The sequence below is a fragment of the Stylophora pistillata genome, chromosome 4, assembly GCF_964205215.1.
Source record: "Stylophora pistillata chromosome 4, jaStyPist1.2, whole genome shotgun sequence".
Taxonomy (NCBI): Eukaryota; Metazoa; Cnidaria; class Anthozoa; order Scleractinia; family Pocilloporidae; genus Stylophora; species Stylophora pistillata.
Window position 1 is genome coordinate 27,327,768 of NC_142522.1, and position 142,983 is coordinate 27,470,750.

Here is a 142,983-nt window from a genome sequence, read left to right on the forward strand (position 1 = left end):
ACTCGTCTAGGTGATTCTGGGGCAGTGATTTTTGAAAAATGTGACGGAGAGGATTCCATGTTAGCGATTGGCATTGTTACTGGTGTACAAATTATGAACAACAAGTTTTCTGCCACTTTTGTGTCACCGTTGGATGCTGCTCTTGATAAAATGTCAAGGAAACTGAGTAAAAATCTTCAAATAGTCTCAAACTATGAATAGAAAACATCCTTGAAAAAGAATACGGGGTTTTAATTTTTTTTTTTTCCTGCTTGGAGGTCTCCTTCTGGATTTATTTAGAACCAGCGGACATTAAGACACAATTTGAATATGAATTGCTCCGACAACATTATAAGGTCTAATTTACCTTCAGTCTGAAATGAAGGAAAGTTACAAGGTTTATTTGCGAGAAAGTATTGTTGTCTTCCCCAAAGCACAGGAAGTGAGCTTATATTACAGCCATTTTGTTAATGAGTTTATTCATTAGTTAAAGAATTTCATTTTGTTCTACGATTGTTCCACGTAAAACTGTGCGCTGACTCGAGACCACAGGAAAAGTATAATCGCTATATATTGGTTGCTATTCGATCTGAAAATCTGGGTTAGCAATTTAAATACGTACATTTTTCGTTCAACGCACTGAACGAAAAAAACACCTAAATGCTTGAAATCAGAGTGGAAACGAGTGTTATTAACCGTCGATCAATGTTATTAATCCTTAAACATATTTAATAAAGGGATTATTAATCATTAATTAGGGACCTTAAGCTGTTAAGACGGCAACGCCGTAAAAGAAGTTCATTAAAAATGAATTTATGTTTTAAATTGGAAGTTAGCAAAAGGCCAGGTGTTTTTACCACCTTTTACAGCGCCAGACCTTATCTTTAGGGTATAGTCACTGAGAGCATCGTTCCGAGTTTGAAATGAAACTTTGCCGTCACGGTTTCTGTTCTCAGGCAACGAAGAAATATACAAAGTCGGAAACTGCACGTGCTGAGCTATCGTTCTGCTCATTAGATCTTTTGTTTTCCCACATCATTGTTGCCGTCGCCGTCGTGGTTTGCGTAAGATTCCTATTATCTCACTTTTCCCTTATCAACTATTAGACCAGTCATCGATTATCTTCTGGAGTGGGAGGAGAGTTGGGGGATTTTGTCGATCACATGGTTTTTAGGGGGAACAGGGCATAAAAGGGGGGGACTATAGGGGAATCATAGGAATACTACACCTTACAGGGGATCAGGTAGATTTCACAATGACTCAACCAAAATCCGTCGAGTTTGTTAAAGTAATAAAGCCATGGGGTTTTTCACAATGTAATTACAATTTAGAGGAATTCACTAAACGTTATCTGGAACTGGAAACAACCGGGAGACTGTTAAAATAAAAAAATTGGTATTAAGCAATGATTTTCTATATATGTAATTCTAGCTTATCTAGGTGTTGAAATTGTTACCTTCTGTCATTGTGACAAATAAGTCTTCTTAATTTGGCCAAATGCTGTAATACCAGGTGTTCGATTTTCACGGTAAATAGTTTTTTTGGTAAGTTACATTCGTATTGGACTTTAGTTTTCAAATAAGTGAATCAGCCTAATGGTGGAATAGTAGAGGAAGAAGCAGTTTCTCTGGTCAAAGTTGATTCTTATACAGATTTTTACTGGAAAGTATTTAAAATCTTCTTAAATCTTTTTTATTGCTGAAACAGGTGGACTGCTTTTCCGGAGACGTACGTAACAGTCGTTGTGCAAGGCAAGGGTGATCGATTTTGGTCACGTGACTAAAAAGATGTTTAGCACAAAAAATAAACGCACGTAAGAACATTCCTTCGCATCTCTTTTCCCGCGCTTTTGCTGTCTGTCGTTGTTTATCCGCTTTCGTTTAGTAATACAACATGATCCAGCTACGAGTGTTCTATAATATTTCTTTTCAGCTAAAATCGAAGCGATTATCAGACATCTTAGGCTATCGTCTACACTTTTACCACGGATACAGGACCTTTATTGTTTGTGTATGGAAGAGCCCGTGCGATTACGAGTGTTTGCGTTTGAGGCGTAAGGGATAGATCACGTGCGCATAATTCAAATACGCTTCTCTCCAGCGGCAACTGTTTCACACGTCTTCGAAGAAACAGTCTACCTGTTTCGGTAGTATCCTCTCTGGTTCTCATTTAAGGTCAATCCTTTGTCTAACTTACGATCAGGAAAGTCCTCTAATATTTAGTATTTTATTCTTATCACGTTTATATCAGTTTACCGAACAGACGCACGGCAACATGGAATCAGTTTTTTTGTATGATAAAAAAGCAAAATGTTGTTAATGGTGACGTCTATTATGCGCTGTCCTCAAAGAGCTCAACCAATCAAAATGCGCGAATAATTCAGCTTATCATAAAATTTTTTTAGATCTTAACTAGTCTTCCCTGCTGTAAGTTTATATAAAAGGGTACTAAGGAATAAAGAAGTTGAACTAAGCAGAACGTAGAGTGTCAGAGAAATTATTTTCCAAAAACTTATCATGTGTCGATAGTGCTATGTTTTCTATCACGGTTTATCCCTTCTCTGATTCCTTGGTTCTCCTTACACTTTTCGAAAATTATTGAAAGAGGCCTGCTAGTGAATCATATGATATTTCTTTTCAAAATAAGGGGATCGATACTGCGATGTCCAGCTCTAGAAAAAATACAAAGGAAGTTAAGAAATTTCCCTGTGCAACGAATTCATCGAATCATGGAATCGTCTGAATATTTGTCTTGCCATCGCACCCACTTCTGCTGATTTACCAAAGTCTGGCCTCCGTGCAGTTAAGAATGTTTTCTCTTTTGACTGCAAACATGCTTCAATCCCAAACAGATTTTTCCCGATTCCTGTTGGACGGGAAATGAGAGTTTTCACAGCCTCTGTATTTATATATATATATACAGATATACAGGACTTTTAGTTTTTAGTTTTTATGTAAATACGTTTCATCTGAAGAAGGCCGAAGGACGAAACGTCGCCACATTAAAGCTGGAACGGTTAGAAGTTTGCTTCATGTTTCATCGTTTTACACTTTCTATATATATATATAGAACAAAAATTTCAAATTTTATCAGGTGATATACTTTTGTAGCATACAAGTTATTTCGGTATCTGATACAAAGTGAAGTCATTTTCATCCACTCAAGATATCTCTCTAATAAGCATTTCTCCTTTGAAAGATGACGACTTGTATATCGCCTGTTATATCAAAATAGAAGGTTCAAAAACCGAAAAGTGACACAAGTGGTGTATCCAGATCAGGCCATCTCCTAATATTCAACACAGCTAAGGTGCAAGAAAGAGCAAATATAGGAAACAAAGCCAATATGGAATTAGAGAGCTAAAAAGTGAACGTGTCAGGGTGTAGAAAACGGATCAACAGAATCAGAGGCAAATGCAAGGGAACAATGACGAAGTGTAACAATGATGTATCGAATCCTTTTTGTCCGAAGATATGAGACATTTGCCCCATTTATTCTTTGCATACCATAATGGATTTTCGACCCTTTAAAAACGAAAATTAGGAATAAAATGAAAAAAAGATTTTGCCTGACATCTGGTGCCATGTACTGCCTGTAAAGGAAACATTTTTCAGTACTTAGTCAGCAATTCTTTCAGGGCATAACAACTAATCGCTGTGTGCCTGCGTGGTTTTTGTTTTGGCGTGAAGCCTGGTATATGGCGGCTTGGCCTTCTACTAACGTGGAATTTTAATGTTGACGGCAAACTTCACCAAGAATGGCTCAATTAGAACTATTTAGTTTCAGAAAAGATAATATCTCGCTCCCCTTTTGAAGAATTTGCATAGAAAAAAGTATCTCGCGAGACCGCAAAGATCAGAAATGGAGACCTTGTTTATGGTCGTTTATGGTGCTGCGCAAATTTTTAACGCCCGGATGAAAAGAGCAGCGCGTCGAAGGTAAGAAAAACTTTCAAACTGTTTGTTTGGAATTTGACAGTGTAGTCTGATCGTCCAGGTGGGTGAAGTCTTGAGAAGGACTGTTGTCGGTTGCGATGACTAACATTTCCAAAACTGAGCAGAAGTCATCATCAGAGTCTAGTGAAAAGTTGTTGTCAGTCGAATGTTCTAAGTCCAGTGCGTGTTAAATGACAGGTCAGGTTTGCCGTGATGTTATTGGCTGTAACACCCAGATGGCGTAAGTCGGTCGGGATTGGTCTGTTTCGTTCCGTCAGTAAAATTAGGTCGTTTTGTTCAGTTCCTCTGTAATGTTATTTATGTCGTGAATGAGACGTTTGTATGGCGCTGGCGGTGGTCAGTTGACACCTGTTGAGGAGAGTCTGTTCTAAGTTAGTAAACCAGCTTTCCAGAGTCAGTTGTTGAAAGTAGTTAGCGCTGTAGGTTAGGCAATTTGCGCAGAGTCCCAGTCCATAGTGTGGTTCGTAGGGCGACTTACAACCACGACTGACAACAATCCTTCTCAGGACTACACCCACCTGAACGATCAGACTACACTATCACATGTGATAGTGTAGTCGGGTTCAAACCAAGAATGGCTCATTTAGAATTATTTGAACTATCACATGTGAACTATCACATGTGAACTATCACATGTGAACATATAACTATCACATCTGATAGTGTAGCCGGGTTCAAACTATTAACTGTTTGGAACTCGTGATGGTGTTTTTAGATTATTTTGACTTTCATATTCTTTCATTCCTACATGTTTGTAAAGAAGTTGGATCATGTATCTTTTAGGATACCTCAATTGATATATCAGTTGACATTTTGACCGACTGTCGGCTGATATATTGATCAACACTCAGTTGACAATTGACCAACACTCAGTGAGACTTGGTCGATATATCTGTCGAGATGTATGTCAGCCGATACAGCTTTTAGTTCACAGATAGTTCTCTGATAGTTCACCAATACCTCCCCAATACCTCGCCGATACCTCACCAATACCTTGCCGACAATCCACTGGGCATCTTTAGGGTACAACGATGTATATATCGGTGGATGCATTGATGGATATATCAATCGAGGTACCCCCCCCCCCCCCCACACACAAAAAAAGACATGATCTATCAGGCACAACAGCAAAGTGTAACACCACTGGGCTTTTATTTTTCACTTCATTCTTAAACATATGATTTGAAATTCACATGATTTGAAGTACAGTAAACACCCGCATATAAGAACACATGGTGCGTTTAATATAAGTCGCATATTGAAACAACAAAAGGTCAAAGTAGCCTACAAACCACAACAAACAATCAACAGCCTTTTTCCACACCCCAAGGAGCTAGACGAACCTGACCGCCAGAAGTCAGGCATGGTGTACAAAATCAGTTGTACACAGTGTAATTTTAAGTACTATGGCCAATCAGAAAGATCATTAAAGACCAGAATTGCGGAGCACAAAAAGGCAGTTGCAGGTTTTGACTTAAACTCCAAAGTCGCAAGCCATGTCCACTTTTTCGACCATAACATGGATTTCACAAACGTCAGGGTCGTTGGTTTCGAAACTAATTACCACGAGAGACTTTTCCTTGAAGCCTGGCCCTCTACTTTGGATCCGAATGCGGGGAACTATCACATCCCACTTCCAGAAGCCTATAAAGACCTCGCGCGAGCATAAAATACATAGTCACGCGCGCAAGCTTCGCGTCACGTTTTCAACTTTAAATAATAATAATAACGGTTTATTCACAGTATATCCTCATAAAAGGTGTGGCTCTTCATCTGTGAAGGCCTACGATACCAAAATTTAATAATAAAACTAATTTATAATGACTAACTAAATTGTAATAAAAACTATACATGAAAGTAAATATGCAGAATATACTGGTTGGTGGTGGTGGTTGTTTCTATATCTTTACAAGGAAGACAAAGCGCTCGCCTTCAAGAATGCCTTGCAGAGCCTGCAGTATTCTTTAAAACCTGTGCACTTCCTTATATTTGTTGGAAAATCGTTAAAAATCATGGCTGCCGAATGCTGAAAGGTGCCTTGTACCAATGGAACATAAAGCCTTGGAGCAACACTGGAACGAAGATGCCTGACGGGTTTAACGACTTGCAAATTTCAATGGGAGGGCCAGTTAACAGAATACAGTGCTTTAAAAATAGTCTTTAGTAGCGAGTAGTCCCTTAGCTCCAGGATAGGTAGCCAGCCAAGATCCAAAATGGTAGATATACGGTTTACATATTTACAAGTGATGAGACTAGCCATAGCGAACTGGAGCCTTTGTAGTCTAGTTGAGAGGAACTTTGGTAGTGGATAAAAAACAATGTCACAGTAGCTTATTTTAGACAGAATTGTTTCTACCAAATGTTTCCGTAGTTTAAAATTAGTAAAGTTCCTTACTTTTCTTAAGGTTCTCAGAGTCGCATAACAAGATTTAAGAATAAAATTGATATGAAATTCCCATCTAAGATTTGAGTCAATGTGTACTCCCAGGAGTTTTGTCACATTTATACGTTCCAGTGGTTTAACGGAGATATCTTATCCCAACTCCAGATTCCGAGAGAATGAACATGAGCCATCTGTGGAGTTGAGATAAGAATGGCCTCGGTTTTCTTAGAATTTAGGGCCAGGTTTGAATCATTTGAACAGGCGCTGAGGCCTGCCAGGGTCGCATTCATGCTTTCCGCTAGAGATGGGATCTGCGGTGTAGTACAGCTAGTGTATAATGTTGTATCGTCCGCATATTGGAAACTTTTGACTGTTGGTGGAAGAATATCTTGAAGATCCGCGACGTAGAGATTGAACAACATCGGTCCAAGGATTGAGCCTTGGGGGATTCCAAATTCGGAGAGCACGGGTGAGGATTTGCGATCATCAATTTGAACGTAATGTCTCCTGCCGCATAGTTAATTTGCAAGCCATTCGAGGACATACTTTGAAAAACCGAGGTGATGCAACTTGGTTATCGCCGTTTTAAAACAAACGGTATCAAATGCTTTCGAAAAGTCTGCTAGTACCATAAGAGTTACCTCTTTCCTTTTCATGGCACTCAATAGGTCGTCCCTTATACCTAAGAGTACCGTAGAGGTCGAATGCCCCTTACGAAAGCTCGAGATGGTGTCTCTAAGGAGAGATTCTCTAGTGCAGAAATCAGTCATTTGGGAAGCAACTAACTTCTCAAATACCTTAGAAAGTATGGGAAGAATCGACACTGGACGCAAGTGATCATCCGAGACCGGTGTGTCAACTTTTGGAATGGGGCTGACACGCGCGATTTTCCAGACATGCGGGAAGTACAACTTTGAAATACAGTTATTGATGATAGTTGTGAGTGGGTCGGCCATGCATCCAGCAGCTAGCTTTACAAACCGGGCTGGCAATTGGTCGGGTCCATTTGAGCAATCACTGCGCAGTTGTTTAAGGGTTCGCAGGACTTCTCTTTGTGTAACACTTTCCAGGTGGAAGGCGCTCTCTTTATCCGTAAGACCGCGGATGAACTGGAAGAGTTCATCTTCGTTTGTCCATTCAACATCAAGCGTTCTCCTTGCGGTCGTAGCAAAATGAAGATTAAGCTTGTCTGGGTCGAACCTTAAAGGCTGTCGACAGGGGTGGAGTACGCGATGAACCATGCGCCAGACTTGCTTAGACTTGTTGGACAGCAAAGCCTTTTCCATGAAAGCTTTACGAGCTTTGCGTATAGCGTTCTTTATTTTATTTCGCACTTCCCGGAAAGCAGACCGAGAAGATTCTGAATTTGACTGATGCGCTTCGCGCCTCAGTTTGTCTCTTTGTGACTAGAGGTTAAGTATTGTTTCGTTATCCATCCACGGGGCGGGAGGACGTGTCACACGGCACCTTCTGAGGGGTGCGCGCCTTTCAAGGCAGTCGTTAAACAAGGTGTTGAGAGTCTCTAATTGATCGTCAGGGTCATCAGTTGATGTTATTACCGAAAATGGTAGTGCAGAGAAGTCCTCTAAAAAAGCTGTCTCATTTAAGTTCCTCAGGTTTCTGATGTACTTATATCTTGGCTGATAACGAGCTACGCGGATGTTTACACACGCGAAGGGGCCATCGTGGTCACTCACAATACTGCACGGTATCACACCATGAGATGTTATTTTGGATGGATCATTGATAATAATGTGACCCAGTAAGGTTCGTGATGTTCTTGTTGTTCTTGTAGGTTTGTCAATGATTTGCTTGACATGAAGGTAGTCAAGTAGGGAAATATATCGCCGCGTTGGGGCGTCCCACTGCGCAGTAATGCAACCGATGAGATCTTCGAACTTGTCCAGCCATGCCGAAGGTCTGTGCATAGCTTTTGACCGGTAAAAACTCCCCAGCATGTCTTTGTATATGTCTTTGTATGTGTATCATGTCTTTGTAAATGGCGTATGATAACGATCTTCGTTTTTCATATCACTGATGAAGGCTTAAGCATTTGCCGAAACGTCTGTTTCAAAAATAACAACAGTCAGAGGCAACCAATTTCTATAAAACTCATGACATCTCCTGACTAAACTTTTTCCATTTTTAAACAAGTATGGACTTTCCTTAGAACTTTTTAATATCAGTTCATATTTAATACAAAAAAAAAACACAAACACGACAAACAATACTTTTGCCTCTTGAACTCAAAAACTATCCCTCAAGTGCAATTCTGAGGCTAATATATTGTGTGATGGGCTTTATAGTAACGATGATAGAAACAATCATATGCGCTCAATTTGTTCTTCTGCATAGGTGATAAAGGCTTTCTTTTTGTGTCAGTTGGTACCTAACACAAAACATATCAATCATGTTTTTCATGTTTTGCTTCCAGGACTCAAAACCTATCATCTTTGTACAAATTCGAGGCTTACATATCTTGCAATAGGCTTTATATATACACTACATACATATACTTTATCACTCGAGTGTTCTTTGACGATTACTGTTGGCAATTTCCGCCACATTTGCAGAGGCCGGTGCGCACCAGATTAGCCTTCATACACTTACATCTCTCCCTGCATGCAGTTTTACATCCACAGTGGATAAATTCATAGCAGGTGTCTTTTGCTTGTTTAAAAGTCGTCCAATACGGTGACCAGTCACTTGCTAGATGCTACCATCCCCAGTCTGCAGGGCTAGGAAGTGCGGGCTGGCACAAGGGGGTTTGGCCCAAAGTATGAACTCCCTGAAGTACTGCTCGTCTATATAACGTAGACAGGTGGACTCTAAATGTAACACTAGTCCCCAGAACAGAAAATGTGATGACTTCTTTTCCATTGTGTTTTCCCAGTCTTCAAATATTAGGCTCTGCTCAGTCTCCTCAAGTTTATCCTTGTATGCACTGTACGCTTTCTTCTTCAGAATATGAAGACTTGCCGCTGTCACTTAGTGTGCACGTCGTGTGCGTGTCACATGACTTGCAGTTAGAAACGATTCTGCGACCCCTTGAGTTGCAACCCCGCGCTATACATGATCTTTGACCATCCTCAACCAGTAAGCCACTTTCCTAGCATTTTTGATAAAGCCATCTCGATATGGAGTCCTTCATGGAGTCCTTCGATATGGAGTCCATCATGGCGAAGAGCTTGTCTTCATTAAATTCAAGAAGCGTCCACTGGATATGCTTTGCCAGGGCATATAAAGGTTGGTAAAGGGCGATAACTGGCGTTTGCAAGGGGTTAAGGTGCTGCACAGCCGCTTTGGTGACTTTCATGCTATGTGCTACCATGGCCAGTGAATATGCATTCTCAGTAAACACAGGAAGCAGCGTAGCTATCGCAGGCTTATAGATGGAGAGTGGAGTTTTGGAGGCTCCGTAAGCCGCCCACGAAACAAAATCCTTCGGGTCAAGTTCTTCCTTGTTGTATAACTCTTGTGCACGTGATAGCCAGTCCTTTATGCAATGGCAAAAAGAAAAGAATTCGAAATCCGTTTAGTTGTCCTCATGTAGTATTAATTTATTATTCTAAAGTATAAACGAAACAAATAAAATAACAAAGTGAATCGTAAAGAAAAAAGATGAATAGCAAGAAAATATACTTTTTAAGTGGCCACATTAAAAAGAAATAAAAATAATTTTCGCTTTTTCGGTATATCTGCGGGCTAATGATAAAAAAAGCTAATAAAAAAAAAAACCTTATAACTGGTCACGTGACCGCCTCAAAAGCTTGAAGTGTATCAAAATGTACAACAAATTATCAGTTTTGTTATAACTGACGGTTATTTTCCTTAAACTCTTTCCTTTAAGGCGTTTTTTATTTTAAGCCTCGCTTCCATGCTAGCAAATTCGGGGCATGCGCAGATCTGGACTCTAGAGCTTAATTTGGCTTGGCCCTACATCCGAAAATATTTCCCTTAGAGCCCTTAACAATCTGTGAAAGTTTCATGCTTGTATCACCAATTTGAACAAATCGAGCTTTTTGTGGTCGATAACAGCTGGACTAATTGAATTTAGTGGTAATAAAAAATCCTTTTGCCTTCTAGTTTTTTGGGAAGTAATGCCCTTTGCTTAAAGATTCTCGTCAAAATTCCACTGCTCTTGTTCGATCGCCTTATAGACCAAAACTTAGTCCTCAGCTCTATTCCTACCACTTTAAATAGTTTATTTGCTGATTGTACCGGGATCTTCGTTCTATACAAGGGTTCCTTATCAGGGTTTCTACCTTTTTTCCCAGATGTTTTAGCAGTTGCTTTCCTTCTTTTGCTTTTGTCTTTTTTTTTTTTTGTAATATAACTTTTTTGTGTGACAGATACATGGATATTGAGGGCAAAGCAATCCAAAAATATGGATTGTAATTTTGATGTTTTAAATGAATATCAATTATTTCTCAGACAACTTCTGGAGGAAAAATCATCGCTAAACCGTCAATTTTACTTCGCGAGATGGAAGAACTACAATAAGAGTCCGGACTTGCGTGTTGTATTTGCCGTGAGGGATACAAATATCATCCATAAAAGGTCTGTTGTACCCTTTGGACGTGTCTTACCCAGCAGAGCGGACGTAATTCCGGCGAGCGAGTGCTCAGTATTTTCTCAGCGAAAAATAGGGCCGTCTTCTTTGATCTTATTGAAAGCGGGAGGCTGGGGAGGGAAAGAAATTTGTACCGAGGGGGCGAGTGACAGTTAAAGAACAGGGAGGGGTGAGGGTGGGGGAGTAAATATTTCGTCCCTTCCCACCCCCTCCTACCGTCGACTCTAACTCCAAATTCTGACCGATTAAATAAATGATCGCGCGCTTCTTAATGTTAACTCACCCTAATAAGACACCTGCACTGCAGACTAAATGTGTTCTTGAAACATGGAAGTTTAGGAAGCTCAGCTATTGTAACATTTCACAGTGTAAAACAATTGTCCCTGCTTAACTTCGGAGTTTTTTTTTTTTCGTTACAGGTTCTCGGTATCTACTCATTCACTAAAAGATGTATACTAGAGGAATTCGAAAAAAAAAACAACGAAAAACACACATCAGAAAACTCTGCGGATTTGTTTACAAGGTTATTGTTCTTGTCAGAGTTTAAATTTGTCTTGCTGTTAGCTATACTCAAAGTTATTTGCCAAAAGTGATAGAGCAGTCAACAAGGAAAGAAGTGATAATGGGAAAGTCAAATATCTGTGGGGAATGAAAGAGCTGTTTCACAATACTTTGTATTATCTGGATGAAGTAAAAAACTGTGCCGTAATAGAAAATGCCTCAATGCAATAGTTTTCTAGAATTAGGTAATTTACAAGTTTGCGAGTTGACAAGTACTAGGAAAAGAGCAAAAATGAATGCAGACTGGCAAAGATGGAGAAGATTGCGGATAACTGCTCTCTAAGGTTTTGGCAACCGCTGCTTCATCAGCCACAATGAACATGACTTCAGCGCGAAGCAGATGGATCATCGTCATCATCACAAGTCATAATTATTATGTACCCCACCAGCAGTTTCATTTTAGACGATGTTATGAACCACCGTATGGTATTATTTTACATGGAAAGTTATTCAAGTTGCGAGCATGACTTTACCAAATTTAGTGACATCTTTGGTATGTTTACTTTCTGTTGTTGTATCCGCAGGGGGGTATATATTTTACTGTAAGTCACCTCAGTATCGTACACTATGATTGTCACATGGCCGCTGTGAGGTGAGTAAAATGTTAAATTCATTTGTCTAAAAGGAATAAAATTTTCTTTTCTCTCTCGCATTCTGCCTGTCTGTCTGTCTGGTTCTCGTTCATTCTTTATCACGTTCTTTCTGTCATTCGTTTTATTGTTGTTTTGACGTCATAAAAATATTTTAAGTGTTGTAACAACCTTGTCTCCTAAATTGCCGTTTAGTTAATGTGGAACCTCGATTTAACGAACCTCTATTTAACGAAGTCCTCGATATAACGAACGATTCTTCAGTTTCAGCCCGGCTAAAGTTACAGTAAAGTGAATGCCCCAGAATCTCGATTTATAACATAACCAAAGTAAAGCGCGCGCTCTGATTGGTCAATTTAGCGTCTCCCATTTGCCCATGGGTGTACGCTGCTGACGTGAGCAAGTGCAAAGACTATTTTTCCGCGCGCGCTTGTTTTTTCTGGTCACGTAAGATTTGTTAAATAAAAGGGAACTCTTTAGCTACAATGTATCAATGTTATGTTATAAAACAAATGGTAAACACCACAGAGTACACTATTGATTTATGGATGCACTTGGGAGGTTTGCTAAGCACTCGAGAAGCTAGAGTCGCTCTCGGCTATCGCCTCGAGCGACTGTTTCGCTTCTTTCGTGCTTAGCAACCTCCCGCGTGCATCCATAACTCAATAGTGTACGCTGTGGTGCTTACCATTTGTTAAATAACGAACCCTCGATAGAACGAATCAATTTCCCCAGTCCCTTGGCACTTCACTAAATCGAGGTTCCACTGTAACTGCCTCGTTGTACTGTTTGTTTGTCTGTTTTAGTTCTCTATTTTTGTGATAAAGTGAATTTGTGATGTTTGTATTTACTAACATACTTGCTCGTGGTCGTGACGAGTGGGAAAGCGCCGCCCCTCAGAATGCGAACACTAAGTGCAATGGTCTTTTACCAATCTGGCGTCCTCAGGTAATGAATCCAGCAGAATCTTAAAAATAGCAGAATGCTATATCACTAACTTTCGTAGGAGTTCAACATGCTTTAGCTTTTCAAAGCGTCTAGTAATTTGTCGAACTTATTTGAGTTTATGAGGCTTATATCATGGAATAGTGTCGTGACTTTGAATTAACTCATGGCGGAGTCGTCCATAACTCCCTCGTGATACGAGGCCTGCATTAGTAGTTGTACAATTTAACGTTTGTGTTCCTTACCAGGTCTCTGAATCAGCGTTTGCGAGTTACTTGGCAAGGTGGGTGTACCTTTTGCGCTTTGTAGTGATCATAGAAAGGCGCATGTTCTGACATGACGAACAGTAAGTCACGGGCAAACGATAAATGACCTTAGTGAAAGTTTTCGCACAAATTGCAGTTTTGGTTTAAATCAGCCTTAAGGTTTCTCCAAGCGCAACAATTAATTAGACTGACCTGATAGACTTTCATGATATCAGAAATATTGCCATTTTCGTGGTGTTCAGATCTCAAGGTAGAATCGAAAACAAAATTACTTGTCACAAACTGTATTTACACTTCACGCATAAATTCTATTTTTCAACTAAAAATGTAAATTCTTTGAACCCACCTGACAATTTTCATGTGTGATTTTAGAGCATGAAGATCTCTTAATTGGCGATAACTTTCTTTAGATCCACACAGGAACAGCAACAGCTGTAAGAAAAACAACAATTTTGCTATTAAATAACGAATATTTGGAGGAAGAGAGCGAGGCACAAGTGAAGATTTAGTTTATGTAATCACAGTTCAACACATCGTGATACCAAATGACTGAAACTGAGGCAAACCTGCTTTTGAGATTCTTACTAGTTGTTTTCCTCGCATCAATTTAGGAAGCTCTGGCAATAATTTTTAGATGCACCCCTTCAGAGGGGGAAGGCTATGCTTACAATAATTTATATTTGAACGAAAATGACCAAAAAAGGTCAGATCTTCTTTCTCATTTAATATAGCCTAAGGTGAATGGTAGCTGTTAAGGTTTTTATTGGGTGTATCCTCCTAGAATTGAATTTAACAAGATTCTAAGACTCTAGCTCGTCAAAACAACTATCCGAACTCGTGAACAACAACTTCTCTCCAAGACTTCAACTCAATTTCTGGTATAGGAAAGCTATGCATGTGTCAATAAACACGCCACTTCATAAGATAAACAGTATTCGGCTTCATGCTACGTTCTAATTAAGTATGAAACAAACGTTCGCAGTATTGAGTTCTTAAGGCTCGCAAGGTTCAATTCCTAGATTCATTAAGGTTTGGTTCTTAAGGTTCGTGTTACGTTTCTTAGCAGTAGCCTTTTCAGTGGTTATTTACCTTTCGGACTTGTCTTCTCACGAATGGAGTCTGCTGAATCAAAAGGTACTAAAATAAAAGAAAAGGATATTTTAACGTTACCAGTGAAAACTGCATGTATGTGAAAACTGCATGTATGATATAGATTGTGTTGCATACAATGCAAGTTCTGCATAGTTTAGATTAAACCAAACGAAATCAATCTTTCCGTACATTCTGCCTCACTAACCTCGCACAAGATTTGATACCATTCCTCGCCAAACTGTGGGGAATTGTCAAGATGAAGAGAATCTGCAACCTTCTTCACCTAAAGTGAAACAAAGTTTTTAAGCATAATCTAGACTTACGCTTTACCCAATTTGTCTCCGAGCAAAAGGACTAGCACAGCCACATTACTCACACTAATAGGTGTCATTACATTCGTTTACAATAAAATAACTCTTGAGATTATGCACAGTGTAATACAACAATCAACCTAGACGCACAATTGGTTGCCTGTTTTTTAAAAAGTTGATTTTTATCACATTTACTTGGTATGGAAGTCTCAGAGCCATTTCAGTCAGCAGTTGTGGATAAGCTTCAAACACATCTCCGGCGTGTCCCTAAATGACGAATGAACATTAAAAAAAAAAAATTATAAAAATCACAAATATTTGCAATCAAGTCCGGTCGCTGAATAACATTCTTCATGTTGAGTGAACACAAGCGAACTTTCAACAATATTGGAACGTTTACATTTCACAAGTGATTTAGCACAACGTGCAATCAGTATGAAAGACAGATAAAGTGCATTTCGAAAGGGTGTCTCAAAACCAAAGCCAAATTTGCAACAAAGGCCGATAAGAACAAACGAGGCTATCAAAAGATGTCATTGAGAAGTCAGTTAAATCAAGAAAACTGTCAGAAGAGCAGGAAATACCCTGTACCGGGTCGCGACAAGCGCTTTGCATCCGATTGGCTGAGAAGCTGACGTAAGTTTTCTTCACCAATAAAACAGCGCAGTAGATTTTAACCAATGTCGTGGCGTATTACTTGAGATCTTCGATTGAAAATTTCTTCTCATCATTGCTCACCACACAGTGGGTATCTTTCATTGGACTACACAAAATAAAGCATACGAAGTCTCCGTCGTTAAACAAAGTGATCTTCCAATGAACAGAACGCACCTTGACATACTGTCTTAGGAAGAATGGTGACATGTCCGGTGGTGGGCTTGTGGGATGAGGCTTCAATAATGCTCCACCGATACCAGACGGCTCCTCCTGGATAAACAAAAATAATTTTATCCCTGAGATTAGGTAGTTGATAGTGTTAAAAGCCGAAAGCATGAAGTTACGTCAACAGCATGTAGGAAGGGAAGTCTCTTAAATAAAGTACGACATTTGAAGACTCGAACACAGAAAAAATTGATAACAGAGTTAATATTACTCGGGCAAAATTGAATATTTTTGTTCCTTTCATAAAAGTACCATGTACAATTCAAATTAAAATCAGAGTACTATTTTGTCATGTTTTTCAATAACCAGGGCTCGACACTAACGGTAGCCAACTAGCCACGGACAAGTAGAAATTCAGTTTTTTGGCTGGTGGTTTTCGATTTCCACTGGCCAACTTGGCTAGTAAACAAACTGAAATTGTCGTAACATCTACGTTGTCACTAGCCACTTGGATAGTAAGTTGAAGAGTTAGTGTCGAGCCCTGAATAATGTAAGATTCTTGTTGATACTTTCGTTATTTCAGTTTGACATCCACCTAAACTGTTAAGCTGTTCATGTAACAATGAAAAGATCTTGGTGTTTATAGAATTTCAAATGGAGGCCTACTTCTTCGTGGCTGGCCACCTCTTTCCAGTGCTCCAAAAGAGTCTTTAGAATTTCCAGACAGTTACTTGTAATTCCCAACTCACACAGAGTGGCTGACGTTTGTCTACACACCAAAGAGGAAGCCTTGAGGGAAAAATATCCATCATGAGTTACTAGGTCTTCACGGTTACACCTGGTTTCAAAATAAATTTGCACTAATTCTAATAAACTTTTTTACTGCTGACAAGTCTTGCAGTTCAATCCACTCTCGTTCTCAAATATTTACAAGTTTGAAAATGTTGCACTTTTTCGCGTAGCTGTTAAATAAGCACTGTACTCAACAACTACACACAGATGTAACATGGATCTCTTGGCTGTAAATAAAGATCTTCTCATTTCGGTAATATAATTCTCATAAATCAAAAAAATTAGAAAGAAAAAGGTGTACATGGCTCCTTCTCATTTTACCTCAACAGAAAACGCGAGTAACCGAGACGACATATGTTTTTACCGGGCCAATCACTGTTCAAAGTAAAGCAGACCAGTGCAATCCCTTATGACTTCCACATTTGATAAGGAAATTGCGCTTACAAGCACTTATCTTTAAGCAAAGATGATAAATTTTCGTTACCCCAGAACCACTTTTTGAACTGGACTTTGTTCTTGACATCAGCACACTCAACAGCCTCATGATGATCAGCCAGACCTCGTGTTGTTTGGATCGAGATGAAATGTGTTTCACATCCTGCTAAAATAATAAAAGAATGATATTTTCAGTGTAAGTTTCATATCGATAGCAACTGAAACCATTCTCGGCAGTACCAAAGAAAAAGCGCAACGAACAAACTTTTATTTCTCTATAGTTCAGCTATGAGGCTTGCTAATGTACATCACAAGCTAGCTTCAGTCGCTTTGTTAGAACCCAAGCATAGCATACTGTAAGAAATAATCAATACACAGGCACTCTTTTGAAACGCATTTCCATTGAAGACTGTAAACCAAAGCAAATTAATAAAAACAGACAAACAAAGGAAGGAAAATATCGCATGGAGGCGATGAAAACGTTAAATCTACCAAGGAAAAGCGCGGGAAAAAGGCGCGGGAAAAACGCGAGCGGTCAAGTCGCGATTAGTTTAGTTTTGAGTCTGACTGGTTGAAAGGATAGTAACAAAACAGGGAAGGCATGAGTAGTTACAATCTGATCCAGCTTCAGCTCTTCTAAGCACGTCGACAACACTTTACTCAATGCTGCCCTGTCTCTTTCACTGTCTTCCAAATCAGAACTCAGCATCAGCAAGACCTATAAAATAAGAAATTGGATGAGATTTCCAACCTGTAGCGTACTGTTGACTAATTTTTACTCCATGTGGCGACGAAATCTACGAGTTCCAGCGTAATTGTTTTTTTTTCCTACTTGAAGTGCACAAATTACAGAGTCCCGCCTAAAATACGACCATGCCAATTTTTCATCTCGGCGCTCAAAATGCTTAAAGGGGAACAGGGTGGGGGGCCATAGTCTTCAAACCTTGTAATCATGTTAATGCCTTAGTAATTTTCGAAATCATATGCTTTTTTTTGTGCACCTACATATAGTAAAGGTTCTAGAGGCATTCTGTTATCACAAAACACTTGTTTATTTTTCTCTACATTATTCAAACCCGTTGTGCGTAGCTCGTAGACGTGACACAACAGTTAACGCCCTTACTACCGTAATTTCTACACAAGTAGTTTTGTGAAATTTCTTCTTTGACCCATCTTTTTCCAAAATGAAGAAAAAAGAGCTCGTTTAAATAATGCCCGGCCATCAAACCTGCATGAAGGGTATGGCCTGGACACCACCAACATCTTTCAACTTAGGAAGATGAAGCAACAGTTCATCCAAGAGTAGAAGCTTCAGCGAGTGTAGCTTCTCTTGATCCATCTGCGATTCTTTGTCTCCTGAAGTATGAGCCCGACCCTGCTCCTCATCTTCATTATTCCTACTGCCAGGTTGGCTGTCCACAGCAGCTGAAAAGAAGAGCCACAGAATTCATCAAGGAATTTTATTCTTTAATAGGTCTAAAATGATAGTTTCCACAGTCTTAGTTGTTCCCGTTCCTGTTCGAATGACTACGTTTTGCACATCTGATAAATAATCACTGCCCAAGGCGTTTCCTGCCTACGTTGCAAGAAACCACCATTCTTCCTTGAGGAAATAACAGTCAAGCAAGTGAACACCCTCTCTACTCATCACCCACCTCCTAACCTCCCCCCCCCCCCCACCCCTATTCCATAGCCGTTCTCTTGATCAAGTCACGGAGTTGTCGACGCAAAACCTGCCTGGGAATCCCTTTTACTTCAAGGCCAGTCAAAGTCCTAATTAGCCCTCTTTTTCCGGTAAACCAGGGTGAAGTAAAAATTATCACCATCAAAACAGAACATAAGGAAATAAGTCACCATCTGGAGCTGAAGGATGATAAACCAACCTGCTTGCTCACTTCCCATGACGATAGTTTCTATGCTGGTCCCAGTCTCTGCAGCAACTGAATCTAAACTGCTTCCACTTTCAAATTCAGCCCCACTATGTCCCGTGTCAGGAGGCAAAGGAGACCTGGGAGCGCTATGCCCTGCTGAGGAGCCCTGGGCACTACAGGGTGGAACTTCATACTCATCTTCGCTTCCTTGACCTAACGACAAGTGGCATATGGATACTCGTAAATAATAACGACCCAGAAGTTGAAAAAGGCAGATAAACTATCAGTTTAATTATCAGTTGAATACTTCCTTCGTCAGCTGATGCAGCGCAATAAATTAATTTCCTCACAAACTAAGTAGATGGAAGTAACTTTGCATGTCTTAACGAAAATATAACCACTCCATTTGCACAATGCCCCAATCTGACAATTTCTCTGTTGTGGTACGTTTACCTGAAGCTGTATCAGACGACATGGCAGCTTCAACAGGTATTCCGATGGCTTGAACAGCAGGAAGTGGCAAACCAGGAAGACTTAGACCTTGTCCACCCGCTTGGTCCTGAAGGCTAAGAGCAATGGCAAGCTCCACCATGGCTTCATCATCTGCATCTGGAGGCAGATCCAACATGCCTGGCAGGCCGCCAGCACCAAGCAGTAAGGCCTCCAGATGACTGGCGGCACTTGCTATGGAAGGCCCTGCTGCTGATGGCTGGCTTTGTTCTTGAGCAGGCTCTTCTGGTGCCGCCTTCAATGCGAGAGAGAAAAATATTTTCATAGAATTAAATTGAGTTAATGACCTGTTCGCTATCAGCAGTGCTCGTAGCAAAATGGCTAGTGGGCCAAAGCATTACGTCAAAAAAGAAATATTCAACGTGCAGGGGGGCATGTTGGCAAGCTGGCTGTTTACAATCACGGCTTAAGAAACTACCTGGAGACCTCCCAGTCGTGCGTCCAGTCTTATCACATTGCAAAGTAAAGTATGTATGTGTGGTGTTAAGAATTACGAAGCAAAACTTCTGAATCACCACTTCCATACAACAGAAATAAAGCAACACCAATAAAAACCACCGTATAATACTTAAAAAGAGCGCCATACCTCATGGGCCTCCGCAGCTTCCTGCCCCCTTGCCTCAGTTTCATCTGCTCCAGTTGCACTTGACCTGTCTGGAGGGGTTTCACCAGCTCTATCCTGGTCTGCCTCATCATCTTCCCCATCAAAGTCATCTCCTCCAGCTCCTTCCCCAATGGGAGTGTTGCACTGAGGAGGGGAATTACCCATCCCATGCCAGTGTTTGTGTATGAGTCGCATCAACGCATGTTTGCAGGCAAAGCTGACAGATTGGTCCTAGGGATACAACAAATCAGAAATTTTTGCTCTGGTGATTAAAGGAGCTTTAGCACCGCCAGGGCGGTTGATAACGAGAAGACTAACTCTAACTGCTAATGTCGAACATGAAAATTTGGGCTAAATTTTTTAGATGCATTTTTTCGTTCTTGCTTTGTCATCCCCTCTTCTGTCTTTTTGTGATAGTACCAAACAAATACTTTTTCGTCTCTTTTCGGTTGAAGGTACTCTTGCATGGTAAATACGATAACATGATAAAATAGACTAAAAATTTATCGACAAATTCGTTTCTAGCATCTGCGTCCCCAATACCATTGACAGAAAAACAAAATGTGTCCACAAATAATGAAACAATGCAATAATAAGAACCATGTGAAGGGACACCAAAGTAAATAAAGAAATGGTTTCTATGGTTGCAAATCAAGAGAGAAATAAGTAATTGACTTACAAGATGTGATATCCATGCAATTTGAAAAAAAGCATAAGAATTACAAAAACCCAAAATATTAAGCTAATGATCACAGTAAACTAGGAACCAAACTATCCAAGGAAAAAAAAAACGGAAAAAATCAAGTAGTAAAGAGAAGATGAAATGTAAAAGTACTTCAAACCAGAATTTCAAACTCTGTGCACATTGTCACCCTTGCTTCCAAAATGTACATACCTTGCACAGCAGCATTTTCACGTACTGTTTGACTGCAAGTCCAACTTTAGAGGGATCTGCTATGGCAAATGCATGGACGATGTCAACGAGAGCTGTCACCGTAGACTCCACATGTTGGAATCCTGAAATTAAAACAGCGTTTTATCACTCTTTAGAAAAAAAATATTTCAAAAAGCTTTAAAAAAGAGTAACGTGATTTTTCCAAGCTTGTGAAGACAGTACCTGTGCATCTACAATGTACGTGATTTAAAGTTTTACCTTCAGTTTTTGAACCTTACCAATTGAAGACAATGGCGAAAGAACAGGATTTACAGGTTGACAGCCGTGCAGCTTCCAAAAGGCATTCATTAGACTTACAGCGAAATGGTGTTTCTCGTCACCCTCTGGAGAGAGAAAACAATAAATTTTAAATGGCGGTGCTATTATCGCATGCAATTTTATATCAGTGAAGGATTATGTTATTCAGCGAATGACACTGGCATACTCGGAAAAAGGAACTCCGAGTGCTCCCAACAGGAGTCGAGCCTATGGCCATGTGATTACTGGTTGGAATGCCCCACCACTGAGTTGTGGGGGACTGGTAGCAGGCTGGGCCGTTTAACAAGGTCCATATTGACAAAATTTCTACAAACTGCTTTGAGGCGTTCTACACCGATTAATCTTCCCGTTCAGAAATAAGACTTGTTAAACTTTTTGTGTACATTAGTAAAAAAGTAAAGGGCAGGAAAGTGTCGGGGTGCAATGTGCACCCTTTCAAACCCTTCCATTAGGAAAATCGTCTTGCGTGCCATCCGCGAAGAAAAAACAATGAATTGTGTTGAGTTCGTTAAACTGGTAAGAGGCGAACACGGTGTAAGCAAAAGACAAGTTTCAGACAAAGCATGCATCATAATAATAAAGAAGGGTAGCATTTTATAGTAAAAATAATCACAAAAATAGCTGTAAAAGAATGGAGCCAACACTGTCGTTACCAATCTGTTCCTTAACTTACCATCTGTTGTCTTTTGTTCAGGTAGGATGGTGTACTTTGCCAGATTACTGGGTCTTGTAATGGCTACAGATCTAGCACTCACCACCAGATGCTGGAAACTTTCTACATCAAGTTCACTGACATTTACCAAAACCTCTTCGATTTCTTCTTCCTTTTCTGTCTGTGGTGTCTCTTCAACTTCTGTATCTTTGTTTTCTTCCTTTGTTTCCTCTCCATCACAAGGACTTTCAAGCTTACAGAGGAAGTTTACTACTTGTGAAAGCTGTGCCTGATCCTGGAGCAAAAAAAAACATATTTATGTTAACAATCACATGAAACAATCTAGATAAAAAAGAGAAAGAAGTTTTTCGTCTTGTCGCGAGCGTGGGACAAAGAAAAAATTCGAGTTCCGATGAGGAATCGAACCTCAGATTCCGCGCTCCGATGCTCTACCTTTGAGTCACAAAGACTCTGTGGTGAGCAAGGCCCATTACGAAGTTCATATATACGACACGCGTCTGCATACTGTTAGGATCGACAATGTCGACAGTGTCATGTGTTGTAAATAGAATAAGAAAGATGGTAAGTTTTGAGTTCGGTAAAGAAATAGAGAAAGGTGTTTTTTGTCTTGTCACGAGCGTGGGGGAAGAACAAATTCTGAGTCCGCATGAGGAATCTGGATATATGTTCAAAATGTTCACCTCTGACCATTACAAATAAAAGAAAACGTGGTAAGCCTTAAATGCCTTTGATTGACTGCCGCATGAACGACCTAACTTTCCATTCATTCCCTTTAAAACGAGATTTTTTAAAATTTCTTTTGTGCAACACAAAGAATTTAATTTTACATGAAAAAGTAATTTGGGGATTTTTTTCGGACACCCCTCAAATGCTATCTACAGTCATCTTTTTCATTCTTATCAGCTCTACAAAATGAAGCCACAAAGCTAGACCTACACGTTTAATCCAAGTACACTGACACTGTTACTTTTTAGACCAGTTATCCATATTACATAGTTACGTATGTGCTTGGAATTGCTCCCAGGCAAACAGATGAGAAAAATGTTTGAAAAGAATGAACTCGGCGATATTTAGAAATTTACAAGACTATCTGTCTAAGAGATATGTTGTTAACCGTAGAGGGGATCACTTTTACTGTAATGGGTGTTCATCCACATGTAGTTAATGGAGATAAACACTCTTCCTTGAATTGGAAAGCAACTAGATCTAATCTAAACTGTACCTTGTGGCTGTGGTAGGACACTTTTGATGGATGTAAAGTGGCAAGCAGAGTCTGGGCTTGATGTTGAACACGTGATGGCATAGCACTGGTCATCAGTGAGGTAGCAGCATCTAGAGCGGACTGCCTTGAGGACCCATCCTGCGACACAAAGCTGGAAAAGCAGCCATCGACTACCTCCAGGAGGTGCACCACAAGTCTGAAAGAAACAAGTTGTCAAGTCAGTGTCTGGTAACCATGTGCCTGCAGTTACATTCACATTTACAAATACATGCCACAATTCATCGAATCGAAATATGGCGTCCACTTTGAATTACCATTGTTTTGGACTTAATAGCCTCGTCTTGAAGTGGAAACACAAAACGATTATCACATGTGTGAGAGGCTAGTCAGTCCAGAACAATGGCAATTCAAATTGGACGCCATATTTTGATTCGGTTGATGGTGACCTTCATTTTTGTTAAAAAAAAAATCCAAGACAACAGCGTTCTGTTTGAGGTACAATGTCAAGTGCATAATTCAGACGAACCCACTTAGCAATAAGTCCTACCTGTGTCTGAAACATATCCAAGATTGCAAGCAATGACAGAATTCACTATAACAATCAAAACTGCAAAGTAGTCAGATTGGTAGGCTGCCTAAAATGGTACTTATAACAGTAGTTTCCTTACTTGTCAGCAGGTGTCAGTGGTGGAACTGAGTTAACAATTTCCGCCTCATTGTCCACACTAGCTGCACTTCCCATACCAGGAGTGGAAGGAATCTCTTCCTGAGGATCATCAGGCCAACCAAATGCCTCTTTTGTTTTTGTGTACACCTTCACTGAGTCCAACATGGTCACTCCTGATGGGTCTAGAGACTGGCCAACTGAAAAGGCAAATGTAAGATGATAAGTATGAACCTCTCCTATATTGTTCCAAGCATTCAGTTAGTATACTCTAAACTGGTATTCACTATTAACCTAGCTTATAATTATATGTATGTGATCAGGTTTTTGTACATCTATCTGTGCGTAAACTCCTGTTCATGGAAACAAATCTGTACCTGCATACTTGTGCAAGCTGATGCTGTAGGTGTCTTCAAAGACTAGTGCAAATTTAAGGTCCTAAAAAGGCTATTTCGGAGTGAATGACAGAGGACTAACGCTTAAAACGTTAGGTTTAGAGACTCTTCACGGTGGTCAATTAACAAATGGTAAACACCACAGCGTACACTATTGAGTTATGGATGCACTTGGGAAGTTGCTAAGCACGAAAGAAGCTAGAGTCGCTCGAGGCGATAGCACGAAAGAAGCTAGAGTCGCTCGAGGCGATAGCCTCGAGCGACTCTTACGCTTCTTTCGTGCTTAGCAACCTCCCAAGTGCATTCATAACTCAATAGTTTCGCCTCGAGCGACTCTTACGCTTCTTTCGTGCCTAGCAACCTCCCAAGTGCATCCATAACTCAATAGTGTACGCTGTGGTGTCTACCATTGATACATTGTAGCTCAAGAGTTCCCTTTTATGTAACAAATCTTACGTGACCAGAAAAAACAATCGCGCGCGGAAAAATAGTCTTTGCATTTGCTCACGTCAGCAGCGTACACCTATGGGCAAATGGGGGACGCCAAATTGACCAATCAGAGCGCGCGCTTTACTCTGGTTATGTTATAATTTACATTATTAATTCAGTTGATAAAACAACATAATCTTGACTCACATATATTTTCAATAGAATCCCCGGAAAGCAAGAGAAACATCAAGTGCACGACAATTTCGCAGAAAACATGATGGTAGTAGGAACAAATAAAAATCAATGTTTACTTACTGAACAAAGAAAACTTTTTGTCAGCAGTCAGTGATTCCTCTCTTGTAAATGGGAGATCAAACCATCTATTTCTCGTTAATGTTAACTGTATAACTCTGCCAAAGATTTCCACGAAGGATGGCGCCTTCTCCACTGACTGACAGCCAATTTGAATTCTCACACCAACCATAATAACACGAGGGTTTGTGTTGGTAATCTCAATATTGAAACCATTTGGCTGCAAGTGAAAAAAACAAAACATAACAAAAAAAAAAAAACAAATTCAGTTAGACCATTTCCATATGGTGAGAACACACACATTTAAAGCATTAATAAAACTAGTATTAACACTTCCCATATCAGACTTTAGATCATTCAAGACGATAGAAATACGAGTGAAAAATAGCACGTGTGTAAACTATTGCTATCAGACAACTCCCAGTCTTGGTCCAAGCACTTCTCTACTCACCTCCACTCCCCAAGAGCCTAAAATAGATCTATCATTAGACGTTTTGTTGTATAGTATCGCTTAGTATTTTTACGAGTTGTGTCGTACTTTGACGAGCCCATAAAGCGAGTCAAAATACAAATAACGAGTAAAAATACTCAGCGATACTACACAACAAAACGCCTAATAAGAGATTTATTATCCAACACGCCAAATTGTTATTTCAGTGCGGGCGAATTTCGCGGATATTTCTGGAGTACAAATATCGCGTGATATTTGTACTCGTCTCGCGCATTATTTGTACTCTGCGAAGCACAGTTGGATAATAAACTCCCTTATTTCTATTTTAACAAAGGAATAATCACATAACATGTGTTTCTGAGGAACAACGAAGAATGGCTAGCATCTAACTTCTCCCTGAATCAACCATAAAGGTCACGAGAATAAAGGATGAAGGATGAAATGATCTTTATTACTATTGTTAAACAAATTCTCCTGGTCAGCACCTTAGATAATGTATGGAGAACAGTACAGAGAATATGCATACTGATGTTAGAGTGTAAGGGGTTAAAGGTCCTTTTCATAATCTTTCCCAACTTTCACCTTGTTTCCAGTGTTTACCAAAACAACTCTATCAGTGCACCAAGGTATGGTAACCTATCGCTAATATTTCCTATTCTAACAGGTAAAGTAACAACTCTATCAGTGCACCAAGGTATGGTAACCTATCGCCAATATTTCCTATTCTAACAGGTAAAGTAACAACTCTATCAGTGCACCAAGGTATGGCAACCTATCGCCTCTATTTCCTATTGAAACAGGTTAAATATGTACCAACCTTTGTACTTGCGATATACATTCCAGCCGTCATCAGTCTATGTTTTACTTGCTGCATGTTATAAACTTGAAGAATATCTCCTCCACCAAACTCTACTTCATTGAAAAATGGCTGACAGTGCTCAAAGAAATCCACTTGGAAACTGACAGCTGTGGATTTGACTCTCGCTTTGGATGTTTTCTTCTTTCGAAGAGGCTTCACTATGTTGAGAGGCCTATACATGGGCAGAGAAGACAGAGCTGAATAACATATACGCATGCGCTAGGTTTTGCCGCGGAAACACGGATTTTGAGTCGTTCGCATTGTTGATTTCCTATTCTGTTGCTTCGAGGCGTCGTTTCCCTTGCCGCTTTTCTTTTACAGAATAACCTCCAAAAATTTGGTACACCCCCTAAAAATTTTCAAAAATTAATTTTCTCCTTTAAACCTTTGGAAATAGGAAAGTGCCTTCGACGAAAATAGAGTTCCTCGGTTTTAAAAGTCAGCCCTTATTATTTTCCACTAATTTCGTTAAATTTTAGACCTAGGACACTCGAGCCCGCGTTGTTGACCGCATACCCGCTGACGTAGCATTTCATTATTCAGCTCGGTCGGCAGACAATTGTCTTAGCCTTTGTAATAATTGTATTCCTGAGATACAATGAAATATATGAAGTTCATATATTTTGAACTGCGGTATTAGATACATATGATGCACGATCCTCGCAGTAGATAGCGCTATTTAAGCAATAGCGAAAATCAGACCTGAAAAAAATCAGGCCTGCTATTGCTTAAATAGCGCTATCTACTGCGAGGATCGTGCATCATATGTATCTAATACCGCAGTTCAAAATATATGAACTTCATATATTCATTGTATCTCATTTATCACTTTCACGGGTTTATTACGAATCAACTTAACGGCCTGCTCCCAGTTGGCTTGTTAGCTCAATTGGTAGAGCGCTGCACTAGTATCGCAGAGGTCAGTGGTTCGAGTCCCGTACAGGCCTGATTTTTTTCAGGTCTGATTTTCGCTATTGCTTAAATAGCGCTATCTACTGCGAGGATCGTGCATCATATGTAATTGTATTCTTGTTTAACAATTGACTAAAAATTGTAAATAAACTAATAAAGAAGAGTCGAAAAGAGTCATCACCTAGTTTATTTCATAATCTAGCGATTGATTTATATACTCAGAAGGTTTGCGTGTTAAATGCGTTTTGGTCCAGAGGCTCGTTTCTCGAAAGTTCCGGTAACTTAAGTGCCCGAAGTAATGTTTTAAAATTTAAAAGGATTGAAAAGCGGGTTCTAGCGCCCAAACCAGTCCACTTCATTTCTTTATTTGATGTTTTTATTGTATCATTTTCAATGAAAACAGAACAGAGAGACTTTCAAGAAACAGGCTCCAGGGGCCCGTTTCTCGAAAGTCTCGGTCACTTAACGGACCCGTAAAGCAGTTCTGTTTTCATTTAAGATGGGGATTTCAAAAGTTTTGAAAATAATACAATAAAACTGTCAGCTTAAGAAACGAAATGGACCAATTTGTGTGCTAGAACCTGCTTTTCTATCCTTTAAATTTTGATTTGAAAACTTGGCTTCGGGCCCGTTAAGTTACCGGGACTTTCGAGAAACGGACCCCAGGGACGGTTATATAAATCCGGTGACGGTGAAGCAAGCTTAGAGAAGCTCATTTAATTCCCGTGACAGTTAAATAAGTTCAGTGGCCATAAATTAAGCTCAGTGACGGTCAGAAAGTCCATAGAGCCTCAGTAGTAGAACACCACAGCATGGTATTCGAAAGGCTGAGGCTCGATTTTTAAGGAGGATTTTCTTTGTGACAAGATTGGAAAAACGTATTTTTCTACATTCAGAATTTTTTGTTATAAAGACTGACCACTGACCTCACAGGTTGGAATTCAGGAGCCATCCAATAACCAGTATGCTCAGCACTGGCCATGAATACACGAAGGCTGCCATCTTCACAAAGGAGAATCATGGTGGTGCGTAGCTGATCAGATGTGCTCACAGAATGACGGATAGCTACCATGTCTTGGGTTTTTGCTTTGGATGATGTTGCTTTGATTTCCTGGATCTGTTGGAAAAAGTGAACGATTTCACAGCTTTAGATCTCACTTGTGAAAACGCAACTGTAGATTGTTCTTCAATGTTACTATGTCACCCATGCACAATGCACAGATTGAATGATGCTGCATCTGAAGACTCAGACAGAAAGTACTGTTGAAAACTATGAACCCATCAAGTATCATTTTTGATGCCCAAAAAGCCACTCACTGAAAACTCAACACATGCCTCCTCTTCTGTCACTTTTACTAAGTACCATTTACACTTACATGGTTAATAGTTGAAGCAATCTATACACTTTCACTTACAAGTTTACAACTACATCACCTGCGATTAACCATTCTTGAATACAGTTTAATTCACTTATGAATATGGTTTAGCTGTGTGAAAAGTTCCCTTTACCAATATTTGATGTGGCTTGACCATCAACACCACAGGAACACCAGCTGTGTGTGTCAGACAACACACCAGTCCGGGATGCTGTGGCACTTCACTCCACTGACACAGAGCGGCATACTGGGAGTTTTTATTGCCACCTGAACTACTCTTAAAATTCACTGGAAACATCTTCTTAATTCCCGTTTGGTCTTTGCTCCATGGAGCAACAAACGTTTTTCCTGTAAAAAGTGACACATATACCATTTAGCCACAACACAACTTTCTATGCAGGGATGTACGTTGAACGTTAATACTGGGAATGTAAAATATGCCATGGATAAAACTCGTGTCTGTCTTTGCTTTCATATTGATACTGTGTGGCCATCTTCATAAAATTAAACACGTCTTATAGATATGTTGAACTCGTGGACATTGTTATAACAAATTTTAAGGGTCAGCGGTCCATCTACATAGTAGGGTTCAGTCCCGTCGCGTCATTATATAATTCAGTTTTCGCGCGAAAAGTTTCATTGATGTTATGTAGTTTGTTGTTGTATGTTCATAATGTAGCTTGCCATGGACCAAACCGTCAGGTATGTTTTAAGTATTCATTTCGCCGGGTTTATTTCGTTTGTTATCACTTATCGTCGGTAGTTAGATTTAGTGTTATTATAATTCTGTTTCAGAAACCACTGTTTAAGAATAAAATGTAAGGTAACCTATGAGAAATGTTACCGGTGCGTCCGGTGCGTCCGTTACAGAGATGACGCTACTAGAAATTTCTTAGGAATTTCTGCTTCCGATGCTGTTTCCCTTTTTCTCCTCTTGTATTTAATTTACTTGTTTTGTCGCTTTGATGGTTCAAAAACTTGACAATGGAAATATTACGGTTCATCTCAATGCATTATACTATCCCCCAAGGGTTTTCATGCCTGACTGAAATCAAATACACATTAAGCGCATAAACCCACCGTCCCTTACCCCCTCCCCCCCACCCGAAAAGAAAATGCGTTTACGATGGATAATCGATACAGCTGCTATTTTATCCGTCAAGTGCACACATTACCTTGACTGTAACTGAAAAACAGCAGTTGTAAGATGTGAGAGTAACACACTGACACTCCTCCACCGGCAACTTGGCCATTGGAATCTTGTAAATCAGAATGTTCGATGGGTAGTGTATTCGTTAGATAGAAAGGACCATTGATTGCACTGCTGGTTTCATCCATAGGCTGAAGATACAACTGTCCTCCCGATGACATTAGAATCAAACTGTGGTCGGAATCATTAAAAATGAAGCTGACATCTCTGATCTTTCCACTTGGAAGAAGGAAGTAGTACAAGGGACTTAGTGCATCTTGGGACAGATCGTAGATCTACAGTGAAATAAAAAAAGAGACACTGTAAAAGTTAGGAGTGTTGTGGTAAGTCTTACACACGCTTGAAAGAAGCTGTTTAGCCGTACGAGCCCAATTGTGCTAAAACTTTGTTCCATAAAATACAACGCAAACACACCTTTGAAGTTTTACACCAGAGGACATCGTCAACGAAGACAATTTGAATGAAATATTACCTTAACAAAGTCAGCAGTGACTAGAGCTAGTTTCGTTTGTGATCCAGGAAGCCAGACAGCTTTGATGATGAAATTCCCAGTCTCCAGTTGAGGATGAAGAGCAAGGTGATCTACTACAGATCCAGAACTGCTGAAAGTCAGCACATGACAATCCTTTAATCCACAAACTGCCAGAAAATCTTCATTGCAAGGGTTCCCTGAGATAGTGAGGACTGTAAAGGGCACCTGAGCTGTTGCAAGGCGTGTCAGTGTTAGTTTCCTCTTGCTGGAATCAGCTTGCTTTAGGAGTGCTGATAATTGAAGAACTGTAATCTGGGAGACAAAAATAACCATGAATATAGCTAACATCTAATGCACAAAATTAATAAGCTTTACAAATGTACAGCGTATGGGAAAAAATGAGATCAAAAGGGTTGAGGCAGAGATTTATATTTTAAGTTTTTGCAAAAAAAATTACTTCAGCCAGCTGGCTTGCTGAACATGCACAGTAGATGACTTGCGAGTACCTTTAAGTTTAATCAACACATTTAGGGAGAGGAGGGTTGCTTACTCTGATTTGTTATTGACCCCTTGTATGAAATAAACGTACATATGTTTGTTCTAATTGGCTCTTGAAATGATCTGCGTTTTGGATTCACAAAAATCAGTCAAAAAGCGCCGACACAGGTAACTACTTTGTCAGATAACTACCTTGCCCTTTTCATGGCTAACTGCCAGATGCTGCCTTCTTCCCTTTGGCGATGCCAAACAACACATGGCAACGCGCCTGAGGACATGTGCACCAATCAGCTGTCTGATAGTTTGTCCTTGTTCTCCACTGAATGTCATCCTTACATTTTCAAAAGCTCCTTCTTGAGAACCTAAAGTTGGAACCTGAATTTTTCAAAAAAACAAAGAGTGTTAAAATGCTCTGTCAATCTTGGCTTGACAAACATTACCTACATGTATTAACGTAAATGTGAGTAAGCAATCATTTAATTATGTTTTCTACATCTTTCATCAAATGTTACAAGCTCATGGTCTTATTTCTAGCCAATGCTAATAATTTATAGTCAAAATACAGGGATTTAAAAATGTCTGGTTGTCTCTTCTTCCTCTTAAAGGTTTATTGGAACATCGCAATGTTCACATCATTCAGCTTATATTCAATATTTACCGCTCTATTTTTCTTTATAATAATTTTTATGTCATTATTCATTGATTTTGTGTGAGGATCAAAACCAGCCTGATTCATATCATTCTTGAAATATAAACTTTCTATCGCATAGGATGGCCTAAGTTTTTGAAGCTTGCTCTGATTTTTTTATGGAAGTATGAAATTTGGGTATTTTATGTCGTGATTCTTTCAATAGGAATATTTCACAAAATTTACCTCGTAGATATAAAACAAAATAGATCAAGGGTTAGGAAGATGATGTAGGATTCCAAAAAACCAGACAAAGTTAGACTATGATCTTTTTTTAACAGAATGTGACAATGCTTCTAAACCTAAAACTAACCAGAAGTTGATCAGTGTTCTCCACACTTTTATCTGTCAAGTGCAGTTGTGTCATAGAATCCTTTAAAGCCTTAGACACTCCCATTCCAACACTACTAGGCCCTCCCCCCTCAGTTCCCATCAGCCATTGAAGAAGGTCTAAGGTTGTTGTTATCACTGAAGAGTTCTCCAGTTGGCTTACAAGTCCATTCTTGTGCTTCTGTGAGTTAAGAAAAAGTTATCCAAAATAAATTTTTAAGTTAAAAGAGAAAACGCTGATAATTGAAGGACACAATCATGGAAAGTATTTTCAGGGAAGAGCTTTGAGCAATAGGGAAAGCAAGCCTAGTTTCACAAGATACAATGTTGCTGAAATAAAAAATGCAGTAGATATAGGTTTCATTCCAAATGGAATGAACGAAAATACCTACATAGATTCACAATAATTGGTTTTATGGCAGCTGCTTTCAAACTTTGGACAATTTGGTTCATTTTGCAACAATGATCTGAGTTAAAAGCTTATCATAAAAAAATGTCACGTCCTTTTACAATTAACTCACGAATTTTAAATGTGAAAACCTAACCGCTTAAATCAGTTCTCAAACCTCAAGCTGCTTTGCCAAGGCCTCCACAGACTTAGATGTAAGTGCTGAATCTTCAAGGCCACCATCATTTCCAGTTCCACTTGAACCTGTTACTCCAGAAGCAGCAGCAGCAGCTGTGGATGAACTTGCTCCAATTGCTGAGGATGATACTTTACCAGAGGTGGAGCCTTCAGCAGCATCATGTCCTTCATCCATCTCTCCTGTAGCAAATGGTGATGGTGGAACAGCTACCTGACTGTCTGCTCCACTGCTCGGGGTGCGTTTCACCAAAGCCTACAACACAAAATGCCTTTCATAATTAAATGATCTGACAAGCAACATAATCCTTTAAAAGTTTGTTATCCATGAAAATTATATGTATTTCTTAAGTGGCTTCTCAGGAGGGGTAGTTGACTAATACGAGGCTGATTGGAAAATTTCACGTGTTAGGCCAGCCTGGACCTGCCAGCCCAGTTTGCCAAGCCTTTTGACCTAAGCATGTCTTTAATACTATGACCAGGCGAATCCAGCATGTAATCAATTTGGTTACTACAGTTGCAACAGGTACACCACCTAGTGTACTGTATCTTGCATAAAATTTAAGAAGCAGGGGGAGGAGGAAATTTTATGTTTGTTTGCAATTTTGTTGTCTTATATAATCTACTTAGAATTATGACTATAACCTTTGCTGTAAACCAACATAATTGATATCAGTGCAGCAGTTGCTTCTACATGCCCTGAATCAGGCTGTCGAACCAAACTTCCCTATAGCAATCACAAATTTGATTGCTTTCATCCAGATGGTTTAGATACATGTGCTCAACAACAACAGCAACACTTACAGTTCCAATGGAGACTGTCTTTACAGAAGACAGTCCTTACCAGTGGCATGCAGGCTGTACATATGATAACTTCCAAGCAACAGAGAGAATTGAAGCACTCAAGCATTCAAATTTACCCAAAAGTTTTATTTTCAAAGGGATAACACTTACCGTACAGCTTCCATCTTCTTTAGCCCCACAATCACAAAAGAATGAACCATACTTGGCATATGAGATATCATGATCCTTATGGCAGACTTTAGCACATATTGTACACACGCCCACCCCGTCATTCATCTTACAAGTGTGGCAGTGGTACCAGTGTTGGTTCATGAACTCTTTCTGAGTCATTGTAAATGTGCAGAGCTTGTTGCAAAGAGAATCTTCATCCTTAGAGGAAGAGATAGATTCACCACAATTTCAGAAGACACCAAAACAAAATTCAGGAACAGAGTAACACATGATGTTCTTGAGGAATGGATATCCTTTTATGTTGACTTTTATCAACAATAATGACATTAAAGAAACATTCTCGATGAAATTTGGCCTGATGTTGAGAAACTAGTAAACATGAATAAGTCTCTCAAAAATTTGTGTTCCTAAAGAAGCCAATGGACTGAACCATGAAAGAAATAAGGGGCTACAATGCACCTGACTATAAATTGCAGTAATTTCATGGGCTTGATTTTATAAAAAAAAAGGAGTAAGTCCATATTACCACTGACCCTACTTTTCTTTCCACCTACCGACTCTTCTCCACCAGAGTCTTCTTCGTCGCCACCCATGTCATCCATCCAATCAGATTCTACATCTTGCATCAATGGCTCACCATCAACTGGGCAAAGTGATGGTGATGGAGGGCATTCCTTTTCTGAGGAGTACTTAAGAGCTCTCATCAACTCTGCTAGATAACGGAGAAGAGGCCCAGCAGCTTCTACAATACCACTCTCTTTTCCTTTCTCACCACTTTCTGCTACCATTAGAAGTTGGGTTTTACTAAAAAGAAGATAGAATAACTTTTTGTTGTTTTTATAGGTAACTTCCCAAACTTTATTCATTAAACCTGGCAAGTTACAGCTGTATGATGAACAAGTTACCAAAATCAAGGATGAGCCAAGAATAAAAAAATTAAAATAAAACTACAAAGTTCTTCAAGTATCAGAAACCTTAGATTTGCAGAGGATAAGACTGACAAAGAAGAGATAATCTTAGATTTGTTTAGGCATACCATTTCTCCAGCCAGTCAATGATGGCAGCACAGAGTGTAAGATGCCCTGCTCCATCCCCTGCACTGGCCAGAACAGCAGCTGTGTTCATGAGGTCACCAAATTTGGATCCAATGTTACTCCACTCTCCAGGGACATCTGGCAGGAGCTCATTTCCCAGTGGAATTAAGCATCTCAATAAGCAATGGCTTACTTCTTCACCAACAGGGCTGCAAAAAATAGCATCACACCATTTCATTTCAAACCATAAACCACCAAAACACTTTGAATCATCTGTGATCTACATCACATGAACAGTGTACATCTACATGTAGGATATCTCAACCTCCCACCATTCTAAAGTTCATAAAGTTTATCATGAAAGGTTAATTCCTGTTAAACCTTTTTAGCTGAAGTTGCAGAATTAGGCAGTATCTCCTCAACAGAATAATACATTTACATGTAATCAATGCATTAAATCATCATCTTACATTCTAAGCTTTACCTCACTCTGCATTTAAGGGCCCCTTGGGCTACTATACCTTGACTCCTTGACAATATATGTAGCAAATGTCTGTAAAAGCAGTCTGTTGTCTGCCATCTTTCCAGTGTTCTCTTTGTCTTCTTCAACTCCTAAGATGATCCTTCTCAGCCATGCCTCAATGTTTGCATGGTCTATGTGGCAAAGTTCAGAGAAACTGGAACATAATGAGTGCATACTGGAGTTTACGGGTTTCTCAGCTGTGAAAAAAAATTAAACATAAACATTTCTACATCATGCAAAACTAGTTCTCAACTGAACAACAACCACCATGCTAAACTCAACAAAATTTACCAAGTTGCAGGAAGCGAACTGCCAGTTTTAATGTCCTGTTGACATATCCAAGAGATAGGCGCTAAGGTAAAAAAATTGTCTTCGTTTTGGGACTAGTAGGCTGAGTCTCTGTTTATATCCATTATTGTCGTGAAATAATTATATTATTTTTCCCCATGCTAACAATGGCCACTCGCGCGAAAAAAACATTTCTAGCGAAGCGATTTGCTGACACTATCAGCGTGCACTATCAGGATTTTGAGCATGCTTGCATATACTGAATTTAATTGTGCGGCTCTGCTAGCTATGTTCTAAAATGTATTAGGATAATTTGATACAATCTGAGTAATCAAGATCCATTGAACTTGAATACCTGCCAAGAATGTCACTGGAAGACATGAGTGCTTAGGTAGTCGCATACACCCAATCTTTAGGACACTGGAATAGGCCTGCAATGCCTCCATTCCCTCACTGTCATCATTTTTCTGATTTGTGGCACCAAACAGCAAACAAAGTCTAACAAACAAGAAACAGGTTAAAAATAAAACTGATAGCATATGCATTTTCTCCAACATCAGACCTTTTGTATCGTGTAGTGCTGTCTGGGAGAAGGCTTTATTCAAAAGACTGCATTTTGGAAACTAATGCTCACTCATTACTTATTTTACTCTTTACATGTACACACTTAATTAAACATTCTGAACAGGGTTAAATTTCCAAGAATAAGAACATCTGCAGCTTTGCTTCACTATATAGTTACAGTCTAAAACTCCTTACCCAGCAAATTTCTGATACAATGAAATCAAGTCAATGAGCACAGGCAGTAACTCGTTGGCATTTTCCACGACAAGCGTTAAATCAGGATCTTCATCACAGTTTCCAAAGAGAGAATTAAGAGCCACATGAGTTTTTCCAATGACAGCATCAAGAGTGCATAGGTTCAGTAGTCCTGGTAGCTTAGAAGGCGTGTCTACTTGGACAAGTTCAGTGTGAAGTTTCAACATCTACACAGTCAAATAACAAACAAATCACCATTGTAAGATAATTGCATCAGGAAATACGAAGCCCAGGATTATTGTAAAAGGGAAGAGGGCACTGAGATCGACATAATGTTACATGGATAACATCAAACCTTGAGTTTCCCATTGTGACTTACAGTAGAACCCTGCTAACTCAATTTCCCAAGGGAAAGAAAAAAATGGTTAGAGCTAGTGAAAGTTTGTATTAGCTGATAGTAAATGACTGAAAATTGGGTCAAGGGAAATCCCATCTTGTTTGAGTTACTTGGGGGTTCGAGTTAACTGAGTTCAAGTTAGCAGGGTTCCAGTGTATAAAATTTTCAAAAATTTTTAACTATGTAATCATTTTATTTTTGCAATCCCACATATTACCCATGTTTATGCACATTTAGTAACCCACAATAAGTTTATGAAAATTAATGTCATGATCACTACCTCTAACAAGAACTGTTTTGCCATCATAACACTGTGGTGGAGATCACCACTCAAACTTGTAACGTCATCAATCAATTTCTTAGAGTCTTCATTGGACACTCCTTGATCAACAAGACTATTCTGTAGAGTGAAACAAGATTATTACCATAACTGAACTAAAATTTTACAACCGCCTGTGCTTGATATCCCTGATCCTAGCAATGCCAAGGACATTCGTCAAAAGGACAAATGAATCAAATGTATGGCCTACCTTGCCGATAGGTATACAATCATACAATTCAGTTCAGTTGGTAGAGTGTGTGTTAATGTAATCAGAAGGTCTGGGATTTAAATTTTCATAGGGAACTCAGCTGTTTTCTCCATCCCATATCATGAAAACCATCTGATATCCTTTTTGATTTGACTGTCAAGCTTAAAATTTGTACATACAGGAACCCCTCAATCTTTGGGTAATTGTGAAGAAGAGCTCCCCAAAAAACCTGTCGGCCGACTGTCGGCCGACTGTCGGCCGACAGTTGACCGACAGGCGGCCGACAGTCTACCGACAGGTTAAGAAAAAAGAAAAATTGTGTAAAAAACGAACAGTTAACGTGACATAACAATCCGTAATGGTGATGTATGACTCGACAGACTTCACCTACTTACCGATCGACGGCAAAGTTGGTAGTATGTAAAGAAACGTTTCTTCCAAAATGTTATCAGATGCGTATAGGATATATCACTTGCGTAATTTACAACACACCAGACAATCTAAGAATCGCATAGGAAGATAATTTAATCGAAAACTCGGCCAAAAACTCTGAAAACCATAAGCTACGTATCAATACAAACACTTTCGTTCCAATCGCCCAACAATGCAACGCGGCCTCTTATGGTATGTTAAGTATGTATGTATGTATTTGTTGCTAGCATCGTAATCTATCTTGCAGGTTTGGGATGAATTGCTATTTCCAATTTCAAGTTTAATAAATGATACAACTGTGAATCTTTTTACTCGTTATGTTAAGTAATAAAATACTATACGTAACAATTCGATAATTAGACTTGGATGCGTGATGCGATAATTGATTTAGGAGCGCGCCGCTAATCTAATGTTGAACAATACACATGTTGGTTCTGTCTCTGTCGGTTCAAGACTTTTTTTTATTTGGTGGCTCCTAAAGGAGCCGTTTGTTTGTAAAACTAAGTAAACTTAGTTTGGTGGGCAGAACTCTGCGATGGCTTCGAGCAAGTTGTCAAACGGATCACCAGGGTAGCATTTCCGCCAGTTGAACTCGTCGAGGTAGCATGGAAGTTTGCTGTTCACTGTCCCGTTCATTGCCTTCAGCTTTCTCTTGATTTGACTCCATACACCTTCTATCGTGTTTGAGTGGGCGCCTGTGTACGGCAAACTTAGAATCCCTAACATTGTGTGATCGTTTCACGGACAAGCTACCGACAAGGTACCGACAGGTTACCGACACATTACCAACAGTCGGCCGACTGTCGGCCGACTGGCGGCCGACAGGTAGCCTATATTTCAGGCAAAACCTGTCGGCCGACAGACGACCAACTGTCGGCCGACTGTCGGCCGACAGTCGGCCGACAGACGACCAACTGTCGGCCGACAGTCGGCCGACAGTCGGCCGACAGTTGGTCGTCTGTCGGCCGACTGTCGGCCGACAGGTTTTTTGGGGAGCTCTTCTTCACAATTACCAATCTTTGATTAATGAAAAAGAAAGCAAAGCACATCATAAACACTGCTTCATTGATATTTGACTTCATTGATATTTTATTTTTGATACACAAAGTCAAAACCACTTTCACTCATCTTCACATCCATTCTCATTTACAGCAGCTACATGTAGGAGGGGGGGTCAAAGTTGCAACATCCTGAGGGGTCCAACAGGTCAATAATAGAGTTGTATACCTAGTAGTTTGCAAAATTAATGTACACCTCACTGACATACTGTACCTTAAGTGTTTCACAGAAGGTAGCATCTGGACTTGAAGTGCCAAGTTTTGACACAAACTTCAGACCACACAAAAGTTTAGCTAGGTCAGGGTCCTGTGGAAAAGGAAAAATGAGTTAAATAGTTGCTGCTTCTAGTTTCTATAAGGCTGCTCATTACAGGCCTCACTTGGTTTAATACTGAATAAGCATTGTAAGGAAAAGTTAATGTAGCACGGAAAGCCATAAAAATCTTGAACAAAAGCTCATCTTTCAAACCGGCAGTCTAACTCCCACAGGGATCAACGAATGCTTTTCATTCCACTAATTTATTCTTGTTTTTCTCGTTGCCATGTTCCCATCAATAACATAGCTCCACTTTCTGCCTTTAAAAGCACACACAACCCACAATTCCTCTATTCGCTCCAACGAAGGGCTAACGCTCCAAACATCAGCTTTTGTAATCGTTACGATGGCCAATTTACCATTTCAACTTTGTTGATATATCCAAATTATAAGGAAAAGTTACACATTGATTTCTTCTGAGAGTTACAAGGTTGAGTGGATGTACAGATGTACATGTACATGCACATGACTGTACTTACTGTTACTTGAAGACGCTGTCTCTCAAGATCTTGAAAAAGGTTCTGAAAAAAATCAGCTGATGGTGGTAGACTGTCTAGTATGCGCCATGCAAGGTTAAAGCTGTGCTTCACAACTGCACCATCAATTGGCCCTGAATGATGACCATCCCCCACATTGCTCTTTAGTTCTGGCTGAGATCCCACCATCAGGAAATTGATCATTGCTGAATAAAAATCCTTGTACTTTTGACCCTCTCCAGACAAACTTAGAAGTGTAGAGCTGGCCTGAAATTTTCAAACCAACCAAAATAATGCAATCATATTAGTCATAGAAAATATACTCAAAAAATTAATACCATCACAATGGCAGCAATCCAGGTTTAGGGTTATGTCTTGCACACTTTCTGCCCTTATTGGCAGAGCTTATTCCAATTTTATTGCTACAAGGCAACTAGTTTTGCCACCCCTTCTGGATGAGATGTTGGTCACCACATGTATGCTCAATAAAATCTAATCAAGTATTGTGACAGTTGGCCAAAACCCATTTACTCTGCAGGGTGGACAGGGGAGAGTTGAGTGTCACACCCAAGAACACTACATGATGACTCATTCAAGGTGCAATTGCCAGTCTGTTCATTCTGAGATCAACCTGTGCCACTGCTAAATAGGGGAATAACAAATGGTCAGAAATTTACCTCTTTGTCCATATCATCCCCTGCAAGTACAGATCTTATCTCATAAAATCTGGGTGTTAAACTGTGAGACTTGGGTAACTTGTGCTCATCAGCCAGTAGATGGACTTTCAAAGAGTCTTCTTCAGAATTATTAGCAGCATAATACAAAGGTTCAAAGGGATCTGAACAGCCTTGGTCCTCCATAAACCTTGAGCTGGCTGAAGCAGAGCTTTGAAACAGGTTATGCTGCACCTAATGTGAAAAATAATGCAATGCAAATGACTACATGTACAGGTAATATTTATTTGTACACTGTAACGTTGGTTACTATTATGTTACTGTACCACATGGCTACTTGGACTGTACTTCTCTTGGGTGTCAAAAAATCAAAAAATGTTATGGTAGATATCAAAGACAATTATTGCAGCTATAATGGCTTTTCTTTGCACGAAATTATATTTGAATCTTAAACAACTGAAAAATGACACAAACCAAGGCCCTGGGACTTACCACTGTTGTCATACCAATATTCAGTTTTAATAAAATCACAGTCAATACACATAACCTTCACTAAATATTGTAAGAGAACATTGTAACAAGGTATTGAGACCAAACTGTTACTGGCATATTGTTGTCTCTTTGTGCCAGGAATCTTCTATTACTGTTCTCTTGAATGTCAGCTTTTTTTCATTTACATGTCTTGAAAATTGAGGTTAATCCGCTACATGTAACTAGACATACTTCATAAATTAATTGCTAAAACAAATCATGATGCAGTGTACAGGCAATACATTTCAACTTTAACCCTTAAACTCCCAGAAGTGATTAACATGAAACTTCTCCCTATCATGTCTACACATTACCCATCAAACAGGTAATGAGAAGTTGTTATCCTGATCTTACACCAAATTCTCATAACTACTTAAAAAGGAAATCATGTGTAGCAGCCAGAGGGGAGAATTAACAATCAGATCTTGGGAGTTAAAGGGTCAAATAAATAAATATATAAATAGACTTAAATGGCTATCTCAATTACTGGTGGATCCAGTAGTATATAGTGTGGGCCAGTTTTGGAGCAAACAAGCTGTACGATTATCATGTTTACCTGTTTAAAGAGATCTTCTGGTGGTGCCGACAAATGATGGAGAAAGTAATCCAACAACAACAAGAGGCGGCCCATTGCAAGGGGAGGGGAATGCAATATTGACAATGAGTTGGCAATTGTTATCAGCACCCTGACACAATACGTGGTAAGTGATTTACGCTGTTTCAGAGAGAAGTTGTGGAAAATAAACAGGAGAAGCTGAAGATGCTCCACATTGAGATCTGAAAGAAAAAATGAATTATTCACATTACTGTGACTAATGCAAAGTAGTTAAATAAGCAGTATAAAACTCTAACACACTGTACCTGGAATGGTAGGTAGATTTAAATCCTCACTTGTGAGACAGTAATCTTTAAGAGTGTCAATCAATCTTTTCCAAACTGTAATACATTCTTCAATATCCATCCCTGTGCTAGAAATGTGCAAAGCCTTCTGCTGTCGAGCCAGTAACACCCTAGCAAGGATTCCCAGACAACGTTGGCTTACTTTTAATGGCCATGGTCCATCAACTAATGGTGCCAAGCCCAGGTGACTGAGGAAAACATCCTGATAAAAAGGAACATGTCACTAAAAGTAAACATGTGAAATTTGCATTGACCTTGATAAGCAAAAACTGCAATCTGAGACTAAAAATAGTTTACAAGCACTGTTGGCCACTTTTAAAGCCTTATCCAAAGTCAAGTTTATAAAATTGATACTCTCTTACGATTATACCCTTTCCCAACTAACTTTTGGCTTCTGTGGTACAAAGACAAATTGAGCTTAGTATTCCACATGTTCTTTATCAGTCCTTTGCGGATACAAATATCAGTTATTAATCATTAACATGAACTCAACAAGAAATAAATAACAGAAAATTCCCAATACTTTTGTTGACATTTGGCCCTTTTTCAGAGCCGGCAAAGGGAAGGATTGTGGATTGTGCATATTTTCTATAAACTAAGCTGTGAAACAAAAAAGGAAGCTGAAAGAAGCCCAACATTTTTAGCAACCGATTCAAGAGGTTTGCAACAATTTCTACACCTTCTGTTGACTTGAGTTGAAGGGCAAACCTGTTCTGCCAAACTGCACAGGACAGTGCCAGTTCCATTGATTTTAAAATAATCATGCAACCTTGTATGACTGGCAATAAAGCAAATCAATTGGTTGTTTTCAGTAACAAGCCCTTGAACTATGTGACTCATAATACCTGGAAAGTGTAATATGTCAAACATATTAAATAAGGTTTGGCCTTCGTTTCAACTAACCTGTTGATGTTGTGTCAGCAAGTCTGATACAAGAAGCAAGTGCACAGCCTGATCAACAGCACTGCAAAGCTTGTCCATGTCAACATAACTTGGCATGCTGATCACAGCAAGTTGATCCAGATCCTTGACAACTCCCACAAGCCCAATGATGTGTGTCTCAGTGAATGAACGGCTGATGCACTCTGACATTTCTGGTATTGGGTTGCTCAGTAAATGTTTGGATAAGAACTGGAGGGTGCATGCTGCCAGGTAGATGTACTAACAAGAAAACAGCTCAAGTTCAAGTACAAATTCTTGTGTCAACAAGTCTCAATTACAGCTGTAAGTATACCCTACAATATGTTAAGTAAAACCTATAAACGTACTTGTATACTGTACAAAAGTCATGCAGTTTGTGACCGTCTTTTGCAGTGGGATCAAAAGAACCTAGAACTGTACATACACATTTTGCAGTTATGTTGCTATTGTTGTCAAGTGTTACCCTACCAATGACCTAACCAGTGTTCACTGAGGCCTAGTATGAGGGAAGGGTCCTTGTTGCACAGACATCCTTGTCAGGGGTAGTTTCCTGAGAGAGAGCTAGCTGGAAACAGCAAAAGCCCCTGGTTACCATGGGCACCAACCCTACATTTAGGCAACAATTCTAGAGAATTGTCTGTATTATATTACAAGTACCTCCTCAGGTGCCATCTGGAAAGACCGTCCAGAGGGTGTGGTCTCTGTCCCACTGTCTCCCACGTCTCCACTTTCTGATTTCTTTCTTGTTGGGGGCTGTGGGCTGGCAGTTGTAACTGTTGTTGTTGATGACAATGTGTCTTGAAACCACTGACCAAGTAATGATTCTTCATCTAAATCACAGATTGAACAATTAATACTTAAGAAATTTTCTCAGAGGAAAGTGACAGAGTGAAGGGGTACACAAAATAATGCTCAAAGTGACTTTTGATGCAACATCTACTTCTCCCTCAGTCTGTTTCGCACCTTGTTCAACCATGTTATTGGTATTAAAACATAACTATCAGAGACCACATTGAGTTCTCTACTTGCCACCCAAACTAAAACTTCCCAAATAAACAGTACCTTCACTGCTCCCATCAGAGTAAGAGATGTATTCACTGTCTCCTTCGTCTGATGATGTAGCTGGAGATTTTGAGCTGTCTGATTTGGCTGAGCTGGGTCGTGACGATGTTTGACCAGCTGACACTGTTGGAGTGATCATGGCAGTAGCCTGTTGATATTTAACAGTCCAGATGTAAGGGTAACAACATAAAAAAAAAAATACACTGATCAGAACTTAAAACAAAAAAAAATTTGAATAATTTTGTAATGAACATTAAAAAAGGACCTTGATTATGAAATTGCCTTCGTTCTAATTTAAAGGAGCTGGAGTTCTGTTTTGTCTCATTATTGAGTTTACACCCTTATTTTCGTATGAAAATTATTGTTCACAGTTTGAATCCTTGATGTAGCTAGTTGTTCCCGTTTGAACCGGTTTACAATTATACCCTTATTAGAGAACACCCCCTAAATATCAAAGAGTTGGAGTTACGAGATCAAAGGAGTTGGATCAGAGTTTTTACAAAAGTTTCACCAGTTTGAATTACACAACATTGGAGTTCCTCTACACCTTTAAGACAGGATCAGATTAAGTTGCAGTCAATTGTATTTAGTTTCGTTTTCCTTTTGATTTTGCTTCTTTTGTAATTAGTCTTAGCACTTTTGTTTATCTTGTACACTATAATTCCCCCCTTTTAGTTTTTGCCACATGTGAATAAAACATAAAGGTCATGAGAATAGAGAAAATGATCAGCAATAAATTTTAAAAAGCTCCTGATTGTCAAACAAATTCTCCTTGTCAACATCTTAGGAAATGTATGAGAACAGTATGGAGAATATGACTGTCAATGATAGGGTGTAAAGGGTACAATAGATTGGTCTACATTACCATTTTGTACAAAGTAGAAAACTGTGCAAACAAGTAATTCAACAGAGGTAGTTCATCCATCAGTTTCTTCACTCTCTTCCAAGCAGAACAACGTGAGTTGACAGAGAAGTCAGACCCAATAGTAGAATGTTTATCTTCAATGTCCGTCAGTAATCCTTCCACCTGCAGCTCTTCCAAAAGAGAAGACAGGAGAGTGATTGCACGTGAGGCAAGCACAACCACCAGTGTGTTCACTCCTTGTAACCTGTATAGCAAATGAACAAAATAATAATGATGAGTTGCAACTGAAGGCTTGAAAAACATTTACCTCTCTTTATACTTTGCTGACCCAAATTGAATTTGTAAATTGTGGCGACTGATGTGTCAATTAGTCAGCATAACCAATGTTAAGTAGAACGAAAAAGTAATGTAATAATTTGTGCTACAATCAATTTGAAGCTTCAAGATTCCCCCCACCCCCCTACTCTGGGCAACCCCTGAGGCTTTGATTTGTTTACATTCCTTCCCCCCAGGACAAAAGTTGTGTTCAAATGCCCTGTCAAATTTTCATGTAAAAAGCAAAATCATTGACTGTGACTTTCTACAAATTAATTGACCAAGCTTTAAAACCTAGACCTCTTCTTCTGAGCCACTCTCCTGCAGAAGTGAACAACTTACCTGAAATATCTCCATAAAATTATTTATCAATTGTATTCCGCTGGAAAGACTTGAAACTTCAATTCAAATTCCCTACCCCAGCCAGGTAAGGTTCAAATTCTCCCCTCTCCCCTAGCACAGACGATGGTAAATTCCCGTGGGGTTTGGCTGGGGTGGGGGAGGGAGGGGGGGGGGAATTAGGGGTCAGTTTTCATATCAACATAATCATGATTATAATTTCAAATCTACACCTACCATTTGAATTTAGAAGCAGCACTCTCCTTGGATGTACAGTCTTCATCTGTAAGTCCCAACACGGGAAGTAGACTTTGAATAATCCTGTGTGCTGCTAACATGTGAACATTCTGCAATACTTGACCACCAGCTCGTGACGAGGATTGTATTACTCCACAGATCACATCAAACACATTGATCTACAAAATATACTGTACAAAAACTAACTTTATTACTAACATCCCTCGCAGCTCCCAAGGGCAAGATGAAGCGAATCCAGTGTTCTGATTGACCATTGTGAGTTTGTTGTGCTACAAACACGGCTGGCTTTCTTTCTCAGCTGTCAGAGTAAACAAGTCATTCTTAACTCTTAATAAAGCAAAATCTTTTTGCAATTTAATAAATACTTTAAATATTAATCAAGCTTGTTTGGTCAAGATGGCTGTATATTAGCCTTCATCTCAGTCCATAAAAATGCATAAAAATAACTCAGGCAATATCCAGCCATCTTGACCTCACGTTTGGTTAATAATGAATATAAATTATACATCTGATCTCTATTATGGCTGTAAACTGTACTACAATGTATAAACACCCAATGGCACTTACACTATTTTCTAAAATGCTTTGGGCACATTTTTCAAGGCTTTCTTCTTCACCAGACATTTTACTGACAGATTTTGCTCCTGAAGCTTTTGACAAGGAAGACCTTCCAAGACTTTTTACTGAGAGTGGTCGACTTAATCCTGTTGTTCCTATGAAAATTAAAAGTATACTAACATAAGAGGCAATGTACATGTAAATCACTGTGTGCATTGTGATGCCTATTGTCTAGGCACAAATTCTATGTTCTGATTGGCTGCCTAAAAGGGAAAGATGGGGCTTGAGATTGCCCTCTTTGTTCCTGCAATAAAATGTTTCAACCCTGCATAGAGTTCCCAGCTTCTGCACAACTTACTTTTCAAAAGGAAAAAGTTTTCCAGCAGTCTTGAAAACAATGGAGGCCTAAATTAGAGCAACCATACTTCGTACAAATTTTTTTAGTTTTGATGCTGTTCTTGTGTCTCCCCCCCCCCCCCCCCACTTACATGCATTAGGATGTATGTTACAGTAACAGGTGTTACCTGCAGCTCCTACTATGTTGAAGTTTCCTGTAGCAATTGTGAGAGCCACATCCAAGCATCCTAATGCCAGCTGACAGACTTTCTCCACTCTGGTTGCTGAGAGGGGTTCCAATATTGGGATGGAAATTATGCTGGACACAACCAAAAGCTCAGAGGAAAGTCCCTGAATACTGCAACAAGAACTTTACAAATTCATTTTGTGCATATCAAAAAAAAAAAAAAGCAATGATTAGTGAATACCATCATCATAGTCTTTATTAAAACAGGAAAAGTTTACAGTTATGGGCCTGCGGGGACCTGTATCTAATCAATTAAAACTACATGTAACTATTTTAGAAACAATTAACTTGAAACTTAAAATTCCAAGTACTTGAAAGACATCTACGTGACTGTACAAGCAGAAGTCCAAATAATGATATGAAAATAAGTCAAATGAATAAAAAATACCACAGGTATTACAATATCATTTCAACCACGTGAGGGTAATTTAAAGTGGTTTGAAACACTTGCCCTACCCAGGGAAGGACACAATGACAGAGCACTTGTATATGGAATCGACTTTAACCCATAAAAATTACTGTACTTGCAATGCATGCAAAATTACAGCTCACTATTTCACTGCCAAACATAGGTTACCATCTGGACCCAGTTCTGGGACCATCTGGGACCATCTTAACCCAGAGTTGGGTTAAGATAACCCAAAGTTAGATTAAACAACAACAAACATATGAAACATATGTGTGAACTGCGGTTATGAGACGTATATGAGAACGATCCTTCGCAGTAAAGCACTATTTGAGCAATAGTGAAAATCAGGCCTGTACGGGATTCGAACCACTGACCTCTGCGATACTAGTGCAGCGCTCTACCAATTGAGCTAACAAGCCAACTGAGAGCAGGCCATCAAATTAATTCGATATAAACCCGTAGATGATAAATCAAACAACAACAAACATATGAAACATATGTGTGAACTGCGGTTATGAGACGTATATGAGAACGATCCTTCGCAGTAAAGCACTATTTGAGCAATAGTGAAAATCAGACCTGAAAAAAATTTCAGGCCTGTACGGGATTCGAACTCATATACGTCTCATAACCGCAGTTCACACATATGTTTCATATGTTTGTTGTTGTTTGATTTATCATCTACGGGTTTATATCGAATTAATTTGATGGCCTGCTCTCAGTTGGCTTGTTAGCTCAATTGGTAGAGTGCTGCACTAGTATCGCAGAGGTCAGTGGTTCGAATCCCGTACAGGCCTGAAATTTTTTTTTTTTTTTTAGGTCTGATTTTCACTATTGCTCAAATAGTGCTTTACTGCGAAGGATCATTCTCATATACGCCAAAGTTAGATTGTTTGCAACTTTGAGCACTGTAAGTTCAAAAACACACCTTGAGGATGTCAAACTAATCAAAGTTGCTGATGATTCTGGTTTGAATACAATCTTTGAAAATTCAGGCAAGGAGAGACACAGATCCAATAGAATTCTTCCACCTCCTAGCTGTCTCAGAGCTGCCACATTGCAGTTGGAAAAGAAGCTCTTGACATCAGTACCACTTGCATCAGAGGACAAACTCTTCTCATTTTCTGTCCTGCACAAACAATGGAACATAATAGACATGTCCTGTATAATGTAGATTGATTTTCTAAAACACCACAATGCACTCTTCATTAATTTTTAATTGGCACAATAATCATCAAAGAAGAAGCCAGAGTGGCTCACTAAATTTTCAGCCAGAGGAGTATCAAACCAGTTTCATTTCCTCTTACTGGTCAGCTTAGCTTGATACACTGTACAGTGGTGTTGTACCTCACAAAATTCCAAGTATCTTCTGCTCACTGTAAGATCTAAAAGCTGTACATATACCTACCGCTGTCAACAGCAGGTTACATCCAATGCATTTCATATTAGTCAGTGGCTATCTTTGGGACTCCAATCTCAATATTAATGATGCATGCTCTAGACAAAAGGTTACTTTACTGGTAATGCCTTACAAGCTAACCACCACAAATTGCATTTAATTTTATTATTCACATCCCCTGTTACAAGTATCAAATTGATTAATCTAAGAACTTGAAATAGTTGGAAAGTACTGCAGAATACCTGCTTTTGTCTTTGATGAAGCTTGGATGACCCTCTCCAGTCTCAGTAAATGCTGTTTGAAGCCTTTGAAAAAAGTCTTCACCCTGACTAAGGCATGTATCCTTCTGTATTTCTGCTGCACTGCCAGTAGCCTTCAACACATTAGCTGACTTCAAGATTGCCGTAAAAGTGACAATTTCTGTTCTCTTTAGACAACCATGTCCTTTGCAAAGTCCTTCAATGATGGATACTAAATAATGTTTCTACATAATGATAGAAAAAATGTATTTGGAGTGTCAATCACATGACACAGTGTTCATATTGCTACCTTGGTAAAAATTAATGTTCAGGTTTAAGGAAAAAAGATGTTTGGATACACTAACTTGCAACTTTAATATCACACTTTAAAAAGTTTTGATTACAGTACCAGTAAAAGGTTTGTACATAAGATCAAAATGATGAATATTCCATGATATAGCTACTCTTAGGGGAAAGCAGACATTTCAAACTCTTATCTGATTTGCAAAGCAAGTGTCTTGAATTTTTTCTTAACCCTTTGCCTTAGCCAAGTTCCACATCAAAATGACTTGTTTACAGTGCATATATTTATTTTGCTCTCTCCCATTAAAATCACAATGTCATTTACAATATTTGAAGAAAGTCTTTCTCATCTAGTTTAACTATACCTTCACAAAGGGTTGATTTGATTCTCTTTTTCTCTCCAATTCCAAAAGAGAAAATTTCAGGAGTACTTTACATGCTTTGATGATTATTTGCAAGTTGGCACCACCTGTCGCATTCATAACAAATATAAATTATTACAATGCATGTATCAAGATTATGGAAAAAACAAAATGCTTCTATTTCATTTTCTATTTGAAGACAATGATACTTTAACGAGTGTAACTGTTTGAAATAAATTATTGATGAAAGCTATAAATAGACATGCATACATTAATTGCTTAGGGAAAGGGTTCAAAAAAGTAATACTTAGCTGCTCAACTTACTGACATTAAACTTTCCTTAGAAAAATACAATTCACCTCAGACAAGAAGGAAGTTATCAGCAACAAGAATAATGGAAAGTGAAATTCTTGGCTATGCACCAGGTCCGAGATACATTTTTGTAATACAGGGTCATGAGGCTAAATACTTATCAAGAGGCAGGGTGTACAAAAAAATTGGTTATGCATGTAGAGGGCCTCAGACTAAGAGGCGTTAAGTATAATACTTAACATCTATACTCTGTAGAGTACAAATAATGCCCAATACAAGTACAAATACCTCATTTTATTATATGGCTGTGTCTCACAAGGACTGGGAACTACCGAATTCACGAATTTGATTGGCTGAAATCAATATTGCAAGCGGTCTAGATTTTCCCATCTAGACCGGCATCTAGACCGGTCTAGAAAAAAAAGGTACAAAGAATATAAAAAATTGGTATATAAGACACAGCCATATAATAAACATCTTATTAACTGAGCTAGGTTGGTCTGTATGGGAGAATCTTGACCTCGGTCGCTGGTACAGACCAAATGCAGTGAGGTCTGTACTAGTGACCTCGGTCAAGATTCTCCCATACAGATCTCCCACTCGGTTAATAAGAACTAAGTATTTGCACTCCACAGAACCTGTTAGACAGGTTTCCTTGCATCACGCAAGCAACAAATTGGCTTGAAGTTACAAAAATGCACCAATTCCATTCCGCTTCACATACTTCTATCATGCAGTCCCCAAAAATTAATATCAGTGAAATTTGGCAGCACTGAAATAACATTTTGGAATGTTGGATGATAAATAAATGCATTTTGTTGCATCGCATCACTGAGTATTTTTACTTGTTATTTGTATTTTGACTTGCTCTAAGGGCTTGTCAAAATTATAGCACAACTTGTAAAAATACTCAACAATACGACACAACGAAATGTCTAATAAGACATATATATTCTACACTTTGATGATGAATTACTTAAAAGTACAACTCCAGTACAAAGCTTATCAATCCAAACTTGATGAAAAAAAATACTACATACAGTAAGTTGAAAGGAAAAGAATTCACTATACTTACACTGTGTAACATTTAATCCAATAATTATAATGTGCAGACAGTGCCACAAAAGAATGAAAAAAGCCTTCACGATCATCATCTCCAAGAATTATATTTTCGCTACAAATGAAAAAATGATAAAAGAAATAAATTTCCAAGCAAAGAAGAGGGTGTACGAAATATTTCATAACATCAAAAACATAGAGTTTCCTCATCACCTACTACATAAAATCTAACAAACATATAAATTACAAATTCTGTACTGCTGCTGATGTCAATGAAGAGTATTTTTTCCATACACGTCCTAAGAAAGTTAGGCAGATTCTAAACCTTATTTGCAGAGTAAGTTTACATTGTGCGTCAAAAACAATAAACAATAAATTTCAATTGAGATAATTATTATCCCTGCAAGTCAATATTATCGAAAATTTAGCTGGGTGCAAGACGGCTCGTTCGCTCGCATGAAAAGAGCTGGAAATAAAAGATTTTAAAACCTGTAATTATCACGCGAGGGCAGTGTACTGCTTACGACTCAACAGATATTTTATCATCACCTGAATGTAGCTATTTCGAGTATCAGTTTCGACCTCAAAGAAGATTGCCTGATCTTTTCTCGGAGAGACTTACCTAATAAGGGCTATTATTAAATAACTGTAAGACAAACAGTAAATAAACTTACCTTTTAGCAATCGCACTGCACAAAGGAGCTATGTGCGACTTTGAAACCGAGGAACTTATAGCGTGAAGGTGTTCAACACCTTCCTGTAACACAGCCATTTTGGCTGGTAATTCCTTCCCATGGTACACTGCGCCGATTTCGTTACCAGTCCCTGGCGATTTTTGGATAATCGTGAATATTCTAATTTGGGACCACTGAAACTTGGAATGCCGAACTATACGGCTTGGCATCATATGCGGATCAACAAATAATCCACCAACCGAAGAAATGATTCGTTTAGATATATTTGACAACAGCTTTCCTGTAAATGGGAAATTTCCGAGGCTGAAGCGCTCAAAAGCGATATTCAACAGAATGCGTTGAGCGTTTGGATACAATAATAGAGATGAAAGCGTTCGTCAAGTCGTCAATTGATCCTCGTAAATAAAAGTTTGACACTTCATTGGCTCATCATCAGATAAGTGCGACGATGTTATTTTTTTATCTTCGATAATTGCTAGGTTTCCCTTACCAATCACCTCTCCTGAGTTGTCATCGTCTTATATAGAACCCGAGGGTCGTTTAATTTTTTCTTTGATTTGTGTGTCGCGACTACGTCGCCGAACTTTGCAAGTCCGCTCCATGCACCTTTCTTCTTGCGCGGGATTAATGCGGGCAGTCCCGAGCGGGCGAGATGGGCCCATCCTGCCCACTCAGGTAGCCAATCAAAACACAGGATTCGCATCATCTTGCCTGTGCGCGCTGCCAGCTATATAATAAGTGAAAACAGTTAGCCCAGGCATTCGTTGATGTTATAACCTGCTCTTCAACTAACCTCAAATCCCTGAGTTCTCCTTTATTGAGGTTTCTTTGGAAGGTTCCGTATTAAGCGAGCGATTGATAAGGAAAGGACTTCACCTAGCACCAGCAGTACTGATTTACAGTCCGCGCACCTGTATTAAGCAGTCACAGGTCGCTTGGTGACCACGACCGCCCAAAAGAGCTGACCGCTCAAATAGAAGTGAAAACTACAGCGATTATAGGGGGAAAAATATTGGGACTTTGACAATCGACCGCTTAATAATGCAAGGTTAACGCTTAACACAGGTTCGACTGTACTGTATTCACCAAATCCTGAGTAGTTCCTTTAATCTCCTTTTTCAGTCTTATCAAATGAAGCTGATGATGGCTAAAGCTGTTGTTTACAGGAAAAGTGAGATTCATTTCATCCACAAATTCTTCATGTTTGTCACTCTTCAAGTGCTAGAATAACTAATTTCTCGGCCTGTGCAGTACAGGTTGCGTATCTTCGTAGCTTCAAGGTGCAATCTACTTTAATCCCAACCCACTCCAGTTCACCGTTATCTACTGCTATTCACTCTAATCTCTCCAACCCACTCCCGCTGGTTCTGATCGATAACCAATCCACTTTAATCCACCTCAATACTTTCCTTTCACCGCAACTCACTGCAATCAACTCCAATTCTCCTGATACATCTGGAACAACTAAAAAATTCTCACCAATCAATTCTCATCCACTTCAATTCATCCCAAACGACTCTAACTGCAGCCAATCAGCCCCTATCCACTCTAATTCCCCGTTCTCTTAATTAGCCCTAATCCAACCCAATCAACAATAACGCCTTGTCTGACCCGAATGTACTCCAATCCACCACAACGCTCCCCACTTCACAATAATCATCCCCAAACTAACAAAACCACCTCAATGCACTCCAGTCGAGCTCCATCTGAGTGAATTTTCATAAATAACCCTGGAAACGGTATTTCCTCTTTTGCCCAAAAGGAAGAAAGTGAGAAGTATAATGAACGTACATAAATATCAAAACAAAACGAAACAAAGCAAAACCGAAAAAGACCACGCATTTTCAACCCTTTATTTATAATCACGTGTCGGTTCTCGCGCGAGAAGCCCGATTACAGTCACGTTTGACTTACTAATGCTTTGCGCATGTCTCATTAAAGGCAAAAACTTTGACTAGGTAAAACAACGACTTAATAAATCAGTAAACATTATATTAACAACGCTCAAGGTGCCAGTCAAGTCACTCAAACAGGAACTCTGGTCAGGATTTTCCGACGTCAAGTTAATGCATCATCCTTAAAGAAAACAAAAACCAAAAAATAATAGGAGAGTGAAGTACTAATGAATTCACGGTAAGTAATACACAGAAAGTACATCTGTATACAAAGAACATTTTAGCTATAAGTTAGGATACGTAATGATGGCTGTTTTCATAATTTTATCAAAATAACCGTGTTGCTTTTTTCACCAAAACCAGTTGAAAAGACCGTTCTGCTGCACTGGTAATTATTTTTGTCTTCAGAAACACAAACGAGTATCAGTGTTCCTCGTCATTCGCTGAGCTGGATTCCACGTCCTTCATATTGTTGTGCGACCAAGCATCACAAGTGAGTACTTGAGGACTGAAAAGTAAAATACCGCTCAACAAAGTAAAACTTGGAGATTCAAAAACAAAACACATTAAAGAAACGGCTGAAGAACGACATTACAGTAAAGCAAAGGAGGAGCAAGGGAAGAAGTCTCACAGGCTTAAGTCATACATTTCCAAGTATCTACTTACACAAGTTTCAGAGAGCGTCCTTTTACGAGCCTTAAAGTCTGCACTTTAAGACTCGCAAAGGTCCCCATCTCAGAGAACCTTTTAGTGCGCATTAAATGAGTTCTAAAGTTCGCACGTAATGAGCCCTTAAAAAGATCCAATAGGTCTAAAAGAGAACACTTAAAGAGAGTCTTGAGGATCACACTTTAACAGTGTTACGGCAGTCACTTCATAGGGTTTGAAGAAGGGCTCTGCGTGGATTCATCAAGTACACCCCTTGACAAGCTTATAAGTGAGCATTCAAAAGAGTCTTAAGATGCGACGTTTTACCAAGTCAAAGAGTGATCACTTGAGCAAGTCTTAATAGCTGAACACTAAAATAAGTCTTAGAGTGGCCACCTTAAATTCAAAAGTGTTCACTCTACTGAACAAGTCTTGCAGTATTCACTTTAAGTATCAAGGTGAGCGCTTCATCAAATCTAAAGGAATCATGATGCACGTAAAGAACTCCGCTTCAGGTGCATATCTGGGAAAACTTAAAACTGAGCACTTCAAAATGTCTTGAGGTGCACAGTTTTACCGAACTCAAAGTGTGCACTTTGTCGAGTCTAAAAAGTGTACACTTGAGCAAGGTATGAGATGAGCACTTACAGAAAGTCTACAAGTGATCACCTCATTATTAACAGAATGAACCACAGCACGCGGTAACAAAAAGAAAAAACGTTTTGTCTTTTTAGACAGTTCCCAATGATCATTTAAATAGATCGCCATAGCCAAGCGACGGAAAATATTGGAGCACGACTCTCTCGCTTCACAGGTAAGCAGCCAAAGTTGTGCGCAAGATTAAAAAATTGAGACGGAAAGAAGAGGCGCACGACTCTGTTTCGTTTTTGGTGAACGGCTAACTTGTTAAGCGAATTTTACAATGATGGAGCCTATGGTCTTATTTCCAGTACATTTGAAGACAATTAACGAAAACATTAGTTTGCTCTTTCAAAACACAAAACGCCAACAGTGTCGTGATTTCGTATAGACTTTATAAGGATGGAGATAAAGAACCGTGCTATAGTTTCTGGAGCGTATGTATCCTTTGAGTAATTATAGCATACCTACACACCCTGCCTCACTGACGGAACTTATTTTCAAGAAAGGATGACGGCACATATCACAGGTCCTTCCCGTCACACGACTGTTGCAGAGACACTGACCAGAATCATTGTCACATTGAGTGCTGTGCACTGATGTCTTCACACCAGGTAAAAAACAAGCTCAGGCTGAAAGAAGTAAAAAAAAAAAAAAAAAATTAAAGATCTAAGAACTAGTCTCTGAAAGGCCTCGAAAGTTTTGGTTTCTCAAGTGTTTTCCTTTATTTTGAGAAATATGGGTCTCTTCTTTTGATATTAAAGAGAGATGAAAGGTAGCATTACAGATTTTCGTTAAGCCGCGCTTAAACATTGTAAAATGATTCTAGCCTACCATCTTCATCCTACGGATTTTAACCGAAGATGGCACCATGAAATACTCAGGAACATTTATTTTTTCGCTATGTTCAATTTACGTTCTCTGGGTAAAATCTTAATCTTTTGATCTATTATAGGTAACTTAAGGTGGCTAAACACAGTTTTTGCGCACGCTTTTGCTGATGCAATTCAGGCGCGCACAAGGATTGCAAAAAAACAAGCATGCTGTCCATAGATCGGTCATTTTATTTACACAACACGTATCTGCACTATCTGTGTTATTTTTTCTCTATGGTTGGCGCAGTGTATTGAGGGCTTTAATCTTTTATTACAAAGACATGTAAGATAAGTTAACGGTGCAAAGAACCCAGCAATTCTCAGCTTTTTCGTCGTTATCAAAAGAACCCAGTTAAATGCAGCGTATGCGTACTATGTAAAAAAATTGCGATCGAATGGAAAATTGCTTTCTCGGAAATATGCCTATTTCTTGAGAACCACTGATTAGAATTTCTTGAAATTTGGCACGAAAATACTTTAGGAAATAAGTAACTGGAGTATTGAAAAAAATTGATTTTTAACTCAGGAAATTCTAGATAATTGAGTGAACCTTTAACAAGGGATAATTAAAGATCTCTCTGTTAAACTGTTAGCAAAATGGTGTTAACTTGTGAGTATCGTTACAAGCTCGTTGCATGCAAATTATAAAGAAAATCTAATAACTAGATTTTCTACTAATAAACAAAGTGATTTCAAAGGCCTGTTTATATTTATTCGTGTCGCCATGGCAATGACACATACGTCAGCTTAACTCTAAAAAAAGCAAAGTTTGTGTTGTTAACTTGCTTGCTGCCAGTTTTGGTTACCGAGAGAGCAAGGGTGCTGGAGAAAATGGTGAAAGAAACACAGGTATCAAAAACTGTGTTCAGCCACCTGAAGTTGGCGCATACTACATATCACGAATTGCCATACTTTGGCAACCCTGAGCAGAGGTGAAGTTAAAATAGTCCGGCCTACACTGATCACAAGTGCGACCAATCACGTTAGGCTAGCAGGAACATTGTCCACTATTTCTGTCACACTGATCAGGATTATTGGATCCAGTTGTGCTACAGCTGCACGCTGCAGAAAAATGATGTAACCTTAAGGGCTTTTCGATTGAATGTCGTAAACCATGGGAAAATAAATCACAACGGCAAATCAGAGAGAGGAAAATATCATAAGAATTGTTCTGTTTTGCAGCTATCGTTTTCTAAACTAACCAGAGAGCAAACAGAAACAAAACCAAGGCAATCTTAGTCTCCTTCGAACAAGTTCTTTGGTCTCGTCACGTTTCACCCCCCACCACGTTGCACGGACGGGACCAAACAACGGCCGCGAAGGAGACTTATGCAATCTAGGATTATTTTGGACACTCAATTGATAATTACTCTATAAATATATCTGTCATTATCATTGTCATAAGCAGTATTGTTTACATTATTATTATCATTACTATAATGATCCTATAATCATCATCATCATTATTATCGTCACCATCTTTATAATAATGGTATTTAAACAGGGAGCTCTCTCACCTGTAGGTGATCTACAGAGAGGTCCTTTATTAAAACTATTATTATAATCGTTATGATAAATATTATGTAGTACAGCTGCGAATCAAATTATGACCATTTGAAAAGGTATTAGCGTTAGACGTTTATCAGTAGCATATCTGTGATATATTAAGGTTAAAGCAGTTTCAGTTTCCATTTTGAAGACTGATTTACTGACTCAATAAAATGGGCTTACAGTTTTTATTCATCTTCTTGTCGCGTCTACTTTACTAAAGAAACTGTGATTCGCTTCGACGAAGGGCTAACGCTCGAAACGTCAGCTTTTGTAATCGTTACGGTGGCCAATTTACCACTTCAGCTTTGTTGATATATTTAAATTATTTTGTTACTCCCACCGACGCAGCCCCAAACAGTTTCTTTCGAAACTATTAGCCTTTATCAATAAAATGGAGATCGCTGAGTAGCAGAATCAGGTACATGCTTACACACGAAAATCCTCTCTATCAGTCAGCCTGAGAAAACGTGGTGTTCTGGGGGAGTGCCTTTCAGCTATCACAAAATTCTTATCAGTCTAGAACACAATTGAATAAAGGGGGTAAGTTTCTAAAGAAACTGTGGTGCTGCGTCGGTGGGGGTAACAAGGTTATTTGTTACCCCCGGTACCCAATTATACCCCTGAGTGGAGAGAGGCATTGTGAGAGTAAAGGGGGTAAGTTTCTAAACAAACTGGGGTGCTGCGTCGGTGGGGGTAACAAGGTTATTTGTTACCCCCGGTACCCAATTATACCCCTGAGTGGAGAGAGGCATTGTGAGAGTAAAGGGGGTAAGTTTCTAAAGAAACTGTGGTGCTGCGTCGGTGGGGGTAACAAGGTTATTTGTTACCCCCGGTACCCAATTATACCCCTGAGTGGAGAGAGGCATTGTGAGAGTAAAGGGGGTAAGTTTCTAAAGAAACTGTGGTGCTGCGTCGGTGGGGGTAACAAGGTTATTTGTTACCCCCGGTACCCAATTATACCCCTGAGTGGAGAGAGGCATTGTGAGAGTAAAGGGGGTAAGTTTCTAAAGAAACTGTGGTGCTGCGTCGGTGGGGGTAACAAGGTTATTTGTTACCCCCGGTACCCAATTATACCCCTGAGTGGAGAGAGGCATTGTGAGAGTAAAGGGGGTAAGTTTCTAAAGAAACTGTGGTGCTGCGTCGGTGGGGGTAACAAGGTTATTTGTTACCCCCGGTACCCAATTATACCCCTGAGTGGAGAGAGGCATTGTGAGAGTAAAGGGGGTAAGTTTCTAAAGAAACTGTGGTGCTGCGTCGGTGGGGGTAACAAGGTTATTTGTTACCCCCGGTACCCAATTATACCCCTGAGTGGAGAGAGGCATTGTGAGAGTAAAGGGGGTAAGTTTCTAAAGAAACTGTGGTGCTGCGTCGGTGGGGGTAACAAGGTTATTTGTTACCCCCGGTACCCAATTATACCCCTGAGTGGAGAGAGGCATTGTGAGAGTAAAGGGGGTAAGTTTCTAAAGAAACTGTGGTGCTGCGTCGGTGGGGGTAACAAGGTTATTTGTTACCCCCGGTACCCAATTATACCCCTGAGTGGAGAGAGGCATTGTGAGAGTAAAGGGGGTAAGTTTCTAAAGAAACTGTGGTGCTGCGTCGGTGGGGGTAACAAAGTAATTTGGTTATATCAGCTAAGTTAAAATTGTAAATTGGCCACTGTAAAGAGTTAAAAAGCTAAAGCTTTTTAAACCAGAATTGCTTAACTTACACAAAACCATTTGAGTAACTCCTATTTCTAACGAATCAGTTAATGTAGAAGTCGTACCTAAACAACCCTGCTTTACACCAAAGAGGCCTGGACTGCACAGGTCACACTTCTTTCCAATCACCTTCGGTCTACATCTGCAGATTCCGTGTGTCTGATTAATATGAAGAGACGAAATATTGCCAAATATATAACAATTACTCTCCAAAGTGGAGGTAAATATTCTTATAATATAATAATAATAACTTTCATTTCTATAGCGCTCTTATCCTATGTTCAAGGCGCTTTGCAACACTGTACGGGGGACTTTATCAGACTGCCAGTGGCAGTTTACAATCAACAAAGACGAATTTTAACAGATGCCTCCTCCCCCCAATTCCCGGTAAACAGGCCAGACCACATCACAGTAATCTCGTGATGTGGGTTCTTTAACGTCCCCTGCCAAATTAAATTATCTAATTAATAGATGCAGGAGACGGGACCTACGGTTTATTCGTCCTTATCCGACTAGAATCCTTGACACTAAGTTACGCTTCACTGAAGAACTACCGACTAGAATCCTTGTGATGTGGTGAATCGTGATGTGGGTTCTTTAACGTCCCCTGCCTAATTAAATTATCTAATTAATAGATGCAGGAGACGGGACCTACGGTTTATTCGTCCTTATCCGACTCGAATCCTTGACACTAAGTTACGCTTCACTGAAGAACCACCTCACAAAGACCGTTTATTGGTGCAGAGATGTTGCCTTCAGATGGGTCCAGATACGAGGAGACTTTTAAATAAACATTTCTTCGATGAGAGCTAGGCCAAAAGTGACGAGGATCCTTATAGATAAAGGAGTGCTCCATAATAGATGTAACAATACGCGGATTACAAAAAGGCACTGGTAGGTCAAGGCAATTCTTTTTAAGATACATGATGCATGACCTATAGTTACCTGAAACACCTTCGTATTTACGATTTAGAGAGGGACTGTGTATACCTACCAAGTCACACTGAAGATCAGTCGAGCCGTCAATATCACAGTCACAAGGCGTACAACCAGAAGAGGTGTAATTGAAAGCGTTCTGTTCACATCTGTCACACATCTTTCCCGTAACATAAGGATGGCAGGAACACGAACCAGTCATGTTGTTACATTTGCTATTCACTGCACCAACAGTCGAACAGTTGCACGCTGAAAATTGACTCAAAATATGAGTGAAGGATCCCTTTTTTTTTTTTTCAATTTTTTGCTCAATGCTCTGGCTGGTATATAAACCTCGAGCCACCTTTGTAAGCAGTCCTATGAAAAAATAAAAACAGGCTAGACTAGTTCATGCTTGTTTTTCTACTTATGGTCCTAGTGGGCCACGCCTTATCCTCTCAGTATTAATTCTAAATGGCTCTCTATTTTGATTAGTTAAGTTTTATTCCCAAAAGCCTCTGTAAACTTTGTGGAGTTTGTTTGATCGCTCAACTTTGCTTCATTGTAGATTATAATCCGTTGAGGAAAGATGGATCAGTGTTTCTCGATAAATATAAAAAGTTTTCTTTTGGATTTTTTTTTTTTTTTTTTTTAATAAAACGAATTTGTCTGCCTTACCTTGACAACCGTGACCAGAAGTGAAGTTAAAATAGTTCGGTTTACACTGATCACATGTACGACCAATCACATTAGGTTTGCATGAACACTGTCCTCCATTTCTATTGCATTGATCGGGGTTGTTTGACCCCACAGAGCTACAGTTACATACTGAAAGAAAAGTTAGTAACTGGTTGTACGTTATATAATCATTTACCCAAGAAACTATCTCGTTCTTACTTGGTCAGCGACAACTACCAAATTAGATTTCAGAGAGCTTTACGGGATAGCCCTTTACATTCTTTGCGTGAGCTATACGGGATGTCTCTTTACATTCTTTGCGTGAGCTATACGGGATTTCCCTTTTACATTCTTTGCGTAAGCTATACGAGATACCCCTTTACATTCTTTGTGTGAACTATACGGGATGTCTCTTTACCTTCTCTGAGTGAGCTATACGGGATTTCCCTTTTACATTCTCTCGAAATAAAAGATTTTTCAAGGTAAATAAATCTTGGTGATATTTGAAGGCGAAGTAACTGATATTTTGATTATAATAAATTGTAATTGGGGCTTGTCACAAAAAACTATATAAATTTATGAATAAACTTTAAACCGTCACTTAACTGGAAGAGGGTGTGCAATCTGTTCCAGTTATTACATCTTTCACACAAACGGTTTTAGCCCAATGCTCACATATGAAAATTGGTTGTTCTCCTGGTAAGCCTTTGAGCCAGAAAACATTTCCAAAAAAACAAAAATTTTACTGACTTGTCTCAATTTGAACCGGATCAACTACTCATTAGAAAAGAAGTCGTACCCAAACAACCCTGCTGAACATCAAAGAAGCCCGCAACACACATATCACACTTTTTACCAATCACGTTTGGTTTACAGCTGCAGTTTCCGTAAACCTAAATAATGTGAAAAAAAGGAAAACACAAAAGTCATATTTTGAAATATGATTTTGCCTTTTTGTAGTGGAAAAACCATTGAAACAGTGGTCCCCAGGATAGAAAAAATGACAGTTTTGAAGGATCGATCAGAGAAGGTTAACGAGGAATAATAAACTGGAACTAGCAAGTTTAGCAAACATTTTTGAAGAAACGATACATGAAGTACGACCAAGATACTTTAAAATTCCAAATAAACGATTAAAAAAGAGATTGTAAATGGCCTACCAAGTCACATTGAAGATCAACTGAACCGTCATTGTTGCAAGTACAAGGCGCTCAGCCAGACGCAGTATAATTAAAAGCGTTCTGTTCACATCTGTCACACAACTTTCCCGTCACATAAAGATGACAGTTACACGATCCAGTTATGTTGTTACACTCATTATTCAGTGCATTCACAGGCGAGCAGTTGCAACCTGAAAGTCGATTCAAGACAGAGATTTAAGAGAATTGACAAAAATGCCACATTGCCTTGTCTTGTTTAGTAATGTGGTTGATTACAAAAGTCCCACGCCGCCCTCTCCACCGATGAGATGGCGTGGCAACCAATTTCAGAAAAAGCTCGCCCAGAAGTGTTCTTGTATTAAAAAACTGGTGTAGGGGTATTTTCTTTTCTGCTCTGATGGGCCTTTCGACCTGAATCCTTTGCACTTGGTTCCGCTGCACTACGTTAAAACACCTGATTAGCTTAAGTGCGGGTGTTGTCATTCCAAAACAAGCTAATCACTTCTAATAGATTGAGGTCTTGGGGTTTGGGAGGCCTTTTATTCACACTTCAAGTAAGCCTGCTCTTTAAAATCAAACCACCCGCCGTTTAATGTTGCAATCCTCCCTGCATGAGTGCTATTGGATCCACACTTCGATGTAATGATTTGTTAGTACACGCCTTGCCTGCATGCGGCAAGGGTCTCTACAGAGAAGACGTACTTACGTGTACAAGTTTTGTTCAATGCATTTCCATGGTATCCAGGTGCACACCACTGGCAGTTGGACCCTGTGGTATTGTAAAAACACTTAAGGCATTCGCCTGTTGTGGTGTTACAGTTACCGGTGTCTTCAGGATCTGTGTTGTTGTTACAGCTACACATGCGACATTACACATCCTGTTCCTGTTAAAATTAATAGATAAATAAATACATGGATGAATACAGAGGGCAAAAGATGGGCAGTTCAACTTATTCCGTAAGCACATTTAAAAGTAAACAGATGACGGAAAGGCAGCTTGAACACGGCATAAGTTTAAAATGAAGCAGAGTTTTATATTTAAACAACCAAAGCATGGTAAAATTAATATGCAGAGATGGTGGAGATTTAAACCATGGAGCCATGGCGCCCACCAAATCCAAAGTGACAACCGGGGAAAGCCGCAGTGAATCACGAACACGACACTTGATGGAGAAGTATGGCAGGAAGTGGAAAGAGAGGACCAAGAGGAACGAAACAAGTGATGAGCAGGATCTGCGAGAGGAGGAGTGGCTGAGACAAGTGCTGTTCACTCCGTCTAATAGGGCGGCTCGAGAGATGGCTTGTACTATGATAGAGTCCTTGTGTCAGGTAAACGTACAAATAGTAAAAACAATATTCAAAAGTGGAAAGGGGAAATTGGTAGCTTAGGGAAAAACGAACAGCAGCTAGATTACCATGGTTTAAGTCGGATGGAGTCGTGTTACGTCGAAGAAGTATATTTTGGTAGTGAAATAGTTGTAGGAGCGAAAAACGGCCGCTATTGGCGAGAGCACGTCCAGGCTTTCCCTGCCGATTATCAAGTTTCTAAATCTCATCACAAATTGTATCCATGGTTACTATACAGATAACCGGCCATAATCTTAACTAAAAGCAGTCATGGAAATCTCGTTTTGATCACCCGACTTTGATTCCGTTTGTTGCGAATGTTTTAGTTTCCTTTACCAAATAGGATCTAAAGTTTAAGTTCAAAAACTACGTTGGTGTTACAGTAAGCGTTCTCGTAACCTATAATCACGCTTTACTGCCGGAATGTTACTTTCAAATCCAGGAAGCGCACTACCCAAGTTATGATTTGAATGTTCTTGTTTAGATACCCAGCCGACAGCAGCATATGCTGGACTTGCTCACAAGGTAATTAATTTTTGAGTTTTGATAATAAACTTTGCAAATCGGGAAGGTTGCTTAACTCGATTGCCAAGGGCTTGCCTTGCTCATTATTTATTTCTGCGTTAGGATTCACCAGCGAGTACTCCGTCGCACACGAAAAAGACATTTTTTGCAACTCAGAGCCAAGATTGCTATGGGATAGTCCTGATAAATACTTAGCACGTTGATGGGCCAAGGTGAATTTACAGCGTTCATGCTCAATTAATTTTATGAAACCAGGCAACTGTTATGAGAAGCGTTAGCTTGTGATGTCGCCCGGGAACTTTTTTTTTTTTTGTTTTTAAATAATATTACCATGTTTCACAGTTATCTGGAGGAGGTTCGAACTTCAGGAGAGAATGCGGCTGAATTCTTCCAGTTGTATCAGCGGTTGACTCAGCCTACTTACTGGAAATTTTACCTGGCACTGCAAGGAGCTCTGCTGCAAATTGGTCAGCTGTTAACAAAGGTAGAATTTTTTGTTTCATTTCTTCTCTCCTCTAAAGTTGCTAACATGGAGGTCATTCTTTTTGTTTCGAGGAAATAGAGCATTTGACATACCTGGAGCAGTACACCCTCAGTTCTGATCTGTCTCAGGGATATGCGTTGAAGATATTGGCTGGTAAGGAAATGGCCAGCAGGTCATGGAAAGTGCTGGCGCAGAAGTGTAGTACTGTGTCTTTTAAGTCTTTCAGAGAGCATTCACTTGATTTCTGATTTGATTAATTGTACGTTTTTTTCTTCACAGAATTGATGTCATCTTTCCTTGAACATGAAACGATCAAACAAAAGTTCAAAGGACGATTGGTAGCCACAGTGTTAAATGGTTACTTGTACTTGCGAAGGTAACCTTGTTTATTTAACGTAGGAGACAAGGGGTAGCTGCTCAATTTTGACTGCCTCTTTCGGTGTTCTGTTCTATAATTTCATTTCTCTTTTCTTTTCAGATTGGTTGTCCAACGCACAAAACTGATTGATGAGACGCAAGAGATTCTACTAGAATTATTGGAGGAAATGACCACTGGTAAGTGGAATTTAACATTAACCGTTGCAGTTATGTTATAAAAGATCTGTACTGTCACCTCAAGAAGTTGGCAAAATTGTTTAAAGTCAGGGAACATGAGCGATGAAGATGTGGTGATTTGATGGTAATGGGTGATAGCTCTCTCTTATTCTCTTCACTAAAACCCAAAAAGAGAAAATAACACTTTTAATTAATCTTTTTCAGGTACGGAGACAGAAACCAAGGCTTTCATGGCCATTTGTGTGGAAACCCTGAAGAGGTTTGTTGATTTTGCACCTTTCGTAATTGGGAAATTTTACAGAATTTGAAAAATTACTACAGTATCACTGTGACAATCATGTTAGTTACTCTTTCTCTTGATTCAACGATGCGCAGCCCACCCACCTCTAAGAAAGATTGGCAACTTTTGCACATGCTTCTTCGAACGTAACTAGGGAGGGAGTTAATGGCAATGTGTTCTTACATGATTTGATATTTGTTACCAGGTATGGTCTGGATGACCTCAGGACTCCAGTATTCATCTTTGAGCGACTTTGCAGTCTTATCTTTCCCGTAAGTACTTTACAACTGCCAGAGTTTTACCAGTGCTACTCTTGAGTTGAAAAGTTGAACGTTTTGAAAAGTTAAACAGTTAGCCTAGACGTTTAACCCTGCTCCAAGATCCAAATAGTATTTCTCACTTCTGAATGCAATAGCGTTCTTATAAAGTAAAAGAGGAGAGTTTGGTGTGATATCCACATAACATCCTCTAGCTGATGGGTTCGTCTATTCTCATTACCTGTATGCAAGGTAACACTGGAATTGCAAGGCGAAGTTACTTGTTAATAACTTCTGGGAGTTCTAGGGTTAAAGTTCACTAATTTCAGTCCGTGACAATCTTCTTTAACCGTAGCCATCCATTCTCTCCTGTGGTTTATGACGGGTTCGTGTACGTTTTTCTATCTTTCGCAGGGAAAGTTTTGTTGAATCCCTAAAGTTAAGAACGTTTTTCTCGTCCCAAAAGAAAATTGTCGAGTTATTGGAGAGTACTGACTGATAAAACTCCCTCCAAAATACTTGACCTTGCTCAACTGTGACATGTAATGTCGGAGTTAGCATTTTTATTTAGTGTCAAATATCTGATTTCTATATTCCTCTTTCAAAAGGAAGAGAATGATGTTGGCGAGTTCTTCCTTACACTGGAGAAAGATCCTCAACAAGAGGACTTCCTTCAAGGACGCATGCAAGGAAATCCTTACAGGTCTGTGGTGAATAGTTGAAAATTAGCAATTTTCAGGGTGAACACATAAGAAAAGTAAACATTAAGACCAGAAATAAACTCTTAAGCTTTTAATCTAGATTAGTAGGTACATAATTGCCAAACTTGATCGCTGGTCTCGACGCCTACCACATTCCCAAACCCTTGGAGAAGTTATAGCGATAGGAAACAATATTTAGGCTAAAACGCAATTGTTAGTGGCGTCTTGAAATTTGCTATCAAGGACTGCTCTGTTTTTGGTTCACTCCGTTTTGTGATTGGTCTAGAACGCTCGCCCCACCCTCTCAACCATGCAATGCCAAACTAAAAACCATCGTTTCTTGGTTCCCCGCGTTTCGTCAGTTCACCTTTTTTAACTAAATTCTCATTGGATCCTCGGTTATAGCTTTGTTGTAATTGGCCGTTTGGTTGTTCAACACTCGCTCTAAATGCCTTTTTGAGTGCTTTCTTTTACATCATTACTTTGGTTTTACACCCTCTCTTCCTCCACAGCTGTAATGAGCCTGGTATGGGTCCGCTCATGAGAGATGTCAAGAACAAGATATGCACCGGTAACTAAATAACTTTTATCGAATTAAAAGTTTCTTGGCCAAATGTCATTATTGTAAACTTATCCAATCTGAAGCCCTTCGTGAGTTGTAATAGAAACGAGTAGAAGTATTATATGTAATAAAAAAAAACTATTTATGTTGCCTTAGATTGTGAATTGGTGGCATTATTGGAGGATGACAACGGAATGGAGGTAACATTCCTCAGTTTTTTGAAAAAATCTGTCGCGATCATTCAAGTACATTATATGATTGATGAGTAATTTTAATTTGTATCTTTCGTTTCAGCTACTTGTCAACAGTAAGATCATTAGTCTGGATTTACCTGTAAAGGACGTCTACAAGAAAATATGGTGTCCTGAAGGAGAGGTGTGTATAGATATGTGGTATATCTGTGTTGTGAGTTTCACTGCCGAAATGTCAGACTTGTATTTGATTAGTGGGACATGGATTAGGATCTTTTCTCAGTTTCTCATCTTCCTGTTAAAATTTTAGGGTGTTATGCTCGTTACCTTATACCTCACTAATTCTAACTTCTTAAATTCTTGTTTTAAGGGTGAACCGATGCGGATTATCTACCGAATGCGAGGTAAAAAAAGCGTTTTAGTGTTGATCTCTTTAAAATACAACTTTGATGTAATCAAACCATACTCGGTTCATTTGTCAGGGAAGCCTGATGAAATGCTGGGGGGGGGGGGACGAGGGTGAATAATCTTGCGATGGACTAGTGTCCCATCCAAGAGGGAATAGTAATGCTCTGAGTTGCTTCATGCTATAGAAACCGGGATAAGCCCGGGCTGGATGGGCCTTTTGGCTCGAGGATTTACCAACCTACCTACCTTTTCTACACAGTGCACTGGTATTGTGACGGGGGTGGGGGGGGGGGGGGGGTCATCTTACGATGGACTGGTTTTCCATCCAGGAAGGAGTAGTAATACTCTTAGTTGCTGGGTGCTGTGGAAACTGGGATAGGCCCAAGCTGGATGGGCCTTAATTTTCGAGGCTTTACCAACCTACTTATCTTTCTTCACAATGCACTGATATTGTGACAGAAACGTTTTTCACCGTTCGAGGGATCTTTAAGGCCTAGACTCCACCGAGTGACTTTGCGTACTTGTGCGTTCAAAACCTCTTTAATTTGGTGAATTTGGTTCTCTAATGTGCAAAATTTTCTCCAATGACAACTTTTGTGTATCGAGAAATTTCGAGAGTTAGTATTGATAAGGTGTCAACAGTGATGATGATAAGTGTCCATACTGCTCATCTTGTTTTATACCTCTGTTCTTCAGGAGTTGTCTCTATTTACCAGCGCCACTCTTCAAATTTATAATTAGTTTTTGCTTGGTTATTGTAAGTGAGAATGAAGATGATTACAGACCAGAAATCTTACAAGGAAAGTGTTTGTTATGTCCTTGACAGGTCTGTTAGGAGACGCCACGGAAGAGTTTGTGGAGAATCTTGATACTCAGAAGGGTAAGTTAAAGTTTACTCTGTTGGGTCAGTTTTCACCCAATGTTGTGTTCTAAACCGAAAGTTGTTGCGAGGATGAAATATTTCTCTAATCACTTTGTCTGTCTTGTTTATAGAAGAGGAATTGGATGATGAAGAGGTATATAAAATGGCCTCCATTATGTCTACATCTGGTGGGCTTGAAGCCATGCTGAGCAGGTATTGTCAACTTTGCTATCCCTTGTTGAGAAAACTTTACGATGCGTTGTCTTATTCTCCTGTACTGATGTTCCCACGGACTGATTTGATAGTCCCGTGGAGTAGTTTGACAATCCCCTAAACATCCTTTCCGGTCGTGCGCCATGCTTTCGCCCTACCAAACACATACAAGTTAGGCTTCGTCTCTAGAGATAGTTCAACGTCCTGTTTAATCGAAAGAAACCTAAACGGTTGTGTAAAGAAGGTGAAAAGAATGCAAAAAGCTTCGATCTATGAAATGTTTTTTGATAGGAAATGTTTTAACCCTTTGGCCCCTAAGTGTCCTTGGCATCAAATTATTCTTTTTAGTTCTTTACGAATATTTAGACGGGGTAGCCCAGTTCAGCAAATAGCTGGTTTAAATGGAGCCCTGTGCCCACCCATCGCACCCCAGGGGAGGAAATCTACCACACAGTGATCTCGTGCGTGGAAAATTAACGTCTTCTACCCCTAACCCTGCAGGAGACGGGGTCTACGGTTTATTCGTCCTTATCCGAGAAGGCTTGAAAGTCTATCCATTTCTTGATATTATAGAAAGGTAGCAAATTCTCCTCAGTTATTTTAAGACCATGAGTATTGGTCCAGCCGGGGCTCGAACCCTCGACCTCCCGCACAACACAATCCGGCGCTCTAACCAATTGAGCTAACCTTACTATATAACTCCTAAACCACACATAAGGTCACGAGAATAAATTACATGGTCACCAACTAAAGAAGCTCTTGATTGTTAAACGAATTCTCCTTGTCAGCAACTTAGGAAATGTGTAGAAGAGAACGGTATGAAGAATATGCATAGTGATGTAATTGATGTGGCTAGTTGTGATTTGACTGGTCAGTAACAGCTACCGCTACGTTCTTTCGAAGGTTAAGTGGTATTAAGGATCTTGTACGTGGCAAACAGTTGGTGTCAGTTATACTGAAGCTCATGGGATATTGCGTGAAACTCAAGGTAACTTATTGATTGCTTCGTAGTGATCTTTTCATGAAACGTGTATAATGACGTATTTGTGTGCTGTAAAACTGACTGAATTCACTGTCTCCGTCCAGGTAAATAGGCAATACCTGTGTCTCCCAACTTTGAACACGCTCAACGTCCTTCTTGGAACCCTAAACCAGGTGCGGTTTTACTTCATTTATAACTTTGTTTAATGGTCAGATATGTTTAATTTCTACAAATGTGTTGCGACTTAGTAAAATGAAGAAGGACAACACTTGACAGATTCCTCACCGTGTTTGTGGAAACAGGTTTAGCTTCAGAGACAGTTGCGTTCATCTTTCATTCCCAAGATCTGACTAAGAATTCAAGCTGCTATAAATTTCCTTGTTAATTGGTATGGAAAAAAGGATGGGTTTTTCCTACTCGTCACCTGATTGTTGCTTAGTGTATTGAAAATATCAGAACACCAGGGACCATAAGTTAGTCTGAGGTGTTTCGTCAGTGTTTACCTTCCATAGCTGATCTTCGCTTGAATGCCTTCTGAGAAAATTAATCTCACGATGGACGCATATCCGAAAGAAATCAGTACAGCACAAGAAAACTTGATAATCAAATTAGTTAGTTAGACAATTGCTATTTATGACACAGGCTCTTCGACTGGAAGCTGATTCCGGAGGTGGTGCGAGCATCGCAGAGGACGTGCTAGGGATCATGGAGACTGTGCTGCAGGAAGCCACCAGCACTCCCACACCTGATATCCCCATCCAGGAGGGGGATGGCTCTCAGCTGGACATGCTGCTGAACAGAATTACAAGTCCTTACGTGGTACGATATACTTTGGACATTTTGAGCTCCCTCCCTCTTCTTCACTTATCGTCGCCTGTTTTAAAAAGTTACCCTGAATAGCATCCAGCCCTTGAAGGGCGAACGCAGAGCAGAACAAAAGAGGTTTATCTAATTATTTAAGGGCTGTGTATATGGTGGAATGATTTCTACAGTGGTCCCACACTTGTAAATGAAATCCTCCGGTGAATTAGCAATGAACCAGAACAGTGGTATGGATACATGGAAACTTAATGACCCACGAAAAGTTGGTACACACTTAAGTAGACGCGAACTTGCCATGAGCTCCTGTAGCATTCACTTTTCCTGCTTATAGACGATATCGGCAGCGGGATTCTTGACAGAACTGCAATCCCGGAGATTCATATCAAAACAAAAACTGCTAAACGCTACCTGAGTTTAGCGTAGCTGTTGTTGACAAAGGTGACTAGTCAGTCATTATCCAGCCTTCCAAGTCGTACTTGCGCACAAACTCACAGACTATTGAATTCCATTACCCAACGATGTCTTAACAATGTCAGTGTTACCAAGCAATTAGGCACAGATGTCATGTAATGTTCCTTTGCTTTCACAGAGGACGCACAGCAGTGTGCTTCAAGCAATGATGCGTATTATTCCCTTCTTGACATTTGGAGATGAAGGGAACATGAGGACATTGATCAACCATTTCTTGCCTTATCTTGACTTTGAGAAGTAAGTTCATAGCCAACTGTGGGCAGGAAGTGTAATCTTCGTAGTCTCAACTGTCAGATTCCCGTATTGCCTTACCCGAAAGAACTCTTGATGCCACAAAGAAAGTTCACTGGTAGTTTGTCTGGCTTGTAAAATACAATGTATTGTGCCGGGACATGTTTTATGTAAAATGAAAAAGACACGCTGTTCTTCTAATTTGTTTCTTCTTTTGCATAGATTTGATCGAGAGCGCTCGAATGACGAAACTCTATTTTGCGACTGTTTCTGCAGTATAGCAAGCAAAATTGAGGTAAGCTTTGCAAGTGAGCTTAAGACCCTTCCATGTTTTTTTGGAATGTGGTGACCAAATGCAAAGTGCCCTGGATTCCGATTGGAGAAGTTCTGGGTCTGATTAGTTCTTTTTGTTGATATTGTTGTTTTCTGATGTTCATGTGGTAGTAAAGACATTTAGTTCGATTCGTAATCTCCGTGTTCTTTTCAGGGTATTTTCTGATATGTAGCCTTAAATATTGTCTACCCCTATTTTGTGTTAGTGTTGCTTCCCTTTTTGACCTCTAAACATTTAGAGAGCTTTTAATACTTCTTCTTGCTGTTTTTACTTGTTTTGCAGAACAATCACAATGGCTTCAAGCTAAAGGATATGATCATTGAGAATGGAATTGTTGCTAAAGCGATGACATACCTGGAACAACAAACACCTCAGCAGCCCTTTAGGTACGAAGAATAACAGAGTTTGCGCTGACTTCGTTCATTAACCCTAAGACATGTACCTTATCATTACTGAACCAATCTTTAAGGTTTGACAATACAGGTAATGAGCACCCACTTAACCCTCCCCCCCCCCCTTCCGACATCAGTATGCACATTCTCGATACTGCTCTCTCTACATTTCCTAAGGTGTCGGCAAGGAGAATTTGTTTCACAATCCAGAGCTTATTTAATGAGTTATCATCTCCGAAATTCTCATGACCTTAATGTGTGATTCAGGGGTGATAATGTAAGGAGAAATTAGATGTTAGTCGCTCCTAGGGGTTCAAGGGTTAAGAAGCCCTAGACTGTTGAACAAATGCTCTTTGTCGTGTCTGTAGGAAATTTATAGAGAATAGTTTGGAGAAAAGGTATGCTTATGTTACGGAGTTACCTCATGTACAATCATCTAGGAAGAATTGTTAACTCATAATGTGCAGGCTGTACTGGCAGCTAATTGACTTATCCCTTTGGGTCTTTAGCTTCAAAACGTAAGACAGACTGATTGAACCCTTAAATATTTCTCTTTCACTCTTTACTTACACGAATAAGCTTAAAACGAATGCCCTCAACAAACCGCAAGAATTATGAATTATATCATTAAAGGAATATGGTCGTGATAACCACCAAGCTCTCAGAAATCAACTGTAGGGAATTGTATGATCGACACTAAGAAGGATTTAGTAGTTAGTTCGTTTTTTCCCTTTATTCCTGTCTCCCCCACCCCCTTCATTATTTTCTGTGTACATTTTACATCTTGTCCTCTCGTACAATGGGTGTGGATGCGTGTAGCAGATGCTCATATCATCATCATTTTTTTTTTCCCTTGTTCTACAGCAAAGCAAATCTTCTTGAAGCTGATGTTTGGAAAGAGTTTCTTGCGCGACCGTCTCTTCCTTACGTTCTTCGACTTTTGTCTGGTCTCTGTAAGGGACACGCCAATACTCAGGTACAGTGGTCTGATTGGTTAGGAAGGTGATAAACTGATGTTACATGTGAATCACCTCTTGGAACTGTGTTGATCGTTGCCATAATTTAGTTCTTTCCTGCCAGACATTAATTTTGTGTTGTTGTTTCTCCTTTTACGATTGTTCCATTTTGTGTGATTGATTCTGTAATTGGCCGACCCCTAAAGCTCACATTGCCTAGCATTGCAGAATAGCGAACATCGTATCTTTAGACTTTCCTTTGCTACTTTTGTAAACAGTTTTGACGTAATAGGTAGTTAGTTATCGAAGTGTTATATGGTGTTTAAGTACAAAATTATAAGAGCTTTTTTTTTGTGTTGTATTTTGATTTTGTTTAACTTATGAGCGTTAGCTAAAATAGATCTGAAATCGTCATTTCTAGTAACAGACGTTAACTTTTCTGTTTAATAAGGTTCTAGTTGGCAAGACAGCAGTGCCAGCCATACATCGCCTTGAGCAAGTGTCATCTGAAGAAAAAGTTGGGTCGTTGGCAGAAAACCTCATGGAAGCGCTAAGAGAGCATCCTGATGTTGAAAAGAAGGTTATTATCATTCCTCTTTGGACTCGTTAAATGTTATTTCAAATGGCCGTACATGAAAACGTGAAATCGTATCTGTAATTAAAAGGAAATCGAGTTCTTTTCGGTCAGGTGTCACAGATACAGCATCAAGGTAACCACAGCGTTCAATCAGAACAAGAGTCTTATGTTTTGAAGCTGAAGACCTAAAGAAATTCAAGTCATCTTAAGCGCGGAAAAACGCAACTGACGAAGTCGCGACTGTTTTAAGTCTTACATCTGATTTGTTTAGTAGAGAGAGAGGTAATGTTTTTATTGACTAATCACACAGAGCATCAGAGTAAGGCAAGCATAACAGCAATCCCTGCTTTCGAAACTGAACCTTTGAAACTGAACGTCTGTCGCTGTCACCATCTCTAGCAACTACTGTTTATTGCGTATTACTCTGCAGAGTGGTGAAAATTTTTTTTTTTAACTTGTGTGAATTCATTGGGTTAACCTTGCTTTGTGAAACTCTTCTCAGGTGGAGGAAGTTCGCCGCTCAACTCGAAATGAAAAGAAGAAGCTCGCTATGGCCATGAGAGAAAAACAGCTGGGAGCTCTTGGGATGCAGGTGAATATAATATACTCTTTAGTGGTTGGCAAATAGACCGCTGAGTTTGAGTTGCGACATTGAATTTAGTGGTAATAAAAAATCCTTTTGACTTCTGCTTTTGGAGGTAATGCCCTTTGCTTAAAGTTTGTCGTCAAAATTCCACTGCTCTTGTTCGGTCGACTTATAAACCAAGACTTAGTCGTAAGGTATATTCCTACGACTCTAAGTAGTTTATTTGCTGATTGTATCGAGATCTTCTTGCTATGCAAGGGTTCCTTATCAGGTTTCTACTTTTTTCAAGAGGTTTTAGCAGTTACTTTCCATCCTTTGTTTTTGTTTTTGTTTTTTCTTTTTTGGAATATAATTTTTTTTGTGTGTGACGGATACATGGATATTGAGAGCAAAGCAACCCCAAAATATGGATTGTAATTTTGTTGTTTTAATTTGAATTTGAATTGAATCTTTATTAAGGCAAAAGATAAATAATCACATATCCTATTTTACAACATTAAAAGAAACTAAAGATATAAATTACAAAGAAAGTCAAGATAAAAATTATAAGACTAGATTATGTTTAAAATTTAAGCGGTTGACAAACGTGTTTTTGAACCTACCAGCGTTTATTTTAGGATGGTGACTTGTCTCTTTCCTCAGATTGTACCTGGTTGATTTCTTTTTTGGCATTATAGCTCTTAAAGGGTGTATTGTATTATTAAAAACATTCTTGAAGACACGTGTGTCTTGTTGATCTAACAATTCATAGACATTAATGTGGTCGGATGTATACTTGCGCTTATAACATCGATCTAAGAAACATTGCATTGTTGTTAATTCGGAATTTACAGCACCAAATACGGGCAGCTCGTATAATATATTTGGTAGAACCAGATTTAGAAACAGATGGTCTACTTCGGCCTGATTGTACGCTTCTTTAATTAAAGATTAATTGAGTATGAATTATTTTTCAGACAACTTCTGGAGGAAAAATCATCGCCAAACCGTCAAATTTACTTCGCGAGATGGAAGAACTACAGGAAGAGTCCGGACTTGCGTGTTGTATTTGCCGCGAGGGATACAAATATCATCCACAAAAGGTCTGTTGCACCTTTGACACGTGCGCTCTGCTTTGAACATGTTGTAGCCTGCAAAGCAGACGTAATTCTGGCGAGCGAGTGCTCAGTATTTTCTCAGTGAAAATTAGGGCCGTCATCTTTGATTTTAGCCGGGAGGAGGGAATAAAATTCGTACCAAGGGAGTGAGTGACAATTAAAGAATAGGGGGGGTGAGGGTGGGAAAGTAAAAATTTCGTCCCTTCCCGCCCCCTCCCCCTACGGTCGATTCTAACTCCAAATTAAAAGTGGCCGGTTGAATAAATGATCGCGCGCTTCTTAATGTTAACTCGGCCTAATAAGACGCCTGCACTGCAGGCTTAATGTGTTCTTGAAACATGGAAGTATAGACAGCTCAGCTATTGTAACATTTCACAATGTAAAATAATTGTCCCTGCTTAACTTTGGAGTCTTTTTACAGGTTCTCGGTATCTACACATTCACTAAACGATGCATACTAGAGGAATTCGAAAACAAACAACGAAAAACACAGGTGAGAAAACTCTGCGGATTTGGTTAGAAAGTTGTTGTTCTTGTCAGAGTTTAAATTTGTCTTGCTGTTAGCTATACTCAGAGTTATTTGCTAGAAGTTATAGAGCAGTCAACAAGGGAAGAAGTGATGATAGGAAAGGTAGTTTACAAGTTTACGAGTAAGAAGTTTACAAGTTTACGAGTAAGAAGTTTACAAGTATTAGAAAAAGAGCAAAAAGAAATACGGACTGGCAAGGATGGAGTAAAGTGCGGATAACCGCTCTCTAAGGTTTTGGCTGCCGCTGCTTCATCAGCCACAATGAACGTGACTTCAAGGTGAAGCAGACGGAGTATCGTCATCACCACAAGTAGTAATTATTATGTACTACACTGGAGGTTTCAGTTTAGACGAGGCTGTGAACTACCGTATGGTATTATTTTACAGGGCAAGGTATTCAGGTTGCGTGCATGGCTTTACCAGATTTAGTGACATCTTTGGTATGTTTAGTTTCTGTTGTTGTATCCGCAGGGGTATTCTACTGTAAGTCACTTCAATATCGTGCACTATGATTGTCACATGGCCGCTGTGAGGTGAGTAAACTCTTTAATTCATTTGTTTAAAAAGAAAAAAATGTTCCTTTCCCTCTCTAATTCTGTCTGATTGTCTGTCTGTGTCTATGTCTTTCATGCTTTATCATTTTCTTTCTATCATTTGTTTCAATGTTATTTTGAAGTCATAAAAATGTTTTTAATTGTTATAACAATCTTGTCTCCTGAATTGCCGTTTAGGTAATTGCCTTGTTGTATTGTTTGTTTGGCTGTTTTATTTATTTATTTTTGTAACAAAGTGAATCTTTGATGTTTGTTTTTGCTAACAGACTCGCTCGCGGTCGTGATGAGTGGGAAAGCGCCGCCCTTCAGAATGCGAACACCAAGTGCAATGGTCTTTTACCAATCTGGGGTCCTCAGGTAATTGATTCCACAGAATCTTATGGTCAATGATTTAAAAATAGCAGAATGCTAATTACTAACTGTCGTAGGAGTTCAACATGTTTTAGCTTTTCAAAGCGTATAGTAATTTGTCGAATTTATTTGAATTTATGAGGCTCATCTCAGGGAGTAGTTTCCTGACTTTGAATTAACTCATGGCAGAGTTGTTAATGGATCCCTTTTGATATAAGAGGCCTGCACTGATAGTTGTACAATTTAACTTTTGTGTTTCCTTGCCAGGTCTCTGAATCAGCGTTTGCGAGTTGCTTGGCAAGGTGAGTGTGCCTTTTTCGCTATATAATGATCATAGAGCGGTGCATGTTCTGAATAGTCGAACAGTAAGTCAGGGGCAAGTAATAGATGACCTTAGTGAAAGTTTTCGCTCAAATTGCAGCTTTGGTTTAAATCAACGTTAAGGTTTCCCCAAGTGCAAGAATTTATTAGATTGACCTGATAGATTTTCATGATATTAGAAATATTACCAGTACTTTTTCGTGGTGTTCAGATCTCAAAGTAGAATCGAAAACAAAACTACTTGTCACAAACTGTGTCCCTTCAGTTTGTTTGAGCTCTGTTATTAAGTGTACACATTTCTTAGAAAACAAACAATAGAAAAGTAAGTCCTCTGTCCCCCTTTATTGTCCAGCTTTTTAAAAGGAGCTTGTAGATCTTTTATAGGAACCACCCACCCCATGAAAAAAATAAAAAGCTCAGGAAAGAACGGAAGAAATCCATTCAATGTTAAATTTCATTACTGTGTCAGTGGTGTCCATGACTGGAGTCTTCCATTTCTAGATCGAGTCTTTTGTTTTTTCCAGACACAACAGTTACATTCAAGAGTGCACTGGTCATCTGGAGCCGACGTATCACGCTTCCATTCACGATCTGCGTCTGTTGCTACAGCGCTTTGCGTTTGAAAAATCATTCAGTGAGGACACTGGTGGCGGAGGACGAGACTCAAACATCAAATTTGTACCATATGCCATGCACATGATACTCTACGTTCTGAACACGTAAGAGCCCTTAACTTGTCATGTTAGTTGTAATGCTTGCACGAGCGAGGTTAGTCTACCTGTAGCCGTACCCTTCTCCCCTCCGTTTCTCCTTGGGGGGAGGGGTACGGCTGCACTAAGACTGAAGTGAGTGGTGTTTGAGATGCAGTAGGGGGGGGGGGGTGGTGACTCGGCTAATTCTGTGTTGGCATATTTTTTCACCTGGAATTAAATAACTTTTCATCTTTCATCTTTCTCTCTCAGAACGCGGCAGTTGAGTAGAGAGGAGAAAACCTTGAAATCCTTCCTGGACATGCCAGTGGAAAAATGGATTGAATCGTCGTTCGAGGTAAGTCACCCAATCGCCCCGGCTGTAATCAGCGTTTCTTACGTGTATACCCAGCTAAGGCCACTTACAGAATAAAACATCAGAATCTATGAATGGCTTTAAAACTTTATGCCCAACAGATTTTTAAACCACCCTAAAATCACGCAAGGATAACATGCCTTCCTATTCTGAGAAGCTTCTAAATTTATAATTATCATCGCTGATGAGGACCTTTTCATTCCTCCTTGCAAAGTGATTTGAATTTGATAAGCCAGTGAATGATAAGTTTATTTTCCTTTTTGTCATTTCAAGTTTATTTTCCTTTTTGTCATTTCAGGTGGACAGTCCGCTTTACCTAACTTTACTGTCGCTGTTTGTTTACTCGCTGGAAAACTGGAATCAGTCAAAGATCACTTTCCTAAAAAGACTTCTCGTTACTGCGCATGCTCGGCATACAAATCCCTCGGGAACATCTAAGTATGAGCTGCCAGTTTACTCTGTTTCTGTTAGTTGTTCACGTTTACTACGTTGTGCGATGGTGTTTTTTTTTACCCAAGAAACGGATGTAGGGCTTTTATATCCCCGCTGATGTGGGTAGAGCTTTCTTAAAATTCTCTCAACACAATGTTTGGATCATGCCCTATTTGCCTGAGTATTAACTTGTCCATCTTTATTTTGTCATACAGGATATCGAATGTAAACATGGCTGAGTATTCTGTGTACCGACCCTATATCGTGTACTTTGTACTTATCGATAGACTTCATCAGCTGCTGAAGGTGAGTTGGCTGAATACGCTAATCTACGCCTAACCAATGGATCAGAATCAATTAAAGGAATCAATCAATAGCTGCCCGATGTCAGCCGATGGCGAATCGATAGATGCAAATACAAGTTCCTTGATGAAATGGACTGTCATCAATACTTGTGTAGCATGTGTATACGATTAGGGGGAATGAAGAAAACTAGAGAGGATTATTCATCCGTGTTGGTTGGATGTTCCTCTAGGTTCTCTGCGTGAGCAAATTGTCAACCCAGCTCTCCTGGGATTTCCGAAATCAGAAGTGCCCGAAACAGAATCCTCAGACAGAGAAGAAAATCCCAGGAGACCTGAAAATAGCCAACCCTGGGTTTTAGTGTGAGCCGGGCTCTATATGGGAGCTGGGTCTCTTAGTTTGATCTTCTTTTCGCGAAGTTTTTTATGTTTATTTCGATGACGGTAAACATATCAAACTAATAGTAAGTTGCTTTTTCTTCGGGCCCATCACATGTTTCGTATTATCCTTTACTTAGAAACATTTGGCGGCGGATGATAACGGATGGCCGCAAGGAATGTTGGATTACATTCGAAACAACGATGAAGCCGTGTTAAAGGGCGGTGACAAGGTGAGAAAAGTACCTATCGATAGTTTCCATTTTTTTGTAGTGCAAGATGACAGTTAAATGTGTTTTATATTACAGATTTTGTCCTTTTATCAGACGGATCTTTTACCATCAGAGTCACTGATGGAGTTGTTTGATGTCGCAGGTATGTGCCTTGCTGTTGTGATAAAGCTGGTGCGAAATATTCTGAAAATCGATGCTTATAGGCGCATTGAGATTAGAAATGCGCCCTATAAGCATCGATTTATTATTATTATTATTATTATTATTATTATTAAAACTTGTAATGGTTTCTGTTTAGGCATCATCCAGAGATTCTGCCACAGCTTGGAAGCTTCTATTTGATACAGTAGATTTAGGCCTCAGTTGAAACCTTCATGTAATTATTATGCTGCCAAAGGAGAATATGCAACGATTCTGAAAACTGTGTAGTGTTTAGTAGTTATAAGAATCTTGAAATAATTCTCAAGAAGAAGTAGGATATAACTGCTTCAAAAAAAAAGAGCATATAGCTTTATTCCGAAGCGGAGAAGTTGTATTATTTATGACAACACAATCAAACCTTGATCAAAATATAACGAGTTATCGGTTAAATTTACCTTAAATCGTTTTACCGTGATTTTTACCCTTAGACCGATATACAGCTATTCTTCGTCGAGTGATAACTGTCACTGTGTATGCTAAATTCTTACGCTGTCATTTATTCATTTTGATCCTTATTCAGTGTATCCATCTCGTACAACTTCTTATTTACCTGTGTAACCTTGATCACAATAGTCACGTCTTTATCAACGAATTTAGCCATGACCTCCACGATAAGAAAGTTCTCTTTATGCACTTGTTTAACTTCCCTGGATTAATGATATACTATCGTGGACTTTATTTCCTTGCAGAACTGCTGTCTGACATCCCAGAACCGGAAAAGTTTATTTCTGAGCTTCTCGCCTCACTGCCCAAGTAGATCCCCGCTCCAAAGAGCCAACTTGGTTAATCAGACCTTGGAATCAATCGCCTGCAACAGACTTAAAGTGTTAAAGATAAATCTTTGGAATAATTTGAACTTTAAACTTTGATTCAAACTTACAGAATTTTGTTAATCCTGTAGAAGTTAGTGTGTTAGAAAGCATCACAATCAATGCAGCAATAAAGCAAGATTTGTGACATAAGTTAATGTTCTTTGTCTAACATGCAATGAATGTTACAACCCTATTTCAACAGGGGTTGGATTTTTTTAACCCTATCAATTACCTACCGAACTGAGAAATTAAAAAAAATGAAATTCTGTTGGACAAGACGCCCTTAAATGCAGCCGTATTGTGGCAATGAGCCAGGGGTCGACTTTCTCCCAAGCTTGTATCATACGCAAAAGTTTTCGAAGCAACTTTTAGTTTAAACGGCTAAACGTCACCTCGATGACCATTCGGGATTTTGCTGTAGAGTGACATTTCATTTGTCTGAAAAGCTTGTGCTACTCTCTAACCCAATCACCTCAGTCTCCCTCCTCTACCACCATGACGACTTTTCGTTTATCTCCAGTTGTCTCCCTAACGCAGTCACATAATTTTTTGGGGTATGCAAACCCGATTCCAAAAAGATGAAGAAATCAAAGGAACAACTTATTATTTCAAATTCTGAAAGCGATACTTTAAGTCTTTTTAATTGTTTACATTATGTTAAAGGGACGTGCTCAAACTTGGTTCACAAAGGCAATCCATCGAATAACCGAGATGTTTTATCGAGCGAAAGTACGCTACTGATTTCAATTTTCGTAGTCTCCTGCCTCGGTTGGGAGGGATTAACTGTTCGTAATTTAGGGTGAACTTGGCGCCATAGTTACCAACCTCAATTACAACAGACTGTCGAAAGTACAAATTCCTAGTCCTTTGCATATTTGAATTAACATCCAGCGCTGAGTTTCTGTGCCACTGAAACTAGAATCGGATCCTGTGACTTAAGAGCGTGTTAATTCCCGTCAACGATGAATATTCTTTGAGAAAGTTGTTTTTGAAGGTAACAGAAAACTTTATTTCAAAGTATTTCAGTCACACATTCCCGCGTGATGTTTGCCCTCCGCTTTAACTAGAGCAAATCTTTAGCGCCCTGGGATTATCAATGGAAAGGCTGAAGCTCAGTTGGAAACGTTGGAGCCTCCTTCACCTTCTTACCATACGAAACTTAGACGTGTGGAGGATGGTGTTTTTTCAGAGATGTTAGCGACTGAGCCAGATGAGATATAGAGGATACTTGGATAGATGTCTATTGATTCTTTTGTATCGGCAAGACTCTTTCAAAATCTTTTGATTACAATAAATTAAAATATTATATGATAATTTTACCCAAAAGTCCTCTATCCCGAGCAAGTGACAAGAGAAAACTTGAACGTACTCAGGAGAGGGGTTTGCGTGCAGTCTTCAGAGATAGTAAATCTACATATGAGCAATTACTTAAGAAGGCTAATTTAAAATCTCTTTATGAAAGAGGGCTACAGGATATAATATAATATATATAATAATAATAACAACTTTATTTATCCTCGAATTTCAAGGTAGCACGCAAGTGCTTATATCTCCGAGCAACAAATGAACTTAAACTAAATAAATTCAAATAATGATGGTTTTTGAGGAGAGGGGAAAACCGGAGTACCCGGGGAAAAACCTCTCAGAGCAAATATAGCTTGCATGATGTTTAAAGTGAGGCATAATCTGTGCCCACCGACTGTCAAAAATTTGTTTTCATTGAAAAGTTCCACTGACAACCTCAGAGGTGCAGATTTCCACATTCCTAGATTTAATACTGTTACTTATGGAAAAAATTCCCTGAGATATATCGGCCCTTTGCCGTGGAATCGACTTTCAACTAACATAAAAACCTCACCTTCTCTACAATCTTTTAAAAAACAGATCTGTTTAACTAACCTTTCGTCTAAATTAGAATACGATTGTGAGAACTGTGTTTTATGTAGGACATGAACAATTAGCTGGCTCAGGGAACGCTCTATGTGTTTATTTTATTTAATAATGAGTATTAAATAAGGTAGTTTAAACTTTTAGTTCTTAATGTTAATGACGTATTTAAATTTTATCTATTGTAAAATAGTTAAATTAGTTGAATTTAACTTACTGTATTGAGTTTAGGTGTCCCCTATTAGTAGAGGGTTTCTTACCCTCGGCTAGATCGATTTGACACATAAATAAAGTTTTTCATTCATTCATTCATTCATTCATTCATTAAACTGCTCCATAGCGTGTTTATAGGTGAAGCACCTACAGCTCGGTCATACTTAACAAACAAACAATGCACCACATACAACTTTGGAAGGAGTAATAATATAATTGTCCCGCGTTTTAACTCACAGTTTTTTAAATACTCCATTAGCTATAGAGGCGCTATACTCTGGAACGCTGTCTCGAAACATTTCATAGACCAGTTTTCGGTTTTTTATCGCAAAGTGAAGAAGGACTCTTATTTTAAGGATCTCGATTTTAGCGCACAGTCAGTCCAGTCACTACCCAGGCACTACCAAGATTTTAAATGCTTTTAACTATTTTTATGTTTTAAACGCTGTAGTCAATTTACTTAGAGATAAATAATGTAAATCATTTTTATTATTCTTATTATTTTGTAGAGTGATTTTAAGGGACACTATTCTTATTGTTATTGTAATCATATTCACACGACCCCACAAGCCCCCAGCTTTAAACCTCATCGTGTTTAAATAAAGGATATGATTGATTGATTGATTCGTTTGAACGCTAAACTGGAGTCAAAAGTCTAAGTTATCGTCCTCAGAGGACATCACAGTATAGATGTATCTATTTATGGCAAATCGTTGAGCAGTGCTGTTTTATTCGGATCTACTTTGAGAAATCGTAAGGTTGAGACAGCACGAGAGTGGGAGCAAAAATAAAACGAGAAAAGTTTAGTTCGGATGGCATGACGTGTTTTGACTTCATTCATTCTCTAATTTTATGATTCATGATCAAAAGTGCATCACTTTCAGATGTCTAACATTTTTTTCAAATACTTTTTTCTGTTGACTAGTCGCCGGAAAAATTGGACATCTGCGCTTTAGTTTTTAGTGGGAAAAACACAGAATGGTATCCATAAAAAAAAAAATTATCTGGGTGTCGTCGTTAAAGAACGAGTACTACCGGGTAAATCACGTCATATCGACTAAACTTAAGGTTTTAGTTTATCAAAGGATTTCTCAGCTCACGTTTCCTCGGCCCTTATGATTATAGAGTCTGTAGGGGGAGAACTCTGAACTCTTGATGAATGTAAACAATTGCCCATAATTTGTATTTGTAAGTAAAGTTGTTCAGTGAACGTTTGAAAGGAGCCTGGGCAGGTTCAAAATAGGTTGCAGCGGGCTCGGGCCGGGTTTAATCAGTCTTTCTTTGTTCAGCAACGGTATAATTAACCGATGTTTAAGTAAATCTTATCTACATGCATACTGATTTACATAGCTTTGTATACTGATTGATGCGAGACAAGTCAAAGCACGTTTTTTCGCTGATCATGACGGAAGAAAAATCGTTCAATTCATAAAAGGAAGACACATTTCTCCAGCGAGACAACGACTATCTTTCGGGTCTGATGCACGTATGGGATGACACATGATGCTTCTCAAAACAAACCGTTACGGGTTGAGACCTAGGGATATGATGGTATGGTGACACACAGGCAGCCCAAGCTCACTACGAGAAAAGCGGACGTGACTCTTACCGTGTTGCGTAACGTTTTATATTTATAAAGGTTTGTATGGGATGTTATCGGTTTGCCTTAAAAGAGAGAAAAAAATGTCTTGTTTTGAAATATAATGGGCTCACTTTATTGCCTTGTTGTTTTCTTTGTTGATTCCGAACGTCTCAGGCCATTTTGAAGCGTTTTCGGCGAGTTAGCGCTATGTTGGTGTTCAACTGCTAAAAGAAAGACAAGGCCGGAAACCTATTTTAGAAGCGTCCGTCGCCCGAAGCGAATAATTCCGCCAAAAAATTTCCACCAGTCTCGATTCCTCCAGAAAATCAAAGCAGAGATGTTGCAGTTCCATTTTCCATTCACTCGATTCACAATTCCTCCCCCAGATCTTTCACTAGCGATACTTTTATCTCCAGATCGATAGGCTTTCCCATTTCGAATTTGGCTGGTTGAAACGACCACTGTCCCTTCGCCGATCGCACAGTATGTTGGGTAACAAAAATAAGCCCGGCGAGGGTAGCCAGCGGCCTGCAGTCCAAAAACAAACCCGTTAGCTCCCCTGGTCCCCTCGAGAGGTTTTGTCAAGACCGCATTGTTTTGATCGACCAATCAACATCGAATGAAAATGTGTTTACTAATTTAAATATCTCAGTGGAAACCCGAGATCGATCGCCATGTGCACGTTCCTGAGTGTCAAGCTATGAACGAAACCTGCGGCGAAATTCCAGGGGAGCTAACGGGTTTGTTTTTGGACTGCAGGCCGCTGGCTACCCTCGCCGGGCTTATTTTTGTTACCCAACATACTGTGCGATCGGCGAAGGGACAGTGGTCGTTTCAACCAGCCAAATTCGAAATGGGAAAGCCTATCGATCTGGAGATAAAAGTATCGCTAGTGAAAGATCTGGGGGAGGAATTGTGAATCGAGTGAATGGAAAATGGAACTGCAACATCTCTGCTTTGATTTTCTGGAGGAATCGAGACTGGTGGAAATTTTTTGGCGGAATTATTCGCTTCGGGCGACGGACGCTTCTAAAATAGGTTTCCGGCCTTGTCTTTCTTTTAGCAGTTGAACACCAACATAGCGCTAACTCGCCGAAAACGCTTCAAAATGGCCTGAGACGTTCGGAATCAACAAAGAAAACAACAAGGCAATAAAGTGAGCCCATTATATTTCAAAACAAGACATTTTTTTCTCTCTTTTAAGGCAAACCGATAACATCCCATACAAACCTTTATAAATATAAAACGTTACGCAACACGGTAAGAGTCACGTCCGCTTTTCTCGTAGTGAGCTTGGGCTGCCTGTGGGTGACATTACGTGACATGAAAATCTATGAAGGGGAATCCCCTAATTATAGCAGGTAAGCATTCATCGTCGGTGGAAAATGTCGTTTGAGATCAGGAGAGTGAAAACAATTCTTGCCGTCTGGAAAATCAGATGCCATCTTCATGGTACATAAAACCTTCAGTGGCGTTCAGTTATTCATCTCTCGAATATTCAAAATTCATCTCGGTTTTTGATTTTTTTTTTTTTTGTTTGTTTTTTTTTGTTTGTTCTTTTTCCCAGAGAATGAAAAACCTCGTCAATAAGGCTACACGGGTGACAAAGTCTGTGATTTTGTCACGAAAAGTTCAACTCATTGAATTTCTCGCGATTTTTTTCAGCGATGTAGTAGCTGTCACCATCGCAGCACTTGCGCGCGGGTGGCTACACGGGTGATTTGCACTGCGCGCTGGCGGCGCGACAAATTTAGAAAAAATTGCATCACCATCGCAAGCAAAGGCTCGCTCTTGCATCTGCGGCTTAACATTGTGAGATGTGGAATTGGACTGCCTTTCAGTTTCACGGAATAAGTTTAATTCAAACAAGTTTCATTCGTGACCATTCACACTGATTCAAATTTCATTTCAGTTCACCACACTTTGTCAGTCTCTCAGTTGCGACATTCTGTGTCTTGACCGACCCTCCCTGAGTAGCAAGTGACCTTGAACGAATAGTAACTCCCTCCTCCCCAGGGTAAGATTTGACTTAAACGCACTTTCGCCAAATATTCAAACTTCGCGCTTGTGCAGTAATCGACTGTGTTCCAATTTACCTCGTGAATTTCGCTATTGTAATTAATAAGTCATTGTTTGGCTCTAAAGCTTTTGTTTCAAGATATACTTTATATGGCCATATTTGAGACACTAAAGCTTCTACATGAAGGGAGGATGAATCAGATACACGATCAACGAAATCAACTGCTGTCTATGAACGCCTTTGCGTGTCTCATATCTATTACCAAGGAATCCAAGGAATTTGCAAGGAATTTCAGCCCCATTCCTTCTCTATCATCTTTCACGGATGAATTGCTGTGAGGTAAGAAAATAATTGTTATCTTGTAAATAATACTATTTTACTAATTCGAGGCTCACAAAATCATAGCGTATTTCAATTTTCACACACCACTCGAAAAGGTCCAATGTTGATGACTCTTGTGCGAAGCACTAAAGGTTCTGCAAGAAGGGAGGTGACTCAGATACACGATCAACGAAATCAACGGCTGTCTATGAACGCTTTTGTGTGTCTCATATCTATTACCAAGGAATCCAAGGAATTTGCAACTTTCCCTCAGACACCTTCAGTTGTTAAGGTTTACGTCATCCTTAAGTACTTTAAGGGGGTCAAGTCTTAGCGGGGCAGGTACCTGCTGATGCACCTTGGATCACGGCTCAAAAGGCCTGAAGGGTTCAAAGTCGCAAAAAGAGAAAGGCACAAAGACATTAAGTCCTTGTTTGGAATGCACTGCATTTCGTCTGTAGTTCCTCGTTATCGTCTTTAGGGAAGCTTTCGCCGCCCATTCTTCTGCCCTTCTTCTTCTGGGGTAAGCGCTAGAGTCATTGGGCCATGAAAGACACACTGACACTTGGGGCGAGGTCTCGCTTCTCGGATCGTCTAATAAACATGATTGAACACATACCTTTACCCATGATGTAAACAATAAAAAAACTGAAAGTATCGCTCTCAGAATTTGAAATAATAAGTTGTTCCTTAGATCTTCTCTTCATCTTCTTGGAATCGGGTTTGCATACTCCAAAAATTAGGACATCTGTGAATACGTTAGGGAGACAACTGGAGATAAGCGAAAAGTCGTCATGGTGGTGGAGGAGGGAGACTGGGCTGCTTGGGTTAGAGAGTGACACGATTTTTTCAGACAAATCAAAGGTCACTCTACAGAAAATGAGGGAAGTCCCGAATAGTCGTCCGGGCGACATTTTGGCGCTCAAATTAAAATTTGCTTCGAAAACGTGTGCGTATAATACAGGCTTCGAAGAAAGTCGACCTCTGGCTCATTGCCACAATACTGATGCATTTCAGGGCGTCTATTCGAATAGAGTTTCATTTTGTTGATTTCCCAGTTAGGTAGGAAATGGAAGTGGTTAAAAAAATTCAACCCCTGTTGAGGTAAGGTTGCAGCATTCGTTGCACTTTAAACAATAAACTTTAACTGACGTCACAAATCTTGCTTCGTTGCTGGTTTGTAAGTTTGAATCAAAGTTAAAAGTCCAAATTATTCCAAAGATTTATCTTTAACACTTTAAGTCTGTTACAGGCGATTAATTCCAAGGTCTGATTAACTGAAGTTGGCTCTTTAGAGCGGGGATCTACTTGGGCAGTGAGGCGAGAAGCTCAGAAATAAACTTTTCCGGTTCTGGGATGTCAGACAGCAGTTCTGTAAGGAAATAAAGTCCAGGGCCGGGTTGTTCAAAAAGTAGGTTAAGATAACCCAGGGTTAGTGTGAAATTTGATTTCAGATCTGAAAGCTTTAAAAGAAAATTCAGCTTGATTCCATTTCTCTACAATTTGATGATTAAATGCCCTAAAATAAATTGGGAAAATTATCCCAAAACGGCTTTTTATCAGAGAAATATAGAAACCTGGATTAAGATTTAACCCTGGGTTAGTGCTAATCGGCCTTCGAACAACTGGGCCCAGGATGGTATATCATTAATCCAGGAACGTTAAACAAGTGCATGAAAATAACTTCTTATCGTGAAGGTCATGGCTAAATTCGTTAATAAAGACGTGACTATTGTGATCAAGGTTACACAGGTAAATAAGAAGTTGTACGAGATGGATACACTGAATGAGGATCGCAATAGATAAATGACAGCGTAAGAATGTAGCATACACACTGACAGTTAATCATTCGACTACTCATTTACAACACTGATAAAATATCGGGACCTAAACGATCCATTAAGATCACCGATCACTTCACGTGCACCTCCGCTAATGTAATCTATTGCATAACTTGCACTTATTGCAAAAAGATATACATCGGCGAAACAGGCAGAAGACCGATTCCGAGAACACCTTCGAGACGTGGAAAGGAATGACAGGGACACATCGGAACCAGTCGCTAGACATTTTAATTTACCTAATCATTCTAAGCAACATATGGCAATCTGCTGTCTTTCCTTACACTTAGGCAGCACGGAAAGCCGTAAAACTCTTGAACAAAAGCTCATCTTTCAAACCGGCAGTCTAAATCACACGGGTATCAACGAACGCTTTTCATTCCACTAATTTATTCGTGTTTTTCTCGTTGCAATGTTCCCACCAATCACTTAACTCCATTTTCTGCCTTTAAAAGCACACACAACCCACAATTCCTCTATTCGCCCGACGAAGGGCTAACGCTCGAAAAGTCAGCTTTTGTAATCGTTACGGTGGCCAATTTACCATTTCAACTTTGTTGATATATCCAAATTATTTGTTTATTATATGGCTGTGTCTTATATGCCAATTTTTTATATTCTTTGTACCTGTTTTCGCTAGACCGGTCTGGATGCCGGTGTAGATGGGAAAATCTACACCGCTTTCAATATTGATTTCAGCCAATCAATTTCGTGAATTCGGTAGCACCCAGTCCCTGTGAGACACAGCCATATAATAAACCACGAATATTAAATATATCTTATTAGACGTTTTGTTGTGTAGTATCGCTGAGTACTTTTACGAGTTGTGCCGTATTTTGACGAGCCCGTAGGGCTCGTCAAAATACAAATAACGAGTAAAAAATACTCAGCGATACTACATAACAAAACGTCTCATATCCGACACGCCAAACTATTATTTTAGTGCGGGCGAATTTCGCGGATATTTTTTTACGGGGAGTGCGTGACAGAAGTATGCAAAGCGGAACGGAATTGGCGCGTTGTCGTGTTGCTGGTTCTTTCTTGTCTTCAATAAATGAAGAAATTTCCAGGTCGTGTAGCTGTTTTTCTTCGTTCGATTCATCTAATAAACTTGGGTGTATATTTGCCAGCCATTCTGACTCTCCGTCGTCAGAAATATGATTAAAATTGTCCGCCATTTTTTTTCGTAACTACAATTCAATTCTTCGCTTGCGCGATGCGAGAAAACCTGTTTAAGCGGTACTCTACAGTACAAATACCGCGTGATATTTGTACTCGTCTATGGCGTTATTTGTACTCTACGATGTGTAGTTGGATAATAATGACCGATACTTGATTGAATTGTGCCTACCAAATATCGATAGACATTCAGCCAAAAGTTAGGCGCTATATGAACCAACTGTCACCCAACTATCAGCCGAGATTAGTAGGTACATAATTGCCAAAATTTGATCACTGGTCTCGACGCCTACTACATTCCCGAACCCTGGGGGAGGTTACAGCGATAGGAAACGATATTTAAGCTATAAAGCAAATTTTCAGTCGTGTCTTGAATTTCACCATCAAGAACCCTCTCAACCATGCATTGCCAAAACAAAAACCATCATTTCTTGGTGCTCCACGTTTCGCGGCGTTTCATCAGTTCACCTTTTTCAACTGAATTCTCAATGGATCCTTGGTTATACTAAGCTTTGTTCTAATCGGCCGTTTGTTGTTCAACAATCGATCTAAATGCTCTCTTGAGCACCTGCTTTTATATCACTTTGCTTCTGATGATACCTTCTCTTCCTGCATAGCTATAATGAACCTGGTATGGGTCCTCTCATGAGAGATGTCAAAAACAAGATATGCTCGGGTAACTAAATAACTTTTATCGACTTAAAGGTTTCTCAACTAAAAGCTATTATGGTAAACTTTTCCAATCTGAAGTTTTTTGTGAGTTGTAGTAGAAACGAGTGGAGGTATTATATAATATGCAATAAAAAAATTATTTTTATGTTACCTTAGATTGTGAATTGGTGGCATTATTGGAGGATGACAGCGTAATGGAGGTAACGTTCCTTATATTTTTGAAAAAGTCTGTTCCGATTACTGAAGTACGTTACACGATTGATGAGCAATGTTAATTTGTATCTTTTGTTTCAGCTGCTTGTCAACAGTAAGATCATTAGTCTGGATTTACCTGTAAAGGACGTCTACAAGAAAATATGGCGTCCTGAAGGAGAGGTGTGTATAGATATGTGGTATATCTGTGTTGTGATATCCTGGTGAAAATAAAGTGAGTTTTGACTGCCGAAATTTCGGACTCGTATTTGGTCAGTGGAACATGCTTGTTCTTTTCATAATTCCCCACCTTCCCGTTGTAATTTTAGGTTATTGCGGTCGATACCGTGCACCTCACTTATTCTAGCTTCTTAAATTCTTTTTTTAAGGGTGAGCCAATGCGAATCATCTACCGTATGTGCGAGGTAAAAAAAAATAGGTCCGCAATGCGTACATATGTGGCTCACGAAATTGGCTGCTTTCTAGTGTCTGATGTCTTTATGAGTTTCTAGTAGAAGAGCTAATATCTGACTACAGCTAAATAGTTTTCAATATTGTTCCTGTTCATCGATAAAATAAGGTACCTGGCATACAATAGTCCCGAAATGTTCATTTTCAAGATGAGTGTTAATGACCAAACTTTGTTATAGAGGCCTCATTTTAACAACAAAGGTTGCACATGTAACCTGAAGATCTAGGAACTAAAAAAAGCGTCAGCATCATCTCCCATAGTGACGTAATAGATTCAGTCATGATTTTGTTTACTTAAAGAAGTGGAATTGAGTTCTAAAGTTTGTAGGTTGATTGTCTTTTCCAAAGCAAGTGATGTGAAATTAACTCTAGGGAAGCATTTCCTATGAATATTTTTGGCATATTGTGTACCAGTACATGAGGACAGAACTTGCCAGAAGAGCCGAAACGTTCGCAAAATGATGAAATCTACACTAGAAGCCATTGGGAGCTTGATTTGGTTTGAATGCACGACTAATTTTGGACAATACATTCATGTAAAGTAACGCAATTCTGAGTGTAGGTTTCTATTATCCATTAGGGCACAAATTTCTATTTCAGTTGGTTGAGAGCAAAACGTTTGCCCTAATTATTGTATTTGGGTTTTGTGGGACTCTATTTTAAAGAAAAAAACACAGAAAAATTTAGTTGAGGTGGGTGGACATGGGGTTGCAAATGGAAGAATCTAGGGGAAAAAGATAGGTGCATAATAAGATCAAAATACGAACAATACTTTAATGAATCATATGTTACGTAGTACTCTGAAGTAACATTACATAAAAAACTACTAATAATTTTTAACCCAATAAGATTCAAAATTTGACCTGGAGGTTTTATTCAACACAAAGTTCAATAGAGATAAGTGTCACCATAATAGATTTCAGGAACCGTAATCAGACATAACTTAAACACAACAGAGTTCAGTGTACAGGCAAGTACATGATGGTATCATATGATTTAAAGTACCAGAATCTTTCAAGTTTTCGTATTATTGATATTGTTATCTCATGCCAGTGTGTTTCTCAAATTCAAGCTATGTAGAGACGTGAAATGAAAAGGTGAACTCGACATTATTATGTAAATGGCCAACTTGATATGCTATCAAAATTTGTCCTTCAGCTGAAATCTTACTCAGGAATGCAATTTTGTTAGTTTCTATCTATATACCTGAAAACATTCAAGCTTTTGTCTATTTTGGTCAGCTACTATGTGTATCAATCAGCACAACCTATTTTGTGTAAATCTGATTGGTTTCTAGTGTGATCTATTGTTGCTGAGCCTACCAGTTGGTTTCCATTTGTACTTGAGTAATTACTTTTGCACTACTGATACATGAAACAGACACCTAGCTGTTTTCAGCCGATCAAGAGGGGTTGACTTTCTTCCAGGCTTATATCATACACACAAGTTTTCGAAGCAAATTTTGATTTAAAAGCCTAAACGTCACCCAGACGACTATTCGGGACTTCCTTAATTTTGCTCAGTGTAGAGTGACCTTGATTTGCCTGAGTAAATCGTGTCTCACTCTAACCCAATCAGCTCAGTCTCCCTCCTCCACCACCATGAAGACTTTTCGTTTATCTCCAGTTGTCTCCCTAACATATTCACAGATGTCCTAATATTGGGGTTTGCAAACCCGATTCCAAAAAAAAGAGGACATTTAAGGAACAACTTATTATTTCAAATTCTGAGGACGATACTTTCAGTTTTTTAAATGTTTTCATCATGGGTAAAGGGATGTGCTCAATCATAGTTATTATATAGACGATCTGAGAAGCGAGACCTCCCCCCAAGTGTCAGTGTGTCTTCCACCGCCCAATGGCTATGGCGCTTACCCTCTCCAGGGCCGAAGAATGGGCGGAAAAAGCTTCCCTAAGGACGATAACGAGAAACTTCAGACGACATACAGTGCATTCCAAACAAGGATTTTATGTCTTTATGCCTTTTTTTTTTTGCGACTTCGAACCATTCAGGCCTTTTGATCATGAGCCGTGATCTAAGGTGCATCCGCAGGAAACTATCCTGCTAAGACTTCATCCCCTCAAAGTACTTAAGGATGGCGTAAACCTTAGCAACTGAAGGTATCTGAGGGAAAGTTGCAAATTCCTTGGATTCCTTGGTAATAGATATGAGACACACAAAAGCGTTCATAGACAGCCGTTGATTTCGTTGATCGTGTATCTGAGTCACCTCCCTTCTTGCAGTACCTTTAGTGCTTCGCACAAGAGTCATGAACATTGGACCTTTTCGAGTGGTGTGTGAAAAATGAAATACGCTATGATTTTGTGAGCCTCGAATTAGTAAAATAGTATTATTTACAAGATAACAATTATTTTCTTACCTCACAGCAATTCATCCGTGAAAGATGATAGAGAAGGAATGGGGCTGAAATTCGTCTCACTCCTCCCTCCACGAAGCTGATTTTAGATTATTTATTTTTGAAATGATTGCAAATCAGTCAGACTCTTGAAAGAGTTTCTTTAGCTGAAAGTTCAAGGACGCATGAAATATCAAGATACTTGAGTATCCGTTTATAGTTGCTGGCAAAATTCAGTTCGGATATTGATCAGTGAATGTCATTGTCATTCCATTACGCTACACGCCGACTGTAAGGTAACCTCTGAGCTTATCAAGATTTTGCTTGCGTTGTACCTTCCTCCTGTGTAATGCTGTTTGTGACAGGAACATCCGAGGTGTGAAACACTTCAATTTAAATTGAAACAGACACCGCATTGATTCACGTTTAGAACTGGGAACTATATCTTGTAAACAAGAAATAATCGTTTTGAAAGCGGCAACGGATGTTTGTCTGGGTGTATTAGTTATTTCAAGTATGTGAATCCGTGACGACTCTCGCCTTTGTGATCGGGTTCATAAGAATTTTGTTTAGACCTCTTCTTGGTTGTTTTGTTAGTGTTAACTTGATCCACAAACGCAATCCATCGAATTAGTGGAATCTTTTGTAGAGCGAAAGTACGCTACTGGTTTCAATTTTCGACGTCTCTTCTCTTGGTCGAGAGGGATTAACTGTTCGTAATTTATAGGGTGAACTTGGTGCCGTCGTTACCAACCTCAATTACAACAGACTGTCGAAAGCGCAAATTCCTAGTCCTTTCTTTATTTAAATTAACATCCAGCGCTGAGTTTTGTGCCACTGAGTCTAGGATGGGATCCTGTGACTTAGGAGCGTCAGTGTTTATTCCCGTCAAAGATGAATGCACGCGTTGGAATCTTCCTTTCCCTTGCTCACGCCGTACCAGGGAATGTTCAACCTCTAGCTTTTTGTATACCAGTTATTCCATCTGATAACAGTACTATCAATCAATGCAAGCGACACGAAACGTCACTGGCTACTCCATCTTCTTCCCGTGCGAAATTTAGACCGAGTGGAGGATGGTGTATTTTCAGAGGTGTTAGCGACCGAACCAGATGAGATATAAAGGATAATTGGTGAGATATCTCTTGATTCTTTAGTAACGGCAAAATTCTTTCAAAATCCTTTGATCTCATCAAATAACAATATTATATGACCATTTTACCCAAAAGTTCTCTATGCCAACATACTTTATTGTTGTTTGAGATAGTTGTTCTTAAAAAAGGTCACAGAAAAAATATATTTCAAGTACATCTACATCTTCATTAAAATACGTCATTAAAGTCGTTAGACATCACACCAACGTTAAAAATACAAAAAGTATAAATAACAACATTAGAAATAAAATCTACCAATTTAAAGTTTCTCGTTAAAATAATTGGAAATCTCAGTTTTAAAAATTACTAACGAGATGCCTTCAACAATATCTTTCAGAAGTTTGTTCCATGTCCTGAGGGTGTGTGGAAAGAAGGAATAAAAATATACATTCTTTGTGGCTTTTATTTTAAAAAATTTGTAATTATGACTCGAACGAGCTCTGGGATTAGATCATGATGGGATTAGATCGACATCTATCACAAATTACTGACTGGGTGTGTCCTGTTAGGAATGACTCACACCACTTGAGTAAATTTTCTCGGATACCATAGTACTCGAGTTTATGAAGGAGACGCTGGTGCGGTACTTTGTCAAAAGCTTTGCTAAAGTCAAGTACGGCAGCGTGAACAGACTTATTATCCTGGATGGTCTGTGCTAGGTCGTGAACGATTGTTATCAACTGGGTAACAGTTGATCGTTTGGCTCTAAAACCATGTTGTACATCAGTAAGTATCTGGTGGGAATCAAGATGTTTCATGACGTGGCTGGAAACAATATGCTCCAGGACTTTAGATGCAATACAAGTTAGTGATATGGGTCTGTAAATGCAAGGATCTGACTTCTCACCGCTCTCAAAAACTTCGTACACATGTGCATATTTCCACGTCACCTAGGTGGTACAATATCAGAATCGATAGAGGCCTGGTAAATAGCTGTTAAAATAGGGCCAATCTCGTGAGCATATTCTTTCAGGAACAAGGGGGGATCTCATCAGTCTCGCTTGCTTTGTTTGGTTTCAATGATGTTAGTTGCTTAATTACTCTTGGGAGAGTCACAACTAGGGAACCAAGAGTTGGTCATGGAGAATCTCCAACAGCAGGTATACTAGTAAGACCTTCCTTAGCATAGACATCGGAGGCTATCAGGTTATCAACTTTGAAGTCAGCTACGCCAGGGTCGTCTTTTTTCAGTTTTTTAATAAACGACCAAAAACGCTTAGGGTTCTCTTTGATTGCCTCACCAAGATAATCTGAGATATATCTCTCTCTTGCAGACTTGAGATTGGTATGTAGACGTTTCCTAGTAGCACAGACCGGAATTCACTCCAATGTGGGGGGTTTCATGATCGTTTAACTTTGTTATAAAGATGTTGCTTGGCTCTTCATTGCCTTCCTAGTGAGCGATCAAACCAGAAAAGATTATATCGCGAGGAGCTGGTCATCTTGTGGGGTATGCATGTCTACATAATACTACGAATGCTACGTTCAAAGGTGTCCCACATTCCATCAATCGAGAGCTGATTCAGATTTCTCAGACAGGAAGTAGCAAATTCTTTAAACATTTCTCTAATACGGCTATAGTCTGCCTTTTTTTTACGTAAACTTTGCGCTATACGTTCTTCTTCATACGACATGATGTTTTTACAGAAAACAAAACAGTGTCGTGGTCACTTATTCCGCAGATCTTTATTTACCTTGCTTCTAGTTATATTTGCAGTAACCTAAGTACTTCAGTCATGTGTTCTCGCGTGATGTTTGCCAACCATGTTAACTAGAGCAGATCTTTAACGCCCTCGGTTTATGAAACTGAAAACATAATTTAAGTTTTCTCTGTTGACCTTACAAATTTATGAAAATAAATGCATTCTGTCTGATTAACCTTTCTGTTATGACTATTTATTGCAGTTGTAATGAGTTATATCTGATCAAAAAGCAAACTGTGCACAACTGCCCGCCAGGAGTTTGAAGTCCGAATTTCTTAATCACCCTTCCGTTGTAATCTTGTTACTTTTTGGGTGTCAGTGCTACTTTTCGCGCACCTCACTCCTGGAGCTCCTGCACCGCATCGACGTCACGGCCGCGGCGCGCTACGAGCCATTTTTTTTTCACTGAGGGACTTACTCGTAGTCTAAAGAAAGAAGAACAAAATTAATGATATCTAAATTGATGTCCTTTCTGCCTCGATTGTGATCGCCACCGTGTCGTGGTGGGGCAGCTTACGTTCCCCAGTGATCCCCAGAGCTATGTTGGCTGGAGTCTTGCAATCCTGGTAGGGACACCCAAGCCAAATATGTAGAAGGGTAGGGGCCATACGAAGAGTGATTCCACCGGCCCTCCAGATTTTGGGTTGGGCAGAGGGCTGATAACCTCCTCCCGTAAAAAAGAATTATTCCCAAGTGGGAATACCATAAACAAGATAGACCACGTACTAATTAGCAGGCGATTCAGGAATTCAGTAAAGGATACGAGAGTATACAGGTCGGCAGATATCGGAAGCGAAAACCGTCTTGTATGTACAGTAGTCAAGTTGAGACTAAGTAAGCAAACGACAGAGAAGAAAAGATACAAAGTAAATATATCTTATTAGACGTTTTGTTGTGTAGTATCGCTGAGTATTTTTACGAGTTGTGTCGTATTTTGACGAGTAGGGCAAGTAAACATACAAATAACGAGTAAAAAATACTCAGCGATACTACACAACAAAACGTGTGATAAGTTATTTATTATCCAACACGCCAAAATGTTATTTCAGTGTGGGCGAATTTCGCGGATATTTATTTACGGGGAGTGCTTGATAGAAATATGCGAAGCGGAACGGAATTGGCGCGTTGTCGTGTTGCTGTTTCTTTTTTCTTCAATAAATGAAGAAATTTCCAGGTCGTCTAGCTGTTTTTCTTCGTTCGATTCATCCAATAAACTTGGATGTATATTTGCCAGCCATTCTGACTCTTCGTCGTCGGAAATATGATTCAAATTGTCCGCCATTTTTTTTTCGTAACTACAATTCAATTCTTCGCTTGCGCGATGCGAGAAAACCTGTTTAACCAGTACTCTACAGTACAAATACCGCATGATATTTGTACACGTCTATGGCGTTATTTGTACTCTACGAGGTGTGGTTGGATAATAAAGTACGATAAAGCAAAGTTGAGGAATGAAGAAGTGTTGAAGAGGTTTAACATTGCATTGCAAAATAAATACCAAGTCTTGGAGAATGAGCAAACAACAGTTGAAGAAAATGAAGAAGTGGAACAAGACTTTCAGGTGATGAAGAAGGCATATACAGAGGTTGCGGAATCAGTCTTGGGTAGACCTCGGAAGAGGAAGAAGCCGTGGATAAGTGAAGAATCATGGAGCCTCATTAACCAAAGAGAGAAAATTATTGAGAAGATCCCGTGAACACGGTCAGAAAGGGTCAAGAAGCAGCTCAGGGCAAAGTATGTAGAAAGGAACAGGGAAGTGAAGAGAAGTATAAAGGCAGACAAAAATAAATGGGAGGTTAAATAGTTACAAAAGGTATACTCAAGAGAACAAGGAAAGTTCTCTGCTGGATTTTAATCAGTCTGATGAATCAGTCAGTTCAGTCTGATGATGGCATTGTTTATACCGAAATATAACTGTCACTTAAAAAGAAATGGATGGAGAGCATCACCTGTGAGGCAGAAGAGGCTGCAGGAAACCAACACATGAGGATAATATATGGGCTCACGAAGATATTATGCAATGAAAAACCAAAGCAAACCACAGCAGTGTTAGATCACGAAAATGGAAACCTCAATAAAAGAGAAGAGGTACAGGCACGATGGACGGAGCACTTTAAAGAAATACTCAATAGGGGTGAACCAGAAAACACAGTCTTAAGTGATGAGCTACATGAACCGGAATTTAGTGACATCATTGAAGAGATCTCAGTAAGTGAACCAACTTTAGATGAAGTCAAACAAGCTATATAAAGACTGAAGAATGGGAAAGCGCCAGAAGCTGACTCCAGCACACATGATCTATTAAAAGCAAACATAGAGTTTTCAGCAACAAAAATCCGTCAATTGCTGGGAAAAGTATGGACGTTTGAGAAGATCCCCAAGCCCTGGAAGCAAGGGTTAATTATCAAGTTACCAAAAAAGGAAATCTCAGAGAATGTAAAACTTCGAGAGGAATAACCTTACTGTCCACTTTGGCGAAGGTACTAAGTAGAATCATCATAGAGTGAGTAAGAAATGGAGTGGACAAAAGGCTGAGGAAGGAACAGGCAGGCTATAGAAAGGGGAGGGCAACAAAGATCAGATCTTCATCCTTCGGAACATTATTGAACAGGTCAACAAGTGGCAGGCAACCCTGTACTTAAACTCTGTAGACTTTGAAAAGGCTTTTGACTCTATCCACCGAGAAAGTCTGAGTAGTAATGGCAAAGTATGGAATCCCGGAGAAGATCGTGAAAATGGTAAGGGTATTTTATGACGACTTCGGGTGAGCTGTAGAAGATCAGGGTGAAACATGTGAGTGGTTTTACATTAAAACTGGTGTAAAACAAGGATGTAATATGTCGGGATTTTTGTTCTTGACTGTTATGGATCGGGTAATGCGAAGAGCAGTTGGCAGTGGTGAAAATGGTATTAGATGGAAGTTTAATTCAAAACTGAATGACTTAGACTTTGCGAACGACATAGTCCTGCTCTCATCTACCAAGCAGCAGATTGAGGATAAAACAACAAGGCTGGATGAAGAGGTCAGACGGGTGGGACTCAAGATCAACAAAGAAAAGACAAAAGCGATGAGGATCAATGCAAAGAACGAATAAAAGATCATAATCAATGGACAAGATATTGAAGATGTCGATGAGTTCGTGTACTTGAGGGCCAAAGTTTGTAGAGAGGATGGTGGCATTAAGGACTTGAAGAACACGTTATCAAAAGCCAGAGGTGCCTTTAACAAACTAACGAAGATCTGGATCTCTAATAACATCTTGAGGAAAACAAAACTGAGGCTGTATAAAACTCTAGTAGTGCCAGTGTTACTCTATGGATCTGAGACATAGAAGATGAACAAAGGAGATGATAAAGCAGTGAATGCACTCCATAATAGGTCCCTACGAAGGATCCTCCGAATCCGATGGCAAGACCATGTCATCACCAAAGAGCTACTGGAAAGGGCAGGCATGAAGCCACTGAATGCGGAAGTGATATCTCGTAGATGGAAAATGATTGCTTATATTTTTAGGAAAGATCGTAATAATGATTGCAATGTTGCTATGAGCTGGGCGCCAGAAGGTGAAAGGAGAAGGGGAAGACCAAAAACCACTTGGAGACGTACAGTAGAGATAGAAAGGCAAGAGGCAGGTTGGAGGTCGTGGGAGGAGGTGCGGACCGCAGCAACCAATCGAGGGGAGTGGAAAAGCTCTATGAAGGCCCTATGTGCTACGAGGCATGAAAAGGATTGATAATGATGATGAAGTTGATGTCCTTTGGCCAAATTACAAAACTAACACTGAGGTAAACTCAGGGCGAAAAACAAGCTGAATTGAGAAGAAACTGGATTTTTATCTCAACAAAACTTTTATTATGGTTGTCAACCAACTACTAATTATTACGCACCACTAGGTTAAATGTTCTCGGAGATAATGACGAGCGGCTTGAGTCAACTGGAAAAGCCTTAATCTCCGCTCAAGACATTACTTCAATTTCATCTTTAAACGACAAGTTGAAATGCATGCTTTCCCCGCTGCCTTCCCTATATTCTATACTTTAGTAATCTTTTAGATCAAGAATCATTCTTCGTGATGTTTGCTTGCTTTTGCTCCTAGAGCAGTTGCTATGGAGACCTAATTGAACTTTTTTATGCTAAAATTGTGTTATCATTCTTTTCGAATTTTGTTATCTTCCAAATGATATCCGGCGCGCATGCAGTAGTGCCTATCTGGTACTTTTTAGAACACCACCCTCTGGTCTAGTGTTTTTTGTTAGGTGTTTACTTAATTATCATGTCTAGTATGGAAAGTTCTGAAACAACCGCGATAAACGTATCCTTTATTGCACCAGTAGATCCATAATAACAACAACAACATTTATTTAAACACCATAAAAATTACAGCGGAGCTGATGTGGTCGTGTATTTAATAGTCAACCTAATTATCCTAATTAATCTAATATGCTCGTGTATACAAAAATTAACTTAATTAATTAATTAAGCTTGATTTAAAATAAACCTAATTAACCTAATACGGTGAAATATTTAAAAGTAACCCAATTAATTAAAAGCTAATTAAAATTTTGTTTATCTATAAATTGAACTAAGCGTATGAGGTTTTGCGTCTTAGAAAATTTTTGAATAAGCTTTTGCTTGAGATTGTACGCGTATGATTGTCAAGAGAATTCCATAGAGATACGGCCTTGTAACAGATGGACTTGCAAAGAACTTCAGTGTCTGGTTTTGGTAATAAAAAGGTCAATTTTCTACGCAAGTTATAGTTGCACACATATTTCGTAAACAGCTTCGTAATGGGAACGGGTAAGAAGTTATAAAAACGGTCATGTGCTAAGATAAGTAATCTAGGTGCCACTTGCATTGGGCTAAGACCAAATCACCAGGTGTGTACCAATCGAGGCCATAGATGATCTTTGCGGCACGAACATGTATCCTCTCCAGCTCATCAAAGAGCGATTTGCCGCAGGAACCCCATGCAATCAACCCATAAGTAACAGATGGTAGAATTACTTAGAAATAAAAATCAGCTCTCGCTGTAGTAGGTAAGAAATACAACGACTTAAGAAGGTTCAACTTTTGTGAAAAGGACTTAATCAGCTCTTTTACGTGAGCGTTCCAATTAAGGTCACTATCAACTTCTACTCCTAAACACCTAGATGATTTAACTTGAGTGACAACACCGTTACCCAGCAACACTGGTTGCAGCGGCCCAACAAACCGGCCACACATTAAAATCATATACTCGGTTTTACCAGGGTGGGATATGAGGCGGTTAAGGCAGCACCAGTCATACAACTTCAGAAGGATAACGTTCAAGACAACAGTGACCATATCAGGAGAAGACGCAGTCGCGTAAATCGTAGTGCCATCAGCATACATGTGAATATCATCATCGCAGTCCCCAACTATACCAGGCAAATCGTTGCAAAATAACGAAAACAAGGTGGGACCCAAAACGGATCCCTGTGGCACGCCAAACTTCACAGGTAGAATTTCGGAGTGAAAACCATTTACGACTGTGGCTTGAAAGCGGTCAGCTAAGTAATCTTTGATACAGCACCATAGATCGTCAGCAACATCAACTGCTTGCAACTTTTTCAAAAGGACACGATGAGAGATAGAACCGAAGGCCTTGCGGAAGTCAACGAAGACGATGCCAACCACTAGATTTTTATCCAGTGCACGTCTCCAGTCCTCGAACATTTTTACCGACAACGATTCGGTTGAGTGGCCCTTTTGTAGGCCCACCAGTCAGAGTGGCTGAGATTATGCTCAGAGATATGAGTAGTTATTGTGGTGGCAACAGCCTGTTTAATCAGCTTTCCTGGGACGCATACATAGTAGGGAAATTGGTCGATAATTTTGTTTGTCAGTTTCATCGTCTTTCTTGAAGAGGGCAGAGACGTTAGCGTTTTTCCACAAGGTAGGGATTGAATTTCTTGCAACACTTTGGTTATAAAGAGATAATAATCGATCTATATCTTGATCGACTGACCGGTTTCTTACCAGGATAAATAAAGTTATTATTATTATTAAAGTTGAACAACAACAAACATGTGAAACATATGTGTGAACTGCGGTTATGAGACGTATATGAGAACGATCCTTCGCAGTAAAGCACTATTTGAGCAATAGTGAAAATCAGACCTGAAAAAAATTTCAGGCCTGTACGGGATTCGAACCACTGACCTCTGCGATACTAGTGCAGCGCTCTACCAATTGAGCTAACAAGCCAACTGGGAGCAGGCCATCAAATTAATTCGATATAAACCCGTAGATGATAAATCGAACAACAACAAACATATGAAACATATGTGCTAACTGCTCCCAGTTGGCTTGTTAGCTCAATTGGTAGAGCGCTGCACTAGTATCGCAGAGGTCAGTGGTTCGAATCCCGTACAGGCCTGAAATTTTTTTCAGGTCTGATTTTCACTATTGCTCAAATAGTGCTTTACTGCGAAGGATCGTTCTCATATACGTCTCATAACCGCAGTTCACACATATGTTTCATATGTTTGTTGTTGTTCGATTTATCATCTACGGGTTTATATCGAATTAATTTGATGGCCTGCTCCCAGTTGGCTTGTTAGCTCAATTGGTAGAGCGCTGCACTAGTATCGCAGAGGTCAGTGGTTCGAATCCCGTACAGGCCTGAAATTTTTTTCAGGTCTGATTTTCACTATTGCTCAAATAGTGCTTACTGCGAAGGATCGTTCTCATATACATATTATTAAAGTTATTATTCTAATGGTAGGATCAGCTTCTTTCCTGCGTGTGTAAGTAGTTTTGGGGAAACATTATCCAGTCCGCTGGCTTTGTTTGTTTTCATCTTTTTTAATGTTATTAGCAACATTATCATACGATATTGAAATATTCGTTATGTAGGGAGTAAAGCCGTAGAAGTAGATATTACTACTCTCCTGACTACAAACAGGAAGATTGTTTGCCAAATTTTCACCAAGAGTAGAGAAGTACTCATCAAGGATCTGCGCTTTCTTGTGATCAGATGTTTCGATATCCCCATCTGATGACCTAATACCAAGTATGGGCTGCGGCACTGAGCTGTAAGCAGCTTTTTTGACCAACTTCCAGTATGACTTGCAATCTTTTACTTCGTCAAAAAGATCGATGGAGAACTTGCATTTAGCAACTCTAACATCGTGCGTAATTTTTGAATTGTTTTGCCTAAAGAACTGAGTGTTAAAGCGTAACTTTATCAGATGGCGTATCTGCGGAGTAACCCAGGGTAAAGACTGGCTTCTGACTTTGATCTTGCGCAAGGGCGCGTGTCTGTCACATATCTGACCGAAAATGTGCGTCCACGCCCAATGACAATCATCCAGGTCGTCGAATACCTCGCATACAGACCAAGGGGTCTCAGCGATATCCGTTGAAAATTTGGCTTGGTCAAAGCTTTTATAAGAACGAGCCATAATTATTTTAGGAGGGGGTCGCTTGATCCTTGTTTGGACTGATGCATGTACAAGCATGTGGTCTGAGATTCCAAGCTCGATTGCTCTGGTGTTTTAAATCACTTTACGCTTGCTGATTATTACCAGGTCAATCAGAGAAGACGTATCACTTGTTACCCTTGTTACCCTAGTTGGTTTATCATTGATAACCGTGTAGTCAAAGTGAGATAACAAATCCTGTAATTTTTGGCCAGAAGTGGAGGAAATTGAACCGTCGGTTAGACAAGTACAATCGCAGTTTAAGTCGCCGATGATAACTACATTCCGGTGTTTAATCCAGAGCTTCTCGAGTATGACCTGAAATCTATCAAATAATAGAGAATCTGTAAGTGGTCTATAAAAAGTTCCCGCGATGAAACCGGACGAGTTTACCAGAATCTCAAGCTATATAGCCTCAGTGTCCTTCGATTCTAAGGAGCTTAGCCTTGTTGAGCATATATGTTTGGCGATGAAGAAAAAACATCGCCACCGATGGTGTTAGCGTCTCTGTCCCTTCGGATAATCTTGTAGTTATCAATCTCGAGTTGTCGATTGTAAATTTTCCGATCCAAGTGAGTTTCAGTAATCGCAAGAATTTCAAAACGGCATAGAAAATTAGAATATACTGCGCTCTGTTTCAATTTGAGTTTAAATTTCATCTTAGCCATAGACTGCACTTCCCGTCAGTTCAGCGGCAAAATAACTTGCGCAGGATGTTGGGAGAACACGAGAAAAGTTTGTAAATCACTCGTCATTCGGCTCGCGTTTATTTCTTGAGTGGAGGCTGTAAATCTCTCATTTTCCTCTTGTTTTTCTCCTGTTTCCATTTTTGTGCGCTGCATTATAACCCGTGCCAGATGATAACACTTCTGGTTACCCCCACCCCCCCCTAATGCGTGAAGCATTGTGGGATGTAAATCAGACGAACGCTTGAAGTAGCGTCTTGCGGAAATTCAGGGACATATTGATTATCAGGGTATCCAAGTCAACTGTTTAGGCTTGCTGGAAAAATATAGTTCGGATATAAATCTGTGAACGTCATTGTGATTCCTTTAAACTGTACGCCGACTATAAGGTAAGCTTTAGGTGCATCATGAATTTGCTTGCGATGTAGCTTCCTACTTTACAAAGTTGTTCGTAACAAGGAGTTCCGTCCAAATTATGTAGCATTTCAGTTGAAAGTTAAAAACAGACACCGCATTTATTTACGTTTAGGACTGTAAACTGCATCTTAAAATGAAGAAAAAATGCCCTGAATGCAGCAACTGACGTTTTCCTGGGTGCCTTATTTCAAGTTTAAGGTGTCATTTACGTGCATGAAAACTCTCGTCTCATAGTATTTCATATAGTCTCGCGTGATGTTTGCCTTCCATGTTAACTGGAGCAGATCTTTAGCGCTCTCGGTTTATGAAACTGAAAACATAATTAAGTTTCCTCTGTTGACCTTATGTTTTATGAAAAGAAATGCATTCTGTCTGATTAACCCTTCTGTTATGAATACTTATTGCAGTAATCATGAGTTATATCTGATCAAAACACGAAATGAGCACAACTGTCTGCCTGGAGTTTTGAGTCAGATTTTAGAGCTCCCCGCGGCGCGCTAAAAGCAATTTTTTTTTCACTTTCAATTTTTTTTTTTTTTTTGTCAACCAATTACTAAATATTACGCACCGCTAACTTAAATGTTCTCGAAGAGAGTAGACATCTTTATTTTTTATTTTTTTATACAGGATAGCCCCTTCAGTGTAGTAAACACTGGTATCAACGGGGGTCCTGTTACCCACCCAACCCACCCCAGGGAGGACATCCATCACACAGTAATCTCGTGCGTGGGAAATTAACGTCTCCTACCTCTAACCCTGCAGGAGACGGGACCTCCATTTATTCGTCCCTATCCGAGAAGACTAGAATATCTAACCATTTCTCGATATTATAGAAAGGTAGCATATTCTTCTCAATTATTTTTTAAGACCCTGAGTGTTGGTCCGGCCAAGGCTCGAACCCTCGACCTCCCGCAAAACAGTCCAGCGCTCTATCCATTGAGCTAACCGAGAGGCGTGAGTTGATTGAAAAAAAAAACCTTTGTCTCGCGTTTTAAGAAGCCAAGACATGATTCACTGTCATCTTTAAACTACAAGTTTAAGCGCATGTTTCCCTGATTGCTTATCCTATATTCTTAAGTAATCTTTTAGTTCAAAATCATTATGCATGATGTTTGTTGGCAGTTGCTATGGAGACCCAAAGGAACTTTTCTATGCTGAAATTATGCTACCACTCTTTTCGAATTTTGCTATCTTGAAAATGATACCTGGCGCACATGCAGTAGTGTTTATCTGGTTCTTTCTGGAGCATCACTTTATTTTCATCGTCGTAAGTTAGCAAGAACTTGGTGCCATAATTTCCACCCGCTTCAACAATAACAATAACAATATTTGTTTATTTCCACCATTTGCAGATCTCTCTGAATTATTGGTAGGGTCAGATACTACACAAACAAACATACAAATATACGTGTATTTATGTAAGTATACGTGTAATTATATAAATATAAAGATATAGATATAGTATAGTAACAATTGAAGTACAACTGATTGTCGAAAGCTCAAAGTCTTAGTTCTTTGTATATTTAAATTACTACCCAACTTGTTTTCGTGCCAGAGAATCTAGAATCGGATTCTGTGACCCACCAACGTTAATGCATGCGATGGAACCTGACAACATTACTCCACAGGTTTCTCTCCCTTGCTCTTGCCGTACCGGGAAACAACTTTTAGCGTTTTTGCATATCAGGTCTTTCACCTGAGTAGTTTCTTATGATCACAGTAATACTAGTCCACGTCATCATGAGTTATATCTGATTAAAACACGACCTGTTCACAACTGTTCGCCAGGAGTTTGGAGTCAAGCTTTTAATCACCCTTTCGTTGTAATCTTGCTACTCTTCGCGATGTTCTCAGTGCTACTTTTCGAGCGCCTTACTCATGGAGCTCCTGCGCCGCATCGGCGTCACTGCAAGAGTTCTCCGCCGCGCGCTGACAGCAATTTTTTTATGCACCAAGGGACTGCTCGTAGTCCATAGAAAGAATGTTTTTCTTTCTACAGACTTCTTTCATGTTTTTCTTCTGCTAGAGCAACCAGGGGCGCAACAGAAATCGTTTTTCCCATGTTTGTGTGCTGTAACCCGAGCCAGATGAAAACACTTCTGGTTACCCCCAAATGCGTAAAGCATTGTGAGATGCTTAGAAAAGAATAGACTGAGAATTACAAGTTAGGCAGACACTTGAAGGAATACCTTGCTGAAACTTTCGGAACACATTGATTATCAGGGTACCTGAGTCAACTGTTTAGCCCCGAGCCTCGCGCTCTCAGCAACCAAAAAAACCTGGGTATCAAGCAGAGAATCCGTACTTTTAGTCCGCATTCTCTGCTGGATACCTATAGCTTGCTTGAGTAAATCTGTGATCGTATTTCGCTTCTAAACTGATAGAGGCGTCAACTTTTACGCTGTCATGTCATCATCCTATGGCGTGAAAAAGTAATTAAAGGAACAGTATCCGAAAAAGTGTACATGGTCGGTGCTTAAAAATAGTGATGAGACAAAGCACTCGCCCGGAGCGTGTTGCGGTCAATGATACAGTCACGTCGAAGAAACTTAGTCAATGCTTGTGTATATAGTTGACTTCATTAATACTAACAGGCTGCGACGCTTATTTACTACGACATTTAACTAGCAGCCTGAGTGTTTGTTTTCTAATCAATTTTACCCGATTCTTGTTTTCGGATCGGAGACAATAGTCCCCAACCGACGATTTATTTCCGTTACTGCTCCACTGTTGTGTTTAAAATCTTTTACGGCTGACGCTCGGTGTTGTAATTTTGAGCATCATGATACCAGCTATTGGGAATGAACTCGGCGGAATAATACAACGTATATTTCCTTTTGCTGTTAAACGCAGAGCCCACAATGTACATGGCGGCTCTTTCTCACTGATATTTTATGTTGCATTAACAGTTTACACACTGTTCCAGTTTTTCTTTTTAACCATATTCATACATTACTCATAGGATCCTTTGCCACTGGCTTTCAGATGATCTATTTCGGTTCCGGAATCCTCGAGATAGCTGCGAGAGATTTGAGACATTAGAGAAACGATGTGACTGATGCACTGGTGTTGAAAATCTTTTTGCGTTATCTCCGCGGCAACAATAACTAAAATCGTGAATAAACAGGGACCGAGGGTAGTAATTATTGTTTTCAAATCAACCTAGCAGATGTTGAACAAGCTGACAAAGTTCGCGAAGTGGAGAATTATTAGGCGTGCAATGTGTAGTTGAAAAATGCAAAAGACGAGAAAGGGGAAATGAGTTTAAACAGGTGGAGACCACAAACAAGGTTAAACTGTCCAAGAACTTAACAGGGTTCGTACTGTCTTGCACGTCCGTTAATTTCAGAGGAATTTAATACATTTTTAAAAAGTCCTTGAATTTCTATTTTCTTAAATATTCCTTGAGAGGGGTGGAACGTTAACTTTTGCCAAAAATCAACTGTAAACTCTAACGATGTGCGCCAGGGTCGTTTCGGAAATTATCATGTAGCTCGGTAATAGATCTAGTTATGCGTTATTGACCCAGTATGAGGACTAAAACACGAGCCAAGCGTTGATAGCCGAGTGAGAGCTTCACTGCAGGACAAAATGGCTGCGATTCTGGCCAATGCCGAAAACTAAAATGTAAGGAAGGGCTAACAGCCAATCAGCTCATAGAATTCGCTGTATCTTGCACCGCTTGCGAAGCCAGTCAAATGAAAAAGCAAGATATATAATGCACCGGCGTAATAACTCTCCGAGCTATAATCTCTCCTAACTTATTCATCCAAGGTAGTCAAAGTTTAAATGTTATGAAAGGTAGAAAAGAAAGGGTTCCCTTGTCGCGCCTGATTCAGAGCTACAAGTTTGGATGGCCGATGGGAATGGGCGCCTATCCGAGGAAATACGGTATATCGATTACTTGAGGCTGCGCGCGTTGTTTCACCCTTCATATTATCTCATATTGCCCAGTTTGTCGAGAAATCAGTCCTCGTCTTACGCTCACGTCCTACAAAAACGACGTATCGGAAATTTCACGATCTAGCTACGCAAAGAAAAGTCTCAGCTGTTGTTTTGCCTTGTTTTATTTATTTTTTGCAACATTTTGTGTTTTGACGTTCTCTTCCCGTAGCGGTTTGAAGGGTGACTTCTAGCAGTAAATGAAGCTGTTTTTCAAATTTCTATCCAGTCTCAAACGACCATTTTTTCCTGTCGCTCTGCGATAGATAAGTGAAGAACTCAAAAGTCCCAACAACACTTATTATCTTTTAGCTCTCCTTTAGGCGAAAAGAAAATAAGCGCCCTCCCTTCAAAAGGAAAAAAACAATCACAGAATATGAATACAGAAAGGGATTTTAATACCTGAGCGGAACTTAAAGGACCTTATAGGGTACAGAGCATTCAGAGCGACGACACAAAAATTTCTGTTTCTTCTTTAAGAGACGTTCCAGTTTTTGTTGTTTACTGTTACTGCCTGTGTTTACTTGAACTTAAAAATAATGTTCTTCTTAGAGAAAACACTGGAATTAGAAAAAGGCCGCCGCTATAAGCGTCCCGGGCGCTAGTTCGAGCATTCACGATAATCGTATACACGCAAATCTGTATTGAATAAGCCCTTGGAAAGTAAGGTTAATTCCAAACGATATATGCCGTATTCGGATCGTCCGCTCGCACGTTACATCTAACTTTGAAACTACGGCAATATTTCTTAGCTTTCTCATGGAGTATTTAACCAGATATCGTTGCACCACGCATTGATAAGTGAATCATATAGATTTGATATAATAAGATTCTTACTAGGCTCGAAGGCTGAGGAAAATAAAACCAACAAGTGAGCTATTCATCGCTAAACCTCAAGGTGATAAATTTGTTTACTCCGCTCAGCCTAAGAGCTAAAAAAAGAATTTAAGATTTCGAAACTGGCCCATTAACATCTAGATTCAAAACTAAACTTTTGAATCAAGAACTTAATTTGCCTTCTAAACGCAGCCACGTCTTCCTGTGTGTAAGCTGGTCTCCAGGTACGCTACGCCAACTCCTTGACAGTATAGCTTTTGAGAAAATCAGCGAGGTTTTTCAGCAAGTACGCACCGCAGTCAGTATCATTTGTTTGCTGGGGAACAACTGGGTACCTGGAACCCTCAAATAGCAACTCCTGCTGTGAAGAACGCTTAGCACACCACTCGTCTTTCACATATCGTTTCCCTGTCCTTTCGACGTTCAAAACGTGGAATTCTTTCCGCATTTGCGGAGTCCAGAATTGTCATTGACACTCGGAAAAGCCATCCTGATTATCACCAAAATCCAGTGGTCATTGTGGCACACTGGAAAGACCACAAAGTCTTTTTCGAAGATGTTTGTTTTCTTTGTCCAATGCCTTATGGTCATCGGGTTAAAGTTCCTCTCTATTTTCGCGTAAAAACACGAATTAAATACATGTAAATTGTCTCTTTTATCTTCCTCCACCAGTGAGTCGATGGAATGCAAAATAAAAAAGTCCACAGTGTTGTCGTCTAACTTCTTGCCTTCCTCAAGGCGAGACAAGGAAGTACTGAAAATCTCGCACTTTCCGTGAGATGCTGTCCACGAAAACAACTTCACAGTTGGGACAATAGAAACATCGCTCTCTTTGCTTTGAGTTTTTCTGGCTTTCACGATGAGCGCCTCAAATGACAAATCTCTATCGCGTGGCCGCAATGTTGTTTGCTTTTCTACAAAGTGCCTTACATGATCAGCAAGCTCACTTGAAGACGTAATTTGAAAAACCACGGCAGTTCCACTTTCATCAATGAGGCCCTCTGAGTTTCTTGCATGTGAATCTACTAGGTACCACGATGAAGATCCGTTGACGCAACCAATACAGTAGTCCAAGACTCGCAGTACTATGCCGGTCCCTTTCTCACTTTGGCACTTTCTAAAGGCATCTTCTAAAGTAGGAAAACCCTTTTCTAAGTCACTTTCCTTCTTTATAGTCCCGGCCACGATTTCTTTGCTGGCATTGCTAAAAGTATAATTTAGCATCATGACTCTATTTGGAACTTCGTCCAGGGTCAATTTCTGATCATCCTTTGGATTCTTCTTTAAATAGCACAACTGATTGAAGTGAATCTTGTCTCCTAAAAGCAAAACCTCGTCAACATTGGTCGCTTTCCAAGTGTCCACAGCAATCAAATTACTGTAGAAGATGGCCACTAATGCAATCACAGAACACTGCTGCCCCGGATAATGAAATGAATCATGCCAGCCTTGGTGAAAAGTTCCTCGACATGTTAAGTTTGGTGAATGGTTTTGCGAAACCGAATGAAAGCCGCTCTCGTTGGGGGAGTGTTCGTCTGAGTTTTCAGACAGAACTTCGACCATTCTACGAAACTTGCTGCCGTCACACTTCTTGATGTTGCGTTTACGCTTGGTGTTTTGGCTCCCGCCGGTCAAATTAAACGAGGGTATCTGGTAATCTTGTTTTATCACACCGTTTGGATTAGCAGATGGCGATTCTGATGATGACAGAATTGTTCTGGCTGAGTCCGCTGAAGAAAGTTCCTTATTTGAGCACAACGTTGGTGTTTTCGCTGACGGTTTACGCTTGATAGGCGAGGTTTGCAAGGGTGATGCTTGCTTGCGTTTCCTGCTAGATACCTCGAACAGACAGCGTCGAAACTTAAGTTTGGGAGTGTGTGCCTTTATAGTGAGTGATGCCGATGACGGCAACTTATGTTTGGGAGTAACGGTTGAAAACAGCGATTTGCCTATTCTTTTACTGAGGCTGGAAGTCCTGGGTGATTTCTGCGTCTGCGAGGAACTTGTACATGACTTGGAACGGTTCTTTTTACCTTTGCGAACCTTAAAATGCTGCCTCCGAGTTTTCTTGGGCACTCGCACCCTCTTAGCCTTCCGTGCACGTGGCGTCTCGTTTTCGAGCCATTTATGTTCGGTTGTTTTCACCTTGATAATATTTTCCCAATTAGTTTCGTCGTAGTCAAACCTTGGGTGATCACATTTTGACACGAAGCAGCGCTTTTTTTCATTGTAGTCATATGACAGGAAATCTTTACACATGAACGAAGAAAACAGCTCATCCACTATTAAGATCCAGCGCTTGTGGGTTGTACTCCATTCCTTAGTACTAATGCGGTTTGGCTAGCTGCATCCGCGGAAGTAAAAATTCTTTCCTAAAGAACAAAAGCAACAGGGAGTTTTAAAATAAAAATTGCAGACTAATAGTAATAGTTCTAATATAAACTTCAATGGAATCATAGTTTCGTTTTCATCATGTCCTTTTCTCCCATCCGACTCGATTAGCCATGGGATTTTCGGGTGGGGCTTGTAATACAAACTGTTGTGTAAGAGTCTTAGAATCTTAAACAAAAATTAAACCGATGAGTTCTTGGAAGTTAAGGAAGTGTTCGCTTACAACGTGCTGAACCAAAATGTTATTTTTTAAAAGCGGACTGTCTATCTCTCCTGTTGTTCAGTGTTGCGATTCATAGTCGATAATATAGCAATAGGGGCCTATCATCCAAAAACTAATTTGGCATAGGAAAATTTCGTGTTTATTATGCGTCTTACCTGCCTTTGTACATTCTACGGCATTTCTAAAACACAGTCTCAAGAAAAAGAGCTTTTCAGCATACTGATGGGTTAAAATCTGGTCCACTGAAAGAAAGAGAAGACACAACAAAACCCCTCTTTAGTAACAGGAATGCATTGTATCGGGCATCCTCTTATTCGTACGATCGTCCGCTACAAACTAGAATTTTAAATATAACCGGAGTAATGGGGCAATTTAAATTAGTTTACTGTGCTTCAACATACTGGTCATTGAGTACACAGAAACGCTTGCTTTTCTATCGGTGGCACTATGAGCTATTACAATTTTCCTAATTACGTACATGAAGTCGCTTCGCCACTTCCGTCATGGTTTGTTGCCCTGCTGAATATCTGTTTTTGTAGCTTATGAGCAGCCTCAAAACCTTGGTTGCTGTAATGCCGTAATGATCTGAAATTCCGGAGAAGCATGGAGGCATGTTCAACCGTTAAATGACCATAGTCACCAGTGCCAAGGCCCGAACCAAACAGCTCCCTTAAGTAGAACCCCCACTTTTTACACTGTAAAATGAAATTGAAAGAAATAAAGGAAAGAAAAATGAGCACGTTTTACTAACATATCGGTTTGTTGCTGATATAATACTGAAGGGCGGAAAACCAAATAACAAACCTCCAAGTCAAAAATATCGATTTCCTCTTCCATGTCTTCTTCAAAAACTCTTTGCCGCATGATCTTGGCAATCTCACGCCACTTGCAGAAAACCTTAGATGCAAAAAAGGTTAAGAAATAACTTAATTAGCAGTTTAGTGTTAATATAGACATACATTGGTAGTCTGAACGCTTTTCTTCAGAAGGGAAAAGAAAAGTAACTTCACCGCATAATAGCCAGTTAATCTTACAAGATACACGTTTCGCTACCCGACGCAAAAAAGGGTCTTTTCAAAATAACTTTTCTCCTTTCTATGTAGCTTTAGAAGAAATATAGATAGTTTCAGTTTGCGACCACCGACAGGTTACTGACACATTACCGACACGTTACCGACAGTTGGCCAAAACTTTGGCCTGAAACATGACGAAAACTGTCAGCCAACAGTATGTTTTGGGAACTGTTCTTCACTTTTATCGACGTGTGCAAAAGCAGAGCGCGAACGAGTGCCTCCTATCCCCACACTCGCACTTCCTTTTGCCCGCTCTTCCGCATTCGCTCTTACAGCAGTAAATAACAGTGTGAACTGTAACCATTTGCTGCGGTTCGAAGAATAGCAGAAAATTCATGTTTTCACGGTTCACTGAGGTTTTGACAGTTGCTATGGCGACAACAGAGCTGATAGCACGCGCTGGCGCGACTTTCCTAAAGGAAATCATTTTACACTGGCATCGCTGCAGCCTTCGGGTTCTTGTTTAATTTTATTTACTAGTACACTTTTCATTCTGTTCTCATTTTGGTCATTTTGATAACCTTCCTCCCTCAAGTTAGTTGTTAAATGCCTGGCGGAAGGGATCAGGTTTCCTCCGAAAGAAAGGAGTTTTTTCCTGACGGGTAGCAGGCATGCTAGTTTATCGTACAGTTGTTACACGCCTATTTCATGTATCATGTTTGACGTTACAATCAATAAATTGGGTCTGTTGCTCGCCGGAAGCCGGGCTCTATCCGTGTGGAGCTTCTAATCTTGTGCAGCAGCCAGTATCCCCCAATCTTGTGCAGCAGCCAGTAACCTATTTACAAGTGAAAAGTTGTTTTTTATTGTCTGATTGAGCGTCTAGGGTAAACCGGTCCCATTGTTAGCAACAAGTGATACATCCGGCAACGCTGAAATTAAAGCCGTATTTTCTCAACGGGCTATTATCACAAATGACAATTTTTATCACTAGTGACTCCCAAAATAACAAAAGAAACTTGCGTAATTTATTCCGCATATTGTTTCCGGTGTGATTCAAACTTGTGTGGAGACAACACGAGCAAAATTATCACCCATTATTCTGAATATTGCAACCAGCTTTATTTTGTTAACCTAATTCATTAGCTGGATGTCTGAAATGGAATCACTTAAGTTACTTCGGTCTCGAAGGAGCTCTGATAACCGAAAGAAAAAAAAGAAGAAAGAGAGAGTTGAGAATGCAAAAAGAAGACGAAGTCGCAACGCTCGCGCACCAGAAGCCGAGAAGCCTCCAACAAAGCCGGACGAAACTGCTCAGGGAGCTCTTGAGTCCCCAGCTAACACACAGCAGAATACAAATGAAACAAAATGATTAAGAGAAACAGCTGAGCGCTATCACAAACACGCACTTCATTTCTTCGGTAAGTGGCGGGAAGCAGAGACGGAAAGTTTACGAGTAATAGAGGAGAGCAACCTAAAAATGACGGAGACCGAAATTGGTCGAGGGTCTTTTGGAGCTTGCTTCTTAGCAAAGTACGGCTCACGGACGGCAAGTAAACACGAGGCGAGAATGACCGCAAGACTAAGCCACCCAAACACCGTCTGCTTTATGGGTATAGTCAAAAGGCAAAGCAGAATTGGGTTGTGTCCTGGTGTACCGGTTAACGAAAATGTGTCCTGGTGTGCCCGTTAACCAAAATATGTCTTGGCGTGCTGGTTATCGAAAATTGCGTGACATCGGCCGATCGCGGAATGATAGCGTGACAGCTAGTTAGTTTCATGAATAATAAATGCTGGAAGGGGTAATTGGGCCAGTCGGGTCATTTGGGCCAGCGGGGTCATTTGGGTCATTTAGGCCAGTTGGGTCATTTGGGCCAATTGGGTCATTTGGGCCGGTTGGGCCATTTGGGCTGGTTGGGTCATTTAGGCCAGTTGGCTCATTTGGGCCGGTTGGGTCATTTGGGCCGGTTGGGTCATTTGGGCTGGTTGGGTCATGTGGGCCAGTTGGGTCATTTGGGCCAGTTGGGTCATTTGGGCCGGTTGGGTCATTTGGGCCGGTTGGGTCATTTGGGCCGGTTGGGTCATGTGGGCCAGTTGGGTCTTTTGGGCCAGTTGGGTCATTTGGGCCGGCTGGGTCATTTGGGCCAGTTGGGTCATTTGGGCCGCTTGGGTCATTTGGGCCGGTTGGGTCATTTGGGCCGGTTGGGTCATTTGGGCCGGTTGGGTCATGTGGGCCAGTTGGGTCTTTTGGGCCAGTTGGGTCATTTGGGCCGGCTGGGTCATTTGGGCCAGTTGGGTCATTTGGGCCAGTTGGCCTATTTAAATCAGTGGGTTGTCAGTTAGCTATTAAACCGGGTGAATTTTTCGCAGTCAGTGTAACAATTGGACCAGTTGGGTTATCTGGGCCAGTTGGGTTAATTGGGCCAGTTGGGTCATTTGGGTGAATAATATTTTTCCGTCGCTTTCCCGCCACAATCGCCAAAATACAACTGCTGACGCAGGCGCCTGTTAAATCAATCTAGATTTTCCCGCCATCAAAGGAAGCTGGTTATAGGTACAAAGATAGATTTATTGATCCTCGGTATTAATATCATGGACACTCAAAGTAATGTACCATCGACTACGGATCTGCAATCTCAGCTAAGCCAAATTATTCTTCCAATCGACGAAGTTGTGCCTCAACGCCTTCGTCAATGGCTGTCTGCGTTCGCTTGCAGCAATGGCACCACAAGCGAGATGCTTCTCTGTTCAACTTTGGTGTCGACGAGCTCTTTGCTCGGCCAAACAACTTTAAAGCTGTTTGGTTCCTACGAGGAGAAAGCAAATCTCCATCTCATCGCTACTGCCCCTTCTGGAACGGGAAAAACACCAGCGTGCCAGAAGGGATGCGTGGAGCCAATTGTGGGCCATGTTGAGGAGAAAATTCAGACCAGCATCGTAATAGATGAAACATCATCAAGCGGCCTATTCAACCATTTCCTGGGAGGTTAGTATTTTTAGACATCCATTATTATCTTTTGTGTGCAGTAAGTTCATGTTATGATACTTAATGTACAAAGAATAGTGTAGAGGATATTCAAACCACTGCTAAGGTGTTAAGGGTTAAATGTTCTTTTCAAGGACCTCTGAACTTGTGCCCTCCATCCCCAGGAGTTGGGTGAGGGGCTCAGATGTAGGTACATAACATGCAATATTTTTGTTCCATTTCTTGATGTGTACTCCTTTGTGTCTTAAAAATATTGGCATTTTCTCTGAAAATGCCCTAGGCAAGAATAAACATCTGCAATTTACACTCCAAAGCAAGGCGATGAGCATCCCTGTCTGTTTTGTGTGGGGTCTTTCTGGGCCCCTTCACTCTGCAATCGAGGGTAAGTGGGTAGAATGGGTAATATTCGAAATTAATTTTAGTTCAAATTGACTTTCAGTTGTCCGGTGAAACATATATTAATTGTAATAGAAACAATTTGGTACATTTTATTGCAGCATCTACAGTGCCAATCCTTTGTGTGGATGAGGCATACTCTCTCCTGCAAAGACTAACACATCAAGGAAAGTCAATATCACAGACGAGCCTCTCAATGGAACGCCTGTGTAAATGTTACGATGGAGATTTTTGGTATGTTCTAAAAGGAACAAAAGGCAAGCGGGTTGGTGTTACTTCAGCTAAACTAGCCCTCCTTGCTTTCACCACCCCTCAGCAGTTCCTAGAGTCAGTTTGGCCAAAAATTGTGGCCTCAAAAAATGGGCTGGCAGAGAGGCTGCTCTTTTTTTATCAAAGGAGATCGGAACATCTAGACCTGGAAGCTATGGCAGAGAACTCTGACTCCCTTGACGAGTTTTCTGTTAAATCTCTTGGCGATGTATTTGAAAAGATATATGTGGAACATAATACAACACCAGCACTGAAGTACACACTGACTGCTACTGCCAAGGAGCTTTTCTTTAAGTTCAGTAAGCCCAACGAAGATGACAGCCAGGGTGCAGTTGCTAATTCAATTATTTCTTCAGGTTCGAAGAAATATAAAAACACTCTACGTGTGGCCTTGAATATGCATGTCCTCTACCACCGGCTTACCAAAGCACTTGCCTTGGAATCGGGGACAACGCCCACAGCTATAACAGCAGAGACCATGCAAATGGCAATAACTTTCACTGATACTCTTGAAACCATGAAGGGAATCTCAGAGCTGGTGAGTTCAATAAAATACTAATTATATTAATGATGAAACTAATAATAATAATAATAAATATTATTATTATTATTATAATGATCTATTATGGCGACCCACATGTTCATGCAGCTGGAAAGGAAATGACTATATATTAACCTTAATTTACATCTGTATATTTTACATTAATTCTGATGATTAGCAGTGTAAGACCTACCTAGCATTCCAAACCAAAAGATTAAATGAGAGAAAGTGCTGTTTGGTTAAGAGCTTATTTAGTTAATTTTTAACAGCTAGTTCATTGTAGCCATTTCAGCAGGTTAGAAATGATTATGGAAAAGCACTTCAACGCACTTTTTTTGAGGGTGGTAAAAAAAACTGTGTACATTCTATAAATGTTGTGGTACAAATTTGTTTTTGGTTGATTCATTTATAGGTCAGTTCGAATTTTTATTCCAAACTGGTCAAAAAAACAATTAAACCACAAGATACATGGTTTGAATTACTCGCTCAATATTCTGTAGACTGCTGGTGACATGGAAACTCAAAGGTTTAGTTTAATTGGAGCTAAATGGATTTGTTTTACAGTCTTGCCGTCTGCAGAAGTCCCCAGCAGGACTCAAAGTGGGGGTGTTATGTGAAGACATACAAAAAAGAATTCTGTGCCTGCCTGGTCCTTTTGTTAGTGTGAGGAGAGTAGTGCGGAGCTATTCTTCTACAAGAAGACCCAGCAGCAAAGCAGCCCAGGAAGCCATGGCAGCCTTACAGGCTGCTACAATTGGCTCTGTTATGAAGGTAAATAAGCTGGTGGTCTTCTTCAAAATGCTTCCAATAGTTGCAAACTCAAATGCAGTTGCTGCATGTGGTGTAACACCAGAAGAATACCATCAGGCATTCCTCACAAAAGACAAGAAGATAACAGAGGACATGCTAGAGACTGTTATGAATGCTCATCCACAAAAGGATGAGATTGTAGCTTTCTTGCAGGCAACAGAATAGTACCTTTTAATTAATATTGTGCTGCTCATCACAATGGTAAAGATGGGACATCTAAATCATTAGGGAGACTTAGCACTGCTTTTACACGAAACAGCAACCATCAGCTTACCCTTTCACTTTTCACGTAAAATAGTGTTAGCATAACTGCTTAAGCTTCATACAAGCTCAAGTCACTTTGGGTTTACATGAATTCTTGCAGCTTTCTGCTGATGAAAAGCATGGCATTTCAAGGGTTTCAAATATGAAGTACTTCATTTACTTGTGTGACTTCTGCTCTGTGAGAGGAAAAGGAAGAAATCCCCATATACTCAACAAATGCAAAACAGCTACATCATTTACAGACACTGCAAAGCCCATCCAACAAACAAAAAAAAAAATGGCTGGAAAATCATGGTCACTCTTTTCTGGTAAACCAAGTGCTAAATCTCACTATTGTGTTATTGTTGTCTCCAGACTGTAACAGATGTACATAAAATTATTAATAAATTGGATACATAATTGATTTTTTTACAGAGGTGTATTGACATTAATCACAAATTGAAACCCAATTAATATTGTAGAGAAAGATAGTTTATAACAATTTATGTTGATCATGTTCTATCTAAATTTTATTTGTTATATTTTGATGTCATATTTCAAAAACTGATCATCCAAAGAAAATAATGACAAAACTGAATTAATGAAAGTGATTTCATCATAAAGAAGAATTTGGATTGCAATAGATGTGCATAACATTATTAATAACAAATTGCATAGATACAATCTATTTTTTGCAGAGGTGTGTTGGAAATATTTCTTGAAATACAAATTTAAACCCAATTAATATTGTAGAATTACATAGTTGTAAGAATTTCTTTTATTCAGGTACCTTTCATATTTCATGGAATTAATATATTTCAAAGTGATATTTCAAAACTGAACACCCAAGTAATAACATAACTGAATTAACAATAAAAGTTCCTGTTCATTTAAATCATGTGCAGATTGTTATGTATACTATAACTATTACCTGGATCATGCTGGGGGCTGGGAATGGGGGGGGAGGGGGAGATGTTGAAGTTTCTATTTGACCAGCAAGTAATACTCTATGTCGAATTGTTGTTAATGCTCTAATTGTTATTAATGCTCTAATTGTTATTAATACTGGTTCCCTGCCAATTAGTTAAAAAAACAAATTGACTTGGCTGACATTAGGTGGTGGTTACAGTATTCCAAACGGTCTCTCCCATCAGAACCAGTTCAGTTCAACCTGCTTTTTGTAAAGGGCTTCAAAGCCTTTAGCCACTTTCTTAATGCTTTGGAGTTTCCCATCTATTTGATTGGCTTTCTTTGGTTGCAGGGGACTGCCAATACTTTTTGAAATGTCATAAAGTCTGGAGTAGTATTCATGTACTTTTAAAGGTTCAATGCTTAAACCTTTCAAAGATGCAAAGTTCACAAGACAGTCTAATGTAAGACTTTCAATCTCAGACCATCCAAATACTGGAGTTAAACCTTGTTTCATAAGGTAATCCAGACTGGAGGTGCTCCCTTTGACCTCTTGTAGTTTTTGCTTGGGTCGGTATCTTGAAGTTGTCACATGTGTGTATGCCTGTTTGGCAGCCTGGGAGCTGCCATAAGGATTTCCACAATCAACACATTTACATCGATGGGAGCAACCAGCTGTTGTAGAGTAGCACTTACACCGGCTCTTGTTACCATTTGGTGCTTGAAAGCAGAATTTTCTTCCATCTTTTTTGGCAGAACCACGACCACATGAGCAGTGCTCAGGCACCTGTTCCTTTGGAGAAGCATTGCTACACATACTCGTAGAACTAACATGGGTGGGATTTCTTCAAACACATTCTCCAAAGATACCACAGTGTGATATAATTCTGGTTGACCATTACTATATCCCAGAAAAATGGCATTTGTAGCTGTGCAAGGCAAAAGTGGGGAAACTGGTACCACTGGCATGTGGTCTAGTGATGTAAAGATGACAATGTTTAGTCTCAGAATCTGGGATAGTGCAATTCCTATGACATTCCCCAACTCATCTAAAAAAGAATGAAAGTTTAAGACAGGCTTTTTGGTGTGCTTAGCAGTGCACAATTGGTCCTTATGGAGTAAAGAAAAGGTTAACATGTTTTCCTATACATAGAAGTTACATATTTAATAAATCCAAAAATATTGGAAATAATTTGTTTTCTTGAAAAAATGCTCCTAAGTCATCTATGAACAGAAGGTGCAGGAGTGTTTGCAATGGTAAAATAATGTCAAAATGTCTAGTTTCAAAGAAGATGCACACCTCCCAGATAGAAGTAATTGTTCTAACACACCTCCACTCATTTGAAAACACCAATTAAGCTTTGATAATTTCTTTAAATTTTGTTTTATTTCAGGAAAGCTATTATTCTTTAATTTTATCAAAACTGTCCGATTTAGGAGGAATTTGAATAGCTCCAAATCATCCAAATAATCCTTAATTTGACTATTTTTTCTAAATTGGACAGCATGTAGTCCTGTTACACATAAAAATTGGTGTGATCACTTACTTGAAAAGTATCCACACTCCCTGAATTTGTTTATCTCATCATCAAAATGCTTATCAGGTGACAGAAGGGCATGCTTGTACCTTCCAGCATTGTTTAGCCACTCATTGACTACAAGATCCCGCAATTCTTGGACAATCTTGATGTAACCACTGTCTCCCAGTGAAATTCCAAGGAAGACCAAGTGCTTTTGAAGAGAAGGTGATGATGCTGACATTTCTTTCAGCTGGCGAATAACACTGAGAAAAATGCTATCTGCTGGACAATCGTACTCGGCGGTGGCTAGTTGTAGGCTGTACCCCAATAGATTCTTGTTTAGCCGTTCAGAGTGTTCAGCAACTTTCTCTGTGTTGAATGTGGAGTTACTGAACAGAAGTAAGCTGCAGGGCATCAAGTAAAGTAGCTTGGAACTCAACCTGGGATTTTTACATCGTGAACGCAGCTGATTATAAAGAACAGACAAGTTCACAGCCTGGCAAAAAATGTAGTTAAGCTCAGTGTCACTGAGCCTGTCCTTGCTTGTGTCAAGATTTTCATAAGTGCTGTTAACAGACATTTCAAGCAAATTACTCTGCATGACTTCAGGATCATACTCCTTGGGTACACTAGCATTCTCAGGATCACTTGACTGTGGGATTATGCCAAACCTTTCAGCTGTGGGTTCAAAGCCTTGTTCTTCTAATGCCGCTCTGTAGGATAGGATAGGCCTTACACAACCTGATGGTAATTCTGATGCACCTCTCCTCTCATTCCAGAGGTAAAAGAAGGTTGCCAGTAACGCCTCAGCCAATTCACAACCCAGCCTTGATCGGGCTATCACAGCCCTCAAATTTTTGTGTAGATTTTCATTTCTTGTGGAGCTACCCCCTTGAGAAATCTTTGACAAACAGCCTCTTTCGATGTGAACCTTCAAATTTTCAATTTCATGCAAAACATTTTCATTCAAAACAGTCTCACCATTGTCATAATTTACATCTTTCCATCTCTCTGTAAGATGTTCAAGATTACTCATTATTGTATGCTCATCTGGTGTATCCATCTCTCTATTTTCACCTTGGTCTGCATCAGCTCGGAATATCATCTTAAAGTCATCTATGAAAGATGAGGACAAGTACTGCCGTTTGCCCTTGGGCACTTTTGTGGTGACTCTTTGAATGGCATGAAACAAGTCAAGCTTGACAGACACGTGTGGGAAAATCTGCTGTAATTTGCTTCGAACCTTGCAGCAATTGTCCACAAAAATTGTGTCACAGGATGCTTTCTGTTTATCAAATCTATGCTTCAAATTCTTTAAAATGTCCTCTACCTTGCTTATTGCAGTACCCTTTGTCAGTTTGTAGGTGAGTACCTGGCCAATTTCATTCATAACGATATAGAGGGAATCAAATTGCGTAGACCAAGATCCATTTGGGAGCATGCAACCAATGTTTGCAGCAACTTTGAATGTGTGGTCAGCACTCATCCATTCAGCAGTTTTCTCACTTATGTTTTGCCGAAAAAATTGATGGTTCTCTTTAAAAATATACAGAAAGCACTGATGAACTGTGTCTGTGCTTGGTGTTGGCCTCCATACATCAAAAGATGGGAATTTTGGAAGTTTGCCTTTGTCTACGGACTTATTTTGCTCCAGATATGTAGAGATGTGTCTGGCATACCTACACTGTCTTTCCGCAAAGTTTTCCAGGTATCTTTGCGCTAGAAACAGTTCAATTTCATTAAATGGGTGTCCACTTGAAGCCAATGCAAACACTAAAGAGCAAAGGTCAGGAGTAAATTCTAACTTATGGCCAAGATGAAATTTAATATCACCTGATGGTATATTCTCTAGTAGTCTGGGGTCATGACCGGCGATTTCGTGTCCTTAAGTGCATCGATACACAGGGCTCGCTAGCAACACGGGGCCATTTACACAATAAATTTGGCGAGGCAAATCTCGCTCACTCGTCCCATCTTTCCACTTACAGGGAGTAAGGATAGTATTCTGATGGCCATGCTCATAATGGGGGCATGTGAATCCAGTCTTGAAACAATGCTGCTGCTGCTTCAATGGATCCCAAATGATGATTCTAGGAAGCACATAGTCGCTAACGTTAGGAGGACTGCGAAAGTCTGGGTTTAACTGCTGCCCTGGCTCAATAATCGCAGGTCCATCCAACTTTTCGCCCCGAAGTAGACGATCTTCGTATTTTTTTACATTGTGCTGAACATAACTCAGAAATTCCTGATTTATCTTCATTCTTCAAATAACCCAACTGGCCCAGATGACCCAACTGGCCCAATTGTTACACTGACTGCGAAAAATTCACCCGGTTTAATAGCTAACTGGCCACCCACTGATTTAAATAGCCCAACTGGCCCAAATGACACCGCGGAAATACGTTTTTTAGGGGACGATACAGTATTTTACTGGTCAGCGGACACCTCAACGAAACCATGACATGCCGATAACTTTTACAAAGTTTTACGCCGTGAGTCAAATCGACAACGTAAAAAAAAAAAGGCCGATGTTTTCATCGAATTAGTCCACAAACACATGGAAGCACTTGGCAGCCTACTGTTGATGACCACTGACCACTGTGACGTCACAAAAACGTATTTCCGCGGTGTCGGCCCAAATGACCCAACTGGCCCAAATGACCCAGCCGGCCCAAATGACCCAACTGGCCCAAATGACCCAACTGGCCCACATGACCCAACCGGCCCAAATGACCCAACCGGCCCAAATGACCCAACCGGCCCAAATGACCCAAGCGGCCCAAATGAGCCAACTGGCCTAAATGACCCAACCGGCCCAAATGACCCAACCGGCCCAAATGACCCAATTGGCCCAAATGACCCAACTGGCCTAAATGACCCAAATGACCCCGCTGGCCCAAATGACCCGACTGGCCCAATTACCCCTTCCAGCATTTATTATTCATGAAACTAACTAGCTGTCACGCTATCATTCCGCGATCGGCCGATGTCACGCAATTTTCGATAACCAGCACGCCAAGACATATTTTGGTTAACGGGCACACCAGGACACATTTTCGTTAACCGGTACACCAGGACACAACCCAGAATTGATATCGAGACCAATTTTTACAACGTCAATGGAGAGCGTATGCATCTTGGCGATATCCCCGTTGAAAATACCAGCATCAACTGGACTCGCCTTTTAAGCGGTCTGTGTCGCGGAATACACTTGTACGACAAAGTAAAGATCCTTCACAATGACATTAAGTCAAACAACGTCGTTCTGGATGGACATAGCTTGGCAGAGGCAGAAGCTGTGCTGGTGGACTTTGGGAAAGCTAGGGACCAAAGCAGCCCTAAATCATACCAAAAGCCCGCAGACACAAAGAGATTTAAGCACCTTGCACCTGAGCTAGGACAACTGAACGGCAAACAGAGCAAGAAAACGGACATTTATTCATTAGAATTCCTAGTGAGAGAGTTGAAATACAAGTTTGTAATCTTCCCGAAGATCTTCTTTAATCTTTATCGATCATGTCTTCGCTGTAATTCTTCGCAGAGACCAACAATTAATGAACTGTGCGAGCAGTTGGAGTGCGCGAACAATTGATTGTTCAACTCTTACTTCATTTCCGATGTGAAGAAAACAGTTCCAGTTAGGACAAAAAATCGTGAATACCACAAAGACGCAGTGGCTTAAAACCAGCTCTCTGTGTCAAGAAATTAACTATAATATGAGGCGCAGTATTATTAAAGAGTTATTGTTCGTGATAAATGGCTTGTTGTTTAAAATTTAATTGTACCAGGTATTAAAAATTGGTATTCATATTGTTTAATTATCTGCCATCAATACTAAAAGTCACAAGTACACAAGAAGCCTAAATCCTCATTTGGAGCAGACAGACTAGAGCACGGATATCGTCTTTCTTAATGACTAATTCTAAATATGTGATCAATTGACAATTGTTTGTTGTCATAGCTACCGAGAAAACAGCACGTGCGTGTCAGTCTTAACAATCGGTTGCCACTTTATTGTCCTGTCATGGCGTTCACGATCAGTTGCCGTAGGTGCAACAAGCGATTTAAGACGGGATATTCCGCGAGGAAGCATCACGAATATAGCCACGCTCCGCATCCCTATCAAAGTGGAATATTCAGCGACTCGCAAGGACAAGCGCTCGTGAACCAGCCAAATGCTAAACAATTGGGGAAGGAAGAGCTGCCTCACTATAAATTGTGGCTGGCACTAGTAGCTGACCAAATTATTGGATCCTTGACTCCAAGCGTTAAAGGTGAGAATTTGAATTGATGGAGATTCTAAGTCCCGTAAAATATGCATACGGCACTACTGTCTAAAGTAGAACTGACAAAGAAGTAAACAAGCAAACGCTTACGCGAAATCGTTCATTTACCAAGCGTTTCGCCGGTTACCGCACCAGCATAAATTTCTTGTATAGTAGTCAAATAAAAGTGTCTGATTGGTGTAACCTCCATTCTTTTCGTCTTTTTATTATTTTAGCTGGATGACAACAGTTACATGACGTCCACGTGAAAAAGATTCATTTCGAACATCTACTTTTTACCCTCGGCAGTCCCCCTTGTAAAGCATTACAAGCAGCCCATACATCATGAAAGTACCCGCAAGTTTTCCTACAGAATGTATGATTTGGAAGCGGTTTTGAATGCACTAGCGTACCAAGAGATTGTTAGACCGAAGACGTCGGCAGCGTTTAGGCATGGTGTGGAAGTAAACTTTCAACGCTTCACAAGTACAGAGGAAGCAGTCGAGGCAGCCAAACAAAGGGCGTTTTCGCGCTTCACGACGCGAGTTAAAGGTGAGCAACAAACACCAACAAGCCGTTCTGAAATTATTATAACTGCTGGAGAGGGTAGAGCAACCAGAGAAGTAGAACTAATTTGGTGGCCCGACGTGTTTCGAAAATGTAGAGACTACGGAAAATTGACAGTACGATCTTTTGTATCAAAAACAATTTTTAAATGTTAATTTTCATCATGTCAGCGAACATAAAGAAGGAACCTAGGACAGGTCACTGTTAAAAAAAAGACCTACTTATTAAAAAGACCTTCTACAGTTACAGTTTATTGTAGTAAGTGCAAGGCACTCAATTAGTTTGATACTTAGCCCTACTAGCAAGTAAATCTAATGACTTACATTTCGATAGGCATCTAGTTGATACTCAGCAACATAATTCTGAACATCTTCTGGGTACTTTTCGCCTTTCTGAAGGATGGTTAGCTTTGAAACTACTTCCTGTTGCTTTCTAATCCAAAATGCCAGCTTCGCATCTATTTCCTGCCTTAGGAGAACTAATGATAACAGTTCTCGTTAAAAGAGCATAATCAAAATTTATAGAGTAGATTTCCAGTAAACCCCGTCGTTTGCATTAAAATGCTACTAAGTTTGGTCACATCTCCGTTTGTTTTACAAAGACTAACATTCTTACAGGTTTATCTTAAGTAAATTGCAAATTGAAGGGGGAGTTAATTTTTAAGTGTATTAAATTTGGCATAAAATAAATGAAACGTTAGAATCTAACACTCAATGTATGGTTTTATAAAATATACCAGTTTCAGAAAAAGGTACAACTGAGCCTTATTTTTTGGATGCACACTCAATTATGTCTGTTACTCGAATGAAACGTTCGAGTATATGGTGTTTGATATACAAATAACAATTGCCATACTGGCTGATCCACAATCAATTATCCCTTGACAGACACCTCTATAAGATGGATTCCTCCCTTAACCAGACACCAAGAGTAAGCCCCTGCAGCTATTTAGTCATAATTCTTTTTTTATGGTTTGACTTTCTAAGACACACGCCTTGGTAAGATGAATATTTAGTGCTGGTCCCAGCAGTTTCCATTTAAGAGAGTTCACTGAATACACAAATTTGCAAATTCAGTGATATAAAGCCCTTGAAATGTTTAACAAGCAGATTTAAAACTCACCAGATACATTTATGAGACACAGTACATGTAAAGAATAGTAAATAGGTACTCCCCCACTTGACAATAATTATTAAAAACAGAAAAAGGTAAAAGTACTCATGATTGCATCCTCAATGTCCAACAATAACGAAACATTTACTTTGACCAGTCATTGATCATGAATAGTTTAAACACACCATATGAAAAAGCAATGCTCACTAATGGACAATCAGTAAATCTTTACCTGTATCACCAATGCCAATTATGTTTGAGTGGGTTCCCCAGTCTCTCAAAAATGTTCCAGAATTTTTCAGATTAGTGTAGTGCTAACAAAAAATAGAATATTATGGATAATATTATTGTATTAATAATGTTATTACATATTATTATTAGCAACTAATAACTAAGTATGTTATTGTGTAATGTAAGTAGCACCTTTGTTATTGAGTATTATTATTATCCTTATTATTATTATTATTGATATTATTACATACGTCATTAATTGGACAATCAAAGAAAACCAAAACGTAGCAGTTTTTGGTGTGTTCCCTGCAGATACAGAGAAACAACATTCATACTCAAGATGATTTACCTATGAAACTCCAAGAATTTCTTCATGTTATATATCCCAGAAGCGCTCAGGCATTACTCTGAATGCCAGGACTTCAGCATGGGTGAACCAGAAAGGATATTCAACACTTTCCTAAATCAACCTGTGAATGTCAAAGAAACTAAGTAAACTATGTTATATATCCCAAAAGTGCTCAGGCATTACACTAAATGCCAGGACTTCAGCCTGGGTGAACCAGAAAGGATAGACAAAACAGCCCTATATTGACTATCAATGAAAAGCTAAGTATGTTATATATCCCAGAAGCACTCAGGCATTACATTAAATGCCAGGACTTCAACCTGGGTGAAACAGAAAGGATATACAACACTTCCCTATATTGACCATTTAATGAAAAGCTAAGTATGTTATATATCCCAGAAGCGCTTAGGCATTACACTTAAATGCCATGACTTCAACCTGGGTGAACCAGAAAGGATATACAACACTTCCGTATATTGACCATTTAATGAAAAGCTAAGTATGTTATATACCCCAGAAGCGCTCACGCATTACACTTAAATGCCAGGACTTCAACCTGGGTGACCGAGAAAAGAAATACGACACTTCCCTATATTGACCATTTAATGAAAAGCTAAGTATGTTATATATCCCAGAAGCGCTCACGCATTACACTTAAATGCCAGGACTTCAACCTGGGTGAACCAGAAAAGATATACAACACTTCCCTATATTGACCATTTAATGAAAAGCTAGGTATGTTATATATCCCAGAAGCGCTCAGGCATTACACTTAAATACCAGGACCTCAACCTGGGTGAACCAGAAAGGATATACAACACTTCCGTATATTGACCTTTTAATAAAAAGCTAAGTATGTTATATATCCCAGAAGTGCTCAGGTATTACACTTAAATGCCAGGACTTCAACCTGGGTGAACCAGAAAGGATATACAACACTTCCCTATATTGACCATTTAATGAAAAGCTAAGTATGTTATATATCCCAGAAGTGCTCAGGCATTACACTTAAATGCCAGGACTTCAACCTGGGTGAACCAGAAAGGATATACAACACTTCCCTATATTGACCATTTAATGAAAAGCTAAGTATGTTATATATCCCAGAGGCACTCAGGCATTACACTTTAATGCCAGGACTTCAACCTGGGTGAACCAGAAAGGATATACAACACTTCCCTATATTGACCATTTAATAAAAAGCTAAGTATGTTATATATCCCAGAGGCGCTCAGGCATTACACTTAAATGCCAGGACTTCAACCTGGGTGAACCAGAAAGGATAAAAAACACTTCCCTATATTAACCATCAATGAAAAGCTAAGTATGTTATCTATCCCAAAAGAGCTCAGGCATTACACTGAATGCCGGGACTTCAGCCAGGTGAACCAGAAAGGTTAAACAACATTTCCCTATATTAAGATATGAAATATGATATAGAATAATTAAAAAGTGATTAGGCAACACTAAACAGAAGAATATTATTACAGGATTAAACTTCAAGAAAATGGATTTCTGTAAAATTAAACAATGTTGACTGTGTTATACTACAATTGGTGCACACAATTCAATGTAATAATTCAAATGTTATACTGCTAGCTACCCAATATTTATACTTAAGTCTTCTGTAACAGGTGGTCTTTTCAAGCACTTGACTGTACCTGAACCATTTCCTCACAAAATGTAACTTGGTTCAACAGATATGTCTCAGCAACCTCTTTGCTCTAAAAAAAAAACTTGAGATTTTGTAATGGCAGTGAGCGCATCACAATCACATCAATGTTCTCCAAAAACCTGCGTTCTGTTGACCCTGAGAAGTAAGCATAGTTGTGAATTAACAATAGTAAAATTGCCTTTAGTGACCAAAGTTATTGATTGAGGATTGGAATAACAGCCAGTCGGACAAAAATATAGAATAAAAAGGGCCATGATTGGAAAAAACCGCTGAAACTTTGACAGAATAGCTACTGATCCCTCGCTGTAATTCAATAATCTAGTGATCTTCTGTTAGATCCTTATCCAAAGAATAACAAATAAAGAACTGTGCACCTGAAAATGATACTACTTGAATGTTGTGCCTCTCAATAGCACTTTCTTGCCCTGGTTTGGTCTTTACCACAATTCTCTCCCTCTCTTTCATACTGTCTGGTCCATAGTCAGACAAAACAGCATTGCAGTCCTTAAGGCTTCCACAGTCATGGGCAAACATGCCAAGCGAAACTAGCAACTGTTCAGTATTCCTCAGCTCACAATGCAGAGCACATAGATTAACATTAGATAGCTCCTCTTCAAGGAGAAAGAGCAAGTCGTCTCTTAGCCCTTTCCATCTGAAATAATCAGAAGAAAAACAGCAAATTTAGTTTCCACCTTTATAATCCAAACATACCATATTTCTGCTAGTAACTATCCACCAAACTGAGAATTAAACACATGTGAGAACTATCAACCAAAGTGAGAATTAAACACATGTATTTCAATAGAAAGTGAAGTAGTACACTGCAAGCTGGACTTTTTTTATGCATGTTAATACAGAAATGCAGAGTTGTACCTACCCCCCCAATATTTGCTTTGCTCTTTGGGAAACACTCAGCACAGGCTTCCCCACGAGGAACATCAGGACAGGCACATTCCTACAAATAAAGTGCACTATATTCTATAACTTAATATTGAGTTAACTGAGCTTAAGTCAGATAACATTCGCTACTATTTGTAGATATATAATCACTCAGTTCACCACAGATATGTTTATTTTTATAGACAAATTTCTGCCTTTCTATAATTTCAACACAAAGAAAGCTCCCACTAATTGATTACAAATAAATTGCATCACAAATACTGGTTACCTGAATGTGTTCTGTGTTTTTGTAGAATTCTGCTATGATGCGTATCATTTAAATAGCAATTGCAGGCTATATAACCTACCCTAATAACTTTGCAGAATACACAGCACTCTGTGTCCAATCCTCGCTTGCAAAGTTCATCAATATATTTGTCGGCATCACCACCTTTTCGCTTGAGTAGCATTATTAGCGCTTTGTAATCAAGAGTAACAGTCTCAAAAAAGGCCAGAAGATAACATCAAATTCAAGTTAATAGGTATACCACAGATCTCAAATGGTAGACTTGATGTTGAACACTACTTTCCTTTATATTTTATAACACTGCCAAGCATAAAATAGATTCAATAAGACTACAACATGACTAAATAGACATGTAACATAGAAACATTGCAAAGAAATAAAATAAGATAAAAAAAAATAAAGAGTCAAGATTAATTGGCAGACAAAAGTAATAACCTGTAAATTTAACTTTAAGCATCTTCCATCAACCACTATTCCTGTTTTCTTCATGGCATCCTTCTGGCAATTTATATCCTTTATGAGGGCCTCCACATTTTCCCTGCAGAACAAAAAAATGTGACATTGTAAAATTTCTAAAAACTAGTTGCAACTTACTAGTTTTCCTTGTCTTCTAGGCATGAGATGACTTGCTCGAAAATTAATTTCAACAGTTACATGGGGCTGGCTTCTACATACAAATGTTCCATGTAGAGTTTTAATAAGATATATGTTAACTGGCTTAAAATTCATGATTCTAACCTGTTTTCCTTACAGTTTGGAATTGCTATAGGGTACACACTTTTTTTTTTGGTGTCTACCTGTAAAGGCAAGGATGCACATGAATATTCAGATCTGTACTCGATCAAAAGAGATGTAGTCATCAGGTGACTACTTTAAAAGGAAACAATCACTAACTGACATATTGTAGTGTTGGATGTCTTGATGTACTCTATTAATCAGTCAGCTTTGCAAACAGGAAATAAAATTCTCACAGAACCTCAAATATACATAAGAAAGTAACTAACCTATGCAAACCTTAATGCATTAAGAAAAATAATTGTCAAACCTACCATAAAATGGTCTCCCATCTAGCTTAAAATTAATATCAAGAGTGTCCTTGTCAGGGTTATGCAATCAAGCCTCTCTAGCAGCCCAAGCCACTGCTGCTGAAAGGTTCACCTGGAAGCCATGTGGTGCTCCATCTGGTAAGGGATTGATGCCCATAGCTTTTTTTATCACAACAAAAATCATCTGATGCAATGCCTTTATTTGATTCTTATTCAAAAGGATTGGGATGTCAGTTTTAACCTACAGAGATAAGTAGAGAAAAACATGCTTATTAAATAGGATGCTGTCATTGATCCAGCTACTGTAACAATATGCTACTATGTGGTAGAGCTAATTACCATAAAACCCCATATTTAAAGCTCCCTTGGTTTTAAGCCCCTCCCAGATAAAAGCCCATCAATTTGCTAACAAAGATATTCTTGTAGATATAAGAACCCCATTTATAAGCCCATCTAATGTACAAGTGCAAATTCCTTTTGTGTTTCATTACTTTGAATTAGAACTATGAAATTGTTCCAAAAATTGAAATATAAATATGAACTTTGTTATTGTTACCGAGGTCTGTTCCATTCCAGTTGTTCCAGTTGCATAAGTGTTTCATAGATGTTTTTGAAATATATTCACAGCACCATTTATTGTGAAGCACAATAATTATAATGTATTATAAGTGTAATTCTAAATGTGATGGCATATTAGCTTAATTCAATTCTCGGATACATTATACCTCACTGTTCTGAAACATTTTTTCAATTCCTCGTATATGCCCCCCCCCCCCTCTGATATTACCCCTTTCCCCTGTTTATATGCCCATTCAAAACACCTTATGAAGTTACTTAAGCCGAGGGCTTGAACATGGAATCTTACAGTATGACACCCATCTTTTTATATTGGGGACGGGGGGGGGGGGGGGGGCAGCAAAACAATATGATTCAACCATATCCTTTTTTATCATCTGATATAAAACCAGCTGCTGCAATTATTATCAAAAGTCAGTAGAAAAACATTAATGGAATAAATTATAAGACTGTCAAGACCCTATCAAGGAAACAAACAGGAAATTTCTATTAAAGTAGCCATAAAATGTAATCATAGAAGTCTTATGTGCTGCAAAATCAAACTCAGCCAAAGACTTACAAAATTGCATGAGCTGGTAGGCTCAAGTACTTATCTATTCCAAATTGCACGAGAAAAATCATGTGATTACGTATCAACAATATACATGAAAAACTACGAGGTAGCTTATAATAATTATGCAGAAGAAAAGCGTCCGCATAACATACAAAAATAATTTATTTAAACCCTGCAAGTGACATTGTACGTTCGGTCCAAACAACCGCACACGATCAAACAAAAATAAGATAAAATGAAATTTTCACATCTTCGAGGCGCAAATAAGTTCAAATTCCGGCCAAACAGTTGCAGGAATTGTTCAGTGAGTTAGCTAATTCTGTGAGTTTTTTTATTATTGACCGATCAAGATGTTTGGTTTGTTACTTTCTATGCACTAATTAAATTAAGCCTCTTCTGAACTAAATTACATGAAAACTACATTAATCTTAGACGATCAGAGCTGAGTAATTTTTTTCATGTACATTATTAAGAAATTTAACGGTATAAGGTAGTTTTCCAGCCAAGCAGAAATGAGTTCCGATACACCACATAACCAACATTCACAACAAAACATAAGACAGCAAATACACTTTTTCCAATCTTACTAAAATATAAACGTTGTGACTTACGTTGGTTCGTCCTAGCTTGGAAATGCTAAGTAACGTTTGCCTTGCTTCGTCCGGAATCCTCGATTGTAGTTTGAAATACAGCAAGGTCCAGTCTGGTACTCTGAGGGATTGGAAAAACTGAGGGCTACTGTCCCCCAACATTGTTTCCAACGCTTGGAGTGGGCTGCTGCTGTTACTTCTAATTTTCTTGGCGATGTCGCTGAGCATTCGCCCCATCTCAGGACTGTGGACCTGACCTGCGATTACATCGGTGAGATTGACCTGAAATCTGTCGCAAACATCGCTGATCGTTGTCCACACATCCTCGACGACTTTCTCCTCCTTCTCCTGAATTTTGTTTAACTGTGATGTTTGTCTTTCGTGGCTGATTTTTTTTAATTCTTCTGATAGGGATACTAGCTGACTCCGCGCTTGATCGAGGTCGGCTTTTAGTCGATTGTTTTCAATTTCGATGGCTGCGGAAGCATCACGAGCAGCTTTCAGCTCCTCGCGAGAGGGTTCTGTCCTCGTGTACCGGTTCACAAGAGCCAATACAAAAGACCAAACAACACACAATAGTTAACCGAGAACTCCTAAACAAAGAAAGAACAATGGTAATTCCCTTGTGAACCGGTACACCAGGACAGAACCCGCGAGAGTCATCGCTTGGTAGAGTTGCAGAAGTCTCCGTTCCCATTTTTAGCGAATTTATTTTCTCGATCAACCAACGGTGTTTCGCCACTTCTCCTTCTTTGAATTTCTGTCGGAGGATGGCAGAAACAACTCCAAATAGAGAGGCGATGGCCACTTCATTGTTGTGAACATATCGGCCATCCAAGCTCCCGCCATTTTTCAAATCCGAAAGCTGGACCATGCAAAACTCGCTTGGAAAATGTGCCACTAACGGGCTACTTGAGAAAAACTTCCTCACTCTCATGCCACATATCTTGAAATTTAAAACAAACGATTGCTTTGCCTCATCTGTAGAGGGAGAGTGCAACAATTCAACCCTTTGAAGTTCGAAGGAATCCATAACTGCACTCTACCGCGGGAAACTAAACTTTCCCGCTTTTGCCTACGCATATCATATGAAATCCAATCTCGAAATGTCGATGGGCCGATCCAGCCCCTAAAAAAGAACAGGCTTCATCGTGCCCAGCAGGAGTAGAGATATTGTACAAAATCAAGATTACTGTGAGCGATTACAAAAACAAGCTGTCAAGGCGATAATAGACACTTAGCCGGTTTATGACGTCACTCCATAGCAACCAGCCTTTTCGAATATTTGAACTTCCGTTTACTTGTGGCTCGTGATGCCTTGCTAGCAAATACAGTTCGGATATAAATATGTGAATGTCATTGTCATTCTATTAGCTAGGCTGTACGTCGACTATAAGGTAAGCTTTGATATTGCTTGCGATGTAACTTTCCACTTTAATAAGCCGTAGCAAGGAGTTCCAGAGAAGACGTATCACTTGTTACCCTTGTTACCCTAGTTGGTTTATCATTGATAACCGTGTAGTCAAAGTGAGATAACAAATCCTGTAATTTTTGGCCAGAAGTGGAGGAAATTGAACCGTCGGTTAGACAAGTACAATCGCAGTTTAAGTCGCCGATGATAACTACATTCCGGTGTTTAGTCCAGAGTTTCTCGAGTATGACCTGAAATCTATCAAATAATAGAGAATCTGTAGGTGGTCTATAAACAGTTCCCACGATGAAACCGGACGAGTTTATCAGAATCTTAAGCCATATAGCCTCAGTGTCCTTCGATTCCAAGGAGCTTAGCCTTGTTGAGCATATATGTTTGGCGATGTAGAAAAAACATCACCACCGATGGTGTTAGCATCTCTGTCCCTTCGGATAATCTTGTAGTTATCAATCTCGAGTTGTCGATTGTAAATTTTCCGATCCAAGTGAGTTACAGTAATCGCAAGAATTTCAAAACGGCATAGAAAATTAGAATATACAGCGCTCTGTTTCAATTTGAGTTTAAATTTCATTCTAGCAATAGACTGCACTTCCCGTCAGTTTAGCGGCAAAATAACTTGCGCAGGATGTTGGGAGAACACGAGAAAAGTTTGTAAATCACTCGTCATTCGGCTCGCGTTTATTTCTTGAGTGGAGGCTGTAAATCTCTCATTTTCCTCTTGTTTTTCTCCTCAGTGTTTCCATTTTTGTGCGCTGCATTATAACCCCATCCTCGGAGACCCAGGGGCTGTGGGTCGATTTCAAGTTAGGGCGTGAAGAGCCCCTGGGGACATTGTCTTACAAGACCAGTTCCAAACGGTCGCAGTCGTTCTGCCATCTGATTGGTGCCAGAAAATTTTTGTGTTTTTCTGCCCTATCAGAGTGAAGTGTGCTTTAGAGTCCTTTCGTGTGTTTTAACACGGACATAAACCACTAGCTCAGTTGCTCGCTATGTTTGTTTGGACCGTGCGACGGAGATTTGCTTGAGGCGAAAAGTTTCAGTCTCGGCACACAATGTAAGGGAAATCGATCAGATTGTCAGCGAAAATCTTACCGGAAATTATACTGAATACTTTCGCAGGTATCACCAGAGAACGTGTTTTAAAGTTTGCGAGGTTTGTATACAACACGATGGTTGCAGTCATTGATATGTCGCTTTAAACGTTAAACGAGACTTAAGCTTAAATCTTTCTAGATTTTTGGCATAATTTGCTGTGACTGAAACTTTGTCAATCCCGTGAAGTTATTTCGTCGCACGGGCCACGCAGGTATGTCGAGCAACTGGTACTTGAGCAACATTCTGTGCGTGCCAAAATCTAATCTCATCTTCGCTTGAAAAAAAAGAAAAGCTAAGCGTGGAAACTTTTGCTTATTAGATGTGGGTAGATGACCCTGTACTACTAAGCTGACATTTGCAATAAAGCAAACCCCCCCTTTCCATCCAATATTTTTTGGTCTTTGGTTTTGTTTTTCCCACTGAAAACAGCATCGGATCGATTCCCAATGATCAAAGGTATTTAACTTGGTCTTGAACAATCGACAGAAGAGGTGAAATGACAATGACCAAGGGACTAGAAGAGAATCCGTGGCCTTCCTCGCTCAAGAATTTCAACACTCTAGACAGCAGTTGAAAGATTAAACTCTTTCCAAACCCCTTCGGTAACTGCCCGAAAACATCTCTCCTTCCCACGATGTTCTCGTTAATGAGTTTTTGTTCAGATTTTAATTAGCTAACCGGAAACACAGCTAAGCTTTCTCTAAGCACTTCCTGGATGTCGTCCGCTCTGCAACCTTGGCCGTATTGTGAACGACTTTACTATTAAGATTAGATTTTGGCGCGCACAGAAAGCAGAAAGCTACGTAGGCGAAAGCGCCAGTTGCTCGACATACCTGCGTGGCCCGTGCGACGAAATAACTTCACGGGATTGGCAAAGTTTCAGTCACAGCAAATTATGCAAAAAATCTAGACGTTTAAAGCGACATATCAATGACTGCAACCATCGTGTTGTATACAAACCTCGCAAACTTTAAAACACGTTCTCTGGTGATACCTGCGAAAGTATTCAGTATAATTTCCGGTAAGATTTTCGCTGACAATCTGATCGATTTCTCTTACATTGTGTGCCGAGACTGAAACTTTTCACCTCAAGCAAATCTCCGTCACACGGTCCAAACAAACATAGCGAGCAACTGAGCTAGTAATTTATGTCCGTGTTAAAACACACGAAAGGACTTTAAAGCACACTTCACTCTGATTGGGCAGAAAAACACAAAGATTTTCTGGCACCAATCAGATGGCAGAACGACTGCGACCGTTTGGAACTGGTCTTGTAAGATGATGATGATGATGACAATCTTTAATGAGGAAACTTTTTCACTAAAAAGTGGTTTACAAAAAGGACCTCGAAAATTAAAAATTAGAAATTTACAATGAATAAAAATGCTAAAAGATGCTACTAAAAACTAATGTATCTTATGTGTAATACAAAACTTAAATCAATGAATTAAAAATCTTACGCTTCAAAATAGTTACATTATCAGCGGCTCGTATAGTTTTGTCCAGCGAGTTAAAATCACTTACAGCATGATAGCCAGTTCTTTGTTTGCCCCAGTTTCTTTTAACGGATGGAATTTTGAGGTTTGCTTTATTTCTTGTGTTGTAACTATGCTGTTCTTGCTGAGTGACTAATGTTAGTTCGTGATGCGTGAGATTATTAAGACATTTATATACATGTACGCATCGGCGCTGGAAGCGCCTTTTTTCTAGTGTTAACCACTTCAGTGTAGTTAACGCATCAGACGCAGAGGAATACAGTGGTCGATCTAATATTATTTTAGCCGCCTTATTTTGAAGCACTTGCAAACTAGACATTAAAGTTACATTATGTTTGTCTCCCCAAACTAAATCAGCATACTCGAATAAGGGCATAACGAGGCTTTTATAAAAAAGGATGCGCGCCTTAAACGGTAACAAATGCTTAATGCGTCTAAGTAGGCCAAGCCTTTGATTAACTTTCCCTGCCATGTATTCGACATGATTTGTCCACGAAAAATCAGACGATATTAAGATTCCAAGATATTTACAACAAGTAACATTGTTTATACAATGATCACCGCATTTATTTACGAGACTTAGATGTTGTTTAAGACAATGTCCCCAGGGGCTCTTCATGCCCTAACTTCAAATCGACCCACAGCCCCTGGGTCTCCGAGGATGTTATAACCCGTGCCAGACGGTAACACTTCTGGTTACCTCCACCCCCCCTCATGCGTGAAGCATTGTGGGATGTAAATCAGACGAACGCTTGAAGCAGCGTCTTGCGGAAATTCAGGGACATATTGATTATCAGGGTATCCAAGTCAACTGTTTAGGCTTGCTGGAAAAATATAGTTCGGATATAACTCTGTGAACGTCATTGTGATTCCTTTAAACTGTACGCCGACTATAAGGTAAGCTTTAGGTGCATCATGAATTTGCTTGCGATGTAGCTTCCTACTTTACAAAGCTGTTCGTAACAAGGAGTTCCGTCCAAATTATGTAGCATTTCAGTTGAAAGTTAAAAACAGACACCGCATTTATTTACGTTTAGGACTGTAAACTGCATCTTAATATGAAGAAACAATGCCTTGAATGCGGCAACTGACGTTTTCCTGGGTGCCTTATTTCAAGTTTAAGGTGTCATTTACGTGCATGAAAACTCTCGTCTTCGCGTTCGGGTTAATAAGTCTTGTTTAGACCTCTTTTTGGTTGTGTAATCGTCTCTTACCAGCGATAGCAGCGTTCATTTAAACTCCATCTTCGTTTTAAACTTGGGTGAGATGCATAATCCATCGAATAAGCAAAATATCATCGAGGGAAAGTACGCTACTAATTTATTTTCATCGACTCTTATCTCAGTTGGGAGGAATGAACTGCTTGTAATTTAGCAAGAACTTGGTGCCCGGCCATGATTTCCAGCCTCAAGTACAACTGATTGTCGAAAGCGCAGTCTTACTTCTTTGTATATTTAAATTACCACCCAACTTGTCTTGGTGCCAGAGAAACTAGAATCGAATTCTGTGACTTAGGAGTGTATTCATTTCCACCAACGTTGAATGCATGCGATGGAACCTAACAAAATTAAACGCAGCGTTTTTTCCCTTGCTCATGCCGTACCGGGAAACAACTTTTAGTTTAGCCTTTTTGCCTATCAGGTCGTCCCCCAGAATAGTTTCTCATAATCACAATAATATTAGTCGATGCTAGCGACGTGACAGAAGCTCAAATACGCAATTCATGTTTAACACCGGATCACAGTAATTCTAATCAATGCAAGCGACACGACAGAAGCTCGAAACGTTACCGCCTCCTTCACCTTCTTCGCTAACAAAATTTAAACAGTCCCGAGTAATCGTGGAAGATGGTGTATTTTCAGAGATGATAGCGATTGAGCTAGATGAGAAAGAAAGGATAGCTGGATAAATATCTATCGATTCTATTGTATTAAAAAGATTCCATCGAAATCTTTCAATTCCACTAAATGAATATTTTATGATCTTATTTCCATAAATGATTGTTAAAAGGAACATTTCGTTAAGGATACCTTACCCCACTATTCCATGTTGTTTTTGGAGATAGCTGTTCTTAAAGGTATTAGGAACTTTATTTCATAGTACTTCATAAAGTCTCTTGCAATTTATTCCTTTCATGTTAACTAGAGCAAATGTTTAGCGTCCTCAGTTCATTGAACTAAATACTTAATTTATGTCTCGCATTTGATCAATGCAAGAGACGCCACAGATGCTCAGTTCGAAATGTTACCATCTCCTTCACCTTTTTCCCTTACGAAATTTAGAATGTTCTAAGTAACCATGGAAGCTGGTGTATTTTCAGAGATGATAGCGACTGAGCCAGATGAGATATAAATGATAGTTGGATAAATATCTATTGATATCATTGTCTTGCCAAACTTCTTTCAAAATCTTTCGAATACGCTGGATGAAAATTTTGCGATCTTTATACCTCTGTAAAAGAGAAGCATTCCTTCAAAAGTACTTTACCCCACTATTCTTTATTGTTCTCTGAGATTACTGTAAATAACGGTATTAGGAAACTTTATTTCATAGTATTTCATATAGTCTCGCGTGATGTTTGCCTTCCATGTTCACTATGGAGCAGATCTTTAGCGCCCTCGGTTTATGAAACTGAAAACATAATTAAGTTTCCTCTGCTGACCTTAAGTTTTATGAAAAGAAATGCATTCTATCTGATTAACCCTTCTGTTATGAATACTTATTGCAGTAATCATGAGTTATATCTGATCAAAACACGAAATGTGCACAACTGTCTGCCTGGAGTTTTGAGTCAGATTTTAGAGCTCCCCGCGGCGCGCTAAAAGCAATTTTTTTCACTGAATTATTTGACTCGCACGACGGACGTCGCCGAAAAGAAGGGACTGTTCGCAGTCTAAAGAAATGAGAACTGAAGTGATCTCCAAATTGATGTCCTTCAGCCAAATTACAATACATGCATTGAGTTTAGCCCAAGGCGAAAAACAAGCTGAATTGCGAAGAAACTGGATTTTTATCCAGACAAAACAATTAATGTCGTTGTCAACCAATAACTAAATATTACGCACCGCTAACTTAAATGCTCTCGAAGAGTGTAGACATCTTTATTTTTTATTTTTTTATACAGGATAGCCCCTTCAGTGTAGTAAACACTGGTATCAACGGGGGTCCTGTTACTCACCCATCCCACCCCAGGGGAGGACATCCATCACACAGTAATCTCGTGCGTGGGAAATTAACGTCTCCTGCCTCTCGCCCTGCAGGAGACGGGACCTCCATTTATTCGTCCCTATCCGAGAAGACTAGAATATCTAACCATTTCTTGATGTTATAGAAGGGTAGCATATTCTTCTCAATTATTTTTTAAGACCTTGAGTGTTGGTCCGGCCGGGGCTCGAACCCTCGACCTCCCGCAAAACAGTCCAGCGCTCTATCCATTGAGCTAACCGAGAGGCTTGAGTTGATTGAAAAAAAAAAACCTTTGTCTCGCGTTTTAAGAAGCCAAGACATGATTCACTGTCATCTTTAAACTACAAGTTTAAGCGCATGTTTCTCTGATTGCTTATCCCATATTCTTAAGTAATCTTTTAGTTCAAAATCATTATGCATGATGTTTGTTGGCAGTTGCTATGGAGACCCAAAGGAACTTTTTTATGCTAAAATTATGCTACCACTCTTTTCGAATTTTGCTATCTTGAAAATGATACCTGGCGTACATGCAGTAGTGTTTATCTGGTTCTTTCTGGAGCATCACTTTATTTTCATCGTCGTAAGTTAGCAAGAACTTGGTGCCATAATTTCCACCCGCTTCAACAATAACAATATTTGTTTATTTCCACCATTTGCAGATCTCTCTGAATTATTGGTAGGGTCAGACACTACACAAACAAACATACAAATATACGTGTATTTATGTAAGTATACGTGTAATTATATAAATATAAAGATATAGATATAGTATAGTAACAATTGAAGTACAACTGATTGTCGAAAGCTCAAAGTCTTAGTTCTTTGTATATTTAAATTACTACCCAACTTGTTTTCGTGCCAGAGAATCTAGAATCGGATTCTGTGACCCACAAACGTTAATGCATGCGATGGAACCTGACAACATTACTCCGCAGGTTTCTTTCCCTTGCTCTTGCCGTACCGGGAAACAACTTTTAGCGTTTTTACATACCAGGTCTTTCACCTGAGTAGTTTCTTATGATCACAGTAATACTAGTCCACGTCATCATGAGTTATATCTGATTAAAACACGACCTGTTCACAACTGTTCGCCAGGAGTTTGGAGTCAAGTTTTTTTAATCACCCTTCCGTTGTAATCTTGCTACTCTTCGCGATGTTCTCAGTGCTACTTTTCGAGCGCCTTACTCATGGAGCTCCTGCGCCGCATCGGCGTCACTGCAAGAGTTCCCCGCCGCGCGCTGACAGAAATTTTTTTATTCACCGAGGGACTGCTCGTAGTCCATGGAAAGAAAGTTTTTCTTTCTACAGACTTCTTTCATGTTTTTCTTCTGCTAGAGCAACCAGGGGCGCAACAGAAATCGTTTTTCCCATGTTTGTGTGCTGTAACCCGAGCCAGATGAAAACACTTCTGGTTACCCCCAAATGCGTAAAGCATTGTGAGATGCTTAGAAAAGAATAGACTGAGAATTACAAGTTAGGCAGACACTTGAAGGAATACCTTGCTGAAACTTTCGGAACACATTGATTATCAGGGTACCTGAGTCAACTGTGTAGGCTTGCTAGCAAATACAGTTCGGATATAAATCTGTGAATGTCATTGTCATTCTATTAGCTAGGCTGTACCCCGACTATAAGGTAGGCTTTGATATTGCTTGCGATGTAACTTTCCACTTTAATAAGCCGTAACAAGGAGTTCCATCCAAACTGTGTAGTATTTCAATTGAAAGTGAAACAGACACCGTATTGATTTACATTTAGGACTGTAAACTACATGAAGAAAAACTGTTTTGAACGCGGCAGCTGACCTTTTCCTGGGTGCCTTGTTTCAATTTTAAGGTATCATTTCTGTGCATGATAGTCTCCCTCGCAGCCGTTTTTAGACTCGTCACGCAACACTCCTCCCTCTTGTAGAGAGGACCGTTGCGTGACGAGACTAAAAACGGCTGCGAGGGAGACTATGTGCAAGAAGACTCTCGTTTCTTCCATCAGCTTAGTAAGTCTTTTTTAGACCTCTTCTTGGTTGTGTAATCGTTTATTCCCGGCTATGGCAAAGTTTATTTAAACCGCCTTATTTTCAAACTTGGTTAAGATGCGTAATCCGTCGAAGGAAGAGAAAATTATCAAGCGAAAGTACGCTACCGATACCCATTTGGCGTCTCCTATCTTATTTGAGAGGGATGAACTGTTCGTAACTTAGCGAGAACTTGGTGCCATGATTTCCAGCCTCAAGTACAACTGACTGTCGAAAGCTCAAAGTCTTAGCTCTTTGTATATTTGAACTACGACCCAACTTGTCTCTGTACCAAAGAAACTAAAATCGGATTCTGTGACTTAGGAGTGTGTTAATTCCCACCAACGCAGGTTTCTTTCCCTTGCTCATGCCGTACAGGGAAACAGCTTTCAGCGCTTTTACATATCAGGTCTTTCACCTGACTAGTTTCTCATGATCACAGTAATACTAGTCGTCTCGAGCGACGCGACAGCAGCTCAATTCGAAACGTTGACGCTTCCTTCACGTTCCCTTACAAAAGTTAGACTTTCTTGAGTAATCGTGAAGGATGATGTATTTTCAACCATGATAACAACTGAGCCAGATGAGATACAAAGGATAGTTGGATAAATATCTATTGATATCATTGTACTGGAAAGATTCCATCGAGATATTTCAGTTCCATTGAATGAATATTTTTTAATGTAGAAAGCAACATTCCGTTAAGAATACCTTAACCCACTCAGTTCCATATTGTTTTTTTTTTGAGATAGCTGTTCTCAAAGGTATCAGGAAACTATTTCGTAGCATTTCATTAAGTCTCCTGCGTTGTTTTCCTTCCATGTTAACTGGAGCATTCTTCAACTCATTTAACTAAATACGTTATTTATGTATAACACCTGATCACAGTAATTTTAATCAATGCAAGCGAGGTGATACCCTGCTGACAGAGGCGTTTATTTGTTAACTTCCCCTACGGTCCAAGTAAAAATAAAGTCCTCTGCGCTCGGCCTATTAAATCTTCTTCGAGCTTGCGCCTGGGAATTATCCAAGTTTGTGGATAATCTGATTCGCAAAAACCGGTCAGAACCTGTGTTAAACACGTCTTTATGCGCACGCATCCTATTTAGCTATATAGCAAGACCAAGTGTGAGCCCACAATCACGGTTATGGCGTCTTTCAATGTTCTTCGGGAAAGTATTGTCAGTGTTTCGAAGAGGTTTTTACCTTCAAGCTACGACTTAACCTCATAGCAATTTAGAGCCGTCGAAAGTTTCATATCTGGTCGAGATACATTCGTTTCTTTACCTACTGGCAACGGTAAATCGTTGATTTATTAGCTACTTGTTCCTTTGGTGAACTACCTTCGCACCGAACATGGCTGTTGAAAGTTGGCCGAGTACTACTGGGAACTAATTTGTTTCTAAGCAACAGGCCGCGCATGCTCGAAGAAGATTTAACATACCGAGCGCAGAGGACTCTATTTTTGCGTGGACCGTCGGGGAAGTTAACAAATAAACGCCTCTGCCAGCAGGGTAGCGAGGTGACAGAAGCTCAATTCGAAACGTTGCCGCCTCCTTCACCTTATTCCCTCACAAAATTTAGACTGTCCCAAGTAACCGCGGAAGATGGTGTATTTTCAGACATGATACCCACTGAGCCAAAGGAGCTATAATGGATAGTTGGATAAATATCTATTGATTTCATGGTTTTGGCAAGATTCTTTCGAAATCTTTCGACTACAACGAATGACAATTTTACGATCTTTCCACCTCTGTAAAAGATCAACATTCCGTCAAAAGTACTTTACCACAATATTCTCTATTCTTCTTTGAGATTGCTGTTTCTATTTTGGGTTTGAGGTCGTTCATCCTGTACGTAAATGAGTAAGGTTGATACATACAAACCATTCATCAAATTATAGAAATCTTACACGTGAACGATAAGCATCAAAATGTAGGCTACAGATATGGTAAAATAATTTTATACACAGCATAGCTATCACTTTTCGAACCTCACAACAACTGTCCAAAAAAGAAGAGAGCACAGTATTGGCAGAATCTCCACTATCCTTCTCACACTACGTGGCACTAAGAGTAAATGGCTAATTTAAGATTGTTTTTAAATTGCAAATCAGAGTGGAGTAAGGCCAAAATTATAATATTTGCGATGGACTTGGTAAACATATGGGAATATATAGGAATATTGATGAGTAATTCAAAACTAAAATTATAATATGAAGTTAATCTGACAGCGGCAAATTAGCTGAATTGAAAATAACAACTGTGTTTGGTGCGCAAGTTCGAGACAGTCCATTACCTGGGTGTCTCAGTTATTTCAAGTATGTGAATCGGTGACGACTCTCGCTTTTGCGATCGGGTTAATTAGCCGCCTCGATTAACTTGAGTTCTGTTATACCTCTTCTTGGCTGTTTTGTTAGTGGTAAACTTGATTCACAGACTCAATCCATCGAATGAGCGAAATATTCTATCGAGCGAAAGTACTCTACTGATTTCAATTTTTCATCGTCTCTTTTCTCGGTTGAATAAAGGCTGATAGTTTCGAAAGAAACTGTTTGGGGCTGCGTCGGTGGGAGTAACGAAATAATTTGGATATATCAACAAAGTTGAAGTGGTAAATTGGCCACCGTAACGATTACAAAAGCTGACGTTTCGAGCGTTAGCCCTTCGTCGGAGCGAATAGAGGAATTGTGGGTTGTGTGTGCTTTTAAAGGCAGAAAATGGAGCTACGTTATTGGTGGGAACATGGCAACGTGGGAACATGCTAC

The 142,983-nt window shown here is 39.6% G+C and overlaps 9 protein-coding genes and 3 long non-coding RNA genes across 15 annotated transcripts in view; 6 read left to right on the forward strand and 6 right to left on the reverse strand.

Moving 5' to 3' along the window:
- Positions 1–9,540: 9,540 nt before the first annotated feature.
- On the reverse strand, positions 9,541–50,626 carry LOC148733136 (E3 ubiquitin-protein ligase UBR4-like). The gene is given in 52 exon segments (XM_088756487.1): positions 9,541–9,814; positions 13,600–13,685; positions 14,343–14,390; positions 14,551–14,628; positions 14,852–14,923; positions 15,488–15,583; positions 16,145–16,267; positions 16,755–16,871; positions 17,319–17,423; positions 17,934–18,130; positions 18,589–18,789; positions 19,030–19,321; positions 19,673–19,921; positions 20,586–20,707; positions 20,864–20,968; positions 21,577–21,850; positions 22,799–22,994; positions 23,467–23,662; positions 24,602–24,818; positions 25,867–26,080; positions 27,747–27,937; positions 28,330–28,544; positions 29,372–29,681; positions 29,879–30,190; positions 30,569–30,751; positions 31,378–31,575; positions 31,961–32,233; positions 32,932–33,150; positions 33,507–33,756; positions 33,989–34,195; positions 34,508–34,706; positions 35,153–35,295; positions 35,557–35,783; positions 36,234–36,353; positions 38,188–38,280; positions 38,769–39,032; positions 39,443–39,673; positions 40,527–40,747; positions 40,832–41,072; positions 41,774–42,031; positions 42,449–42,621; positions 42,854–43,001; positions 43,719–43,962; positions 44,610–44,788; positions 45,198–45,343; positions 45,713–45,882; positions 47,109–47,309; positions 47,822–48,063; positions 48,487–48,590; positions 49,871–49,892; positions 49,894–49,969; positions 50,529–50,626. Coding segments are annotated over 52 exon segments (9,267 nt in total). The 3' UTR covers positions 9,541–9,693.
- LOC148733137 (uncharacterized) lies at positions 36,677–37,829 on the forward strand. The gene is made up of 2 exons (XR_016000558.1): positions 36,677–37,239; positions 37,630–37,829. It is a non-coding gene; the product is annotated as an uncharacterized LOC148733137 (long non-coding RNA).
- Positions 50,627–54,015: 3,389 nt separating the features above from the next.
- LOC148733138 (laminin subunit beta-3-like) lies at positions 54,016–59,302 on the reverse strand. The gene is made up of 4 exons (XM_088756515.1): positions 58,852–59,302; positions 57,923–58,016; positions 55,519–55,668; positions 54,016–54,363 (listed from the first exon to the last, which is right to left on the reverse strand). The coding sequence occupies exons 1-3, from the start codon at positions 58,993–58,995 to the stop codon at positions 55,595–55,597; spliced, it is 312 nt and encodes a 103-aa protein (XP_088612641.1). The 5' UTR covers positions 58,996–59,302; the 3' UTR covers positions 54,016–54,363; positions 55,519–55,594.
- Positions 59,303–61,711: 2,409 nt separating this feature from the next.
- LOC111339632 (E3 ubiquitin-protein ligase UBR4-like) lies at positions 61,712–78,771 on the forward strand. The gene is made up of 36 exons (XM_088756488.1): positions 61,712–61,939; positions 62,442–62,482; positions 62,825–62,966; positions 63,038–63,119; positions 63,246–63,342; positions 63,445–63,521; positions 63,726–63,780; positions 64,007–64,073; positions 64,667–64,761; positions 65,272–65,330; positions 65,478–65,521; positions 65,616–65,696; positions 65,883–65,916; positions 66,747–66,800; positions 66,914–66,995; positions 67,899–67,983; positions 68,082–68,150; positions 68,620–68,796; positions 69,389–69,507; positions 69,724–69,796; positions 70,118–70,221; positions 71,092–71,203; positions 71,635–71,763; positions 72,263–72,352; positions 73,303–73,428; positions 73,865–73,936; positions 74,444–74,505; positions 74,793–74,883; positions 75,145–75,179; positions 75,723–75,917; positions 76,161–76,245; positions 76,562–76,701; positions 76,911–77,001; positions 77,516–77,608; positions 77,684–77,750; positions 78,499–78,771. The coding sequence occupies exons 1-36, from the start codon at positions 61,712–61,714 to the stop codon at positions 78,564–78,566; spliced, it is 3,321 nt and encodes a 1,106-aa protein (XP_088612614.1). The 3' UTR covers positions 78,567–78,771.
- Positions 78,772–109,751: 30,980 nt separating this feature from the next.
- On the reverse strand, positions 109,752–125,491 carry LOC111329241 (uncharacterized). 2 transcript variants are annotated; one of them, XM_088756528.1, is made up of 7 exons: positions 125,371–125,491; positions 125,023–125,104; positions 124,001–124,155; positions 110,962–111,054; positions 110,717–110,852; positions 110,313–110,399; positions 109,752–109,915 (listed from the first exon to the last, which is right to left on the reverse strand). In XM_088756528.1, the coding sequence occupies exons 4-7, from the start codon at positions 111,019–111,021 to the stop codon at positions 109,884–109,886; spliced, it is 315 nt and encodes a 104-aa protein (XP_088612654.1). In that variant the 5' UTR covers positions 111,022–111,054; positions 124,001–124,155; positions 125,023–125,104; positions 125,371–125,491; the 3' UTR covers positions 109,752–109,883. The 2 variants fall into 2 exon arrangements, with proteins under 2 accessions (XP_088612654.1, XP_088612653.1); XM_088756527.1 differs by having other exon boundaries at positions 110,636–110,852.
- Positions 113,317–117,311, forward strand: LOC148733139 (uncharacterized). Its single transcript, XM_088756522.1, has 3 exons — positions 113,317–114,156; positions 114,654–115,360; positions 115,928–117,311. Exons 1-3 carry the CDS (start codon positions 113,763–113,765, stop codon positions 116,336–116,338), a joined length of 1,512 nt encoding a protein of 503 aa, XP_088612648.1. The 5' UTR covers positions 113,317–113,762; the 3' UTR covers positions 116,339–117,311.
- Positions 117,177–122,094, reverse strand: LOC148733140 (uncharacterized). 2 transcript variants are annotated; one of them, XM_088756521.1, is made up of 2 exons: positions 118,873–122,094; positions 117,177–118,299 (listed from the first exon to the last, which is right to left on the reverse strand). In XM_088756521.1, the coding sequence occupies exons 1-2, from the start codon at positions 120,329–120,331 to the stop codon at positions 117,914–117,916; spliced, it is 1,845 nt and encodes a 614-aa protein (XP_088612647.1). In that variant the 5' UTR covers positions 120,332–122,094; the 3' UTR covers positions 117,177–117,913. The 2 variants fall into 2 exon arrangements, with proteins under 2 accessions (XP_088612647.1, XP_088612646.1); XM_088756520.1 differs by having other exon boundaries at positions 117,177–118,374; positions 118,873–122,091.
- LOC148733141 (uncharacterized) lies at positions 122,861–124,430 on the forward strand. The gene is made up of 2 exons (XR_015999848.1): positions 122,861–123,119; positions 123,347–124,430. It is a non-coding gene; the product is annotated as an uncharacterized LOC148733141 (long non-coding RNA).
- A 6-nt stretch (positions 125,492–125,497) lies between the features above and the next one.
- Positions 125,498–129,015, reverse strand: LOC148733142 (uncharacterized). 2 transcript variants are annotated; one of them, XM_088756525.1, is made up of 5 exons: positions 128,970–129,015; positions 128,293–128,769; positions 127,923–128,000; positions 127,420–127,697; positions 125,498–127,094 (listed from the first exon to the last, which is right to left on the reverse strand). In XM_088756525.1, the coding sequence occupies exons 2-5, from the start codon at positions 128,367–128,369 to the stop codon at positions 127,078–127,080; spliced, it is 450 nt and encodes a 149-aa protein (XP_088612651.1). In that variant the 5' UTR covers positions 128,370–128,769; positions 128,970–129,015; the 3' UTR covers positions 125,498–127,077. The 2 variants fall into 2 exon arrangements, with proteins under 2 accessions (XP_088612651.1, XP_088612650.1); XM_088756524.1 differs by having other exon boundaries at positions 125,498–127,180.
- Positions 129,016–129,276: 261 nt separating this feature from the next.
- Positions 129,277–132,257, reverse strand: LOC148733143 (uncharacterized). Its single transcript, XM_088756529.1, has 2 exons — positions 131,018–132,257; positions 129,277–129,518 (listed from the first exon to the last, which is right to left on the reverse strand). The coding sequence occupies exons 1-2, from the start codon at positions 131,231–131,233 to the stop codon at positions 129,345–129,347; spliced, it is 390 nt and encodes a 129-aa protein (XP_088612655.1). The 5' UTR covers positions 131,234–132,257; the 3' UTR covers positions 129,277–129,344.
- Positions 132,258–132,371: 114 nt separating this feature from the next.
- Positions 132,372–142,983, forward strand: part of LOC148733144 (uncharacterized) — a 26,220-nt gene continuing 15,608 nt past the window's right edge. The window contains exon 1 of the mRNA XM_088756523.1: positions 132,372–132,393. The gene's annotated coding sequence lies outside the window, so the exon portion shown is untranslated. The remainder of the gene's footprint in view (positions 132,394–142,983) is intronic.
- LOC148733145 (uncharacterized) lies at positions 134,679–137,564 on the forward strand. The gene is made up of 2 exons (XR_015999851.1): positions 134,679–135,916; positions 136,365–137,564. It is a non-coding gene; the product is annotated as an uncharacterized LOC148733145 (long non-coding RNA).

Excerpts from the sequence above, each read along its gene's own strand:
- LOC111329241 (XM_088756527.1), bottom strand. The coding sequence starts at position 111,021 with ATGCGGCAAAGAGTTTTTGAAGAAGACATGGAAGAGGAAATCGATATT. Across the intron at positions 110,853-110,961 it reads TCGATATTTTTGACTTGGAG|TGTAAAAAGTGGGGGTTCTA; the intron begins GTTTGTTATTTG and ends TTCATTTTACAG. Across the intron at positions 109,916-110,312 it reads CGTAGAATGTACAAAGGCAG|GAAAGAATTTTTACTTCCGC; the intron begins GTAAGACGCATA and ends TTTGTTCTTTAG.
- LOC148733140 (XM_088756520.1), bottom strand. The coding sequence starts at position 120,331 with ATGAGTGCTGACCACACATTCAAAGTTGCTGCAAACATTGGTTGCATG. Across the intron at positions 118,375-118,872 it reads GGAGTGTGGATACTTTTCAA|ATGAGTTGGGGAATGTCATA; the intron begins GTAAGTGATCAC and ends ATTCTTTTTTAG.
- LOC148733143 (XM_088756529.1), bottom strand. The coding sequence starts at position 131,233 with ATGGGGCGAATGCTCAGCGACATCGCCAAGAAAATTAGAAGTAACAGC. Across the intron at positions 129,519-131,017 it reads CCAAGCTAGGACGAACCAAC|GTTAAAACTGACATCCCAAT; the intron begins GTAAGTCACAAC and ends TTATCTCTGTAG.
- LOC111339632 (XM_088756488.1), top strand. The coding sequence starts at position 61,712 with ATGGCGCCCACCAAATCCAAAGTGACAACCGGGGAAAGCCGCAGTGAA. Across the intron at positions 63,343-63,444 it reads GGTTACTTGTACTTGCGAAG|ATTGGTTGTCCAACGCACAA; the intron begins GTAACCTTGTTT and ends TTTTCTTTTCAG. Across the intron at positions 63,781-64,006 it reads TGTGTGGAAACCCTGAAGAG|GTATGGTCTGGATGACCTCA; the intron begins GTTTGTTGATTT and ends ATTTGTTACCAG.
- LOC148733142 (XM_088756524.1), bottom strand. The coding sequence starts at position 128,369 with ATGCCGACAAATATATTGATGAACTTTGCAAGCGAGGATTGGACACAG. Across the intron at positions 127,698-127,922 it reads GCAAAGCAAATATTGGGGGG|ATGGAAAGGGCTAAGAGACG; the intron begins GTAGGTACAACT and ends TGATTATTTCAG. Across the intron at positions 127,181-127,419 it reads TCAAGTAGTATCATTTTCAG|GGTCAACAGAACGCAGGTTT; the intron begins GTGCACAGTTCT and ends CTTACTTCTCAG.
- LOC148733139 (XM_088756522.1), top strand. The coding sequence starts at position 113,763 with ATGGACACTCAAAGTAATGTACCATCGACTACGGATCTGCAATCTCAG. Across the intron at positions 114,157-114,653 it reads ATTCAACCATTTCCTGGGAG|CATCTACAGTGCCAATCCTT; the intron begins GTTAGTATTTTT and ends ATTTTATTGCAG. Across the intron at positions 115,361-115,927 it reads TGAAGGGAATCTCAGAGCTG|TCTTGCCGTCTGCAGAAGTC; the intron begins GTGAGTTCAATA and ends TTTGTTTTACAG.
- LOC148733138 (XM_088756515.1), bottom strand. The coding sequence starts at position 58,995 with ATGACTGGTTCGTGTTCCTGCCATCCTTATGTTACGGGAAAGATGTGT. Across the intron at positions 58,017-58,851 it reads CTGATCTTCAGTGTGACTTG|ACACACGGAATCTGCAGATG; the intron begins GTAGGTATACAC and ends CATATTAATCAG. Across the intron at positions 55,669-57,922 it reads TGTAAAGCAGGGTTGTTTAG|CGTGCAGCTGTAGCACAACT; the intron begins GTACGACTTCTA and ends ATTTTTCTGCAG.